This window comes from Mus musculus, chromosome 18 (genome assembly GCF_000001635.26).
Source record: "Mus musculus strain C57BL/6J chromosome 18, GRCm38.p6 C57BL/6J".
NCBI lineage: Eukaryota > Metazoa > Chordata > Mammalia > Rodentia > Muridae > Mus > Mus musculus.
Genome location: NC_000084.6, coordinates 38,232,337 through 38,373,756, shown reverse-complemented (window position 1 = coordinate 38,373,756; position 141,420 = coordinate 38,232,337). Strand labels below are relative to the sequence as shown.

Here is a 141,420-nt window from a genome sequence, read left to right as displayed (position 1 = left end):
TTGACTTAAGAAGGTGGAACCAACTCAGGGAACATAATGAGACCCTGTCTCCAAATAAAATAAAACAGTAAAGTAACATTGACATACCCCTATACTATCACCCAGCATTCTATTCCTAAGTATGTATGTATGTATGTGCATGTATGAAAACATGTTGTCTTAGTTAGGGCTACTATTGGTGTGACAAAACACAACCAAAAGCAACTTGGAGAAGGAAGGGTTTATTTGGCTTATGCTTCCACATCACTGTTCATCATCAAAGGAAATGAGGACAGGAACTCAAACAGGGCAAGAATCAAGAGGCGGGAGCTGATGTAGAAGCCAAGGAGGGGAGCTGGCTTGCTCCTAATGGCTTGCTCAGCCTGCTTTCTTATACACCCAGTACCACTAGTCCTGAGGTGGCCCCACCTACAGTGAACTGGCCCCTCACACATCAATCAGTAATTAAGAAAATGTCTCTACAGGCTTGCCTAGAGTTCGATCTTAGGGAGGCATTTTCTCAGTTGAGGTTCTCTCCTCTCAGATGACTTTACCTTGTGTCAAGTGACATAAATCCAACCAGCACACACGTCTATAGAAGCTTTATTAATAATAACAACAAACAACGACCTTTAACAGCTTGTATAGGTGAACAAATTTAGGAATAGTCATGTGTAGAATACTACTTAGCAATAAGAAGTGATTGTTTGCTGATATGATACATTCAACAATGAAGAGGAATCCCAAGACAGCATAAGAACCAAAAGAAATTGCCAGGCATGGTGGCGCACGCCTTTAATCCCAGCACTCAGGAGGCAGAGGCAGGCAGATTTCTGAGTTCGAGGTCAGCCTGGTCTACAAACCAGGCACACAGGAAGTGCATGCATGCATGTAGACTAAATGACCATGAATAAGCAATACTAGTCTGTGGAACTGGGTTAGTTACTTGTCTCACTGCTACTACAAAATACCTCACAAAAGCAACTTAAGGGAGGAAAAGTTTATCCTGTCCTATAGTTAGAGGGGTTACATTCCATTGTCATGGGGAAAGACTTCATAGTGGGAAACCAGTTGGTTCACAAGCAGCAAGCAGAAAGTGAACAGGAAGTAGGGGTCAGGTTTTAACACCTTAAGCCCGCCCCCCAGTGATCCATTTCCTCTAGTAAGGCTCCACCTCTTAAGGTTCCAAAAGCTGTTCAACCCCCCCCACCCCCCCACCCCACCCACCCCACCCCACCCCACCCCACCCCACCCCCCACCCCCCACCCCCCGCTGCTAGCTGGTGACACGATGAATTCATTACTCTTTGCTGCTGAGATAAAACACCCTAAGCAACGGCATTTTAAGGAAGGGTTTATCTTCCTTTACGGTTCCAGAGGGCTACAAATTCACAGTAGCAGGGAAGGGTATGGCTGTAGGAACCGGAAGCTGACATATCGTCTCTCAACTGCACACAAGAAGCAGATGAAGCAAGAAGGAAATGGAGTGATGCTATAAACCCCTAAAGCCTGCTCCCATTAAGGGACTAACTCCTGCGAGACTGCACCCTTTAAGGATTCCATAACCTCTCGAAACAGTGCCACCAAGTGTTCAATCACATGAGCCTCTGGGGACATTCCACATTCAGACAATGAGAGTAACTGAAATCAGGAAGATGATTCCCCAGGGGTAGTGAGAAGAGGAAATGTTTTAGGAACAGTTACGGAAATCACCTTTCTCTGCCTTGATTTGAGTTGTGAATGTTTGTTTGTTTGTTTTTGTGAACTTGACGAAAGCTAGAGTTATCTGAGAAGAGGAACCGAGAAAATGCCCCCATTAGATTGGCTTGTTGACAAGTCTATGGGGCATTTTTCTTGATTGATGATTGGTGTAGGAGGCCCATTCCACCGTGAGTGGCACCATCCTTGGGCAGGTGGTCCTGAGAGGTACGGGAAAGCAAACTGAGTGAGCGAGGGGAGGGTGCCTGGGGAGGAAGCGTTATTTCCCTGTTGCTGCTGCTTCAGTTCCTGACACCAAGTTCCAAGTTCCTACCCTTGGTTCCCTCCATGATGGAGCGTCAGCTATCAGATGAGATAAATCCTTTCCTCCCAAAGTTGCTTTTGGTCATGGTGTTTATCTCAACAACAGAAAACAATCTAATGTATATGTACACATGAGAAAATTCATCTCACTGTAGGTGAACTTAAAATACTTTTTGAAAAATTATACTGAGTTAGAATCTTTAGAGCTAAAAATATCTTTGTGGTTTTTGTTCTAGGGTAGGGTCTCACTCTTGTAGCTCTGGCTAGCCTGGAACACTCTAGGTAGACCAGTCTGGCCTTGAACTCACAGAGGTCCACTTGCTTCTGCCTCTGGAGTACTGTGTGCCCCCACCATGCTCAACAAATTTGTATTTCAAGATCATCCCAAGAGATTCATCTATGTGCCCCTCTTTGGGGACTTTGGCTCCCAGGCCAGCTTTTGCTGGATCCCTCAGCTAACCCTCCTGAGCAAGCTTTATAGCTGCTACTAGGAAGGACAATCTTAGAGCAGTCATTGCTTCCTGGGCCTTTCCCATGCTCTCACATTCTCTCAACCACCCAGCAACATGACGAAACAGTCTTTGTTTCATAAAGAAACGGAGAGCATGACATTTGGAATCACTCAGTCTCCTAGCAAAGCCAGTTAGTTCAGCCCTCCCTACCACAGATATCTCATCCTGTCTACTATCCATTTGTCCATCTATTAACAAAGTAAGTACTGTGTGAGGTACTGTCTGTTCCCATCCCCCTCCCCAGCAGACAGTAGTGAAAACTGATAAGTTAGTATCTACCTTGGCCTGGCCTTTGGGAAGAATGCAGAGCCAAGGCTCTTTTGATTTTAATTATCCAAGTGGTTAGGAAGACAGGCAGGAGGGTTACGCTTATATAAGCACAGATAAAGGAAACCTCTGCGTTGTTTACTTTGGGAACTTTCCAGAGCTAACATCAATAGCATGCCATGTTAAAAATGGGTTAAAATCATTATCAGATTATGAATAATTCACCAGGCACCCCTGCTACCCATTACATTTTGTTCTGCATAATTGCTTCCTGGAAGTCTATTCCCAGAGCAGAGAATTGGGAGTATCCATGAAATTGAATATTTCTGCCTTTGACAAGTAAATTTAAACAAAATTGTAAATTAGTTTCAGTCTACTGCTGCCTGTCCTCTTTGAGTTGATAAGACTAGTTTTTTAGTAAAATAACACACACTCACACACACCCTTCAAAAGGGAAATTAGTCACCTATAGTCCCAAGGCTTCCAAGAAGACTGGAAGACTCAGGATGTAATGGGGCATAGATGGAACTAAAAACAGTATGCCTAAGGGGGAGTCAGAGTCAAATCACAAAATATTCTCTGCACTACCAGGATAAGATAATTACGCCTTTTGAAAAAAAATTGGTATGTAGTTCACACTCCAGAACTAACTATCTATCTATCTATCTATCTATCTATCTATCTCTCTATCTATCTATTCACAAGATCGGGAGTAGAGGCACATGGTTGTAATTCTAGCTGTTCAGGAGGTTGGGCAATACAATCCATTGAGCCCAGGAGTTCAACACCAGCCTTGGTAATATTGTAAGACATCATTTCTTAAAAAATAAATAAATTTTGATAAGGTGTAGAGATGTAGGCCTGAAGACACCATTTCTTTTTCTAAAAAAAAAAAAATATACTTTTTAAAATGTGTATGAGTGTTTTTCCTGCGTGTGTGCATGTTGTATCAGGTATGTACCTGAAGAGGTCAGAAGACGGGGAACTAGAAGTACAGATGGTTGTGAGCCAGTATGTATGTGCTGGGGATAGAAGCCTAGTTTTCTTTAAGTGCAACAAATGTTCTTATCCACTGAGCCATCTCTCCATTCCCAAAACACCATTTCTCAAAAATAAATTACACGTGGGCGTGGTGATTCACGTCTTTAATTCCACCACTCAGGATCTGTACAAGTTTGAGACTGTCTGATCTATGTAGCAAGTCCCAGGACAGCCAAGGATACATAGTGACACCCTGTCTCCCAAAAATTAATTAATTAAAAAGAAAGAAATCATTGTCTAGGACATTTGCAAATCCATTTCCTCCCTCTGGTAGCCGCTGGCAACCAATAATCTTTCTGTCTGTACATTTTGGGCATTTCACAGAAATGGCATCATCCACCGTGTCCTCTCATCTCACTGTTTAACTAATGTTGATGTGGGCCTGGAGAGAGGGCTCTGTGGTTAAGGGCACTGGCTGTGGCTGTTCTTCCAGAGAAGCTGGGTTTAATTCCCAGCACCCACCTGGTAGCTCACAACTGTCTCTAACTTCAGTTCCAAGGGATCCAATGCCCTCTTCTGACCTTAGGGGGAATTGCATGCATGCGGTACACACATATGCAGGCAAAATACCCATGTACATAAAATAAAAAGGTAACATTGACAAAGCTCATCCACATTACAGTGTAAATCAGTAAATCATTCCTTTGTATTGGTGTTTGATTTTTCCATTATATGGTTATATCATATGTTCATTCATTCATCAGTTGTTGGACAGTTGGGCTATTCCAACTGTTTGGCTATTATGTATTGTATTGCTGTAAACACGGATGCTTGAATCTTTATGTGAACATATGCTTTCTATTTTTCTTGGGTCTGTTCCTAAGATGTGGAGTTGCCAGGTCAGCCAGTACCATCTGTACCATTTTTGAGGTGAATGCTTTTCACAGTGGTTGTTCCATTTACAGTCTCAGCAGCAACATCCAAGCCTTTCTCCAGCAACGTCTTCTTTCTAAGAACGCCCTCACTTTATCAAAGCCTGTCTGTTCTAGGTCCTCTCCACAGCTCCTGTAGGAAACCTAGTCAATGTTATCGGCTCCCTGAGTCATTTCTTCTGGTAACCTATTGAAATTTAAGAGCTATAATAATGCAGTCAAGATGCTCCCAGTTTCAAATGCCTGGAATGAATGCCCTGTCTTGCTTGGCCTCATTCAGTGGTTCCTTAGTTACTTTTTTATTGCTGTGATAAGACACCTTGACCATGGCTACTCTTATAAGGAAAAACATTTAACTGGGGCTGGCTTACAGTTTCAGTGATTTGGTTCATTATCATCATGGCAGGAAGCATGGTGGCATGCAGACATGGTGCTGGAGAGGTAGGTGAGAGGTCTACATCTGGTTCAACAAGCAGCAGGAGGAAAGAGTGACACTGGGCGTGGCTTGAGCTTCTGAAACTTCAAAGCACCACCTCTCTCCCTTTCCCTTGTCTTCCTCCAACAAGGCCACACCCACTCCAACAAGGCCACGCCCATTTCAACCAGGCCATATCTCCAATAATGCCACTCCCTATGAGTCTATGGAAGCCATTTTCATTCAAGCCACCATAGAATCCGTGACCATCTTGGCAGGAGGATGGCAGGTGCTGGAGTAGTAGCTGAGAGCTTATATCTTAATCCACAAGCATGAGGCAGAAAGAGTCAACTTCTCCAATAAATCCACACCTCCTAACAGTTCCACTAACTAGGGATTACGTATTTAACGTATTTAGACATATGAGCTTATGAGGGCTGTGTTCTTTCTTTTTTTTTAAGTTTTTTTAAAGACTTATTTATTCATTTTGTGTATATGACTACACTGCTGCTCTCTTCAGACACACCAGAAGAGGGCATCAGATCCCATTACAGATGGTTGTGAGCCACCACGTGGTTGCTGGGAATTCAACTCAGGATCTCTGGAAGAGCAGTTGGTGCTCTTAACCGCTGAGCCATCTCTCTAGCCCACGAGGGCCATTTTTATTCAAAACCATCACACATAGTCAGTTTCTTCTGTGCATTGAATGACACCTGGCAAAAATTTGCTACCACCCAGTTTAGTTACCTTAAGGACAGGCCCTTTATCTCCCAGCATTACATATACCGTAGCTATGCTTGGACCAAGCAGGTGTCCAGGAAAATGAATCTAGTGCTTGGCCCTCACTGGCCCTAATGCCAGCATCTGCAGTCAGATCAATGGATATGCCAGGCTGTGTGGTGGGAGGCACGTGCTGAGCAGTCAAAAATAATTGCTGCCAAGGCCTTGATCCGGAGGAGACACAGGGCATTAGGAACGTCACAGGCAGATAGGAGGATATTTCAGGCCCAAAGAGAGCTGAAACCAACCCCTCAGGTTTGTGAAGCCTTGCCTGCTCTGACAATCTCAGGTAGGTAGGTGGTAAGGAATGAAGGATGCCGACTTTGTAGTTTGAATTTTCTTGTTCCTCCTTTGCAAGATGTCTGCGCCTAGGGGAGGGATCCTGGTTGAGATCAGCACCGCACTGAGCAGAGCCGGAGCCGCCCCGCCCGCCCCGCCTCCCGTTCCCCGCAGCTCCATGAGTCACAACAGCACAGGAAGTACCTTAATGAGAGTCGCGAGGGCCCGGGGGTGGAGAGGAGGAGGTGTGTGAGCCCGCTGAGAGCCTTGCGTATTTCAGTGGGGTCTAGAGCTAAAATCTACAGCCTCAATCTGAGCACAGACTGCGTGCGGGCTCTTCTATGATCAGCATAGATGCAGCAGACGAAATCCTATCTGCACGTTTACAACCCAGCTACCCAGGACATGTTGGGGAGTCCTTTCCCTGGCCCCCGGCCCCTCCCCACATCCCTCACCCCCCCCCCCAATGAAATTATATATCTCTTTAAGGGTTTAGGATTTAGTTTCCTTCCTTTCTTCTTTTCAGACTCTCCTTGATGGCAGAATATGACCTTGAACTTCTATGCACTGCCACACCCTGTTTATACTGAGAGGATCCAACAACCCAAGGCTTCCTGCACAGAGCACGCCACCCCAGACTCTTACCTAATTTTACAGGTTGCAAACATTTCTCTACAGCTTTTATTTGTCATTTGATTTGCTTTTCTCTTCCAGGGATTCATTCATTGCAGTATTAGAAATTGAACTTGAGTCCCTGGACAGCCTAGGCAAGCAAACCCTGAGCAGCTAGAATTGCTGGTGCAGAATTGGAGTGTCACATATCTGTCAATCTTTTCTTCGGTGTTGCTTAAGCTCTGGAGTCATAATTACACCTGTTAGCGTGTTCCGTCCAAAATGCAATGTCCTTTTCTACTGCAAATTTACTTTCTTTTGTTTTCTGAGACAAGATCTTGCTGTACAAGGAGCAGCTGAAGTTTAGCTCTTTCTGCTTCAGATTTTCAAGTACTGGAATTACGGGCAATTGTAGCTGGAGGAAAAACAGGAAAATACATTTTCACAGGAAGTGGCCAGCTTCTACGTGAGACGGTCTATTACTGAAAGGAAGATAGTGAGGTGGACAGTGGAGAATCGCCTGTAGGGCCTCTTTCCTGTTCCTCCACGGGCCAATGCGTCCTCTCAAACAGCTCCCCCTCCCAGTTTTTTCCTGTGACCTACTTGACTGTGGACTCCATTGCCTATGCTGTGCCGTAATAGAAACTCTCTCCCTCCCTGTGAGAGCAGAGAGGATCTATCTGTCCCTGTGGTCACCAGGCAGTCCCCTGATCTCCAGCCCTTGTCTTCTTGTCAGTACTGCTGAGTCTCTTTGCAAGAGATTGCCTCTGCCTCGGCCCTCATGAGAGGCCAACGACTCTTCTAAGCCTCATGGAGAGATCAGACTCCTCCTTCTGAGCTATGTTGGGTCACCGGGGCCTTTGAACATCTCTATTTTGTCCTGAATCTTGAGAAGCTCGTCCTGACTTATCCCATCAATGTCTTGCTTCTGACCTTGTCTATATCGACAGTGTTCTGTATAATTCAGTGAGTTCAGAGCCATCCTGGTCTACATAGAGAGTTCCAGAATAGCCAGAGCTGTCTTGTCCCCAAATAATAATATTAATAGTAATAAAAAGAAAATAATATATAGGATATAAACAAGGTTTCATTATGTTGCTCTGGTCAGCTCTGAACTCACTATGGAGACTAGGCTGTTCTCAAACTCACAGACATCTGCCTGTTTCTACTTCCTGAATGTTAGGATCAAAGACACGTCCCACCACACCCAGCTTTGATGAAATATTATGTATTTGATAATATGCATCTGTGCTTGATATGTTTTTGTTTGTTTGTTTGTTTGTTTTCTTGAGGCAGAGTCTCTTTGTGTAGCCATGGCTGTCCTGAAACTCCCTCTGTAGACCAGGCTGGCCCCAAACTCACTGAGATCTGCCTGCCTACCTCTGTCTCCTAAGTACTGGGAATAAAGGCATGTGCTACCACCACCTGGCTGTGCTAGATAATTGTATGTCAACTTTTTGGTTTTTTTGTTTTGTTTTGTTTTGTTTTGTTTTGTTTTTGTTTTTTTGAGACAGGGTTTCTCTGTATAGCCCTGGCTATCCTGGACCTCACTTTGTAGACCAGGCTGGCCTCGAACTCAGAAATCCGTCTGTCTCTGCCTCCCGAGTGCTGGGATTAAAGGCTTGTGCCACCATGCCCGGCATTGTATGTCAACTTTATATTACCTAGAGTTATCTAAAAGGAAGGAAACTTAATTGAGAAAATGTCCCATAATGTCCTGCTGTAGGGCATTTTCTTAATTAGCGACTGATAAAGGAGGACTCATTCCGTTGTGGGCGGGGCCCCACCCGGGCTAGTGGTCTGGAGTTCTCTAAGAAAGCAGACTGAGCAAGCCACAGGGTATAAGCTAGTAAAAACCAGAGCTCCTCTATGGCCTCTGCGTCAACTCCGCCTCTAGGTTCCTGCCCTGTTTCAGTTCCTGTCCTGACTTCCTTTGATGATGAAGTGTGACTGAATAAACCCTTTCTTCCCTGCATTGTTCTCATCGTGGCGCTTCATCCCAACAGTAGTAACCCTAAAACATCATCCCTCCCCGACCCCAACCCCTACTACCCTCTCAACCCTCTTATCCCTTCCTGCCCAACTTTGAGATTACTTTTTTTCTTTCCTGTTGAGTCTGTTCTGTGCTGTTCAGCTAACCCTGAGATTGGTGTCTTCTCTGATGTGTAGTCAACCTAACAGGAGCCACACCATTAAAGAAAAGCGACTATTTTTCTCCCAGCCACTGTCATATGCCAATAGCTCCACACGTTGTGGGGTTGCATGTCCGCCCTTCCCAACCGTGTAGCATACTGGGATTTTGTCTGGCTGTGCATGCTGTTACAATCACTGTGAGTTCTTATGTGTGTTTGCCCTGTTTGTGTCCAGAAAACAATTCCCTTGGCGTTATCCATCATCTCAGGCTCTTACAAACTTTCCATCCCCTCTTTTACAAAGATCCCAGAGCCTTGAGGGTATGGTATGAATGTCCGATTGAAGGCTGAGCACTCTGCGTGTTGACCAGTTGTTCGGGAGAGGGGCCATCTGAGTTAATAGGTATCTACCGAAGGAGAAGCTTCTATGCAGAGGGTTGAACAATGCTCTGATATATGGGTATAACAATAAGTCATTTTATTACTATGTCAACTTAGCAGAATAACAGCATTGGGTTTTTTTTTCCTAGTGTCTATGACTTATGTAGCCATAGTTTCTCGGTCCCTTTAGTAGTGTCAAGCACGTGTTCCATCTCATGGAGCAGGTCTTTAATTCAAGGAGAAAGTGGTTGGTTACTGCAGGACCGTGGGTGTGGGGGAAAGAGGGAGTGGGAGAGAACCCGTATCCCGCCAGAGTTCCGGTGCTCTGGGCAGGCGGATGCAGAAGACTGCCGCATGCTTTCCACACAGCCCCAGGTGGGTGTATGGCTGTGTGAAGCCACTGACTCCAGCTCAGCGGGTGGTGGACAAGGTAGTCCTAGGCACCAGGTACCCAGCCTCCAGCATCCCAAGCTGGATACCTCAGAGGAGCTGAGAACAAAATGAGGGCCCCAGGAGCGGCTCATCAGCCCCGGGGCCAAAGGAAGGAGAGGGCAAGGGGAGATAGGGGGGCGCTGGGTGGTTCCCATGCAGGCAAGAGTCCTTGGTCCGGTCTGTGGCTGGAGTGCAGGAAGGTCTTCGGCAGGGAGGTTAGACGCAGCTCATTAGGGGAAAGCCTATCCCATCGTTCAGCACTGTGGGCTTTGGTGAGCAGAGACAGTCTATGGTTTTAGAGCTTTATTATAGAAAGCAGGGAGAAAGAGAGAAGGTAGAAAGAGGGAGAGGGGGTCGGCGGGGGGGGGGGGGGAGAGGAGAGAGAGAGAAAGGTCTAGAGAGTAAGAAAGGTGAAAGCTTAAAGATAGCGAGGAGGGGCCAAGCAGCCCCTCTAATAGTGGGCTGGTCTATCTTGCTGTTGCTAGGTAACTGTGGGGAGGACCTACCTGGCTATAGTCAGGTAACTGTAGGGGTGAAGTCTAGCCAGATGCCAGAAGCTTGGGACCTTGCCTGAGTGACTGGTAGTCCCAGAATTATGGAGTTGGGGGCCCTAGTGTCTATGACTTATGTAGCCATAGTTCCTCGGCCCCTTTAGTAGTGTCAAGCATGTGTTCCATCTCATGGAGCAGGCTCTGTGGTTTCAGGCACCTGATTCTGGGAATGTGGCTCGCTTTTCTGTCCCTTGTAGAGTTCTCTATTGGGTCACCAGAGCAAGCCCCATTCAACCAAAATAGGCTGCCTATCACAGTCTCACAGGTTACCCCATAAAATTCATGCCACGATTGCATGAGTAGGCCTGTATTGTCAGACTAGTTATTGTTGTGGCTTGCAAAGTTCACAGCTAGGTGAGCTTGAGGCATGTCAGCATGAATAGCACCTTCCAGCACCATAATGTTAGCCAGTAGTGATGAGGCTCACAGAGGAGCCTCATCAGGTATGCCATGTCTTCAGCAATAGGGTCTTATCACTAAGCTCTGGAGGGTAGCCAGGGGTACTGACAATAACATGTAATGCTTAGGGGGTCTATGTGTCCCCGTTGGCCAATAACTAAAAAGGAGGTAACCCATTCCTGTCAAATGAGCAACTCTGTTCTCAGAAGTTATTTATTTTGGGGGGCAGGGTCTCACTGTGTAACCCTAGATGGCCTGAAACTCACAGAGATCTGCTTTGCTGTTTCTCAAGCACTGAGATCAAAGGTCAAAGGCTTCAGCACGCCCAGCCCTAGCGTTGGAAAATTCTAAGGACGTGATTAAAGATTCATTTTGTTTATTATAACATTGTAATAGGGAAATTTTGGCTGTTGCTCCACAGCAAGGGAATTGATTCAACTATGACACATCCACCTAATGGAACATTATTTAGCTTTTAAAACTACGATATAATGAATATTCATAGACACAGAAAGATGATTATAAAGATGTTGAAAAAATAAGTGCCCTGTGACACCATTTCTGTCAATATAGACTCAGAGAGATGTAGGGTATGTGTATGTGTATGTGTGTGGTGTGTGTGTGTGGTGTGTGTGGTGTGTGTGTGTGTGTGTGTGTATTACTAGTACCTGATAAAACCTGAAATCACTGGAATTTTAATCTTTCCTTTTGACTATATTTCTGTACTAGTTTCCTTTCTGTTGCTGTGATAAAACACTCTGACCAAAAGCAATTTAGGGGAGGGAAGGATTTCAGTTTATAGGTTATAGTTGTAACTGAGGAAAGATGGGATAGAAACTCAAATGGGAAGTTGAAGCAGAAACCAAGATGAACGCTGCTTGCTGGCCCACTGTCAGGCTTGGACTTCGATACCTTTCATATGTACCTATGAATGGTGCCACCCAAAGTGGACTGTATCAATTAATATCAAGACAACCTCCCACAGATATGTTTAAAGGCTAATCTGGGTAGACCTCCTTCCTAGGTGACTCTAGGCTAGGTCAGGTTGAGAGTTAAAGCTAACTAGGACACTGTCCCTTATAGGTGACTGTCTGTTTCCTTGTAAAGAAAATACTAAGAATTAATTTCAATTCAAAGCTAGTCTATGTGCTAAGAAGACTTGAAAAAAAAAAGTTGGTGAAGATGTGAAAGACCAGGACTCAGGCTTTTTGTTATTGTTTTGTTGTTACAGGGTTTCTCCCTACCTAGCCCTGGCTGTCCTGGAACTCAATATGTAAACCAAGCTGGCCTTGAACTCAGAGATCCACCTGCCTCTGCCTCCCAAGTACTGGGATTAAAGGTGTTCACAACCAAGTCCAGCTAGGACCTGGGATTCTTCCCCTACCCCCCACCAACATAATATTTTTATTAATTATTTGGGAATTTCATACAATGCACCCTGATCACACTCTTCATTTTTCCCCAGGTTCACCCTCCCTCCCACAAAAGAAGAAAAAAAAAAACCAAGTCCAATTTGTGTTGCCCATGTACTCACTGGGACATGGTCAAACTCCCAGTGGCCAGCCCCTTAAAGAACACTGAGCTTCCCCACCGGAAGTCATCAGCCGTGAAGCGTTTTACTCCAGCAACTTTATCACAGATGTTAAGGACTTTCTTCAATATCTTCCTTTCTTTCCTTTCCTTTCCTTTTCTTTTCTCTCCTCTCCTCTCCTCTCCTCTCCTCTCCTCTCCTCTCCTCTCCTCTCCTCTCCTCTCCTCTCCTCTTCTCGAGGTGGGATGAGAGGTTGTCACAAAAGCCTTCGCCTCTCAGTCACAGTTATCAGTCTGCAGTCATCCAAACCACCACAAAAGAAGCTCCTTGCCCCCTAGAAGCCAGTGGCAGCATGGCTCATGGACTTCCTCATGGTTTCCTGTGGCAGGACAGACCAGGGACATCAACACAGCCACTGGCAGGACCAAGGTGGAGAAAAATGCATACTGCAAGGGCATCTCTGGAAAAGGGCTTGTCTGTATTGCTAAAGCAAAATATCTATTTGTTCTATGACCCAGTTGTTTCTTTCCTAAATACCAAGAGTGTAAATGTTTACAGGCAGAAGATTCCTGACTTGTAACAGAGTTACATCCCTAAAAACCCAATGTAAATTGAAAATGTTAACAGGCTGAACCTCATAGCTTAGTAACACAGCTTGATGTTGAGTTGTTTCCTTTCATCATCATGTGTTTGGGAGGAGCAATAACCTGAAGTTGCTGTCCAGCTCTGTGGGAACATTTCAGTGCTTAAAAAAAAAAAAAAAAACAGATCAAATTTCAAAGTACTAGATATATTTGCTTTTGAGACATAGTAACGTGGTGCTCTCTAAGCACCAAAAATACAAACTTGTTATCATAGCTTCATTAATAATAACACCAAACTGCAGAGCCGAGAATGGGAGTAGAGCAGAGTGTCTGAGCAGCACACCCATCTCCTCTCCACTCTTCGCCTCGCTCTCGTAGCCTGTTCATCCATCCATCATCCGGCCAGCCACCGCTCTGAACACCTTCCACCATGGCCACCTCAGCAAGCTCCCACGTGAACAAAGGCATCAAGTAAATGTACATGTCCCTGCCCCAGGGTGAGAAAATCCAAGCCATGTATATCTGGGTTGATGGTACCGGAGAAGGACTGTGCTGCAAAACCTGTACCCTGGACTGTGAGCCCAAGTGTGTGGAAGAGTTACCTGAGTGGAACTTTGATGGCTCTAGTACCTTTCAGTCTGAAGGCTCCAACAGCGACATATATCTCCATCCTGTTGCCATGTTTCAGGACCCCTTCTGCAAAGACCCCAACAAGCTGGTGCTATGTGAAGTTTTCAAGTATAATCGGAAGCCTGCAGAGACCAACTTGAGGCACATCTGTAAACGGATAATGGACATGGTGAGCAACCAGCACCCTTGGTTTGGAATGGAGCAGGAATATACTCTCATGGGAACAGACGGCCACCTGTTTGGTTGGCCTTCCAATGGCTTCCCTGGACCCCAAGGCCCGTATTACTACTCAGACAAGACCTATGGCAGGGACATCGTGGAGGCTCACTACCGGGCCTGCTTGTATGCCGGAGTCAAGATCCCCGGGACAAATGCGGAGGTTATGCCTGCCCAGTGGGAATTCCAGATAGGATCCTGTGTGGGGATCCAAATGGGAGATCATCTTTGGATAGCCCGTTTTATCTTGTATCAGGTCTGCGAAGACTTTGGGGTGATAGCAACCTTTAACCCCAAGCCCATTCCAGGGAACTGCCATACCAACTTCAGCACCAAGGCCATGCAGGAGGAGAACGATCTAAAGTGCATTGAGGAGGCCATTGACAAACTGAGCAAGAGGCACCAGTACCACATCCGTGCCTACGACCCCAAGGGAGGCCTGGACAACGCCCGGCATCTGACTGGATTCCATGAAACCTCCAACATCAACGAGTTTTCTGCTGGTGTTGCCAACCGCAGTGCCAGCATCTGCATTCCCTGGACTGTCGGCCAAGAGAAGAAGGGCTATTTTGAAGACAGTCGGCCTTCTGCCAACTGTGACCCCTATGCGGTGACAGAAGCCATCGTCCGCACGTGTCTCCTCAACGAAACAGGTGATGAACCCTTCCAATACAAGAACTAAGTGGACTAGACTTCCAGTGATCCCTCTCCCAGCTCTTCCCTCTCCCAGTTGTCCCCACTGTAACTCAAAGGACGGAATACCAAGGTCTTAAAAAACAAAAAACAAAAAAACCCAAACTGGAAACAGCACTAATGTTAATTAATCAGTAATGGGACAATTTTTTTAAAAATTGCCTACCCATCTCACAGAATACTACAAAACAAGATGGGTGGGTTTTACAGATTGTTTGGGAGGAGGCTAGTGTGAATGAGTACCTACCATAAAATAAGGTTCCACTTATATGAATGTCACATAGAAGTTGACTGGGTGGAGGGTGACACCAACCAAGGTTTATCTTAAGAGGTGGTGTTGATGAGGAAGGAGCGTTAGTCCAAGGGTACTGTTCTTCGTAATCTGTCTCTAAGAAATACAAGCAGCATATCTTAAAAATATCCACTAGCCATAAAAAAACAACAACCGAGAAACATAAACAAACAAAAACCAGGAGACAGTAAAGACTTCATTTAGTATAATACACACAAAGCTCCTATTTGGATATTAATAAGTAGCAAAAACATCAGTGATCTACATTACTTTTCTGGTACCCAGTTGCCAATGGTGCATCTCAGCTACAACTAAACACGCAGTAGCTTCATGCAGCTGGTGGCTGCTGTGTTAAGCAGTGTGAGACTTCATTTTGAGCTCGTTGTGGCTTAAGTATCAAGGTGTATTTAATTTAAAAAAATAGGGCTGGGAATTTAACCCAGTTAGTAGAATGCTTGCCCTGAGATCAGTCCCCAGTACCATAACCTTGGGTTACAGCCCTGTGACCCAATGCACTTAGTAGTAGAGGTAGACCAGTCAAAGATTTAAGTGAAAGACCAACAAGGTGAGGACTCCCCCAAATCACTCACGAGAAATGGTCTTGATGCAAACTGCAAGAGGACTTTTATTCCAGGCGTGTTCTGGGGCCCACAGTCGTACACCACGCAGGGTTAGAGGACCGTGGGCCCCAAGTAGCTGGGTAAGAGGGTATTTAAAGGAAGAAACCACAACTCAAGGGGGTGGAGAGGGCATTGTTAGAAAATACCAAAAATACCAGCTAAGAGTCATGAGGGAGTGGAAGTCACAAGAGTCACAAGGAATACCTGGTAATTGTGCGGGTTATTTCTCAAGACAGTTTCTATGAGTCTCTAATGATAGCACATGTGCATAGTGGGTTCCAGCAATGGTCAGGGTTACCTTTCTTTTGAACAAACACTCCCTGAACCCAGGAAGCGGGTGAGTGGAAGAATGTTGCTATCTGTTTTATGATTAGCATACCTTGGAGCATTGAGTCACAAAGGTCACATTCTCAAGCCTGGGCCTAAAGGCCTAGGTTTTTTTTTTTGTTTGTTTTTTGTTTGTATTTTTTGTTACATTTTTTCACAAGGTCATCCTGGCTTTTAAAGCAGTTTAGGGAGCTAACCTTGCCCACACTCAAAATACAAGGTAGCAGCAGCAGCAACAACAACAACAACAAAACCCCAAACCAAAAAAAAAAAGCCAAAAACTACTAAATGAAAATTGAGTAGTCCATCTAATTTAATACATAAAAGTTACACTTCAAAAAAATGTAACTATGTAGCTTTAAAAAAAGAGAATTGAGAGCCGGGGGTGGTGGCACATGCCTTTAATCCCAGCACTTGGGAGGCAGAGGCTGAAAGACCCCGGAAGGGAGACCCTCACTCAAGTCTCGGGATAATAGCGGACCCCCAAGAACTCACGAGAGACCAAGCTTGATGCAAACCACACGAGGCTTTATTTGGGGAAAGCCAGAGCTCTGAGAATGACTCATATCCCACGCAGGGGTAGAGGAGTCAACCCCGAGGGGAAAGGGGTCCCAGTTTTTATAGGCCCTCAGGGGGAAAGAAGAAGGAGAGAATAGGGGATTTCCAGATCTAAACAATGTCTATTCTCAAGAAATGGGTATGGGAGGGGTACAAGGAAAGAGTGTGGTGCAGGTGCAGCAACTCCGGATTTGCCCGGGCTGTGGTTGCTGAGGAAATTTTCCGACTCTTCCCCAGCAACCAATATCACAAACACCTGGCAATGGGCTTCATCAGTGGGCACACACATAGGTTGAAGGAATGGTCAGAGTATTGGCAGACACACGGGTTCTAGGAACAGAGCATTGTGCACCTCTATTTTTCCAAATCAGTGAAGCTAGTTCTGCTAACAATGAAATCTATTTTGCCAATTTCAGGGTTTCTGTGATCTTTTACATTCTGTCAGGATCTTTCAAGGCCAGCAGATTTCTGAGTTCGAGGCCAGCCTGGTCTACAGAGTAAGTTCCAGGACAGCCAGGGCTACACAGAGAAACAGTGTCTTAAAAAAAAAAAACCAAAAAAAAAAAAAAAAAGAGAGAGAGAGAGAGAGAGAGAGAGAGAAAGAGAATTGAATTAAAACAATCACAAAAGCTGCCTGTGGCTACTCAGGTCAGCTACCTACTCTGGGACCCAGGACATACACAGTTCAATGGTTTAAAGGCAACCACCCTCCCAGTAGGCTAGACATGTGATCCAGGGTGTGGCAAAGCAGGTTGAAACCAGTGTAACTGAAAAATGCATGATCTGACACTCAGGAGCTCTGTATAATACTTACCTGGCATTCATGAGGCCCTGGTTCAGTCCCCAGTGCTTTATAATTGTGCTTGGGCTTAAGAGAACACTCTGGAAGTCATACAAGCTCCCCATATGCTCGATAAGAAGGATGAGACCTTGTTGGTCCTTGTACCTGAGGAGAACCCACCTACATCCTACATACCTCCTATCCAAGTGCTAACCAGACCTGACCCTGCTTAGCTTCCAAGACCAAGTGCTATCAGGGTGGTTCGACTATAGACTGGAACTACTCTTAGCATTCCTGAGGTAGAGTATATTCCTGAGTTTGATCCCCAATATTCAAAACTAATGTATGATTGTATTTAAATGTGATACATGTCTAAGTGTCAACATAAAAACACAGCCCATGAAGCACAAAAGAAGCCACATGGTTGTACATTGCTATTAAGTCTCCACACCTTACAAGACTCTGTTCTTGTTTCCTAAACCTAACGTATCCTGCAAACCATTTTCACACTATGATGAACCTGCCCACAATGACATATGCCCACCCCTTTGCCTTGCTAAACTCTGGAACACCTGTGATGTCTCCCCATCCATAGGCTGTATTCTCACCCTTATCTATCTAGAGGTGGTCTTGAGCCCTGAGCCCTCCCCTGCCACTCCACTATTCTGTCCAGGTGCTAACATCAAATTATCTCAAAAGCTATCAACCATAACCTTTTCCCATTAAAGGGACCTCAAAAGCCAGTGAGGGGCTGTGTGGGGCAATGGGCTATACGCAGGCAGCCTGGTTTCTAGTCGAGGCTAGATCTTGAACCTCAGGACCGGTAGTGATAATTCATGTCTCCTGGACCCTGGCTCCTGTCGGAGTTACCACCCCCACATCTCCCACAGTAGAGGAGTGGCTATCAGCCACTTAGGAATAGCACCAAGCCTTCCCACATGCAAATACGGTTTCCCCCAAACTCTCAGTCCAAGCCAATGAGAGGTGCCTGCTGTCAAATCCTGAATCACCCCCAGAATTGTATATAAAGCCATGCAGGGGATTAAAGGTATTCGAGAACTATTCCTTTGTCTGAGCCTTTTGTTCCAAGAGCTGTATGTAATACTTGGGAAGAGATCTTCTCTCAGGAAGAGCCACCCGAGATCCCGAGCTCCTGCCACAATCCTCGCAGCCGGCTTTTTGCTTTTCGTTGGCCCAGCCTGACCCGACTAAGTTCAGAAAGGCTCTGAGTTACTGGAACAACCTAGAAGGCATGGCAGAGACTTCATCTCCCTGCCTGCACTCACTTCCCTTCACTAGAATCTTCCCACCCGGCCTGGACAGAGATCTCCGTGCAAAACCTCTGGTACCCAGGCCCACAGGGCTGCTCTCTGAAATCCTGACTTAGGGTGAGGCAGCCATCCAGGCAATCCCTTGTGCACCTCGGAATAAAGCTTGCTTGATCATGGAAATGGTTTTTCCTCCGGTCTGGAACTAAATATGAGTGGCTGTGGTCTGGGAATGCATATTCAAGTTCCTTCAAATACCATGTTCCAATATGGCAACAATTTCACGACATTTTCACAGTGAGAGAAAAAGAGAAAGTTATAGATCAAGGCACTTTCAAATTGGTTGGTGAGACACCGGGTGCTAGCAAAATAGGGTACCTTTCTTGCAGGCTTCAGATGCTATTTGATGACACTCAGTCTCCAGGATGATGGAAGCCAGGGGCTCATTTGTACATTCCAAAAGGATTTACTAATAGGCTCAAGGATGTTGGGTCAAGCTGGGCTGTGGTGGCACACACCTTTAATCCCAGCACTTGGGAGGCAAAGGCAGGTGGATTTCTGAGTTCGAGGCCAGCCTGGTCTACAAAGTGAGTTCCAGGACAGCCAGGGCTACACAGGGAAACCCTGTCTCGAAAAAAAAAAAAAAAAAAAAACAAAGAAAAAAGGAAAAAAAAGGGTGTTGGGTCAAGAAGGTTTGATAGCATTCACTGTCTCTAAGGCAATGCTGCAGGTACAGTGTGAGCACATAAAACCTGGAAACAAACCAAAGGGCCAGCCAGTGACTCTCAAGGTGTCTTTGAGTGACCTTATGTGCCTCTGTGTATACCTTCTTGTGGGTAAAACCAGAGTAGCCATGCCTAGGATTGTTCAAAGTGAAAAAGAATGTGTGTGAAGTGCCCAGAGCCACACCAGGATGCAGTAAGTGCTCAGGGACTCTGAGGAGGATTGCTCTTCTTCTCAGGGACTCTGAGGAGGATGGCTTCACACTTCTTCCCTGCCTTGCTGTCACACAGCTTGTACTGCAGAAACCTGGTTCTCATAGGAAAGGAGTTACTACCCTCAAACAGGCTGACTCCCAAGCACAGTGGTGAAATTCCTAGCGAGCTTTGGAGACTCCCTCGTGATTTTTGCTTCCATCAGCAGAGGAGCATTGCCAGGAAGTGATCACTCCACACAATAATTAAAATGCTTTCTGCTTCTTTGGCTGAGTGTTGATTCAGCACACACTCAGTGAGCTTGACTCTCGGTGCCCTGAGCATAGAGGGCCTTTCTCACCCAGGATCTTTCTTGTGTTCTGTGCTATGGATAAGAGACTCTGCACCCTGAACAATCCTCCCCTCCCTCCCACCACAGGCCTCAACTCTCCATGTCCCCTAACCCCACTCCCACTCCCATCCCCACCCCTACCCCTGCCCTGACAGTATGCTTCCCCTTCATGCCCTGGCCACATGGCCAGGCTCACATGATCAGATCATTGTGTCATAAGGCATCATACCACACCTTCTGCCCTGGCAGCACAATTTATTTTTATTTTATTTATTTGTTTGTTTGTTTGTTTGTTTGTTTGTTTTTTGAGACAGGGTTTCTCTTTATAGCCCTGGCTGTCCTGGAACTCACTTTGTAGACCAGGCTGGCCTCGAACTCAGAAATCCGCCTGCCTTTGCCTCCCGAGTGCTGGGATTAAAGGCATGCGCCACCACACCCGGTTTACAATTTATTTTTAAAATTGTTGTTTCTTAGGCTGAGAATGCAGCTCATTTGGTAGAGTGCTTGCCTCCCACACAGGGGGCCCTGGATTCATTCATTCCCCAGCACTGCATGAACATTTTCAGTACTCGGGAGGTAGAGGAAGAAGGATCCGAAGTTCCAGATTGTCTGTAGATAAACAAGTTTGAGGCTATCAATGTAGAAACCACTGCTCTCACCTCAGAGAGGGTAAGAGTTTATTCTGGAACCAAATACCAATGACTATGGTCTGGAAATAAAGATTTAGGCTACCCCAAATGTATCTCAACATGGCAACAGTTTCATGAAGCTTTTATAGTAAGAAGTAGAAATTAGTAAGTTATAAAGGCCAGGAGTAGTGGCACATAACTTTAATTCCAGCACTTGAAAAGCAGAGGTGAATTTCTGTGTCAGATCTCTGAGTTCAAGGCCAGCTTGTTCTACAGAGTGAGTTTCAGGATACCCAGAACTCCATAATGAGACCCTGTCTCAAGACAACAACAAAAGAAGAGGAGAAAGAGGAGGAAGAAGAGAAAGAGGAGGAGGAAGAGGAGGAGGAAAAGAGAAGAAAAGGAAAAAAAAGTTGTAAGTCAAGACATTTTTCAAATATTAGTAGAAATACCAGGTAGGTGGGTTACCGCAAAGCTGGAAAACTTTTGATCCAGGCCTCAGATGCTGGCTGGTGACACTCTTAGCCTCTGGCTTGGTAGAAGCTAGGGATATATTTGTATATTCCCCAAAAGATTTACACAATGACCACAGAATGTTAGGTTGCACACAGAGGCTAGCAATAAATGTCTATTATGGGTACTGAAAATAGCCAAAGACAATGTGGCTCCCAACCTCTGTGATCCCAGGTCTCCACAATCAGGGAGTTTGAGTTAAGCAGTCAGCCTGTAGAATGTTCCATACATTATGAACTGAAAACTTCAGTTCATAATGCCAAAGTAAGGAACTTAAGGTTCAATCTTAAGCAATATGTAATACATAAATAGATCAAACAACATGAGAAGGATTCAGAGTCCTCTGGTCCCTGCATGTAGTCCTCTCCCCCATGTGTCCAATGTCTGGGTATCGGAATCATCAGGGATTCTTTAACTTCTGACCCTTAAGCATATTTTAACATTCTTTGTTTGTTTGTTTGTTTTGTTTTGTTTTGTTTTTCAAGACAGGGTTTCTCTGTATAGTCCTGGCTGTCCTGGAACTCACTTTGTAGACCAGGCTGACCTTGAACTCAGAAATCCGCCTGCCTCTGCCTCCCGAGTGCTGGGAGTCAAGGCATGTGCCACCATGCTTGGCATATTTTAACATTCTTATGCAGTGAGAATTTTGGTTTCTTTAAAAGTCCAGTTATGTTATGTGAACATGTTTTTAATCCCAGGTGTGCAATAAGAGACTGCCACACAGCAGGTGATTATGATTTGCCTCATGCACTAGCAGGGGTGTGATCTTTGTGGGCTGTAGATAGTTTAATTCTAGGGACTCTGGAGAGGGTATAAAATGGCACATCCCATAGAGGGCCTGTGGAGGCTGCTCCTCCCCCTGCTGCTGCTGTTTCCTGTTTTGGGTTGACAAGTGGTCATGAGCAAAGAGACAAGAAGTTGGAGATTTCCTGATGATGAACATTGGACTAGCCTCAAGAAACAGGAAGTAGTCTAAAGAGATCCACACCCCCTTTCCCCTCTAACCTTCTTTCTGTCCTACCTAGTGTTGGGGGATTGGAAAAAATTAGGATGAATACAGGTTGGAAGGGAGGTAGAGGTATAAGAACCCAATTAAAAAAAAAGGCAAAAAAAATGCCAACATTCTTATGCTGAACATTATCCTCGCAGAGGTTTATAGAACCAGGCCCTTTGATTTTGTTTATTAATTTGCTTATTTTGCAGCTTTGACTGAACCCAGGGCCTCAGGCATGTTAGATAAATGCTGTTGCACTGAGTTACATCTTCAGCCCATTTTGCATGTTTTTTTAAATTTGATTTTGTGTATGAATATTTTGGCTGTATGTATGTATGTATGTATGTATGTATGTCACATGTGTGTCTGGTGCCTGTGGAGGTTAAAGAAGAGGGCAATGGATCTCCTGGAACTGGAGTTACTGGGAATCAAATCCAGGTCCTCTGCAGGAGCAACAACTGCTCTAAACGTTGGAGCCATCTCTCCAGCCCCAAATTTGTATTTTTTTAAAAGATTTATTTATTTATTTTATGTATATGGTACACTGTAGCTGAACAGATGGTTGTGAGCCTTCCTGTGGTTATTGGGAATTGAATTTTTAGGACCTCTGCTCACTCCGATCAATCAATTCCACTCGCTTCGGCCCAAAGATTTATTTATTATATATAAGTACACTGTAGCTCTCGTCAGACACTCCAGAAGAGGGCGTCAGATCTCATTACGGGTGGTTGTGAGCCACCATGTGGTTGCTGGGATTTGAACTCAGGACCTTTGGAAGAGCAGTCAGAGCTCTTACCTGCTGAGCCACCTCGCCAGCCCCCAAATTTGTATTTTTTGTTTGTTTGTTTGTTTGTTTGGGTGGTTGGTTTTTGTTTTTTAAATTTTGAGACAAGGTTACTAAGTTGTTCAAACTGGCCTTGAACATACTCTGTAGCTCAGACAAGCCTTGAATTTACAATTTTCCTGCTTTGGACTCGAAGTAGCTGGGATTATATGCCTGTGCCTCCATACCTATGTGTCCTTCTGTGTGTGTTTTCATGCAGGTGCATATGTGTATGCACATCAAGGCCAGACTGACCTTGGCTGTCAGTCCCTATGTACTATTCATCTTGTTTCCAGGACAAAGTCTTTCATTGACCCAGGCTTGCCAAATAGGCTAACTAGTCCATCTGGTATTAGCCCCATAGGCTAAGGCCCAGGTGTTAGCTCTCTTGACTCCCTACCACTGGATTTACAAGCCTGAGCTATCACACCAGGTCTTTGCGCTTGCAAGGTAACCACTATGGCAACTGAGTTATCATACCACCCATAATTGTGACCTTCCAATGGCTGCATTTTATTCTATATTATAGCTGCACCAAACTGTTCAGGTTTTGATGGACATTTCCCGATCTTGCACTGTGTTCCTTGAACAAGCCTAGTTCTTATAAAAGGAGATAAGAATCCTCTTTTCCGTCTGTTGCCTTGGACCTCTGCTACCTTCCCCGCCCCTTCCTCGAACAGCTACTTGCATATGCTGAGTAGTTCATGTATTTTGTCTTATGACTTGCATTGACTTTATCTACACACACACACACACACACACACACGAAAGCCTGTGTTTTTCGTCTTCCAATGCATTCGAAAAATCTGTCCGTGCTATTTTTCTTCCACAGCAACAGGCATTTAAATCACTTTAGTGGCTGTGCTTTGCTGAAAAGCTTATTATCTCCTCCAATAAAGAACTGAAAAGCTCCTTCTGCTCTGAAGCAGATTGGGCCTGGGAAGAACAGACGGGAAGACCTAGAATTAAATCCATATTCAGGAAGGAAAGCGCTGTTCTCAGCAGAAATCCCAACAGTAGCCACCATTAATTAAAGAAGATAAACAGCGCAGGCGTCCTCATCCTCAGCCAGTCAGAAACCGCCTCACTCCAGTAACTACGCTGCTCCCTAGCAGAGTTAAAAAGACAGCCAATCACAGAAGTCCCTCCAAACATCAGCCAATAACCGAGGACTTCTGATGACGTCAAAGGTAGCCTTGAGCAGATAAGCTAGCGCAGCTGAAAGTCCTGAGATGCCTCAACACTTCCTCTTTTGAAAGTCGGCCAGGCACAGAATGCCAAGTTCCCAAAAGCCTCATAATACCAATTCTAGGCTCTTGAGGAGACTTTGTGAACATGCGCAGATGTCTTTTTCTGGCAAACAGGAAGTTCTTTCTTTTTTCCGCTTTTTCTTTTCTTTTTTCTTTTTTTTTTGCGTTAGATGCCAACTTCAGCTTTGTGAAACTCCTGACAGCTGGAAACCTCCCCACTTCCACCATCCAGTTTACGGTTTACTGCGAGTTTAGACTTGTGAGTGACTGATGAAAGAAAAATACTCTGCACTTTCAAATCTTCATTCTTAATTCAATATCTTCCATTCTTGCAGTGACTTCTATTAACTTTTTTAATTTGTTCACCTAGGAACCTATAAATACCAGGGGGGAACTCGTATATTTTCTTAGTTATGACTATTTATCAAGTGCCGAAAGAACACCATTACACTCCTAGTGCATCATGCAGTTGTTCACTTAATATAAAAACGGTGGAAAAACTAAAATAAACTAGTACATATCCGTACATATCTATCAGCAAGCATAAAGAAAATGAGCCGGGCAGTGGTGTGCAGGCCTTTAACCCTAACACTTGGGATACAGAGGAAAGCAGAACTCTATGTGTTTGAGGCCAGCCTGGTCTATAGAGCAAGTTTTAGGCCATCCTCTGCTACATATTGAATTTATAGCAATAATAAAGAAATGTATAATTTCCTCATTTATACTAAGAGAACTGCAAATTGGATAAAGTTTTGATTAAGAGAAATCCACGTTAAGACAATAGTGAAAGTCAGCATGGCAGTACAAGCCTTTATTCCCAGTTTGCAGGAGTCTGGAGAAAGAAGACTAAGTTTGGAGTTTCCTTGGCTGTCTATTGAGACAATCTTAAAAGAAGGTGGAGGCAGGGGAGGGCATGAGTGGTATGAGAGGGGAAAGAAGAGGAGGGGGGAATGAAAGCAGGGTTGTAAGAACCCCCCCACCTGAACTGCTAGAGGCATTTTCTAGTTTGTGGGGGATGTTTTGGTTTTCTGTGTACAGCTGTTTTGTCTGCATGTGTGTCTGTGTACACGTGTGTGCCTGGTGCCCTGGGACTAGAGTTACAGAGAGTTATGAACTGACATGTATATGGGTATTAGTAAATAACACATAATGTGCTGTTTTGTTATTTCTTATGCTATTAGCTGTCTCTCCGGGGAAAATGTAAAATTACTGTCTGCCTCCAAGCTGAAATGGCACCAACAGCCAAAAAGAGTGACTCGTGCAAGCTTGCCTAGTGAGTAAAATGGGTTTATTAGGGTCGCTTACGTCTCCTGAGCTTCTGTTTTCTATGACTCAGGAGCAAGCCTGGCTTGGATCACTGCCCAGAATTAGAGCAGCGCAGACAGAACCAGACTCCGGCAAAGGTACACGCTCACGTGCACTCTGCCCTTTCTCTTATCGGGGATTCAGCAAAGAGTGCCTGTGGGGAGGATGCCTCTGCTCAAAGCTGGCTGGCAAGCAGATCAGATAAATTCCAGCTTGCAACAAAATGGAGTTACCCTGAGGAGTCAGAAGATAAGTCTCATTCCATTGGCAAGCTTCATATAAGTGTCTACACAGTTCGCTTGTGTTGAAGGGTGGGTCAGAATTTCCTCCTAAGACATTGTATATAACATACTTTTAGCTGTCATCTGCCATCAATTCTAATACACACATGTCACAGTATCAGGATTGCTAACCCCTACAACCCCTGAAAACTGTCGACGTTAAGATTTGCTAGCTGTGTGCTTTAGCTCTGTGTCACTGTAACAAGTGTCTGGGATAATCAAATTCTTCAAAATAAAAAGTCTCTCTCTCTCCCTCTCTCTCTCTCTCTCTCTCTCTCTCTCCCTCTCCCTCTCTCCCTCCCTCTCTCTCTCTCTCTCTCTCTCTCTCTCTCTCTCTCTCTCTCTCTCGTGTGTGCATGCGTGAATTCAGGGACCTTCAGAGTCCAGAAGAGCGCATCCGATCCCCTGGAGCTGAAGTTCCTTGTAGTCGGAAGCTGCCCGACTTAGGTGCCAGGAGCTGAACTTAGCTCTGATAGAAAAGCAGTACAAAGTCTTAACAGCCTTGAACTCACCATGACACTGCTTTCCAGGTGCTAAGATTATAGGCGTGTGAGTTCAAGGCCAGACAACATATAGACAGTGAGTTCTAGGCCAGCTATCAGTATTTGAGTGATACCCCACCTCAAAAACAAACAAAAACAAAACAAAAGAAAGACTGACTTATAATTCTCAAGCTTCTAGGATCCCAATGTTCTCTTCAAGGACATGCTTTCAACTGATGGAAGACTTCTGTGCTGGCTAATTGTATGTCAAACTGACATAGGCTAAAAGGCATCTAATTGAGAAAATACCTCCGTAAGACTGGACTGGAAACAAGTCTGTAGAGCATTTTCTGTTTTGATGGAGGGGACCCTTGGGCTGATGAGTGGGGTGGGGGAGGGGGTGAGGACAAGGACTCTGGCTTGGCTTGGTTTAGCTTAACAGTGATTGTCTGAGAGCTCAGAGAGCGCAGAGGGGCCTTCTGCAGGAGACTTAGTCGGTGCAGCTCTATAGACAAAGGCTTCCCCCATGCTCCCCATGGTGGTTCTTTTTTTTAAAATATTTATTTATTTATTTATTATATGTAAGTACACTGTAGCTGTCTTCAGATACTCCAGAAGAGGGAGTCAGATCTTGTTATGGATGGTTGTGAGCCACCATGTGGTTGCTGGGATTTGAACTCTGGAACTTCGGAAGAGTAGTCCGTACTCTTAACCACTGAGCCATCTCTCCAGCCCCCCCATAGTGGTTCTTAATGAGAGAGGCAGTCCATGCTTGTCCATACCATTTATTGACTGTTCATTATGGGAAATGGGTGCATACCACTTCCTCAGGGTGGACCAGAGATTAAATACCTTTTGCAAGAAGGAATGTCCTGGAAGGGAAGCTCATTGGTTAAATCCCTAGGGCCTATCTAGATACCACATAGGCATGGAGAATGCTGTTCTGTGATATGTGACCATTGGTCACATCCCTATCGGGGAGTGTGGTCATGTGTTCCAGGCCAGGGATCAGGTAGGGAGCAGGGAGATACCTATGGGTCCTCATATGGGTGCCAGGGTCTCTGAACCCACTCAACCTTACTAAGTTTCCTGGCATGGTCCACTGCCCCATACAGGCTGGCCTTGAACTTAAGAGATCCACCTGTAGCTGCCTCCTGAATGCAGAGATGAAAGACATGTGCTACTATGCCCAACTAATTAGGTTTTCTTTTCAGAAGGGAGACAGTTTGAGACAGGGCTTCCCCTGGGCTGGGTCAATAAGAAAGCAGGCTGAGCAAGCCGTGAATACACTACTCCTCTGTGGCCTCTGTCAGCTCCTGCCTTGCTTGAGTTCTTGCCCTGACTTCCAATGATGAATAGTGATGTGGAGGTGTAAGCCAAATAAAACCTTTCTTCCCCACGTTGCTTTTGGTCATGGTGTTTCTTCACAGCAATAGAAATCCCTAAGTAAGACAATTCCCCACTAGGTCTCACCTCATCAATTTTCTACCACCTCCTTCTAGGACCAAGCTTGCAACTGACTTTCTGTTCATGGTCATTTGGGGACATGTGGGGAGCCGCCCTCACATTCGCCGTTACAAGATGGCGCTGACATCCTGTGTTCTAAGTGGTAAACAAATAATCTGCGCATGTGCCAAGGGTAGTTCTCCACCCCATGTGCTCTGCCTTCCCCGTGACGACAACTCAGCCGATGGGCTGCAGCCAATCAGGGAGTGACACGTCCTAGGCGGAGGATAATTTTCCTTAAAAGGGACGGGGTTTCGCCATTCTCTCTCTTGCTCTTGCTCTCTTGCTCTTGCTCTCTGGCTCCTGAAGATGTAAGCAATAAAGCTTTGCCGCAGAAGATTCCGGTTTGTTGCGTTCTTCCTGGTCGGTTGCGAGAACGCGTGTAAGAGGGACAAGTATCTAAACTAACATGGGAACTATAGCTCAGTGTAAGACACTTGGTTGGGATGCACACGGCCCTGGGTTCAATCTCCAGCACGGAAAAGAATCCAAACTGTAAATTATCCTAGTCATCTGTTTGTTCTAACATCTCTAAATGGCTTTTTTAGATTTATTTTTATTCCATGTGTATGTGTTTGCCTGTATGTATGTATGTATGTATGTATGTATATCATATGTGTTCCTGGGTCCTAAGTAGACCAGATGAGGACGCCAGATACCTAGAACTGTAGTTACAGTTGTGAGTTACCATGTGGGTGTTAGGAACTGAACCTGGGTTCTCTGTAAGAGCATCAAGGACTCTCAACTGCTGAGCGACCTCTCTAGCCCCTCCTAAATGATTTTTAAACCTTGGTGTATAGCAAGATTCACTCTTTGTGCTAAAATTCTGCAAGTTTTAGTAAATGCACAGTACCATGGATCTACAGTTTATCATGCAGTGTAGCTTCACTGCAGAAAACCAAACAACAACAGAAAACCTCTGCTTCACCTAGCTGTATTTCGAATGCTTGGAAACTACTCAGCTGTCTTCTGTCAGAGGAGTCTCTGCCTTTCCTCATCCAGTTCTAGGGAGCTCTTCATCTGAAGATGGATGCTTGATGGGCCCTACCCCTTGGCTATGGCAGAATTTCTTTTAAAGGGGAAGAAATGAGAGCCAACAGTTATTGAGGCTCCATCACAAAGGAATGACAATCAAATAAGTTTGATATGGCTCAAGCATGACATGGGAAGGCAGGTCAAAGGCCAGAAGGGGCCATGTGGAGCAGGCTTGAATGAATGATGCTCTTTTGAATAAAGAGCATCAGAGCTACACCTCATAGGTGGTAGGTTTTTCAGATAGGGTCTTACTGTGCAACTTAAAAGGGTCTGAAAGTGAAGCATCCCCTATCTCTGTCTGCCCGATGTTGGAGTTAAGTGCCACCACCTCTGGCAACACTCAGTTTGGTTCTGAGTCTCAGAGCTACTACCACTGGGCATTGTTTAACTTCTGATAAGCTACTTGATTTCTTTGTGCCCTAATGCCTTTGTCTACAAAATAGAAAAAAGCACAGTATGGTATGTACTGCTATTGAGAGTGAGATCTCTAGAGAGAAGTAAATGCTTTAGTGTACTTAAAAACCATAAGAAACTCCTATTGTCATTACTAAGATTTTGACTTGATGTGAAAAATAATTAGGATGATTTTGTAGGAGAGAGGCAACAGCCAGACATGGGCAAAGGCACAGGGGCACATGTGCTCCGGAATCAGGTTCTAGAGTTAATACATAAAAACTTGAGATATTAGGCCGGGCATGGTGGCGCATATCTTTAATCCCAGCACTTTGGAGGCAGAGGCAGACAGATTTCTGAGTTCGAGGCCAGCCTGGTCTACAAAGTGAGCTCCAGGACAGCCAGGGCTATACAGAGAAACCCTGTCTCGAAAAACCAAAAAAAAAAAAAAGTGAGATATTGAACATGCTTGAATTATTTCTGATTTCCATGTATGTGTGCGTTAAAATATATTGCTTTACTCATATTGACTATCTGAAATAAATTATGCCTTAATCACACATGCACATCTATTTCTCTGATGATTTGCTTGGCCTTAATTCTAGATTATTTTGCAGAATTTCCTTGAAAACTTCTCACAGATATAGTCTGTGTTCCGCTAACACTTTACATGGTTTTCTAGTGTCTTATCAGACTTACTGTGTGTGTGTGTGTGTGTGTGTGTGTGTGTGTGTGTGTGTCTTTTTTGGTCTGCAGAATAGGCCAGTCATGAGCTTCCAAGCAGTCTCCTGTCTTTGCCTGTCATCTTCCCACAAGAGCACTGAGATTTCAGATGAATATGAGTGTTGTTTTGTTTTTTTAAGCTTTTTGGGATTTGAACTCAAGTCCTCCTATTTTCACAGCAAGCATCTGTATACACCAAGTTCCCCTCTCAGCATCATCTTAGTTGCTTTGGCCATTACATTCATAATGAGAACCCATGCTCAAGACCAGCTCCTGAGCCAGAGCACTGTCATGCACTAGTTTAGGCCTAACAGTGCCGAGAAACGCGGTCCCGATTTGATTGGCTGACGCACATAACACATTTTGTGGATCATAATTCTCTTTTCCATGTTCCAAGGCTACAGGGACTCTCCTGATCAATGACTTTCTAAAACGTTACCCCTTTGTCAGCATGCCACCTTTAGCCGAGGGTACTCCAGTGACACTCATGGCTCTTCAATGTGCATAATCCTATTGATAAATTGACAGAAAACTCTGAACAAGCAAGTAGGCTTCACTCAATGGATTATTTAAAAGGTCAAGAATTTAGGGGTTCTTTCACTTAGAGTTAACGGTGTTTCAAATGAGTGAAGCAATCTGTCAATAGCGTTTGTTTCAGATTGTCCTGGATCCTTGAATGTGAGGGAAATGAAAAACCCTGAATGCCAATGACATCATTAAAATCTCCAAATTGCTCAGTGAGAAACCAGAAATGCCGACGCAGGCAAAGCTTCACGACAATTCCCACAGCCTTGATACTGGGTGCTGTTTGTGCAGCAGCACACAGAATATGGAGCAACAGCTGACACCTTCTATAAAATCATTCATGCTTTGCCTCAACTCTGTATAACCGCTATGTGTACTTCTGTGCAAACACTCACCAAGAGCTTTCTCTGTATTACCGCTAACAAAAGCAACGTTTTCCTATTAACTGCTAACTCCGTAAAAGACTGTGAAATTTGTTAAGTTTCTCAAGTCTCATCTGGAAAGGGTTCTACTTCCAACAGCCTCCTTATAAGCAAGTGGCCTCTGTGAGAACAATACAGCATAAAGGACAAGCTGTCTCTGCACGCCGATCACCTGTGTTGTGGCTACAGCATGCCCAGGGCACATTCTGTGATAGTGTGACAAGAAAGGGGGTCACTGCTCCTTTTATTTTGGCAACAGATCTTTTTTTTTTTTTTTTTAAAGATTTATTTATTATTATATGTAAGTACACTGTAGCTGTCTTCAGACACACCAGAAGAGGGAGTCAGATCTTGTTACAGATGGTTGTGAGCCACCATGTGGTTGCTGGGATTTGAACTCTGGACCTTCGGAAGAGCAGTCGGGTGCTCTTACCCACTGAGCCATCTCACCAGCCCTTGGCAACAGATCTTATTTCAGCATTTGAAATGTGCTTTCAAGTCTAGAACTGGAACATGCAGGAGGGGCAAGATGGCTCAGTGCTCTCCATGAAGACCCAAGTTTGATTCCTAATACCCATATCCGGTTTATAACTCTCTGTAACTCTAGTCCCAGGGCACCAGGCACACACGTGTACACAGACACACATGCAGACAAAACAGCTGTACACAGAAAACCAAAACATCCCCCACAAACTAGAAAATGCCTCTAGCAGTTCAGGTGGGGGGTTCTTACAACCCCTGCTTCCATTCCCCCCTCCTCTTCTTTCCTCTCTCATACCACGCATGCCCTCCCCTGCCTCCACCTTCTTTTAAGATTGTCTCAATAGACAGCCAAGGAAACTCCAAACTTAGTCTTCTTTCTCCAGACTCCTGCAAACTGGGAATAAAGGCTTGTACTGCCATGCCTGACTTTCACTATTGTCTTAACGTGGATTTCTCTTAATCAAAACTTTATCCAATTTGCAGTTCCCTTAGTACAAATGAGGAAATTATACATTTCTTTATTATTACTATAAATTCAATATGTAGCAGAGGATGGCCTAAAACTTGCTCTATAGACCAGGCTGGCCTCAAACTCATAGAGATCTGCTTTCCTCTGTTTCCCAAGTGTTAGGGTTAAAGGCTTTGCATACCATTGCCCTACTCATGTTTTATTTGTTTGTTTGTTTGTTTGTTTTGGGGGGGTTGAGACAGGATTTCTCTGTGTAGCCCTGGCTGTCCTGGAACTGACTTTGTAGACCAGGCTGGCCTTGAACTCAGAAATCCACCTGCCTCTGCCTCCCGAGTGCTGGGATTAAAGGCGTGCACCACCACTGCCCGGCTTCATGTATTTTCTTTATGCTTGTTGATATGTACTGACATGTACTAGTTTATTTTAGTTTTTCCACCGTTTTTATATTAAATGAACAACTGCATGATGCACTAGGAGTGTAATGGCATTCTTTTGGCACTTGATAAATAGTCATAACTAAGAAAATATACGAGTTTTCCCCTGGTATTTATGGGTTCCTAGGTGAACCACCTGGCTTGAGTTACTGCCTCAAGCAAAGCATGAGACCAGCCAGATCAGTCACAACCCCAGCCAGCCATTTCTGATTAACCACCAGGTTGGCTGGCTCCAGGGCTTCCAGGCTTACCAAAGGCCAGAGAGATAACCCAAGAGAGATGGGGTCAGCTGCATAGAGTTGCCCTCTCCTCTTAGGAGAGGTCTGGATGCTGACGCTGCAGTCCAGGCCTGTTCTACCTTTGGACTTTGAGGTTGGAACTTCCCTGTGGAGCATCTGCAGTCCTCACACTGAGATGTGATTTCTGATTAAGTTCAAAACCAGATTAAAAAAATAATAAATTAACTGTTAGCATTCCTTCTAGGTTCTGCCCCAGTTACCTGGCAACAGCCAGGTATGCCTGCCTCAGTATAAAGGGGCTGTTTGCTCTCTCCTCACTCTTAGCCTCTTACTCTCCACCCCTTCTCTCCCCATTTCCTTCCTCCCCCTCTTCACATGTTCCTTGCTGCCTCTCCTCTCTACCTCTCCTCTCTGTCTCTCTCCCTCCCACCCCCCCCACCGCCTCTACTTCCCCAACCACCCCCCCCATGCCCTAAATAAACTCTATTCCATACTATATTCATCATATGGCTCATACCTCAGGGGGAAGGGATGCCTCAGCATGGGCCTGCCCCCTTCCACCTCACCACACCGTGCCTCTACCATACATATCCTGGTCCATTCTTTCTTTTTTATAGATCACATTAACACCTTTAGTAAGGTCTCAGATTGTAAAGGTCTACTCCATGGACTCCACCATCTCTGGTCTTAGCGGACAGAGCTCCTTGACCAAGATGGTCATGCATACAGCCAGTGGAAGAGACAGATGAGCCCCTAGGTCTGTCCATTAAATGTAGCCACTGTATAAACTAACCACAGGACCACCCCATGGAATGATTAAGGGGAAAGTTTTTATTGTCGATATGAGAGAACAGCCAGAGGCACCTGGAAGATTTTAGAGCAGAGAGAGAAAGAAATGGACTGAACGTGGTATAAAGGCTGTCAGTGACAGAAGGGCAAATGGCAGAGGAGAGAAGATAGGGAAAATGTAGTGAGATGAGAGGGTCTTAAGGAGAATGAGAGACTGGGGGTGGGGTGGGGGAGCCTGTAAGCTGAAGGTGGTTTAGGGGGAGGGGAGGAGGGGAGAAGGGCTAGCATGGACTTTGAAATGTGTCACAGGCACTTATGATACCAACATGAAGTTTGATAGCCAGCCCCACAGGCAGCCACATCTCCCTCTGCCAGAGGTAAGGGAAATAACTCCTTTTGGCAGATGGGACCTGGTTTCACAATGTCCTGAAGGATGCTGGCCTTTATCTAACCATCAGAAGTCTTCCTTTAGTCCAGGTTGAGTTCCTTTCTGGATATTTGGACTGCCTTTTGGAGTTTGGGGAATTGGAGTGTCCTCTGGACCTAACGGCCACCTCATGGTTTGAGAAAGGCAATGTCACCAGGAGCCAGGATAACACTCCTTCAGACTGCTGTCGATGGAGAGCTAAATGGATTGAGGGGATCTCTTCTCTATTATGAAGAGCTTAGCATGGTTTAGAATGGCCCAGACTGGGAGTCTGGCTAGTAAGCAGCACTCCTCTATGGTCTCTTCATCAGCTCCTGCCTCCAGGTTCCTGCCCTGCTTGAGTTCTCATCCTGGCTTCCTCCAATGCTGAACAGTGATATGTGGAAGTATAAGCCAAAAGCCCCTTTCCTCCTCAGGTTGCTTTTGGTTATGTGTTTCATCAGAGCAACAGTAACCCTGACTAAGACACGTGGGTACCAAAGCTCTCGGCAAAGCCCAATATAATAGAAGGGGTGACCACACAAGTCCTTCCTCCTTCCCAAATACCCTCAGAAGTTTGATAGACTACAAGGTAGACAACTGGTCTCAAGCCGGGCGTGGTGGCACACACCTTTAATCCCAGCACTCGGGAGGCAGAGGCAGGTGGATTTCTGAGTTCAAGGCAGCCTGGTTTACAAAGTGAGTTCCAGGACAGCCAGGGCGGGCTACACAGAGAAACCCTGTCTCAGAAAACCAAAAAAAAGTATTTGCTTCTCTTGTGGAGGATCGAGCATCCAAGTCTGAGAACTTTATAACTCCAGCCCCTGAGGATTCAATGCCATTTTCTGGCCTTCTTGGGCACCTGCATCCATGAGACTTACACACAGAGAAACACACACATACATATAAGTCTTTTAAAAAAGACTATATTTTGTTTGGATAAAACAAAGTTCAAACTCAGACAGGAAGTAGGATGAACCTAAGAATGACAAGGGCCCTTCTTACTCTTCTTGTTCTGCCTTCTGCTCTGGCTGACACCCAGGAATTTCGAGGGAAGTAATTTTCGAGGTAAGACCAACCTGACTCTCTGCAAGAGAACATTAGATCCCTCCGAGAGACATCACAAATGAGATCATTTAAGCGGTAGTTGTGCCTTTTGCCCAGCTTCCTTGTGACTTGAGCATACAGAGCCTCTTGACTGACTGCTGTCCTCTCTCTGTTCTGATATACAATCGGGAGTCCTGCACAGCCATACCTTTTAAAAGTCCTTTTCAAGGTCTAAATTCTGTGGATAAGAAAACATAAAACAAAAACAAAATAACCACCTGTTTTCCCTAATAGCCAGATTTAGCTATGGATTTAGCAGTGTCAAAGGCCCCAGCGCAAAAGCCAGTGCTCAAACAGAATGCATCTTCTCCTGAGGCCTACGCCCCGGCATCTTGTTTCAGGGCTACTGCTGTGTCTGTGCACCCCACGCCGGGCTGAGGGGAGCAGCGGCCGCTCAGTCAGCAGTCCACTTTGCACTTAACCTCTAAGGGACACACCCAGGACAGGAGGCCACACCTCGGGGGCCCCAGGCGGAGCCGCCAGGGCGCGTAGGACCGCCCTGAGTCAGCTGGCGGCGCGCGCACCCCGTGACCGGTGGCCACGTGACGCTCGCGGGCCGGGCCGCTAGTGCTGTAGCTGCTGCAGCCGCGGGAAGCCTGCGAGTAAGTGGGAGCGACCCGGCGGGATCCCCCCGACCCTCGATCCTAGGTCATGGCGGGCCTGAGGGGCGACGCGAGCGCAGTCTGGGTGGGGGACGCCGGGCCGGGCTGCGCGGGTGGACGGCGAATCGTTGCCCTCCCTGCTCGGGGCTACCTGTATCCCTCGGTGTTTGGGGGAAACTAAGGACCCTGGAAGCTCTAGCAAGCTGGGAGAGCGGGAAGTACCCCACCTCTCCCCGTGCCTCGCCACCTCCATCTCTAAGTGCCCCGAGGTGACCCTGACGCACCTCTGGTATAGAAGGGAGCGGGAGGCAGAGGACCTGCCGTAGGTGAGGATGAGGATGTGGGCAGGACCAGGCCCAGCTGCTAGGTGACAGTGGCCCGCCGACTTTATGCTATGTAGTTCAACGTGCTGTCGTGAAAACGAGAAGGCAGGTACTGCCGAGGCCAATTTTATGCAGGAAGGAACGGGCCCAGAAAATCCTGGTGCTTTGTAAGGTCCTCCCCAGCCAAGGACTGACCCCACAGTACCCAGTACCGCCTCCTGGTGGTTGGCGGGGACACGCGGCCCAGCCTGTTCTGTGCGCTAGGAGAAGGCTGTTGCTTGGCTAAAAGGACTTTGTCCCAGTCCCCAGCCTTCTCAGCCCCTGCCTTCCCCCTAATTCAATTTGTTATCTCTACACTACAGGTCTAGCGATGAAGCTCATTATCCTGGAACACTATTCCCAGGCCAGTGAGTGGGCGGCCAAGTATATTAGGAACCGTATCATCCAGTTTAACCCAGGGCCTGACAAGTACTTCACCCTGGGGCTCCCCACTGGTATGCTGTGGGAAAGAGAGGGTGGTGGGTAGGGCGGTTCCAATTGGGAGAAAATAAAGGGGGTTTACAGGAGCAGAACATAACAGGTGATCAAAACAAAGTAATCACAATTAAAGAGGGGAGGGGATTGGTTCATAGAACCTTTGGAGACAAAGGGAGGGTTGCAAAATGGTTGTAAATAACTTTTTGAAATAAAGGTACGATTGCCATTCCTGGAACAGGCAGTAAAGAACCAGCCCTAGTTAAAGTTGCAGGTGAGGTATAGCCCAGTCCTTGAAAAACAGAGGTTTAATTATCAACAAGAAGCAGAGGTTAAATCCTAACTCAGGCCTGTTCTCTGCATGTAGAAGGTACTAGCTCAGCCCTGCTCATAGGAGAACTGAGAAGTTAACCATTCAGATACTTTTCTATAAAGCTTAATTGATTATAAAGTCCAATTGTCGTCTGAAAAAAAAAAAAAAAGGTCTGAATGTTAGCCTTTACAGGAAGATATTTTTGCTCAGTGCCTCAAAAAAGTATCCTAAATATTTCTTTCACAAGTGGGGAGATGGATCTTGGTGGTTTTGTCTGCCCATCCACTGTAAAGAGGCCTTCAGACTTTTGCAGTAAATATTTCAGGCTCCACTATTGTAGCTCCTCATTTTGCCATTGTAGGGAGGTGATATATAGCCACAGGTGATAATATATGTGGATGAGTGTGGCTATGTGTCAATAAGACTTTATTTATAGACACTGAAGTTTGAGCGTCCATAATTTTCATGTTATGAAATATTCTTTGGATTAAAAAAATTTTTTTTAACAACTTCAAAACCATTCTGGTGGCTCAGCAGTTAAAAGCACTGCCGGCTGGTCTTGCAGAGGGCTTGAGTTGAGTTCCTGTATCAGTCCCCCAGCTATCTGTAACTCCAGTTCCAGATAGTGTGAAGCCCTCTTCTGGAGTCTGCAGACACCTGCATTCACGTGCATAGTCTCACACATAGTTAAAAAGGACATTTTTTTGTTTTGTTTTGAGACACAGTCTTACTCGGTAACCTTGGCTTGGAGCTGCCTGTGTAGACCAGACTGGGCTCAAACTCAGAAGTGCACCTTCATTGCTCCCCAGTGCTAGGATTAACGGTGTGCACTACCACACCCGGCAAGTGAAGCTTTCTAGCCGCTTAGCCACCTCTCCAGCCCCACTCAGCAGGTACCAGCATAGTGGTACTGTCCCTGCTGTACACCAAACATTAAGGTTCTGGGGATATAGCAACAACATTCAAAAAAAAGCATAAAGACCTACTTTTTAAAAATATTTACTATATTTATATGAGTACACTGTAGCTGTTTTCAGACACACCAGAAGAAGGTATCAAATTCTATTACAGATGATTGTGAGCCACGATGGGGTTGCTGAGATTTGAACTCAGGACCTCTGGAAGAGCAGTCAGTGCTCTTAACTGCTGAGCCATCTCTCCCGCCTAAATGCCTGCTACTTTTTTTTGTTTTGTTTTGTTTTTCAAGACAGGGTTTCTCTGTTTAGCCCTGGCTGTCCTGGAACTCACTTTGTAGACCAGGCTAGCCTTGAACTCAGAAATCCACCTGCTTCTGCCTCCCGAGTGCTGGGATTAAAGGCGTGCGCCACCACCGCCCGGCTAAATGCCTACTTCTTAAAGCTTCAATTATAGTGGGAAAGACAGAGTAAGCAAGTTAGTTAGTGAAATGTGGAGTATGTTAGAAGGCAACAGGAGAAAGGCTGGGAGTGTGGGGGAGCTGGGGCAGATGTAATGGCAGAGAAGGTCTCTGAGAAAAAGGCACTGAGGGAAGACCTAAAGAAGTGACCTGAAGGAAGAGCATGGCCTGCCAAGAGGACAGTGGTGCAGAGGCCTTGAGGTAAAGCCCAGGACAGTTGGAGCAGCCTTTGTGGGATTATATTTATCAGGCAGAAGGAGGACACCATTAGGTTTTGAAAAGAATGATGGTCTCGGCTGGATGAGGGTAAGTTCGAAAGTTTCAGCCATTCAGAACTGACATCCACAGTATAACACCGTTTGTCTAGATTCGCCAGTTAATCTCTTGGTACATTTGCACTTTTCTCTGGCTATTGTTCTCTGTCTAGCCTTGTAGTTTGTTGTTGGAATCCCACGAAGTAGGTTCTGGGCATCCTGACACTTTAAATCCTGCAGCCCTAACCTCTCAATGAGGACATCTGTCCCCCATAACCACTATAGGCCCGAGGACAGGTCTGCCACAGGATGTCTGTCGGCAGTATCATCTCATACGCAGCCTATATTGGGAAGCTTTCCCTTAAGTCTACCTTAATCGTGTTTGGGGTGCTAGTGTTTATTTCCTTCTCCTTGTTTCTACACCTGACTAAGGACTATTCCTGCGTCTTTAAGCCCCCCTTCACCACCACACCCCATCTTGGAAGGTTAGTCTTAAATTAAGCCACTCTCCAGTCTGTGTTCTCTTTTGGGCCCATCACTGAGCTGCACCCACCGGTGGTTCAGCTCTTTAGACTTACTCCCTGTGTCCTTCCTGCCTTTTGTCTGCTTACCTGCTCCCGAGGCTCCACTCTGCTGTTGCTCTGATAAGACTTCCCTGAACTTGGAAGCACAAGGTGTGACCCTGCCACCGCTTACATCTTCGCTGTGTCCCCATGTCTATAGAGTCTCTTCTAGGCTGGTTGTCTCTGTCTTCCCATCTACAGACAGCCCTGTGCCTTGGGCCTAGTCAAAGGCTTCTAGAATATCACATCGGTAATCAAGTCTGGCACTCAGGCAGATGCTAACCCGTGACTTCTGTCAGCTGTGTGGCTGGCCCCGGGAGACCCTCAGAGTCCTGTCCCCTAGAGCAGAAGAGTCTAGTGGGCATTAGACACCAAGCACGGAGTAGGTAGGTGGTGGGTGGGGCTGGAGCTTAGGTGAGACTTCTTGGTGTCTGGAAGCTGAAGGATGTTTGTGGTTGTGGTGACGTCGTTCCTATTGCGTCTCACAGGGAGCACCCCGCTTGGCTGCTACCAGAAGCTGATCGAGTACTATAAGAATGGGGACCTGTCCTTTCAATATGTGAAAACCTTCAACATGGACGAGTATGTGGGTGAGTGCCTTTCATGTTCCTCCTCTCAGGGGCTCAGCCTTGGAGAGGAATGGCTTATTGGTGCTTGCCCAGCTATAAACTGGTGCTTATGTTACAGTAGTGCTAAAGGATGATTGAGACAGACCCTTCTTGTGCTTTGCACACATTTTAGAGAACACTTGCTAAATACGAAGGTGCTCTTCCCCCTCTGCTTGGTCCCCAGCTCCACGCCATTCCTCTCTGCAAATTCGATCCTGGGATCCAGGTTCTACGTCTGGACTGTGTCGTCGCTCTGCCAGGCACCCTTGGTGGAAGCTGGGACTTGTGCCCTTGGTTATCTCCTCTGTCACCCAATCATTTTGTGACGGTTTCATTTTAATTATTAAAAAAAAAAAATAGAAACCTGGTAAAATACATAAACATTTACCATCTTCAAAACTGGGTATTTTGAAATAGCCAAACCACTGGGGTCCGGGGAAAAGGTTGATAAGGCAGGGGAGATTCTGTTAGTCCAAGGAATGGGGGGCACCTGGGAAACACAGGCATTTTTGTCTAAAAAGCTTAAAAATCAAGGCTGGAGAGATGGTCCAGTGGTGAGGAACACACACTGGCTTTAAGTCCAGCACTACAAAGACAGAAGTTGGAAGGTGTTTTCAAGGTCTCAGTGACACCAAGCCAGCCTGTAGCAAGTTCCGGGATAGCCAGGACTCCATAGAGACCCTGTCTCAACCCCATTCCCTCCCAGAAAAAGAACACACACTGTTCTTGCATAGAACACAACCTCACTTCCCAGCACCCACCTCAGGCGGCCACCTCTTAACTCTCGCTCCAGAGATCCAGCACCCTCTTGTGACCTCCAAGGGCACTCCACTCCCAGCCCAACTACAACAGACATCTTTTTCTTGAGCACTTTTTATCGAACAGTTCAAGTGTCTTCACGGCACCCTGAGACTCCTGTCCAGAACTATCAACCACCCTCAGCCTGCCAGGCTGTGGCTTCCTGTCAGACAGCTCCCTGGTTCCCCCTCTTTCAAAGTGCTGGAAACCACTGTTTGACCCTGGTCCCCAGAATCTCACCTTTCCAGGGTCTTCATACGAGTCAGGTCATTAATGTGTTCGTTTGGCTCTTTGTTACTTGTAATTGGATGTTGGGTAGCATGTTGTCAGGGCTCATCCCTGTGTGGCATGCAGCAGAATGCTTTTCTTTCTCTTTCTGGTTTTCTGAGGTGGGCGCTTTCTGTGTAGCTGAGGTTGGGCTGGAACTTGTGACCCTCCCACTTCACCTCTCAGGTCCTGCCTGGGATTGCAAGTGTGTACTTCTGTACACAGCAGTTTCTTTCAGTTTAAAGACTAATGTATTTTAAAAAGTAAATTGTGTGTGTGTGTGTGTGTGTGTGTGTGTGTGTGTGTGTGTGTATACCAGAGGATTGCTTGCTGGAGTCTGTCCTACCATATAGATCGTAGAGATCAGGCCATCAGGCTGGTGGTAAGTGCCTTTAACCACTGAGCCATCTTGCCATACCTGCTTTTAAATATGTTTTGAGACAAATTTTCCTTTCCTTTGAGCATAGCTAAAGATTGACCTACATGTCAGGGCAGTCTCCCAAGTGACCCTAAAGCCAGTTTGATCTCCTGGCATTCTCCTTGGGAGGAGGGCTCTGAATCAGTCTCAGCTGAGTGAGTGTCTCCTGACCCCACAGGTCTTCCTCGAGACCACCCAGAGAGTTACCACTCCTTCATGTGGAATAATTTCTTCAAGCACATTGACATCCACCCTGAAAACACCCACATTTTGGATGGAAATGCGGCTGACCTGCAGGCCGAGTGTGACGCCTTTGAGGAGAAGATCCAGGCTGCCGGAGGGATCGAACTCTTTGTCGGAGGTAAGCATGGCACGTTCCACGGTGTGTATCCGGGCCCATGCCTGGAGTGACTGCAGTACGTGGGCAGGAGAACATGCCACGCCTTCTTCACTTGGTCCCTTAGTGCTAACACAGCAGAGTCATCCATCACTATGCGGGACAGGAAAGGCATAGAGTGGGAGCCCTGGATCCTGCCTCAGCCCTTCTGCTCTGGAGCTGTGTGACCAAGATAGCTTCTTCATGCACTCAGTGCCTTGCAGAGGTTTGGATTTGGATCCTGATGTCCTCAAGACTACCTGACCAGACATCCATGTAACTCAGCTAAACATTTAAAGTCCTAGACTCCAGTTTCAAAACACAACGTGCAGTCCTTGTGTGCGGTTTATCAGTTGAACCCCAGGGAAGCATGGAGAGAAGGTGGGAACCTGGGTGTCTGCTTCTTGGGTGCTGACAGTGTCGATGTGCTGTCATGTTGGGAGTCACCTTGGGTTTAAACCTGGATGGTATCTTACTCCTTAACCTAACCCTCATAAGAGAAGAAGGAGGGCTGGACATTGTGGCAACATCTTTAATCCCAGCACTTGGAAGGTGGAGGCAGGTGGATCTCTGAGCTCCAGCACTGCCAGGGCTATATAATAGACTCTGCCCTTATTTAAAAGAAGGAAATAAAGAAAATAGTAAGGAGGAGTGAGGAGCTTGCAGGTCCTGAGGCTGAGGTTTGTTTGCTGGGTTCCACCTCTGGGGAGGAGGGGAGAAGGTGTACTGCCCCACAGTGTGGGGTGAGAGGGACGCGACCTTTCACAGTTCTGCGCTGTCTGAGGGTGCAAGCAAGTCACCAGAGCCTTGTGTGTGGCTCAAGTCTCAGAGATGGGGAGGGAGGTCACGTGCTTGAGGAAGATCTGACCTAGTGTCCAATGAGAAGAAATGCGGTTTTCAAGGACCCTTTTCCAAGCAGAGGACACGATCTGTTGTTGAAGGTTTTGGTCCCTGTAACTCACAGAGCTACTCTGCCGTCTGCGCAGGCATTGGCCCCGATGGACACATTGCCTTCAATGAGCCAGGCTCCAGCCTGGTGTCCAGGACCCGTGTGAAGACTCTGGCTATGGACACCATCCTGGCCAACGCTAGGTTCTTTGATGGTGATCTTGCCAAGGTGCCCACCATGGCCCTGACAGTGGGGGTCGGCACTGTCATGGATGCTAAAGAGGTAAACGTCCAAGGATACATTCTTACTAAAGCTGAACTCTTGATAAATAAAGCCAAACTCCTAGCTAGTCTTGGCCCCGCTCCTCCTCCGCTTTTGGAGGTGAGGTCATTCCTGGGGTGAGGGCAAGTCTGTGAGCATCCGTCTGTGCCTTAGGGCCAGGGCCTAGGCTGTCTGTCTCTGCTTGTGTACCCTTTTCATACAGCCTGTGGGATGGAGGAATAAGACTTTGTACCTGCCTCTGTTCTGAGCAGACACGTTGGTCCCTGCGGTCGGTTTGAAAGTATGCATCCTGAAACCCAAGGATGCCGTGTCAGCAGCCCTGTGCTTGAGGGCAGTGAGTGCAGTAAATTGTCACTAAATGTTTTGGACTGGGTTTAGTGAGGTTTTTCCCTAAAAAGTCAGATATGATTTTATTTTATTTTTTTGTGGTTCCAGTTTCCTTACTGTCTGAATTTTACTTTTATTTTTCAAAATCATATTTCTCATGCACATCTGCATGTGTGTGTGTATATATGTGTATGAAAATGCATGTCACAGCACTCTCAGGGAGCTCATAGGGAACTTGTGAGTCATTTTCTCCTCCATGGAGATCGTCAGGCTTGGCTGCAAGCACCTTTCCTTGCTGAGCCATTCACTGGCCTATGTGTTTGAATTTTGAAGCATTTTTTTGTTTTTCTGGGGTATTGCACTCAGGGGGAAATGGCTGTAGATGTTTACTTTCCAATTTCTTTGCTCAAGTTCATAAGTAAGCATATAAATCAGTGGAGAGGTAAACTTCAGTGAATTAATGGTACCTGGATTTCCACCGGGTGGCTGAATCCATCCCTCAGGGTCTGCTTGTATCTTGAAAGCATGAGAGTTTGCAGGCCCGCCGTAACAGGGAGGGCATCTGATCTGGAAATGGAACAAAGGCCAGAAGTAGTTAGAGCTTTAGTCACCTCCCTGTGCCTCTGTGTTCAGTCCGTTGAGACAAGAGCAGTAATGCCTTCCTTTCATCCCAGCACTCAGGAGACAGAGGCAGGCAGATCTCGAGTTCTAGGCCAGCCAGACCCCATCTCAGATTGCCCACTCCATGGGTGGGGAGTGGGGGACTCAGATGAGAGGACAGTCTGTAGAGTGAGTTCTTAGGGTCACCTCAGCACCTCTGCTCCTGGTGTCCTAGCTCCAGTGGGGCCATGCCTTTGCTTTCTATAAATAGAGAACACTGCATGGAGCCACAGTAGTACTTGCAATGCTGTGATCCTGAAGGAGAGCTGACAAGGGCAGCTTTTCTGAGCCTGCATCCCTGCCTGTTGTCTGATCCCCAGGTGATGATCCTCATCACAGGCGCTCACAAGGCCTTTGCTCTGTACAAAGCCATCGAGGAGGGCGTGAACCACATGTGGACGGTGTCCGCCTTTCAGCAGCACCCCCGCACTGTGTTTGTGTGTGACGAGGACGCCACCTTGGAACTAAAAGTGAAGACAGTCAAATATTTCAAAGGTGAGGCTCAGGCCTTGGTGGGAGGGAGGCATGGATCTGGCTTTCTAGGTTTTATTTCATTTTTATATAATTGAGTCAAGGTCTCACTGTGTATCTCTGGCTGACCTGGAACTAGCTTTGAAGATTCACAGAAAATCACCTGCCTCTGCCTACTGAGTGCTGGGATTAATGTGTACAACACTGCACTCAGCACCTGTTTTATTTTTTATTTTTATAGCCTCCACCATGCCCAGCTATTCTGGACATTTTAATCCACACCTATCGTGTGTGTGTGTGTGTGTGTGTGTGTGTGTGTGTGTACTCGCGCTATGGTATATATGTGAAGGTCAGAGGGCAAGTTTGGAGTTGGTTCTTTCCACCAACTTTGTATGGGTTCTGGGGCTCAAACTTGGGTAGCCAGGATTGTACAGCAAGCGCCTTTACCCATTGGGCCAGCATCCTACCCACCACCTGTGACTTCCCCCTACTGCTCCATGATACGGCCATTCCCTTTTCTGCCACGACTGGAAGGGTCTGTTTCTGGAGATCTGAGGAGACAAGGAAATGCAGTTACAGGTCACTAACTGTAGGGCTGTGGTGACCTTGCAAGACATGGAGCCTTGAGTTTCCTGTCAGACATCACGCAGGCATCTCTCCCACAGCTGGGGCACTAAGCCAGCCCTGTGGGGCATCTTTAGTTCCTTTACAAGGTGCCTGCTAGGAGAGTTGAGGATACATTTTCTAGAATGCCTGCCCAGTAATTGTAAAACCCTAGTTTTAAGCCAACTTACATTGCAGTCTTCATTGGCTAAGCAGTTAAATTAGTTTGCCCTTTGCTAAAAAGATGAATATTTCCTGTTTTTTTTAAAAAAGATTTATTTATTTTATGTATGTGAGAGTACACTGTAGCTGTACAGATGGTTGTGAGCCTTCATGTGGTTGTTGGGAATTGAATTTTTAAGACCTCTGTCCTGCTCACTCTGGTCAATTCTGCTTGTTCCAGCCCAAAGATTTATATATTATTATATGTAAGTACACTGTAGCTGGCTTCAGACACACCAGAAGAGGGCGTCAGATCTCATTATGGGTGGTTGTGAGCCACCATGTGGTTGCTGGGATTTGAACTTAGGACCTTTGGAAGGGCAGTCAGTGCTCTTACCCGCTGAGGCATCTCGCCAGCCCATATTTCCTGTTTTTTAAGACAGGGTTTCTCTGTGTAGCCCTGGCTGTCCTGGAACTCACTCTGTAGACCAGCTGGTCTTGAACTCGGGGATCTGCCCAACTCTGCCTCCCAAATGGTGGGATTAAAGGCGTGCACCACCACACTTAGCTCAAAAAGATTAATCTTTACTCCATTCCCATAGTGGCAGGGTTGACAGAGGGGGAACTCTGTCACTCCCCAGAAACTAACAGTGTTTAGTGTTTAGAGATCACAGAGATCGAGGGCTGCTCTGAGCCACTGTGTTCCTCTTGATAACTGTGCAGTTTTGCCTCTGCCTACTTTGACCACTGCTTGCTTTACATTTGTTGCAGGTTTAATGCTTGTTCATAACAAGCTGGTGGACCCCCTGTACAGTATCAAGGAGAAGGAAATTCAGAAAAGCCAATCTGCGAAGAAGCCATACAGTGACTAGCCTGTGCCAGGACGTGGTATTCAGTACCTCAGAGGGATAGGCAGGTCTTTCCAGAAAGTCTCTGTAGGAGAGAGAGTAGAATTACTTTTCAGTCCACTCTGGCTGCTGCAGATCTGTGGCTTGGTAGATACATGTTAAGGAGTTTGGCTATGGAGAACATTGTTGATTATAATTTTCCCCTTTTTTTTTCAGTACTGGGGGCTGAACCTGGGGCCTTGTACATGCCAAGGAGGTGCCTTGCTAACTGAGCTATGTCCCCAACTTTCTGCCCCTTTTCATAATGGTTTTGTAACCATCCGAAGTCTCCATCACTGACTGTAATTATATTCTTCTGCCCCTGTGCACATGGGCAGCACACGCCTGTCGAGAACTCCTGTCTGTATGTGTGCTTTTTCTAGAGTTGGCAGGGATTAGGGCTTGTGCACTTTGGACATAACCTTTCTGGAGACTTGAGAGCCCCTCTTCTGCCAGCCTTCCCACTGAGAATTTTCATTTTAAAGAATACACTTCCAGAACTTGAATTATGCACAAGGAAGCAGCCCTTCCTGCCAGAACCAAGAACCTGGGGGAGAAGCCTGTCCCTTGTTCCCATTGTGTGGATTGTCTTTCCTGTTGTCAGTAGCTAGCCTTTCTGTAAACAGGCCTTCTGGGCATGTGGGGCTAAGATGGCTTTCACAGGTAAACTCAAAGCTTCCAAAGGCCAGCCTTGTCTTGTTCTCTCTCAAGATTCCAACAAGAGAAAAGTGGAAAGGCCTCCTGTCTGAGCTCTGTTTTCCTCAACAGATTCTTACACACTCCCTAGTAAGGAGATCCGCGTGGGTCACAGACACGCTATGATTTCAGTGTTTTTACCCAAGGTGGGGAGCTGACATCTGCACATGCGCTGTGCTCTGTGGCCTCCTCAGAGCTGAGTGCCAAGATTATACATGCTACTGCTCTCTCCTCGCTTAACTCACCCCAGCACTCCCACCTTCGGGTTTATATCCTCTGTCCTCAGCATCAGAACTAAACCCTTCACCCCCCTGTCCTTCAGGCTCCCTTCCCAGGCTCCTCTGCTTGGCCTTGCTTTATCTTCTCTGCCTCTGTGGAGTAGTCAGCTGCCTCCTTCTCCGTCCTTGTGCCTGTCTGAAGCTAGAGCTGCCTATTTCCAGGAGAGGTCTTTCAGAACATTGCCCAGGCCCCTCCAGAAGTACTGTGTTTGGTACCAGCATTTGTTTGTAGTTTTTATATGTGATTGTGCTATTGTTCTGTGTTAAGCTAATGGATCAATGGACTTGTTTACAATGTGATATTTTCTATTAAATTTAATATTTTCAAATAAAATGTGTCTTTTGTGAATTTTGGCATTCTCCTGAGTTTACTGCACCGTTGTTGTGAAGGCACACCTTGGCCAAGGCAACTTTTACAACAAGAAAGAGCATTTAATTGGGGACTTGCTCTCAGATTCAGAGGACTAGGTGATTAACATCATGACGGAATATAGCAGCGAGCGGGAATGATGCTGGAATAGTATCTGCAAGACAGAGGCAGAAGGGGAGAGACTAGGCTTCTGAAACCTCACAGCCCATCCTCAGTGACACACCTCCAACAGAGCAACACCTCCCAGTCCACCTAAACAGTCCACTAACTGGGAACCACGACATTCAAATATATGAGCCTACTGTGGGGGGGGGGGGCGGGGGAGGCAGGCACTCCTCCCCAGTGTGCAGAAGATTATCTAATGGAAATGTATTTGGGAACCTCTGTAAACACGGTGTTGGACGGGAAGAGGAGAGTGTGGGCCACAGCCTGTGTCTGCAGCCTGACTTGTATTCTTGGCCCTGAGGGGGATGGATGGGTGGTTTCTGGATGCCACACACTGGACCCAGTCTGCTCTCCGTTCCTTCATTCAGAGAAACCTGGGTGAATAACAACAGCACTAGGACAGTGGGAAGCTGTAAGCTGTCCAGGGTACTTTGGCGGTGTTTCCTGAAATCTGAGGTTGGACACAACTGAAAAAGCAAAGTGAGTTAGTGCTTCAGGAAGTGGGAAAGCTGCCACTTCACCACCAGGAGAGTAACTGAAAGCCTGGTCATCAACAAATGGAGTAAAGATGTTTGATCAGGTTGCCACTGAGCCACCATTCAGAACTGGTAAACTAATGAGCAGGAAAATCATCCAAGAAGGAGTGAACATGGCACCCTGTGGTCCCATTGATTAAGAATGGCCCCATATGTTGGGGTACACTGTGAAGTTGTATCTCTGTCCTTTCTCACCTACCTTGGACATTCTCTGATTGGCTTTAATAAAAATCTAGTAGCCAATTATCTGGGCAGGAAGTGGATGGTGAAACTTCCTGGGAGGGAGAAAGGAACTCTGGGAAGAAGGGGAAGGCTTTTTCTCCAGGAGACATGAGAGAGGGTAGACATGACTACAGGCCTGGAAGGTATGGCTGGCCACATAGCTGGATGAGGCTGGGTGGTCAGGTTAACTTAGATGAGCTAGTTGAGAGTCTGCCCAACAAGGCCTAAGCTTTGAAATAGTAAAAGGTCTCTATATTATTTGGGGAACTAGCTGGTTAAGGAACAACTACCTCTATATTAATTTCCAGCGTTAATATATACAGGATATTAGTTCCTTTTACACTCATAGGCTCATATATTTGAATGCTTAGTTACTAGGGAGTGGCACTATTTGAAAGGATTAGAAGGATTAGGAGGTGTGACCTTGTTGAAGGACTTATGTCACTGGAGGTAGGCTTTGAGGTTTCAAAAACCCATGCCATGCCCAGAATCTGTCTGCATTCCTCTCTCCCTCTCCCTTACTTCTCCCTCTCCCCCTCCCTCTCCCTCTCCCCTTCTCCCCTTCTCCCCCCTCCTCCTCTCCCTCTGCAGGTCAGGCTGTAGCTCTCAACTACTGCCCAGTGCCAGGCTGCATGTCACCATAGTGCCCATCATGATGATAATGGACTAACCCTCTAAAAATAAGCCAACAATTAAATGCTTTCTTTAATAAAAGTTGCCCTGGTTGTTGTATCTTTTCACAGCAACAGAACAGTGACTAAGACACACCTCTAAATAAACTAGTAAAGAATAAACAAAACATACAGCATAACTTCATACTCTGTTCTCACAAAGACAGCAGTTATCTGCTGATCTCCTCAATCTTTTTTTTTTTTTTTCGAGACAGGGTTTTTCTGTGTAGACCAGGCTGTCCTTGAACTCAGAAATCTGCCTGCCTCTGCCTCCCGAGTGCTGGGATTAAAGGTGTGTGCCACCCTTTAATGCCCAGTTGATCTTCTCAATCTTCAAGGTGAAGAAAGACTAAGAATTAAGCACATGGGTGAGAAGCACAGTTGAAATAAACAGATGGACAGTGCACTGTAATGTTCTGACAGAATTTACACAGGCAATCAGCTGGTAAAAATAGGCAGAGGTTGGAGATGCTGCTCAGTGGATGCTTACTGTCTTAGGGTTTCCACTGCTGAGAAGAGACATCATGACCAAGGCAACTCTTATAAAAGACAATGTTTAATTGGGGCTGGCTTAGAGGTTCAGTCCATTATCATCATGGCAGGAAACATGGCCATGTCCAGACAGACATGGTGCTGGAGATTGAGCTGAGGGTTCTACATCTTGATCTGAAGGCACTCAGGAGAAGACTGACATCCCCAGGCAACTAGAAGGAAGCTCACCTCACAGTGATACACTTCTTCCAATAAAGCCACACCTACTCCAACAAGGCCACACCTCCTAATAGTGCCACTCCCTGGACCAAGCATATTCAAATCATTGCACTTGCCTAGTACCATCAATATATATATGATGGTTTGTATATCCTTGGACCAGGGAGTGGCACCATCTGAAGGTGTGGCCTTGTTGGAATAGGTGTGATCTGGTTGGAATGGGTGTGTCACTGTGGGTGTATAAGATCCTCACCCTAGTTGCCTGGAAGTCAGTCTTCCACTAGCAGCCTTTGGATGAAGACATAGAACTCTCAGCTCCTCCTGTGCCATGCCTGCCTGGATACTGCCATGCCCCCACCTTGATGATAATTGACTGAACCTCTGAACCTGTAAGCCAGCCCCAATTAATTAATGTTGTTTTTTATAAGACTTGCCTTGGTCATGGTGTCTGTTCATAGCAGTAAAACCCTAAGACTATCTATCTATCTATCTATCTATCTATCTATCTATCTATCTATCTATCTATCTATCTATCTATCTATCTATCTATCTCTATGTGCATGTATGTATATATATATATATATATATATATATATATATATATATATATATGGTTAAAATAGACATTGTATGAAACAAAGTATGAATTAGGGAAAAGGCTTAATGATTACAAGTTGGATACATCAGATAGAATAATGTGGGACCTTGCGAAGATTTGGCTCTGGGGTCTATTTCCCTGGTACTCCCACAGTAGTCATCCTGTACCAGTCAGTGTCAAGTGGGACATGCACCCCTCTGCCAATCTGTGCTCTTTGGAGAAAAGCACTTCATACATTTGGGGCAGAGATCATGGTGGGCCTGAAATAATCTTAAAAAAAAAAAAAAAGACACTTTCAAGATGTGTGTAGCAGTGTTGAGAGGGTATAAGATGCAAGCCTTACTAAGTCAGGTTCACGAGTTCAAGGCTAGCCTGGGTCACACAGCAAAAGCCCACCTCAACAACACAGTTGGTAGAGACAAGCTGAATCTATACAATAACAAGCCTAATATTCAGAGAGGGGGGTGGGTGGGTAAAATACAGATATTTCAGCAGGAATGGAGAGAATATTTTAGTTTTTTCTTTGTTTAGTAAAAAAATGACAGTGTGGGCATGTGTATGCTGTCATGTACTGGGTCCCTCTGCTCAATAGAGACAGAAACAAGCCAGCCCACAGGTCCCCCGACCTAAATGTCAATCACTAGAGCCATCTTCCCCATCTGTTGCATATAAACTAGACTATTCCCCAGCCTCTATGGCCAAGTCTCGTCTCAGAGCTGCTTGCAGGCTGGCAGGTGGTTTATTTCCTCCTAAGTGGAGGCCTCATAGGGCACACTGTTTGTATTGACACGCCTGCAAGCTCACGCATTTTCCCCTGGCTATGTCTAGTCTACTGATGAGCTCACTAAAGAATGTCTGTGGCCATTACAATGCTTAACTTTTAACTTTCTCTTGGGTTCTAGCTCTTATCTTGCTGACTTTTCTGTCCCCTCATGTCTTTTGTTGTGGAAGACATTAGTATGTCAATTAGTTACTTCCCAGTCAACTCCAAAGACTATGTGGCATCTAAGTCTGGGTCTGCATTGTGTCTACTTGTCCTCTGGCTTGGCTTTACATTGGAGACTGGACCTGCTGTATAGGGAATAGGAGGTCTTTCATGTACTCATGTTATTTGTTAGCCTGTGTCTGAAGATCGCTGTAGCTGTGCTGGAGCTTTCCTGTTTTATTTTCTCACCTTGTCTTCAGGTCTCCTTTAAAGCTCCTTATTGTGCCTGGGTCTTACTGCTCTCTCGGTGGCCACCCAGGTTCTCAGGAGTCGTGTGGATGGCCCCTACTCGAGGGGTAATGTTCTAGAATTTTTATTGAACGTCTTTTGGGACTGCCCCATCCATTCCCAGTAGGTGAAAGCCCCTGGACTGGGAATTTCCTATCTTTGTTCCCCAACCCCTACCCCATCCTTCAGGCAGGAGGCCAGAGGGGCCTGGACATATCCAGTTGACCTTGTAGTAGCAGACCAAACAAGGGTCTAGCAAAACAATAGTCCCTGAGGTCAGGCTTCTAAGAACAAGTCTGGTGCTATGTTATGTTTCAATGGTTTCCTTCTCTTCTTCTGCCTAAAGCACAAGAAGGTGTGTGTGTGTGTGTGTGTGTGTGTGTGTGTGTGTGTGTAGTGTCATGGTCCCCATGGTGGTGGTATCCCCAAAGCTTACCCCTGCACATGCACTGTTTCAGAGAGAGCTGTGATACCTGGATATAGAAGTCGTCGAGGTATCAAGAGCCACTTGAGGGAGGATATGGAGTTTTGCTGCCTTTTTATGGTAGAGCTAATCTGTGATCTCAGCCCTCGGAGTGACCTAAGACTTGTTGCTTTTCATCCTAAACTTATTTTCCTGTTATGACACCCAATTCTTTTCCAAACATACTCCAGATTTTCACACACACACACACACCCCACTCAAACATCAGTCTCCGGTGCTCTAAACGTCATCACTTGGGATCAGTCATTAGAGTTCATGTTACTGACCTATGTGCAGTACGCTATGAGATTGATCGTGTCTCCCTTTACATGATGTGACTTCTGTATCACACACTGCTGGCGTGGAGCTGACTGGCCTCTCTCCCTGTCTCCTTTGCTGGCTTGGACTTTTTTTTTTTTTTTTTTTTTTGGCTTCTTAGCATTTAGAATGCCCCAACAGTCCACAGTAGGACTATTATTTATATACATAATGAGACCATGCCTCAAAACAAAACAAAATACATTTCCCCAAGAAAGTATGTGGGGTAGTGGGCTGCGCACAGGCAGCCTGGTCTCCAGTCGAGGGAAGGTCTGGAACTCCAGGGACCCGATGGGTGGTGATTTCTACCTACATGGGACGAAAGGTTTTCAATCATGTCTTCTGGGCCCCTGGCTCCTGTCGAAGTTACAGTCCCCACAAGACCCCGTAGAAGAGGTGTGTGGCTATCAGTTGCATAGGAGCAGCACCAAGCCTTCCCACATGCAAATAAGGTTCCCCCCAAGCTCTCAGACCAAGCCAATGAGAGGTACCTGCTGTCGAACCCTGAATCACCCCCAAAACTGTATATAAATCCTATCCAGGGAATTAAAGGTGTGCGAGAACTACTCCGTCGTCTTGAGTCTTTTGTTCCAAGAGCTGTAACACTTGGGAAAAGATCTGCTCTCCCAAAGTGCCACCTGAGGTTCTGCCACACTCCTCACTGGATAGCTTCTTGTTGGCCCAGCCCAACCCGACTGAGCGACCTGGAAGGCACTTCCAGGCAGAGACTTTGCTTTCCTGCCCGCACTCACTTGCCTTGGAAGAAACCCTCACACCAGGCCTGGCCAGATGGATCTCCGTGGAAAACCTCTGGTATCCAGGCCCACAAAAGTTCACCCGTTTTCTTACTATAAATCCTCAGTAGGCTGAATTTAGGCAACAGTATCAGTGGACGCCACAGTGTTTCTTCAACCTACCTGGAGCTTTACATATAACTTAATTGCTTATGTCAATGTCTAAGGCTAACTAAGTAAGACAGTCAGGTGTGGCACTTTGTTACACAGAAATTGTGTAAGATACCAAGATTGTATCTCTGAGTGCCTTTAAAAGTTTTCAGCAATACTGTCCTTCCTGTCTTGCTGTTATTTATCATGTTGAATCTACCAAAGAAAATCAAAATCCTAGAAATTAAAACTGCTTTTGCTGTCAGGTGGTTATGGTTCACACCATTAATCCCAGCATTTGGGAGGCAGAGGCTGGTGGACCTCTTGAGTTTGAGGCCAGCCACTTTTACAGAGTGGCGGAGACAGACAAGGCTGCACAGAGAAACCCTGTCTTAAAAAAACAAAATAACAACAAAACTGCTTTTGCCACAGAATGCTGACAAGTTTCTGTTTTGTTATCTGAGTCAGTTCTTGGTATGTCACCCAGACTCCACTGGAATTTCCTGGGTTCTAGCTCAGCCCATTGAGGTCTGATTAGGGCCAGCAGCAATATTTTTAACAACATAGCAACTGCTGACACCTGCTGGCAGTGTTAGTAACAGTACTTGGAAAATGCAATTTCTGGTCAATTTTTTGACATTCACTTTTAAAGCAATGAGGATATGAATACATTAAGGTTCTTCTCTAGTCCTTCCCTCTTGGCAGAAACATACATTAAAGAGACTTAAAATGTTAACTAGAACCTTCTACAACTACAAATGACCTTAATTAACCCTGGTGTGGTGGTCCACGCCTTTAATCCCAGCACTCGGGAGGCAGAGGCAGGCAGATCTCTTGAGTTCGAGGCCAGCCTGGTCCACAGAGTGAGTTCCAGGACAGCCAGGGCTACACATGGAGACCCTGCCTCAAAAGAGAATTAGAAAAAAGAAGGGAGGAGGAGAGCAACCCTCCTGGCCATGCTACAGATCTAGCTAGCCAGGTGGAGGTTTTTCTGTTGCTGTAGTTGATTAATCTGCTCTCATCACACCACCCCCCGTGGTGGTGGGGTGGGGGTGTTCCTCATTACCTGCCTCAAGGCCTTAATCATTAATCAACTCAATGACTGAGCCACTCCTGAATTTTCGCATTGTTAACACCTCCCTTCCAATACTCTTGAGTTATTAAGATCTTTATTCCATCTTTGCTACCCTAGACCCAATTTTGGGGTGGGCTGGGGCTAGTCTTCCCTGGCTCTTATGTGATTGGTTTGCTGTTTCTTCTGCCGCTCTCAAGTCTAGATCGTATCCCATTCCTGACATGGCGAACCTTTCTCTCATGCATTTCTTGCCTGGTGATCCTAAAAGTTCCGCCTCTGTCTCCCTGCCCAGCCATTGGCCACTGAAAACTTTACCAATCAAAGCCAACAAGGGGCGGGGACCTTCAGCATGTGTCTTACATGCTGATGTGTGAATTCCTCTGTAATTTTGGGAATCCAATAAACATAATACAAACAACAAACCAAATTCAGAATACTTTTTGTGCCACGCACATCCTGGTCCAGTCGAGACGACAGGCTTGTGTTTTCACACCAACTGGGACTGGAATAGGCTGATCGCGTGTATTCTGACTTACTTGTTCAGTGTTTAAATGCTTTTTCTTCCTTCAGGTAACTGAGCAGGGAAATGGCCGTAACAGGTAAACAACCTAGAACTGGAAACAAAACCAGTGAAGTGTCCTGAATGGTAACTAATTTATCAAAGCTACTAATAAAATATAATTTCATTGGCTTGCTGAGCTTAGAGCTTTCAGCCCCTGGTCAATCCAGATGCATCAATATATAATGGATATTTATCTATACAATAAATATGGATGGGACAACTATGACAGCCAAGGGGTATCTAAGGAGATAAGGGACTAAGTGTAATGTGATATGCAGAGATATGAGATCCTGGAACAGAGAACATAAACAAGGAAAGAACTAAGAAAATGGTGCAAGATGTGGCCTACAATCGTGTCTGCCATTGACGGTGCCACATTACTAACACACGGTATCAACAACAGGGAAACAGGAGATCTAAAAAGACTTGAGTAGCATCTTTGCAGTAGCGGCGACTTCCAGTAGACTTTGCAGTAGCCGCGACTTCCCGCCCTGTTTTTGAGACAGGCTCTCAAGTAGCCCAGACTGGCCTGGAACTCCCTCACTCTGTAGCTACTGCTGGCCTTGAACTCTTGCTCTCCCAATCTCGCCTCCCCAGCACTGAGATTATAAGCGTACACCATCATCTCTGCAGCTTTTCCGTGAATCTAAAATGAAGTTTCTTTTTATAAATAGATTAAACAATATGCATCTCAGTTGACAGAGGCAGGCCAAAGTCACAAAAAGTGATGGCCCACATTTCAAGAAAAAAGTTATTTGGAAAGTTATCTTCTTTAATCAGCCCTAGACCCACAAGCATTATACAGTTAAAAAAAAAAAAAAATCAGGAGTCAGAGCCTCTCCAAACTCAAAAGGTCTCCCAAAACTCATGTCAATTTATGGCAAGTTTCAGACCTTATGTCAAACAGGCCTTGATCCTGAGGTAGGGATAAACCTCTTTTTTCTTTTTCTTTTTAAATTTATTTCATGTATGTGAGTACACTGTAGCTGTCTTCAGACATACCAGAAGAAGGCATCAAATCCCCATTACAGATGGTTGTGAGCCACCATGTGGTTGCTGAGAATTGAACTCAGGACCTCTGGAAGAGCAGCCTCTTACCCGCTGAGCCACCTCTGCAGCCTGAGATAAACCTCTTCATTCCATCAGGCATTTCCACGACACAGCAGTCTTCCAGGAATCATTTATGTCACAGGGCAAAGAAATTTACTGAGGCTGGAGAGATGGCTCTGCAGACAAGAACACTTGTGCTTCAATCCCTAGCACCAACATGGGAGCTCACAATAAATCTCTAACTGCACTTCTAGGGGGTCTGCCAGCATCTTCTGTCCTCCATAGGTATCAGGCACACAGACGTACATGCAGGCAAAACAGTCATACACACACAGCAATACAACCCCCCCCCCCGAATTCTACTAAACTTATACCATCTCAAAATTAGCTGCCTCAAAAATAATAATCTAAAAAACCCAATGGTCTATGTTAAAATTGAGGGTGAGGATTTTGTACCAAAAGAGGAAACAAAGATCATCAGGTGAATAACTAAGCCTCAGGCTCACCACTGTGGGCTTGCTAACAGCCACGCACGACCAAGCTGTTTCCTTCATGACAGTAAAGGCTTTGTCTCACTTTCAAGATTTCACCAACAAACTGCACAATAGCTACAATGATCGCTATCATTTATCAAAAAGTGTGTTAGTGGCGCCAATGAACGCCAAACCGAATTCCTGTTAAATCTCTCGAGGATACTCAATAGTTATTTGATTTCCTTTTCTTACCTTCCACTTTTTGTGTTTGTTTGTTTTGTTTTTTCCAGACAGGGTTTCTCTGTGTAGCCCTGGCTGTCCTGGAACTCACTCTGTAGACCAGGCTGGCCTTGAACTCAGAAATCTGCCTGCCTCTGCCTCCCGAGTGCTGGGATTACAGGGGTGTGTCACCACCGCCCGGCCCACTTATCTTTTTTTTAACTACAGTGATGATATAAAATGTGTGGATGAAAGCCCGTGAAATGAGCATGTTCAAAATATGTGCCCTGTGTAAGAAAGGAGGACTCTCTCTTTTCTCTTTAAATGTCTGCGTGTGTGTCACTTAGTGGCAGACTCAGACTCAGCACACCTGAGGTCTTGGGTCGATCTCTAGAAGGAAACCCAACAACAAAACAGCCCAACCAGCAGAACAGACAGAAACACAAGTCAGTTCTAATTTCAGTCAGTGCTCTGGTGACAGGATCAACAGGACACCGTGTCTACTTCAATTACAGGATGATCTTAAATTACTTTATTGTTCAGATTAAGCATCCTCATTGACAATCCAGAAGCAGTCTGAGCTGACAGTTAAGCAATTCCTTAATTTTCAGTGTCAAAGTAGAAAACACATGTTCACAAGCTACAGGTGAATTACTGTCCCTTCAAAACATCCACCAAGTAACTACCAAGCCACTTACCGAATCATGAAGAAGACAGTTTTTCAAAAAGCCAATAAAACTCAGAATTAGGAATCCAGCTATCAAGCTACTATTATCACTCGAGACACTGCTGTTTACGAGGGGAGGGGAAGGGAGGGAAGGAAGCCCAGTTGCTGTAGGTGACTAGAGAGGACCCGAGGGTTCGGAAGGTCAGGGTAGAGCCATGATGCTCTTCACAGGTTTAGAGAGCATTCATGAGGAATACACTGGGCTTTTTCCTACTCTAGTGAGGAAATAAAGACACACACTGCTGGGATCAACATTAAAACTGTCCTTGCCCACAAGAGGTGGGAGGCAAAGGGAGAAAGTTGAGAACACAATGGGGCAGACACAGCTCTGACTCTGTATCTGGAGGAATTCTGAGCCAGAATCCTAAATTCTACATTTGGCTCTAAAACAGTGGATTCAATACACTATTCATAAATATCAAGTGACCCACAAGGATTGTGGCACTAAAAATACTTTTAATGTACTATAGACTTCTATTCTGGCAAGCACTAGAACAGAACGACACTGGGACAACTGGTCAGTTACAGAGCACAGGCTCCTCCACAGCACGGATGGGAGTGAGCAGTGTACAGAGAATGGATCAGGCTCCCAGGACAGTGTGGCTGGGGCTGTGACTGTCCCCAGCTGAGGGATGGAACTGAGAGTGCTCCAACAACGTGAGGCTGCTTGGACATGGTCTAAAAGCTAAACTCTTGACCCTCTCCCTAACCTAAAGCTTGGGGGAGAAAATAAATATTTACTTTTTAACTATTCACAGTTTGGGCATATTATAATATTTAATCTCCTATAGTTTTCATTTCTGATCCTTTGGCATATAATTTTATCAGATTATGTTACATGGAAAATGTATGTGCCTTAATCAGTAGAACCAAAGGAAAATATAACCCTGTTCTTCCTTCTACACTGGAAGAGTGAATAGACGGCCCCTAAATATCCTGCAAGATCTCTTTGTGTACTTGACAGAAGATCAGGGCAAACCATTCCACTTCTATATTGTGAGCAGAAGGAATGAACTAGTCGTCGTCGTCGTCTTCATCATCGTCGTCCTCCTCAATTTCATCTTCCCACATATCACCATTAATATCCACGGCATGGAACAACCTGAAAACATAACATAAGGCATACATACACTTAGGCAGTTGAACAAAACAGCAGAATCTGTCTTTCTTTCTCTCAAAAGCAATCTATTCTTCTGGTAACATCTCTGCATAAATTTTCTTCTTTAACCATTTCATTAAGGAGGGCTAAAATCTAGGTCCTTCTAAGATGCTGAGAGCTGCTTGTGTAAGGAGACAGACTGTATCAGCTCAGGATCCCAAACCAAGTTCTCAACCAAATTACCTGCCCCAGAGAGACAAAGGGGAAGAAATAAGAGGCAAAGATGGGAGATAGAGGATATGGGAGAAGGGGAAAGGAACGAAGGAGAGAGCAAAGGGGTATCTGTCTCAGAGGGACAAAGGCCTGCCTCTAGATAGAGGAGACAGACGTGGCCCATAGGCAAATGGGAGTTTATAAAGGTAAAGGGGAACACCCCCACACACACCCCGTCCTGTGTTAGGATGACGTATTTAATTTTAATTGGAAATGTTAATTAGATGAGACAAAGGGGGCTTTTATAGAAATAAAATATAGAACTTCAATAATTTGATAGCTGGACCTTGGTAGTCAGTCTCAGGAGGAGGAAGTAGTCAAATAAGGGAATAGACCATAATATACCATAATAATAAGGGAATAATAAGGGAATGGCCAGCTTTAGAAATGTAATCTAATGGTTTTTTAATCAAGGCTGGGGGAATGGGGAGAAAGGCAAGGCCCTTCTCAAAAAATCAGAAACAAAGCTGGTGGTGACAGCCTTTAATCCCAGAACTTGGGAGCCAGAGGCATGCAGATCCCAAGTCCAGCCTGGTCTACAGAGGGAGTTCCAGAACAGCCAACACTACCCAGAGAAACCTGACTTCACATGTGCACCATGACACAAGCACACCAACATCACCCTCTCACACACAAATAATTTAAAACATTTTTAAAATCCAAGACCAGCCTATATCACATATGCTCTGTCTTTTAAAATGTGGGGTGGGGGTACGGGTGAAGAAATGGTTGCAGCTGTTAAGAGCATAGCTGCTCTTCCAGAGGTCCTAGGTTCAATTCCTAGCACAACTATCTATAACTTCAGTCCCAAGGGATACAACATGCTTTTCAGACTCTGCAAGCACCAGGCATACATGTAGTGTACAGACAAACATGCAAGCTAAACACCCATAAATGTATTTTTTCCCCAAGACATGGCTCCTCTGTGTAGCCTGGCTGTCTTGGAACTCACTCTATAAACTAGGTTAGCCTTGAACTCAGAAATCTGCCTGCCTTGGCCTTTCTAAGTGCTGGGATTAAAGGAGTGTGCCACTACTGCCTGGCTAAGCATAAATTTTTTAAAGGTGAGGATAAAAAAAAATTGTTTTCAAGAGGTGTATAAACCCATTTTCAAGACGACTTAAAAATCACATGTAGGAAAAGAGTTCTCAAAAACTGGTATTCAGGAGATAAACTAGCCTGCACACTGGTATCAAAACATTCCAGATGCTAGGAAGATGGTTCAGTGGTTAGGAGTGCTGTACAATCATGAGGACAGGAGTTTGGATCCCAGTACTCATTTAACAAACCAGGCATCCTGCAAACAATCTGTACTTCCAGCTCCAACTCTGAAAGACAACGCCCTCTTGAGTCTCTGCCCATCCAGGGTACACCTGTGCACACACACATCCTCTTGCAGGCATACTCGAGTTTTTTACCTGCTAACTCGAAGGAACCCTGTGTGTACAAACCTGTTAAAGCATGGAGACTCAGAATCAGTGAAATGTCTGTAAGGATTTGCTCGAGAGAGAGAACCCATGCAAATCCAGCAGAAATACTGCATACAGCCAGTGCAAGTCATCTTGTTGCAGCCGTCTAATTTCTAGTGGGAAAGAGAGACAAGAACATCATGATGGTAAAAGCAGTCCGGTCTTTTGTCCACCACCGCCAGTCTACTTTTTATTTTTAAGACAGGGTTTAAGTTGTTCACTGGCAGTCCTCTTGCTTCAGCTTCCCAAATGGCTGGGACTACAGAATATGCCAACCAGGCTAGGACTGAGTTTTAAATTTCTATACCAATCAAAACTACTAAGTGGAGTCACAGGGCTCAAGCATGTCAGAAGTGGTCAAATAGGATACTGCCTTCCTTAATGATACAACTAAGGAATTACCATCAGTTTCAGTTACAATGTACAAGATTAGAAAAATAAAATCAAATGGAAGGCCATGTTTTGATTTTAAAATCCATTAAACTTTTGGTAAGAAGAAAAAACTGTCTATTTGGCTCAGAGTAATACAGAAAACGCTTCTACTTCCTGACTACATATTTGTTAAATGCATTTGGTATTCTGAAGGATAAATAATTCTGAAAAGTCAGAACTATTTTTTTGAGACTGAGATTCATGAATCTATGTTGGCCTTGAACTTGCTACACAGCTACGGGTGACTTTGAACTTCTGGTTTTCCTGCCTCCACCTCCCAATGCAAGGACTCCTGCTGTCCATTCCACAAAGAGTGAAGTGGAGCCGGGTGGTGGTGGCGCACGCCTGTAATCCCAGCACTCGGGAGGCAGAGGCAGGCAGATCTCTGAGTTCGAGGCCAGCCTGGTCTACAAAGTGAGTTCCAGGACAGCCAGAGCTACACAGAGAAACCCTGTCTTGAAAAACCAAAAAAACAAAACAAAACCCCATGGAACTTGACCTGAAAGTTGCATCTAGAAGCAAGGCCCTTGGAGAAGATGAGGGTGAGATAAGGCAGTCATTGGAGGTGGTGACTTTACACAGGAGAGAACTACCAGTGGAGAGAGAGAGAGAACTACACTTCCCACCACTCAATGCTCTGCATAGTCTCAGGACAGAACCAGATGGATCCAAAATAAACTTTGTAACTAACCTAGCCTGTGATCTTATTAACAAAAGAGAGCAACATGAAGCATCATTTATTCAATTCTGAGGTGGGCACAATGTGCAATAAATTGTCTTTGTATAAAAGCAGTTTGAAAAGAGAAGTCTATACACACTTAAGGTTAGTTACAGTTATTTACTACTGAAATTCAATTTTCAGTCAGAAGGTCGAGTAGGTACCCAAATGCCTTTTCAAAACCTAACTATTACAACTGACCAGTGGGCTTCTGAGGGCACCTGTGCCCTCGAGTCTGCTCTAAAGGTTACCTGTATGGGTGTGCCACAGCAGGGGCAGCTCTTGGAGTTCTTCTCCAGCCAGTCTTTACTTTCCATCTCCTCCAGGGCCTTCTGAATCACCCTCTTGCCATACCTCTGTTCCAAGAACCTCTTAGTAGCTTCATCTGCTTGTAGGTATTCATTTCGTAAGTCTATTAATTTCTCTAGAAAAACATTAAAAATAGCCATAATGGACATGATGGTGTATAGCTTTAGCCCCAGCACTTAGGAAGCACAGGCAGGCAGTTCTCATTGAGCAAACATTAAAGGCTAGCCTGGTCTGCATAGAGTTCCAGGTCAGCCAGAACTATGTGGTAATACCCTGTCTTGAAAACAAAACAAAAATTACACACACACACACACACACACACACACACACACACACATAAAACCAAAATACCCATAATATTTAAATATAAAAAATTTAGAACAGTGGAGGAGGGGGGAGACAAAAAGGGGCAATGGAATGATTATGATAAAAATAAATACATGTATACAAACTTCATAATGAAGTCAGGGAGTGGTGGTGAGTGGAGGCAGAGGCAGGTGGATCTTTTGAGTTTGAGGCCAGCCTGGTCTACAGAGGGAATTTCACAATTGCCAGAGCTACACAGAGAAACTCTGTCTTGGAAAACAATAACGAAAAACAACAAAAATTCATAATAAAACCCATTATTGTACATAATTAATATGCCAGTAAGAACCATAAATATAGCGTATGTGAAAATGTGAACAACCTTCTGTAGTTTAAATCTGTCTATTAGATAAAGTTTTCAACATGCTGAAAAAAAATCAAGACACACACAAAAAGACTTATGATTGGAGTAGCTACCATCCAATCCAAATCATAAGATCCAAAAAAAAAATTACTTAGACCAGGTAAAAGTCCCTTATGCAGCCCGACAGAGGAGGGAGGGAAGCCACCCACTACAAGAGTCGTATTTGCTCAAGTGGCAAGTTTTCCTCTGACTTTGATTTCCCAATGTCACTATGTTTATATAACTAGCAATATGGGTTTATCAAAACAAAACACAAAAACCCCCCATGGAGCCAAGTGGCAGAGTGGTTGCCAAGACCTTGACTTCTATCCCCAATGCCACACCAAACTCTCTAGGTCGTCGTCACAGATTCCACAATATATAAACATCAGTCGTCATAAAACTCCAATAGATTCCACAATATATAAACATCAGTCGTCATAAAACTCCAATAGATTCCACAATATATAAACATCAGTCGTCATAAAACTCCAATAGATTCCACAATATATAAACATCAGTCGTCATAAAACTCCAATTAAAAAAACTTTTTGTTGTTTTTCAAGACCGGGTTGCTTTGTGTGGCCCTGGCTGTCCTGGAACTCACTCTGTAGACCAGGCTGGCCTTAACTCAGACATCTGCCTGCCTCTGCCTCCCAAGTGCTGAGATTAAAGGTGTGTGCCACCACTGCCCAGCATAAAACTCCAAATTCTGACATACTAAAATTAGAGATTAAATCTTGCTTTGCCGAAGGTGCTCTTCCTAGGGCGGGTAAGATGGCTCAGTGGATGAAGAATTGGCTGCCATGTCTGATGACCTGACTTTAATATTCAGGTCCACACGGTGGAAGATCAACTCCCTCAAGGAGTCTTCAGACTTCCACATTCTCACCAAGACATGAGTGTGCTTCCCACCACGAGAATAGACAGACAGACAGACAGAAAGGCAGACTGATGAACAGACAAATGCAAATTTTAAGCAGTTCTTCCTTGAGGCTGGAGAGAAGGCTCGGCTGTTAAGAATACTTGCTGCCCTCCAGAGGACCTGGGTTTTCAGTACAAATGTCATTATGAGGCTCACAACAGCCTGTAACTCCAGCTCCAGGGGAATGTAGTGCCCTCTTCTGGCCTCCACAGGCACTGCTCTCACATGTATACACCCATATTTTTTTTTAAAGATTTATTTATTTATTATATGTAAGTAAGTACACTGTAGCTGTCTTCAGACACTCCAGAAGAGGGCGCCAGATCTCATTACGGATGGTTGTGAGCCATCATGTGGTTGCCGGGAATTGAACTCAGGACCTTCGGGAGAACAGTCAGTGCTCTTAACCGCTGAGCCATCTCTCCAGCCCCTACACCCATATTTTTAAAAAGTTCTTTTCACCTTTACTCCTCAACTGGCTTATACTGCTTCTCTACTACTTAAATGGATTAGGCAACCATTTGCAAAAGTTGCAGCTGTAGATAAAAGCCTTTTTTTTCACAATTGCATTCCATCAGTTTCTCAATACAATTGAAGACCTCTCATTAAAGTCCCAGTTACTTAATTCTTATTTGGGGGGATGTGTGTAGTGTATGTAAGAGTACAGACATGTGTACCTGTGCACACAAATGTGGAGGCCAAAGGAGGACATGTCCTATCTTCCTCTATCATTCTCTGCCTTGTTCTCCTAAGACACTAAACCAGAAGCTTGCCCTCTAGGGTACGCTGGCTGGTGAGTGAGCTCCCAGGATCCACCGGTCCTTGTCATACAAAACTGGGGTTTCAGGTATATGTGGTCATACCCAGAGTTTTACATGAATGCTAGGATTCAAATTCAGGACCTCATGTTTACACTGCAAGCTCTCTTACCCACTGCACCATCTCCCTGGCCCTGCTCTTGATAGGTTATTAGTCTACTTTCCTCATTAGAGCTCTGCTCCTCTCAAACAATTAGTTCACTGTTTCTTACTCGGCCAAGGATGAAAGATCAGTCCTCCTGTCATAAATCAATACTTTTGTAAATTCAATAGAAGGAATTACTAGAAAGATTAATAACAACTACAAATTTGTATTAGATTTGAGTTATTCTGAAATTGCTCTAACTGTTTAACCCTGACTTTCAATTTCTCTACCTGCCTGTCACAGACACTTTCACTAGTTCTTTTCCATTTGACTACTGTCCTCTTCACTAACTGAGAAAAGGTAGGGCACCAAGGACCAGTCACACTGACAGAAAGGCCCCGATTCCCTAGAGCATCTGCACCCAAACTGGCAGGCACGTGTCTGCCACTCCTGTGCCCACTCCAAACTAGGGGCTCAGGGAGAAGGCATCTGGGGGCTGATGAGACAGAAACACATGCCGAAGCAGCAAGAGTGGGAGTGTGGATGCCTGCAGCTGCTATCAGGACCCACCTACTCTGGTCACTGGCAGAGTCTACATGCTAGTCTTTCTCCTAGAAAGGATTCCCATCTAGCCTGCTTCCAGCTAATTAAGCCCCCTCCCCTCAGAGCCATTCCTAACCAGCTCTAGTGTTCTTTCTCCTCCTCAGCACTTACCACTACTTACTGTGTTGTCTGTCAGCCCCACTAGTCTGGCAGTTCCACGAAAGGATTTGGTCTCTTCTGTCCATCCCTTTCCCCTAGAGCCAAGACAGTAACTGACAAAGCAACCCTGAATGAGAGCCAACCAGCTCTCAGCAGGATGTGTCAACACACCACATCTGCCATCAGACCCACGGTACACTGGAGCAAAAGTTGGTCATAAGCGGCATGCACCTCTGCTTCTAGTAGCTTTCTGCCTTTGAGAGGAATGCAAACTCTACAGGTGTGAGAGCTCTAAATGTATGGACGGAAGTTACGGGCCTTCACAAGGGAAAACAAAGGCTACTGGATGAGAGTTGGGTTCAGTTACAACATACCTGCAGTTACCTTACATGGAGAAAGCCCGTGATAGGTCAGTCTGCATAAGGTACAGAAGGCAAAATTGCAGCTGGAGCAGATAGCCATGGTACCACCAGGCTCTTGCATCACAGGGAGCTGGCAGCATGGACGGGGACAATACACCACATCTGCCATTAGATCCAAGGTAGACTGCAGGAGGAGACGGTCATAGCGAGCAAACAAGTCTGCTTCTACCAGCTCTTTGACCTGAGAGGGAATATAAAACACCATAGATCTGAAGATTTCCCAACTGGCTCTGATCCTATGAAGACTCTGAGGCTGCTGATATAAAATAGATAGGTACAAAAGTCACACCCTATTCTCATTCCAGAAGCAAAGCGGGTTTTGCAATAGTTTATACCCTTTTTTTTGGGTGGGGGGCAGAGGGAGGCATGGTTGAGATGGGTTTTCCTATGTAGTCAGACTAGCTTTGAATTTTCTGAAATCCACCTGACTCAGTCTCCTATGCCTTTCTCTGACTGAGGTTGTGATTATATGGATCTACATATTGGTTAAAACTAAGGCTGGGCATAGCACACTTTTAGTTCCAGCACTCAGTAGGTGGATCTGAGTTCGAGGCCAGCCTGATCCACAGAGCTAGTTCTAGGACAGCCAGGGAGGACTACACAGAGAAACCCTGTCGAGAGAGGAGAGAGAAAACAGAAATCTTATTTATTTATTTATTTATTTATTTATGTGGGGGTGTGGGTTAAAAGATGACCTGAGAGAGTTGGTTCTCTCCTAGGTTGAACTCAGGTCATCAGGTTTGGTGGCAAGTGCCTTTACCTGCTGAGCCATCTTAATTTTTTGAGATGAATCTCATGAAGCCCAAATTAGCCTTGAGCTTACTAAGCAGTCAAGGATGATATTGACTCTGGCCTCTACCTCTGGAGTACTGGGATTATAGGTGGTTGGGTGTCCACACCCATCTTATAGCACTCTTAATAGACACAATGAAACACCCGTGGACTGCATCTAAGGACTCGGTCCATCCCATGAGTACCATCACGAAAGTTTGTGACGGTTGGGGTGTGACTTAGTGGAAAAGGGCTTGTCTAGCATATATGAGGCCTAGGGTTGATCCTCAACACTGCTAAATAATATATTAAGTAAAATTCCCGTGGAAAGTGTGGTGGCAACCACCTTTAATGTCAGCATTTGGGAAGTGGAGGCAGGAGGATCATGAGTTTAGTCCAGTCTGGGATATACAGAAAGGAAACAAAAGAAACATTTCTGAGATGATTCCCTTTGTGAAAAGAACCTGGAGGGCACATGACATGGACAAGAGGACAGTACCTGACCAGGAGTCGCCACTGAAGGGCACTGTGGCTCTGGACAGTTGAGGCATTTAACTTGACCATCTTTGATCTGGATTTCAAAGTAATCCTTCAGACAGGCTTTGCAGTATACATGCTTGCACTCCAAGAAGTACATGCAATCACTACCCAGCTTCTCACAGAAACAGATGCTGCACAAGAACAGTTTACTATTGAAGCACTTCGTCTGCCGAGCTTGATTGAAGTCCAAGATCTCCTGGATCAGACTTGACAATGACTCTACATCCTGTACAGCTCTCTCATCCACAGTTTCTTCTTGGTCTACATCCGCCGCAGCAGCTCCTCCCACACCAAGCTCTGTGCTGGAAGAGGCCTGGGCTGTTGCCCTTCTCTGAACTTTTTTCTGAGACCCCATCTTGAGCTCAAAAGGAGAGACAATATTCAGGTAGGTGAGGGTCTCCTCCTTAAGAAACTGCATCCAGGCAAACAGCACCACTCTGCCTCGGTGTTCTTCCCACAGGTTGTCTAGGTGCTTGCAGAGAGCAGAGAGCTGGGAGAGAGCACATGAGGATGCTGAATTTGAAAAGATGATGATAGACCAGCTCCTGACCTGCTGAAGCTTATTTTAGCATAACTTCCTGAAATTTCTTTCTTACTTACAAAACAGTACCAACATTCTCACCAAATTGTTCAACTATCCAGGAACAGGAGCCAGAGTAAATCAAAATCAGAATCTAGAAGTAGCATGAAGACAAGAGGCTGCCACAGGACACAGAGCCAGGTTGCTGTTTAAGCTTTTAGAATCACTCTGCAGCTCATATGTCAGAAGGAACCTGGTTCTAAGGGGACTGTTTCTCTTAAGGAGCCTACCCTTCCTTGGAGGTGGTCTGGAGTGTGATTAGAAAGGGAACACGGCACAGAAGCATCCTAGCCTGCAAGCTCTCACTGCACTTGTATCTGGGTAGGAACATGTGGCAGTTACCTGTGTTCTCTTCCCCCACACCCTCCTGTTCCTCTTTTGGATTAACTGTACTTCCTATAATAAATCTATCTAACAGAAATGTGTGAGGCACATATGAACAGTAAATGGGCTGAAACCAAAAAAAAGTAAATAAATAAACAACAACAAAAGAATCATTCAAAACTGGGAACACAGCTCAACCGTAGAGTGCTTGTTTATCTAGTCCACAAGAAACAACAAAGCAAAAACATCCAAGAAAGGATAATGTCTTCAACACATGGCGCTGGAAAAACTGGATATTCACACTCAAAACAGCCAAACTAAAAGCATACCCCCAACACATACACCAGTTACAAAAATCAACTCAACACAGAGGAAAGCTTTTGTCAAAGTTCACAGCTTCTGCGGAGCACAGGGAACAATGGAGCGCGGGGGTGACCTACCAGGTGGGAGAAAACAGTCACGCTTCGTACAACACCCGACAAGGTAACACCCAGCATAGATGACAAATTTCAAAAGCACAAGTCTCCAAAATGCTCTGCTTTTTTTCCTTTCTGGTAACAGTGGGAATGGAATCCCGGGCAGATGCACTACCACGAGCCAGAGTTCTGAGTCTTCTCCTAACTTGGTACGCCCTTGCTAAGCCTGCCCAGGTTTGCCTTTTAAAACATCCTTGTTTGTATGTAGTTCTGTGTGGGTACAAACACGCACGTGCATGGCCTGATGTGAGGGTCAGAGGACAGCTGGCAGGAGTAAGTTCTCTCCTTCAACCCGTGGGTTTTAGGGACCAACCTCAGGTCATCAGGCTTCAGTGCCCTGCCTGCAGCCATTTTATAGGGCCAACCCTTCAACTTTTGATGTTTCTGCCTCACACAGCCTCCTGAAGAAGATCAAAGGCTACTGCTACCAGACCTGGTTTAAGCAATGATATTTAAGTAAGCATTAAGCAATATTAAGTAACATCTGGGGTATTACTCAATGACAGAAAGCATACATAGCATGCACAGGCCCTAAGTTTAATTCCCAGCCGCTTTTAATACACACAGGGTAATACCTGACAATTCTTAAATGAAGACATGAACTTGCCAGGCAAAGCTCAGTTACACTAACTTCGGTGATGTAAAAACCAGAGACAGTGAGGCAGTGACACAAATAGCTAGCATCAAAAACTGAGTGCTGGCAAGGATGTCGAAAAGGGAACGTTGGGCATTCTCTCAGTAAGAACGTGGATTAGTGTAGCTCTGTGAGAAACAGTGAAAAGGTTTCTCAAAGACTCAAAACCAGAACTACAATATAATCCAGCAATCCTACTACCAGGTATAAACTCAGGAAATGAGATTGTGTGTATCGTATACACTCCTATGTAGCAGAGCTGTTCATTATTGCTAAGGAAGGAAATAACGTAAACATCCATCACTAGCTGGATATATAACAATGGAATACTGCCCATCTACAAAAAAGAAAGCCTCGTATTTGCAACATGGATGAAACTGGGAATCACCAGGCTCAGAAACACAAGTTCTGAGTGGTTTTGTTCATATGTAAAATATAAGAGTTAACCTCATATAGGCATGGCAGGGTATAATACCTTTAAGCATACCGGCTTAAGCGAGGCAGAAGAATCAGGAGTCTGAGGTCATCTTCCTTTTTTATTTTTTATTTGTTTTTGAGACAAGGTTTCTCTGTGTATCTTTAGCTGTCCTGGAACTCGCTCTGTAGTCTAGGCTGGCCTCAAACTCAGAGATCTGCCTGACTCTACCTCCTGAATGCTGGGATTAAAGACATGTACCACCACCACCTGGCTTTTTTTTTTTTTTTTAAGGTGAGGGGGATGGAGAGATGGCTCAGCAGTTAAAAGCATTGGCTACTCTTCCAGAAGACCCAAGTTCAGTTCCCAGAACCCACAGAGTGGCTCACAACCACCTGTAACTCCAGTCCCAGGAGACCTCATACCCTTTTCTAGCCTCTGTGGGCACTGCATTCATGTGATGCACAGACATACATGCAGGCAAGGACAGGGAAGTGAGGGATGGAGGAAAACTGCCTAGTGCTCACTATGTCAAGGTACAAGAACATGAGGTCCCATGTGCACACAGTAAGGAGATGTTGATAATAATGTGATAGCACAGGCCTGACATCCTAACACTTGAGAGATGGAAGCAAAGTAATTGTGAGTTTAAGGCCGGTCTCAGCTACAGAGAGAAAATCTGGAACAAGAACCCCTGACTGAAAACAACAAAAGTCACTCTATATTTCAAAAAAAACTAGGAGGGGATAAAACCTGAAGAAAGGGTTTTGAGTGTTTTCACTATAAAGCAAATATTACATATTCCTATATGCCAAAATATTTAACCCCATAAGGATACACAACTTATATTATCTATTAAGTTGAAATAAATTTAAGTAAACTAATATCCCAGTGCACACCTCCAGGCCCAGCACTTGGGAGGCGAAGTGAGGAGGATCAGGAGGTCAAGGGCATCCGCGAGTACACAGTGGGCTGAAGACCAGCCAGAACCACCTGAGACTTCCTCTCAAAAGTTCTTTTAAAATTGTTAAATTGAAAATACTGTTCAAAGTTTCAAAGCTGATTTTAGCCAAGTCAGCTGGAATAACTTTTTTTTTCATTTATAATAAACGTTTCTTTCAGTCAGGGAACTGGACTCAGGGACCCTGCTTGGCAAGAAGCAGTCTAGCACTCAGCAAGACCCCCAGCTGATAGCTTGACAATCCTCTTCTTACGCAGTGGTCTGGAGCAGAGGGAAGCAGAGTGCCACTGGCCCTGAGCAGTAATCCCAGGCCCTCCACGTGTTCTGCTGCCAAAAACCAAGCGCTCACTTCCATCAAAGTTAAACTGTTTTAACTTTTCCATCTAAAACTGGTCCTTCTCATTAGGAAGTCAGGCATAAGAGGATTTCCCAATAGAAATGCAAAATATTTGTAGCTGGAGCTCAGAAATTATAAGCAGCTTTTCTTTTTTTCAGGTAAACACCTACAAACAAGCCCTTCCAGATGGCAAGCAAATTTTGTAAATTAAATCCCAATGAAAAAATACCATTTTCTGTTCCTTGCTCTGTATGGTGCTTCTGATAATTCTGCATGCGCACTTACTTAATATTTACTGACATCTAAAGCTTTTTCGTATTTGCTTCAAGCTTTTAATATGAATCATGCTTTTTGAGAAACCTGCTAAAATACATAAAATGTAAGACATATTTATTTTAGGAGTTTTATTTTATTTGTTTTACACGTACGAGTGCTTTGCCTGCATATATACAGAAGCGAGCACTGGAGTCCCTGAAGTTGGAGTTATAGATGGTTGTGAACTGGCAATGTGGTGCTGGGAGTTAAACCAGGGTCCCCTGCAAAAACAACAAATGTTCTTGACCACTGAGCCATCACCTCTTTAGCCCCAAAGTGTAATAACTATTTTTAAGATTTATTTATTTATGTATATGAGTATACTGTAGCTGTCTTCAGACACACCAGAAGAGGACATCAGACTCCATTACAGACAGCTGTGAGCCACCATGTGGTTGCTGGGAATTGAACTCAGGACCTCTGGAAGAGCAGTCAGTGCTCTTAACCACGGAGTCATCTCTTTAGCAGGTGTAATAACTATTTAAAGAGGAAGCTCTGCATGCCATGTAACTGAAGTTTGATAAAGAGGCCATTCTTTTTCCTCCAGTTCCACTTCAGAAGAGACATGCATATAAATGTGAAGTAGGGAATAGAGAGGAGAGAGAGGTGTATACGGTGGAGTAGGGAAAAAAACTAGATAACTCGACGCACTCCTGATTCTATCTATCCATCCATCAGAGAATGACAGGAACATGTGTCCATTTTACAGGTAAAATCCACAATGCTATGGAGTCAAGGTATAGCAACAAAGACTGAACTAAGAAACACAACTATAAAGGCACACGCCTTTAATCATAGCACTCGGAAGGCAGAGGCAGGCAGATATCTGTGAGTTTGAAGCCAGCCTGGTTTACAAAGTGAATTTCAGGACAGTCAGGACTGTTACACAGAGAAACCTTGTCAGTCTTGAATATCAAAATCAAAATCAAAAAGAAAAACAAAAGAAAAAGAAAAAGAAAAAAAGAAACACAACCAATTAAAACATGGAAAGTAATGAACCCTTCCCTATGTCCTAGTACCCCAAAGCTAGCAGTAAGTAGATACACTAAGATCTGAAAGTCATATATCCAATTAACCTATCCTTTTTATGTGCATGTGTTTAAAGCACGTGAAAGTATGCAGAGTATTAGTAACTCTATGGATCTCTAAACATCTGAAGAACTTGCTTAATGTCAGTGGTCACAAATGGTAGCCTCAACAGATAATGAGCTACTTTCTACCTACTGCTTCTGGCTAGTTATTACAGTATCCTTTTCTAGTCTACAGGCATTATCCCCTTTAAAGTTTAACTTCCTTTTAAAACTGTAATCTTAATTCTTGCAAAGGTACCTTTATAGAAAAGCTTAGGTGGGAGAACAAAAACTGTAATATAAAATCAAGTGGGTTGTTGTACACATATAATCCCAGCTCTCAGAGAGCGGAGGGAGGAGGATTCATGAGATTTAGCCCAGCCTGGGCTTTGTAGCAAAACTCTATCTTCAGAAATAAACAAACATATCAAAACTGTATGACTAAAGGGAAAAACTAATGATCTGCTTCCTTGAGGTCAACAATAGACAGCTTTTGTCTTAATATCAGCTTATCGATCTTCATAACTTCAAGAAAAGTAGCTATTGATCTATCTCATCTCAGAACACTGTACTAGCTTCAAGTCATATTTACATCTTAATCAAACCCTGAGGTTGAAGAGAGGCACTTGAAGGCTCCAGACATAAAAGACAGAGTCAGAAATGCTAATTACCCTAGTTTGATCAATACATGCTCTACACAACTGAAATATCACACTTGGCCCCATAAATATGTACAATTATTACCTACTAATAGACAAGTTGATATTATTAGGAAAGGATAAACAGCACAGAGAGAAAGAAGGCTTTCAATGTAAGGTATCAAGTCTCAGAAAGTATGCACAAGAACTGCACACATTTCCATTAGTGTGCACCTACAACTAAGTGACAATTATCCATTACTAATATACAGATTTTATGGAGAAGCATCTATTACATTTATGCAGGAATTTGCTTATTATAGAAATTTAGCTCAATTTTCTGTTGTAATTACAATTAAATCTTTGATTTAAGGAATGAATAAGTAAGAAAAATAATATCATTATCTAAGGAAAATAAGGAGGACTTTGTCTCAAGAAAAAGAAACAATACACTTGATTAAAAACCATTGCTGTTGCAATGCATAAGGATTAATTAAGTTTTGTTTACTGCCATTCTTTCTTTCTCCAGTACTGAGGCTAAAACCCAGGACCTTGCACATGTGAGGTAAGAATTCTTTCTACCTCTGAGCCACATCCCCAGCCCTGCCATTCTTCTAAAATCATCAAGCATTTTCAATTCATTAGCATTAGGATTCATGAACACTAGGGGGAAATTTACAAAATCAAATCCATTTGTTCTTTATGCACTGAATTAAAGATCACCAAGGTAGTCTTCAATTAAAGACGATGTTAAAAGTTTCTAAAAACGGATAGGAGAAATTAAGTTTTGGGTCTACCTGAGTTGGTGACAGCCATTTGCCACTAAGTGTGAATGAAGGTGGGGAGGAGGATGGATAATCTGGTGGCAGTTCAAAGTTCAGCACAAGTGGTGGCAGAAAGCAAATGGTGTATTCAAAGCCACTATTCTGGAGAGACTCATTTGAATTGCCTGAACCAAAAACAAAAATCAGAAAGGATCAGTTCATCAACACTGGAGTGTCCCAAACTACCGAGCAGGGCTCAGCCCTGAGGCTGTAGTCAAGGGGACAAAACCCTCCCGAAGCACCGTCCATCCCTTACGTTAAGTTCCTAGTCTCTGCCTTCAAAAACAAAACAAAACAAAACAACACCTTTTAAGCCCTTGAAAATCTACTTAGGTGCTGTGTGATGTATAAAGCCACACAACTCATTCTTGTAAACACTTCCTGGTACAATTCCTAACACTAAGGACCAAGTCATGAACAATGTTTGTTTAACTGTTGATTTATAGTAGACAAAGACACAATCTAGAGAAAAAGACATTTATTTCTATGAGACAACTACGACTTACTAAGACCAGCACATGCCAACTAGTCATGAATCAGTTTGTGCCAACAAAATATTATCAGGCTTGAGGACATAACACGGCACACAACACAGCCACAGGCTCATCTAAGTGATCTCAGCTTCTAGAGAAACGTTGTGAGAAAATGTGCATCAAGAGCTCTGCAAAGGAACCACAGTTTTGATTTTCTCCAATAAAAGGTGGCAGAGGAAGAGCATGCCCCACACCTGCCCCACACCTGCCCCACACCTGTCCCATTCCTGTAGCCCTGATTCTAGAAATCAAGCAGAAATCAACCATGTGGCCCTCCAGGGAGTGTCAAGAACCCTTCGCAGCAACACATTACTGTCTGCTTCCTTTTATTACCTCCGATAATCAACAGCTGTACTGATCAACTACTAATTAGAAGACTAGCTGCATAAAATATGCAGGATATATCTCAACTCAATGGCCAAAAAAGCAGGATCAAATGGAAAATTTTTTCACCCCTCCCCTAGTTTTCTTTTAAAACAGAAAATACACTAAATCTGTGTCACTAATACTTATCAATAATCCCTTAGGACTGTAGACACAAACGACAAATAAAGTTTAAGAAATTGAGAATAATTTCTATTTAGAAAAAGCTATGTTAAGATATTAACTAAATAGATAAAATATCTAATTAAAAATAAAAAGGTATTATTAACTAACCGCTCACGAATATCTTAAAATTCTGTGGCAGATCCAAATAGATCCTGGTTTCTCCTCCTTGGACAGACTCAGCTTTTCTAAATTCATCCGCATCATAAATACTCGCCAGGGCCAGTAGTTCATCCTCCTGGGCTTCCAGGTCTTCTGCCGACATTGAACTTGCTGGATCGAAGACAATCATTCAAAGCAGTTAACAAAAGAATGCACACAATGGGAGAGGTTTCATGGTATATAAAACTTCCTCACAAACAACTGCAAAGGACTTCGCCATCCTCTTTCCTGCTGACTCCTCAGGCATCCCAGAGCTAACAGCTGGTCACTGTGTACTTAATGACTAATCCAGGAAGACAACTTTGCCTTGCTTCCTACAACTACTTTCTGAAACTGAAATGGGGTCTGAAACAAAAGTGAGAGCACAGTTTGCATCCTAAAAGATGAAGATGCTGCTACAAAATATGAAAAGCATTTTAAGGACTCCATTTTCTTTCTTCTCAATTTTTTTCTAAACCTCCCATATCTGAAACAATTCTGTTTAATATATATATATAGATATATAGATATAGATATAGATATAGATATAGCTTTCCCTCAGCAGTTGTTAAGGTCCGCTTAAGCTTAGCCCTGTCTAAAGCACAGACATGTTCCATTTGAGGTCACATAGTACCTGTTAGTAACAACCAGGAGAAAAGGATATTAATGCTGCTGCAATCTGTATTTCACTTTGGCTTGGAATTTGTGCAAATCCCATTTATTTTCTAGCCAGTGAAGTTAGACTGAAGTTGGATAAGAAACCAAGATGTGAGATTTGCGTCCGATATACTACAGAAAGTCTGCCATCTGCAAGACAGAAACAGGGAAGATGTGTGAGGATCCTCTTCAGGTCCTATCTGTACTATCATGACTTCAGCCAACTCTCCATCTACCACACCAACTCTGATCCACAGGTAGTATTACTCTCCCAGGACAGATTGGGTCACATGGTTACAGGGCAAGCACATGTTCCCCAGTAATAACACCTTATCAGCGGCCCTCAGCCTGCAACTGAGGTGGTTATAAGAGGTGACACCATGCCCAACAAGTATCTTAAATTTGGTTTGTTTTTTTTTTTTTTTTTTTTTTGCTTTCTCCCTCTTTCTTCTACTTTCTTCTACTTCTGTTCCTTTGTTCCCTATCCCCTCTGGCTTTTATTCTCACCTGCTAATAAATTAGCCTGGAAAGTGACATAGTTAACTCTCAAGGTAGGATAACATTTTAAAACAGAACCAGGGCATACATATGTGGAATGGAAGATTTACTCAATGTTTACAGCCAGGCCTCCATGACTGAGGCTCTAGCTCCATGGGAGAATAACCTCTAAATTGGAGTTTAGTTTTAGAGAAGTGTGGTCCACAGGTGGGCTATGGGATGTGAGAAACATCTTGAAATCATGTGTAAACATGTTACATAAAACTTTAATTTTTAAACCATGTTTTCAGAAATGATTCCCAAATAAGTCATACCATAATTAGTATCATAATTAGTTTATCTTATAAAACACCAAAGTGTATGGTACTAAGTCCAATCACATTACCTTAACTGAATCTTTAACAATCTGACCAGAAACTAGCACAAGCTAAGGCCAGGATTAAGCCTTTTGTTTCATTGTAAACAGATAGGAGAGATGTATTTATTGACTTCATGGTTTTAGGTTAGCATTCTCCATCTTGTCTGCAAATCAGAATCTCCCGAGGAAACTGCTTTTTGAAATTCCAGTACCCAGGTGGGGCGGTGGCACTCGCCTTTAATCCCAGCACTTGGGAGGCAGAGGCAGGCAGATTTCTGAGTTTGAGGCCAGCCTGGTCTACAGAACAAGTTCCAGGACAGCCAGGGCTACACAGAGAAACCCTGTCTTGAAAAAACAAACAAATAACAATAACAAAACTCTAATACCCAGGCCATATTAAAGATCAATTAAGTCAGGCCTCTATTTCCCACCCGCTTTGGCTTTTAGTCTCATCTGCTCATAAATTAACCTTGCAGGTGGCATAACTCTAAAGGCAGGAAAACATCTTAAAACAATCATGGGTTCAGCTTCGCAGTCTGTAGACATCAGCTACAAGAAGGCTTCACTGCATCATTTTCATACGTAATTTGCTTCTGTTCAAATCCCTCCCCATTTAGCCTTGAACTCCTAGGCTGGCAGTGGTGGCATATACCTTTAATCCCAGTACCCAGGCGCACAGGTTGGCAGATCTCTGTGAGTTCCAGCCTGGTCTACAGAGCGAGTTCTAGGACAGCCAGGGCTACAAAAAGAAACCCTGTCTTGAAAAATCGAAACCAAAACCAAACCAAAACAAACAAACACTCAAAAAGAAAAAAATTCCTCCCCCTTTCTCTCCATCCTGCTTTGTACCCATCCCCCTTTAGCACCTCCTCCCCTTTCAGCATTCACGTCACATGTGTTCTATTATCCCCCTCCCTTCCTGAAAAATCTCTATTTCCCCTCTCAGTCTTCTTTCTAATTGCATAACCTATCCCCACAATCACTCTCACATACACACACACACAAACAAAATACAGAACACTTCATAAGTTTGCATGTCATTCTGGCACCAGGCCTTGCTAATCTCTGTATCATTTCAATTTCAGTATAAGTGCGTCCAGAGAAAGCATACTTCTAGATTTCCAAGAAGTACAGATCCAGACCGATAATCCTTACTCCAAAATACACCTCTTTGTGACAGTCCCCTCATTCTACCTGGCCGCAACTCAACTAAAAGGCTGGGTCCAGGTGGCCCTTAATTCAGTTTGCTAGCTTTCACTTCCTCTGAATCCATCCACTTAACCTTTGGGGGCAACTTCTAAAGTCCCACCTCCACATAATAGTTTCCCAACAGACACCGTCTTCTTTAAAAAAACGAACCTTGCATTTCCTTTCCTACTAGCCTGCATTAGTCCTTTACGTAACAAGCCCAAGTCTCTTCCATCTATCTATTATCTTAGCATCAAGCCATGCCCTGGACACTGAGAAAATACCTGGAGTAAAATGCAATGCGCAGGACTGAAGGACCAGGGGCACAGCAGTCAGTAACCACTTCGTCACATTCCACTCCTAGAAGGAAGTTGGGACGGTTGTCACAGTAACACTGGTAAGAACAGTAACAATTAGTAAGTTCTTACCGGTGTCAGGCACTGGACTAAGCCCTTTCGGTGCACTAACTGACGCTAGACTCCACAACCACCTGAAGCAAGTCTTATTACTACTTCATTAATCAAAAATAGACAGATGACAGCCTGGGCTCTTTTCTGGACATAAAATGCGTATTTCTTCATCTGTAAGCTGGGAACAAGAATAAACCCTGGCAGCATCAAACAGACAAAATTTAATTAAGCTACTGTTGCAAACCGGAAGCCACTCCAGCAGAACGTGACGCCCCTCCTCCGCCGGGTTTTCCTAGCTTGGGAAAATCCGATTCATCTTCCCGGCCACTCCCTGCAGGCTCAGGCGCTGGCGCTGGGGTCAGCCGGGGTGTCGCCCCGCCGTCTGCCAATCGCCATGCAGACGTGTTTGTACGCCGCCCCAGCAACAGCGGACAGGATCGGGCAGGGCTACAGGCCCGGGGCTAGCAACGGCGTGGAGGAACGGTCCCCGGGGCGTGCCAGAGGCGCAAGGCCCATCCGCCCCGCCCTGTCCCCTAGGCGCCCACGGAGCGGGCCGCCTCGCTCCTCCCCGGGCCGGAGAGCCCGGTGTCCACAGGGCAAGCCCGGTCACTCGGCTCTGCCTCGCGCGCTCACAGCGCCTCCCCGTCGTACCTTCCGGCCGCTCAGCCGAGCCGGGCCCTAAAGTTCCGCAGGATGCCCTTGACTGGGCCTCGGCAGACGCTTGCCGGCCAGGCCTGCAGACCAGCCGCAGCACCTGAGCACCGCCTCTTCCGTCTCCAGAGCTGTCAGCTGAGAGGGGCGGATGCCAGCGGAGGGTGGGCTCTGCGCAGCCGCCCTCAGCGCGGCTGGCTCCTGCGCGCCCTCTACAGGCCGTGGCCCCTCGCTGCAGGAGCCTCCACCTACAGAATGTGCAAGCTTCAAACCCTCAAATTTGTACAAACGTAGGTTCTGAAGAGCGAGAGTTTTTAACCAATCGCTAAACGTGAACCTGAAGTAACGGTCCACCTAGGGGCAAAGACCCCCTTCATAGTCAATCCCAGACCTGGGATTCACACCTTGAGGTGAATGCTGCATCCAGCGTTCCATGTTTCCCTTAATAACGCATTAACTCACTGCATTTTTTAACTGCTGCATTTATCGAGGCTTCAAGCACTGTGCTTAGAGCTATATGTACATTTTTCTGCTCTTTACCAAAGTCTTATTATTCGGGTTCTGTTTGCTAGTCTCTTTTACATAGGAAATTGAGACTCAGCTTCAACACATTACTAAAAGCCACAATGATTATTGACATAATTAGCTGGATTTAAAATTACATCTCGCCAGACAGTGGTGGCACATGTCTCTAATTCCCTCTAGTTCCAGCACTTGGGAGGCAGAGGCAGGAGAATTTCTGAGTTCGAGGCCAGCCTGGTCTACAGAGTGAGTTCCAGGACAGCCAGGGCTACACAGAGAAACCCTGTCTCGAAAAACTAACTAACTAACTAACTAACTAACTAACTAACTAGCATCTCCTCTTACTTCACAGCATAGTACAAACATTAGCTAAAATGGACCAGATATTTAAATGTGAGAGGCATAGCTATACAACTCTAGGAAGTAACTATGGGAGCAGGATCTTCAAGAACTCAAAGAAGACATAGTTTTAAGAAACATAAATTGGATTTATAAAAATTAGAAATATTGAGAGGGGGATAGAATAGGGAATTTCCAAAGGGGAGACCTGGAAAGGGAATAACATTTGAAATGCAAGTAAAGAAAATATCCAATAAAAGAAAAAATGCAATGCTGTTAGGACAGATATGGCTGGGAGAAGAAACACAGACTGCTGCATACTAAAAGAGAAAGAAAAATGCCTGCTTCAACAATTTTTCTAAGACATCATGTATTTACCCACTCTTAGTTAAGCAAGGAATGGTTTCAATCGAAAATATCCTCCCTGTTAACAGGTTAAAACATGATCAACAGTTAAATAAACTATCATGAGCCTGTGGGGGGAAAAATTAGAAATATTTGTGTTTCAATGGACCCTACTAAGGAAGTAAAAAGACAACCCAAACTATAGAAAGTTTGGCTGGTTCTCAGAAAAGTTAAATAATATGCAATAATTCTACTCTTAGGTATAATACTCAGGAGAACTAAAAAACTATATTCGCATAAATAGTTGATTATAAACATACACAGCAGCAGTGCGTACGAGAACTAAAAAATGGAAATCCAAAACTCCATCAATGAATGAATAGAATGTGATATATCCAAAAATAGAATATTACTCAGCAATTAAAAACAATATACAAATACATGCTCCAACACGAATGAACCTGGAAAACATTATGCCAAGTGGAAGAAGTCAGATATAAAAGGCCACATTTTATATTTTCCCACTTCTATGAAATGTCTGTAGTAAGCAAAGTGGCAGCAAGTAGGTCAGTGGCTATCAGGAAGGTTATGGGATGTAACCATTAATATTTTTGAGGAATAGAACAATGTAGAATTAGCAGTAACCATTGTACAATTTGGTGGATGTATTAGACACCACTGATTGTATATTTTTTTAAACAGTTAACTTTTTAGTACAGGTGAATTGTATCTTGATTACACAAGAGGGGACTTATATAGCGTTAATATGTGACATTTAAGCAGAATACAGAAATGTCCTGCTTCTGGAAACCATCAAGCTAGTGTGCTTCAAATGCTCTAATAAGCTCCCATTCTCATTCTGTATCCTTCCCCAACCCCTAGAAAAGTAGATTGCAGATCTGGGACTCTCGACCAAGCATATAAGAATCTTCAGGTCTTAGCCAAGTGAGAGACCCTGGAACAGATAACAAATGAAATACATACCCTTTAAAGATGCAAAGGGAGAAAAGAGACCCTCCTATGAAACCAAATACCTCAAGATCTCTCAGATGTAAAGAGCAAAGGGGTTCAAGAATCACCTCACGAGAGTCTCAAGGTTGGAGCTGGGGGTAGATTGTGACATCATGCCATGACCTCACACCAGAGGTCACAGCACAGCACTGAGAGGAAGGGAATGTTTCAAAGTAGAGTTAAGAATTTGATGGCAGGGCTGGTGAGATGGCTCAGTGGGTAAGAGCACCTGACTGCTCTTCTGAAGGTCCAGAGTTCAAATCCCAGCAACCACATGGTGGCTCACAACCATCCGTAACGAGATCTGACTCCCTCTTCTGGAGTGTCTGAGGACAGCTACAATGTACTTCCATATAATAAATAAATAAATAAATAAATAAATCTTTAAAAAAAAAGAAAAAAAGAATTTGATGGTAATTAAAAGCAAATTAAAGATTTGGACTATAGCTTTGAGAAAAAGATTGGCTAGAATCTTTTAATAAACTTGTCATTAGACTCCATGAAAACAGCAGGTTTTTCTCTCTTTGGTTTCACACGCCTGGTTAAAGTTTTCTGACTGGTCTTTCCCCTTGTGTCTAACTCTCTATTAAGTATTTATATACATTATCTCATTTAAAAGCCCAGGACCCAATGACTTAGGTAATTTTGTCTTCCTGTTTTGTAAAGGAAGACATGGTGTCACTAGGAAGAAATGATCTTTCCAATACTGCTACAGTGATGCAGACAAGGTTCCTCATGGTCTGACTCTTCTGTAGCCTGTGAGAGGATTAGAATTTGCGGCAATAAATAATGCAGAGGAAGACATAGTTCTGTCCCAAAGCTGTAAAATCGAAGGCCTTATGGACGTTAGCTTCAAAGTTTATGACATAATGAAGCCAGGCTTGGTGGCACATGCCTAAATCCCAGCATTTAGGAGGCTCAGGCAAGAGTCTGAGGCTAGCCTGTGCTACATAGTGAAATGAATCCCAGATTGTATGGCCTACAGATTAAACCCTACCTCGGGGCGGGGGGGGGGGGGGTTGCTATCAAGATGTAAAGTGAATAAATAAATAAAAACAAAACAAAAGCCGGGCGTAGTGGCATACTCCTTTTAATCCCAGCACTTGGGAGGCAGAGGCAGGTGAATTTCTGAGTCTGGTCTACAGAGTGAGTTCCAGGACAGCCAAGGCTACACAGAGAAACCCTGTCTTGGGGGGGGGGGGAACCCTATCTCCAAAATAAATAAATAAATAAACAAACAAACAAATAAATAGGTTTATTGGATAATGATAGATAAGAGTAAGAACTCAGAGAGTGGAAAAGATCTAACTCCGTCCTCTGTCCACAGGTGAGAGGCCCAGGTGTAGAAGAATGGAGTAGCTAAGCAGATGTGTAGACCCAGATCATGAGTAGAGTGGACATGAGTCATTCCGTGGGATGGTTAGTGCAGAAGTCAACAGACTTTCCACACTCATTGCCCTCCACTGGGCCTCAGGAACTCACTTCCCAGGCACACGGCCTCCTTTTCAGAGACCACCATCGACAAGCACCCCTGAACCAGGCCCTTTATGCTTAGAGACAACAGCAGTGTGGAAAAATGAGTTCTGCCCAGTCCCAGAAGGATACTGGAGCTGGTGAGCCCTGCCTAGCACAGAAATACCATCAACCTTTGAATTTTTAATTTTTTTTCAGATCTGGGGATTGAACCCAAGGACTTACTTATATTAGGGCAGCATTCTATCACTATGCTATCCCACTGTAGTTGTTTAAGTATCCCTCTTAGTATAGTTTAAGGCATTTGAACAGTTGGTCCCTCGCTGTTGGCACTGTTAGGGGGAAGTTTAGGCTGTGTGGCCTGGCTGAAGGAAGTGTGTCACTGGGGGGTGGGCTTTAAAACTGAAGAGCCTTACCTGTTTCCAGTTTGTTCGCTCCACTCAGACTTGCAGCTCAAGATGCACATGCTCCCAGCTTCCTGTTTCTGCCACCTTGCCTGCCTCTTGCTCCCATGCTCTCAGATGTGATATACTCTTGGTCCTCTGAAATCATAAATTATAAGCCCAAATGAACTTTCTTCTAGACATTGCCTTGGTTGTAGTGTTTCATCACAGCAACAGAAAGTAACTGAGATAGATATTGGTACCAGATAGTGGGCTGTAACTGTGAAGAACCTGGCCTTTTTTTTTTTTTTTTTTTATGTAAATACACTGTAGCTGTCTTCAGATACCCCAGAAGAGGGCATCAGATTTCATTACGGGTGGTTGTGAGCCACCATGTGGTTGCTGGGATTTGAACTCATGACCTTCAGAAGAGCAGTCGGCACTCTTAACTGCTGAGCCATCTCTCCAGCCCCCCCCCCCCCTTTTTTTGGACGAATTTGGAAGACTAGAAAAGTGGTTGCATGCTGTAAGCAGAGTGTAACGAGCTGCCTTGGGATCTTGTAAGAGAGTGCTGAAAATAATGAGTTCTGTGGAGACGCGGTTCAAGAGATTTTTAGAAGGGAATAATATGAGCAGTTGTGCTAGGGGCCGGGCCATTCCTGTGATATTTTAACAAAGAATGTGGCTGCCTTCTGCCATTGTCCTAAGAACTTGCCTGAGGCTAAATAAGCAGCTACAGGCTCATTTCTTTGGTGGAGGCAAATTCAAGACGGTACACTATTTAATCTGTGGTGTGGCTATTCTTAATGACTTCTATACAGGTCTACCAAAAAAAAAAAAAAAAAAAAAAAGCCAATGAGGCAGAGAGAAATACGAAGTGCATCATTTGAAGAGAACTCCAGGAGACTCAGCTATGTCTGAGGCTTGTGCTGAAAGAGGCAACGGAATTAAGAGAGGCCTCAGGGTCTGCAGTGGACTGTGAAGGGATGGGCACCCTCAGGGAAAAGCCACACCCAGCTAAGCTTCTAACTTGCACAAGAGCCTGAGTCCTTCTTCTGCTCCTAAAGAACAGCTGAACATAAAAAGCTCTGCCCATGTGATTGAAGGGGGCAAGGTCCATCCACGCTAGCAGCTGACCTTAGCAATGTCTGTTTGGGTCTGCCTTTAGAGGCACAAAGGATGCCATAGTGGAGGGATTGTGTTTTCCCATTCATTAGAAAGTCAACTAAGACACCCAGTGGCTCTCACCATTGAGCTTGTCACTGTGTATTTGTTCCCCATGAGGATATTAAGGGAATCTGAAAACTTGACTATTATTTTTTCATGGAGGTTTCATCCTAAAGACAAAATGAAACAAACCAATGATAAATTAATAGGCAGAAGCATGCAAATAACCCTGTTATGAATAGTTAACAGAATCCTAAGCATGCACGAGGTCCTGCTGGAAGAAGCTGTTTACTGACTGAGCTAAATGTACGGCAGCTCAACACACAGCCATCGCCATGATCAGCATCATCAACCTAGCTGTCACCATCCCTATCTTATTAGTTTTTTTAAGTTTCTGATTATGCGAGTGTGTGTGTGAAAGTATGTGCACATAAGTACATAAGGATGAGACCAGAGGCATCAGGTCCCCTTAGAACTGAAGCTACAGGTGAATGTAGGACAGCTAACATGGATGCAGCCAGCCAAACTCAGGTCCGCTACGAGAGCAGAATATATGTGCTCCTAATTGCTAAGAGATGTCTTCAGCCCCTTCACCCTGTTTTAAAGCTGAGAATTGTTGTTGTTGAGTCTAGGACTGAACCCAGAGCCTTGTGCTTGCTGGCACGCACTCTACCACTGAACTAAACTCCAAGTCCCAAAGCTGAAAAATTGACTACAGAGAGGTCATTAGTTTACCATTGTCTCTGACAGGGTAAATAACAGAGCAAAGCCATGACCCTGGACAGCTAAGAGTCCTGAGCCTGCATCATCATCTCTAGTGCCATGCTTGGACCAACTCAACACTTTTCACAAATAAAGTGCTCAGTTGGGCCCGTAGGGAAAAATAGTCAGATCACTGGTGTAACTGGGGAAAAATAGTCAGATCACTGGTGTAACTGGGGAAAAATAGTCAGATCACTGGTGTAACTGGGGAAAAATAGTCAGATCACTGGTGTAACTGGGGAAAAATAGTCAGATCACTGGTGTAACTGGGGAAAAATAGTCAGATCACTGGTGTAACTGGGGAAAAATAGTCAGATCACTGGTGTAACTGGGGAAAAATAGTCAGATCACTGGTGTAACTGGCTTCCTGAATCAGTGCAGTCCAAGCAATTCCATGGGTCATCCCAGGATGACCTAAAGACAGATCTCTACAGAGGCTTCAGGTGGCTGACAGCATGGCGTATTTCCTGTACCTTTGATACAAGATAAAATCTGATTACAATAATAGGCACAGAATGGTCCTGTTTATACTTGCAACCTGGCAATTTATTATTATTCCCTTGAATCAGAGTGAAAAGAGTTTTGTAACCTCAAGGTAGCATGGTTCTGTGAAGAGGAAGGAGGGTGAGGTTTAGCAGCAGCTGCCATCATAAATCAGTGTGTGGCAGTTTCTCTCAGAGCTCCAGGCTCAACTCCTAGCTGTCAAAAACTTGTAAAGGGAAGCCCCATGAGAATTTATGTAACGATGGGAAGGCTCATTTTCCTTCCTGCAAGAGCCTTTCTGGAGCAAGGAGAGGATTAAGCTGACTAGATTCTATACGAAGAAGAAGAAGAAACAAAAAACCCTGGGTTCAGACAAAGGGAAAATGTGGGTCAACTTGAGCTATTTCCCTTGCCCCCTAAAAATTGACCTTATAAACAGAGAGGAACATGCTGAATTCCACCAAATAAATGAATGATTGGGTGACTGAATGATTTAATGACTGAGTGGGATCCAGGCTTCCTCTGGGCTGGTTCTTTCAGTGTGAGAACAGTTCGATCCCAGACTGACCCAGAAATGCCGAGTGTATAACAGGGCCAACCAACAGAGTCAGCTTATGAATATTCATGCGCAGATGATGCTCCCCATCAACGTATTTGATTTTTGTGTTTACTGATACATTTTCAAATTCACTGTGTAGACCAGAATTTGGGGGCTGGGGGGTGGGAGTCACTGGGGCAGGGACAGGAAGAAAGATGTGCTAAAAGCCAACATTATTTTTGAGCAGATCTGTTGAGTAAAAATACTTAGAGCAAAAAAATATATATTTGCTATTTATCTACGATTCAGATCTAACTGGGCAACCTGTATTTTTCCTATGTCAAATCCGGCCATCTGTATCTGAGCCAATAGTGCTCAGAGGGCTGAGGACATGCTACACCTGGGAGCCATAAGGAAGTAGAACCAAAAGTGGAGTCTAAGAAGCAGAGAATTATGCAGAATGTGGAGATAGAGCCAGGTGGCCACAGAGGTCAGGGAAGCAGAGAGACACAGGTATTGGGAGTAAGGTGACCTGGAGGAAGCCGAGTAGGGAAACATCATCACTTCCTGGTGATGCTATGGAGCTGGTTGTAAAATTTGGCTCTATAAGGCTGCTGGTACTTCTGAGAGACCAACCAGAGTTCCCAGTATGGCTTGGGTGGAGATTGGGTACATGTAGAATCACCTGTAGACTATCATTATTGAAGTCTATAAACCAGGTGCAGAGACACATATATCCTCGGGACCTGAGAGATGAAGCAGGAAGACCAAGAGATCCAGACCAGCTTGATTGAGCTACTGAGAGCCTGCCTCAAACAGTAACACCAACAATGACAACACAAACAAAGGAATACAGGCAGTGATGGCCCATGCCTCTTGTCCTAGCACTTGGGAGGTGGAGGCAGGCACAGTTAGTCAGGTCAGTCTGGTCTACAGAGTGAGTTCCAGAGCAGGAAGGAAGGAAGGAAGGGAGGGAGGGAGGGAGAGGGAGAGAGAGAGAGAGAGAGAGAGAGAGAGAGAGAGAGAGAGAGGAGTAAATTAGTGCCTTCCCTCTCTGAAAACTGGGATGAGAGAGAGAGCTTCTAGAAAGAGTGATAATTGAGCTAGAAATTAGACACTCACCCTTGGCAGACTAGGAAAAGAGAAATATGAATTTTCTTATCCTGCCTCTGGCATTTCACAAAGCTTTCCAATTCACTCCTCGGGTAGGAACCCTTTGAGGACCATCGCTCTTTTCTACGACAGAATACCTTTTTGTTTCGTGAAAAGTCCTATATCTTGGCAAATTTCTCCTTGAAAAGTCCATTTTTCTTCCTGTACTTGTCTAGAAAGAGCAGCCATGATGTGAGAGTTGACATTTGTCACCTGTCCTAGGAAAGTCCCCAAGTGCCACGCCAGGAGTAAGTGATCCAGAATATCAAAGATGAGTCTCCTAACCAAGACTCCTGGCTCTCACTTCAGCAAGGTCTGCCCAGCCACAGGTGTGAGTGGAATGATCCTGAAGGCAGTGCTTCCAGACCTCTTTGGAGTTGGCTTGGAGAGCAATCTCAGGAAGAGGGCCAGACCGGAATGTCTATACTGAGTAGGTGGGCATAGCCTTTCTCTAGCTGCCCTGTTAGTCAAGGTTGTATCTTACCAGTGTGAACTCTGGGGGTTCCAAGTGCTCTGAAAAGATCCTCTGGTTCTCACCCTCCTCGTTTTGCCTCTTGGCTCCTCGCTGTAGACAGGGGTTCACCTCGAGGCTCGGGTTTAGAAAAGATATCAAGCCCCAGCCTTAACTGACCCTCATCTTAAAATCTGTAGGGCCCAAAGGAGGCTGTGCTCAGCTGTTTTAAAGCTATTTCAACTACTACCTCTGCTCCTTCTAAACTTTTTCCCAAATTCAAGGAAATGAAGTCTTTCTGGACAAACCCCAGTGACAGCTCATCCTCTGACAGCGCTGCTAAAGGTCAGCTTCGCCCAGCAGAAGGAAGGGGAGAAAAGGACAAAATGGAGGCCGTGTTCCCAGAGACAATCACTGGGAACAGTCTGACGTCTTGTTTCATAAACCTTTGGGACTTTCAAGGGGTGGCTTCGCTTCATGTCATCAATGCCAATAAAACAAACACATAACAACAGTTAAAAAAAAAAACTACACATGCAACATGTCTTTAAGCCCAGCACTTGGGAAGCAGAGGCAGGCAGGTCTCTGAGTCTGAGGCCAGTTTGGTCTACAGAGTGTGTTTCAGGATAGTCAGGTCTATACAGAGAAACCTTGTCTAGAAAAACAAACAATGCCTATAAGACGCTGTGAAGGGTAGCATACATCTGTAACCTCAATGCCCAGGAGGTGGAGGTAGGAGTGGGAATTTAAGGTCATCCCTTGCTTTATGGAGAGTTCAAGGCCAACCTAAGCTTTATGAAACCCTGTCTTAAAAAAGGACCCCCAATCCAAAACAAAGCATTAACAGCAAAACACATATGCAATACACATTCAAAGTCTCATGACGTGAGTCCATTTTTTTTTTTTGTAGTCGGGGTCATAACACACATATGCATGCATGAGCACACACATTTATTATATATAAATTTATATAGCATTACTATATATTCACAGCAATCTCTTTTCAAGAATATAAATAACACATAAAGTCATGAACTCCATCCCTCTGGACACTAGTTATCTTTTGCCGTTGTTGCTATGTTGAGACAGGGTCACATGTAGCCCAGGCTGGCCTCCAACTTGCTATGTAGCCAAGAATAACATCGAACCCCTCCCTGATCATTTTGCCTCTGCCTCCCAACTGCTGGCATAACACGCATGTATCACCACACCCAGACTGGGTCATCTATTAGGAGATGTGTTATTGTTTGTGCTATCTTTTCTGGTTATGTTCTTCTGTTCAGCATAGCTCTCCGAACCCACCTTCCGGTGTTGGTGACTGTCCCCTCTGTGCCTCTGCTTTGTTCTCTGCCTTTGGCCACCAGATGGCATTCTGGAAACACTGCCAGTTTAGAGACATTTTCTGCATCCAAGTTCTCCCTCCTGCAGACTCTCACTGGCTTCCCCTCTCTCCACTACCTTCCTGGGTACAGCTGAAGAGGCTTTCTGGAAGGTAAATCTGTAGGACCTTGGACAAATTTCCTGTGTTCATCTTTTTTATTAGCTTGATGACTTGACTGTGGGTCGAAATGAGAGGACATAAGAAAACCACTCAGGACATAGGATGGCAAGTCATGGCTGATTTAACCATTCTTCCCAAAGCTCTTCTCCACAACAAGTTGTAGGTCCTTTCTGTGGGAACCCAGGCCTTTCACCACTCAGTGTCTTGAGTCCCATTTTCACACAGCCTCCAGATGCAGTGCCAGGAAACAGCTTGTCCACTTGGGGGTCTCTGCCCAGTCTGCCTCCCTGGTCTGCTTTGCCTTTCTTTTTGTTCTTTCCCTTGCCTTACTGAACTAACTACTCCCATCCACCAGGGAGCACCTGCCCCGCCCGAGGCGTGACTTCTGACTCTCCAGCCACAGTCCACAGCCACCACATTGAGCTCACATTTTCATTTCCCCTACTTCCGCATTGACTGGAAACCCTTTGGGGGGTCACAGTCTCTTCTCTGCCAGGTGCAGTAGTAGGATGAATAAGGGTCAGACAGTGACGTCATCATATATGCTGTCATCAGAGGCCAATGAGCACCCACTGTGCTCCTGTGCTCTGAGGGAACCACATGGCTCTCTCCTTGTAGGACAGCCTGCCTCTTGCTCATCCAGAACTAAGATAGACCAGACCAGGGAGAAAAAAAAAAAAAAACCCAGAAAGGTAAAGGCATAAATGACTTCACATTTGTGTTTAAACCATTAAACCTGCAAGATGAGAGGGAGAAAATAGTGGTCCCGCCTGCTGAGTGCTTTCTGCCAGGCCTTCATGTGAATCGCTTTTTTTTCATCCCCACTATAATCTTATAGATGACAACACACTGTCAGAAAAGGAAACTGAGGCTCAGAGACTCAAGTAACTTGCACTCTAAGTCTGTGAGGGTTCCAAGGTCCCCAAAGCTGAGTCATAGGAAATGGTCTATGGACTCAGGACCCTCGCCTTGGCTTAGTGCACTCTGTGAGACCACTCAGCAAACTGCAGGAGGGAAATGCAGGATAGAAGGAAAGAAAGGGCAAAGGGAGGGGGAGGGAGCACACATGGTTAAATCTCAGCCACCTCATCCTGACTGCCGTGGGTCTCCATGCCAACAAACCCTGAGTGGTGTCACTGTGTCCAAATGGGGCATCACTGGCCCCAAGGACTCAGCAACAGACACCCATCTTTAGGAAGTTGACCTTAATTTCCACACTTTGAAATGCTTTACAGATCTCCAGAATAAAAACCCTATGTAGGGCTGGGTCATAAGGATGGATGAATACTGGAGGCAGCATCCTGAGGGAAAAGCAGAAGTCAAGAGGCCATGCAAGCCACCTAACCCTCCTCTGCCTGAGAGAGAAGGTCAACGGGAGGGAGAGGTCACCCTATGTCTTGGGGTGGGAGTAGACTAGATGTTAGGACTCTCATAAACAAAAGTGTGGTGAGAAGAATTGCAGGAAAGACAGATGAAAGGGAGAGGAAGGTGTGGGAGAAGGAACCGTGAAAAGGTTGAGACAGGGGAAGAAAGGCTCGGGGTTCCCCAGACAGGGAGTCAAGTTGGACCAGATGCAGAGAACAATGGATCTCAGGAAGGGAGGGGGAGGGAGCCTTGCAGTCAGATCAGACAGGTCCTTACAGCTTCTAGCAGTGCCACTGACACCCTAGGTGTCTGTGTGAGTAAAAACTACCCCATGGCTAATGTAAGCTCCAGCCACAGGTGGGATGGGCTGTGGGGACTACAGTAACTTTACTCTTGGGACCAGTTCGGAGAGGTTAAGTCATTTGTCCCGGCAGACCCAGATGTCGCATTGCAGAGTCAGCATTTGAGCCCATTTTTTTCCTGTGGCCATCGTACTCTCAGCACAGCTGCTTTCCATAGAGACAAGCACGGGGGCAAAGTTGAGGCTGAGAGTCCAGCAAGTGTAGGAAAGGGGCAGGGGCAGAAGGCAGAAGAATGGGAGAAGAAGGCAAGCAAAAAAGATGAAGTAGAGAGATGGGGAGCCCTAGAGGGACATCAGCATAGGTCAAGTTCCTTGCTCACTTGGCTACGCAGTGACTCCTTGTCCCTCATTGGCTGCCTTGCCGCATGGACAGCACCTTCTCATCCAGCCTGTCCCAGGAGCCCTGGCCTCATCCTCTTCAGCAACAGGCTTCTCGGCTTCACAGGAAATGCTCTTTCTCTAATTGCCATTGAAACTCGCAGCCCTCCCTTTTCCTGTAGGTGGGGTTTCCATAGGAAAAAGCTGCTTCTCTGCTTCCCCAGTCTACTAACTGTTTGGAAGTCAAATCCCTACATCCTGCTTTACTAGGTCAAGTCTCTCTTAGACCGGTACTTGCCCATCACTGCTAAGTGGACCAGCTGGTGCTGTGGCGGAGCAGGAATCTCTTCCAGCAATTTATCTGTTCTGGGACCTCTCACTTGTCACGGAGATGGCCTTGCTTGGGAATCCTGCTCCTTACAGCATCTTCTAATTATGGGACAGAGTTGTAACAGCAGGTCTGAAGTGGGAGATCCAGGCTGACCAAGCCATTCAGGAACTACTGGGGACAAGCTCTGCCTTTGAAAAACTCCAGTCCAGCCTACCTGCCGGTAAGCATGATGCTACTTCTGCCATTCCTGCTAGGGCTCTTAGGGCCAGGAAGCTACTTGTTCATTTCAGGGGATTGTCAGGAGGTGGCCACTGTCATGGTGAAATTCCAAGTGACAGAGGAAGTGCCGTCTGGCACGGTGATAGGGAAACTGTCCCAAGAACTAAGAGTGGAGGAGAGGCGTGGGAAGGCAGGAGATGCCTTCCAGATTCTGCAGCTGCCTCAGGCACTGCCGGTTCAGATGAACTCTGAGGACGGCCTGCTCAGCACTTCCAGCCGGCTGGATCGGGAGAAGCTATGTCGGCAGGAAGATCCCTGTCTGGTGTCATTTGACGTGCTTGCCACAGGGGCGTCTGCTCTAATTCATGTGGAGATTCAGGTGCTAGACATCAATGACCACCAGCCACAGTTTCCCAAAGACGAGCAGGAACTGGAAATCTCAGAGAGTGCCTCTCTGCACACACGAATCCCCTTGGACAGAGCTCTTGACCAAGACACGGGTCCTAACAGCTTATATTCCTACTCCCTGTCTCCCAGTGAACACTTTGCCCTGGATGTTATTGTGGGCCCTGATGAGACCAAACATGCAGAGCTTGTGGTGGTGAAGGAGTTGGACAGGGAACTCCACTCATATTTTGATCTGGTGCTGACCGCCTATGACAATGGGAATCCCCCTAAGTCAGGAATCAGCGTGGTCAAGGTCAATGTCCTGGACTCCAATGACAATAGTCCAGTGTTTGCTGAGAGTTCACTAGCACTAGAAATCCCAGAAGACACTGTTCCTGGTACTCTTCTCATAAACCTGACTGCTACAGATCCCGACCAAGGACCCAATGGGGAGGTAGAGTTCTTCTTTGGCAAGCATGTGTCCCCAGAGGTGATGAACACCTTTGGCATAGATGCCAAGACAGGCCAGATCATTCTGCGCCAAGCCCTAGATTACGAGAAGAACCCTGCCTATGAGGTGGATGTCCAGGCAAGGGATTTGGGTCCCAATTCCATCCCAGGCCATTGCAAAGTTCTTATCAAAGTTCTGGATGTCAATGACAATGCCCCAAGCATCCTCATCACGTGGGCCTCCCAGACGTCGCTGGTGTCAGAAGATCTTCCCAGGGATAGCTTCATTGCCCTTGTCAGTGCGAATGACTTGGACTCAGGAAACAACGGTCTCGTCCACTGTTGGCTGAATCAAGAGCTGGGCCACTTCAGACTGAAAAGGACTAACGGCAACACGTACATGCTGCTCACCAATGCCACACTGGACAGAGAGCAGTGGCCCATATATACTCTCACTGTGTTTGCCCAAGACCAAGGACCCCAGCCCTTATCAGCTGAGAAGGAGCTCCAAATTCAGGTTAGTGATGTCAATGACAATGCCCCTGTGTTTGAGAAGAGCCGGTACGAGGTCTCCACTTGGGAAAATAACCCACCCTCTCTTCACCTCATCACGCTCAAAGCGCATGATGCTGACTTGGGCAGTAATGGAAAAGTGTCATACCGTATCAAGGACTCCCCCGTTTCTCACTTAGTCATTATTGACTTTGAAACAGGAGAAGTCACTGCTCAGAGGTCACTGGACTATGAACAGATGGCAGGCTTTGAGTTCCAGGTGATAGCAGAGGACAGAGGGCAACCCCAGCTCGCATCCAGCATCTCGGTGTGGGTTAGCCTCTTGGATGCCAATGATAATGCCCCAGAAGTGATTCAGCCTGTGCTCAGTGAAGGCAAAGCCACCCTTTCGGTGCTTGTAAATGCCTCCACGGGCCACCTTCTGTTGCCCATTGAGAATCCCAGTGGCATGGATCCAGCAGGTACTGGTATACCACCAAAGGCTACCCACAGCCCCTGGTCTTTCCTTTTGTTAACAATCGTGGCTAGGGATGCAGACTCGGGGGCCAATGGGGAACTCTTCTACAGCATTCAAAGTGGGAATGATGCTCATCTCTTTTTCCTCAGCCCTTCCTTGGGGCAGCTATTCATTAATGTCACCAATGCCAGCAGCCTCATCGGGAGTCAGTGGGACCTGGGGATAGTGGTAGAGGACCAGGGCAGCCCCTCCTTGCAGACCCAAGTTTCATTGAAGGTCGTGTTTGTCACCAGTGTGGACCACCTAAGGGATTCTGCTCATGAGCCCGGAGTTCTGAGCACACCAGCACTGGCTTTGATCTGCCTGGCTGTACTGCTGGCCATCTTTGGATTGCTCTTAGCCCTGTTCGTGTCCATCTGCAGGACAGAGAGAAAGGATAATAGGGCCTACAACTGTCGAGAAGCTGAGTCGTCATACCGCCACCAGCCCAAGAGGCCCCAGAAACACATTCAGAAGGCAGATATCCACCTGGTGCCTGTGCTTAGGGCCCACGAGAATGAGACTGATGAAGTCAGGCCATCTCACAAGGATACCAGCAAGGAGACACTGATGGAGGCAGGCTGGGACTCTTGCCTGCAGGCCCCCTTCCACCTCACACCAACCCTATACAGGACCCTGCGTAACCAAGGCAACCAGGGAGAACTGGCAGAGAGCCAGGAGGTACTGCAGGACACCTTCAACTTTCTCTTTAACCATCCCAGGCAGAGGAATGCCTCCCGGGAGAACCTAAACCTTCCTGAGTCCCCACCTGCTGTACGCCAACCACTCTTAAGGCCTCTGAAGGTGCCTGGTAGCCCCATAGCGAGGGCGACTGGAGACCAAGACAAGGAGGAGGCCCCACAGAGCCCACCAGCGTCCTCTGCAACCCTAAGACGACAGCGGAATTTCAATGGCAAAGTGTCTCCTAGAGGAGAGTCCGGTCCTCATCAGATTCTGAGGAGCCTGGTTAGGCTCTCTGTGGCTGCTTTTGCGGAACGGAACCCGGTGGAGGAGCCTGCTGGGGACTCTCCTCCTGTCCAGGTACCTCTGGCATGGGCAGCACTTTTTCTGGTCAGCCCCAAAAGAATTACATCACTAAAAGCATTAGATGTCCTCGTTTCCCATATTCATCCTTAGACTCACTCAGTACTGGGTGATGCAGAGGTTAAGGGCACAGTGGCCAGGATCACTGTGTGATCCAAGACTAATTAGTTGTCTGTGGGCCTCAGTTTCCTTAGTGGTGAGATGGGTATGACAGTGAGAAGTATGTGCCCTGTAGAGTTGTCCTGACGGTCAGGCCAGTTAATTCCTGTAATGTGCTAATGCATGCTTGGCAAAGGTAGTGATTAGGAATAAAAACCTTAGAGTAAGGTTTGCCTAGGTTCAAATCCTGCCTCCACCTCTTCCCACCAGTGGCTCAGCTTATCTATTGAAGGTATCTACTTTAGTAGCATGCTTCTCCCACATCTGCATTAGGAAAAAAAAAACAAAACAAAATGAATCAATCAATGGCAGCAATGCCTGGACAGCTGTGTCTGTCTGTCCTGTAGTACGTGCTCAGCAAATGAGTACTATCGCCTCACACAAAACACCTGTCCATCCTGCTGTAAACCTGCTCGGTCTTAGCTAGGTAATGTCCCTGTGAAGGAGTCAGGTCTGCTTGACCACTGCCGCAGGCTCCAGGGGAAGCGCTTGACTTGCCTGAGACTCCAAAGTTCTGTGTGCTGGACTCACAGAACAACCCAGTGGAAACAACCCTTCTAGCTAGGCAGATCCAAGTTCAAACACAGCAGCTTAGAACTGCAGGACAGAGGCAATGACCTTGAACAGTGGAGCCTCACTGTCTTCACCTACAAAATGGGATTACAAAGCCAAGCTTACTTGGTCGCTACTGCCCTGGAGGGGAGGATTAATGGGATGATGAGTAACTATCCGTTTCCTGCTTTGGGATTTTTATAAGCACAAATGGGAGGTTTGCTCAGAGATAGTGCTTAACACACCCCTAACTGCTTCTCTGACTCCAAGAGAGCTTACTCTGTGCTAGTCTGTGCTGTGGCAGAGAAACACTTTTGTGGACCAGACAATCGGCTCAGGTTTCTCAAGGAGCAAGCACACAGCTTCCTTCCCAGCCCCCTGCCCAGGAAACCACCTGGTGGCTTAGCTAGTCTCCTAGGAATCTTACCCTAGGGGCTCTCAGCAAACCCAGAGGCAGCTACAGCCAATGACTTTATTCATTCCCTCCCATTCATCCACCAGTTGCTTTTCGAATACACTCTTATGCCATGACACTACATGTCACTGGCCATGAGACCAGTGAGACCAGTAGAGAGCGGACACTCTGCACGACACACTAAAGTGATGGATAGAAAGGTACCCACGTGGAGTCAATTGGAGGGCGAGAGAAAGATACCCAATGCCCAGGTCTTTATGACAGTTCAGCTCCTCAATAAAGTCAGATCTAAGTTCAAGTTCCAGGCCTTGGTGCTGTGAGAACTGTGAACCTCAGCTTCCATCTCTTTAAGTGTTTGGGATGGTGTCTCTTTCCTGCAGCTATTGTGTGGCACAAATGAGATTAGTTGTCACCGAGTAATTACTAAGTGCTACCACAGGCTCTATCAACAAGTGAGTCAGGTGCCTCAGCTCACTGAAACATAAGCACCATGTGACCTCAGTCTCATTCCTGCACTGCTGAGGACACTGGTTTAGAAGCCAGGAGTTTCTAGGGCCATGGAGATGGGAGGGGAGGCAGGAACAGATTTAGAATGTGAACCCAAGTCTAACCCCAGAATTTGGGTTCCAACTGTGAAGTGACTCTGAATGCCTGGATGCAGCACTGGGCGTGGCTCTTCAGTTTGGATTTACCTGGGTAAAAGGTAGCAGGTGGCTTCCTTTTAAGGGCTTCTGGGCCTGGTGGGGAGGCAGGATCTACCTGAGGCAGGCTAGGGGACCCTGACTCTCCCAAGTCTCAGTGAAACCCCAGTCCTGGCCACAGAGAAGCAGCAGTTTTAGGGGTTATACCCCTGAGTCTGTGGAAGAATTTTAGTATCAAGATAGCTAAGTAACACTGACAATGCTGTGGAGATGCAAACCCACTTCAGAGATGAGAGATAACTAAGCTGGGGTCTCAATAGACCTCAAAATCTGCCTGAAAGTTCCCAAGCTAGTGACCACAAGGAGAACGCAGTCTGCCAAGACAAGGTCTGCTTCTGGCTCTCTCCTGGACCTCAGGGTATAGGGCTGACAACTAGACAATCCCCACTCCTTTCACCTTCTGAAACGTCCTTTTTTTTCCTGGACCTTAACAGAAGCAGTCTTCTGTTTCTGTCTAGACCCCCTAGTCTCTGGCTGACTTCCTGCGGAGCCTTAAATCTCAGCAGGAGTTCCTGGCATGCAGCCAGAATTAAAAAAAAAAATGTCGAATTGCCTGAAAGCCAAATTTGGTGGCACATGCCTATAGTTACAGCCTTTCAGGAAGCTAAAGAGAGAGTTCAAGGCTAGCCTGCACAGCATAGTAAGATCCCGTCTCCATGGGCAGAAAGCAAGTGGATAGTTTTCTTCAGCAGCGCCTCCCGACTTGCTGCTTGCTTCAAAATAGGTTTGAGACCTCTGCTCCTACAGACCTCGCCCCTTCCCAATAACTCAAATACAGTCTCTGTCACACACACACACACACACACACACACACACACACACACCGCCCCTGCCCCCTGTCTTCCTTGTAAACCATGAACTTCCAGAGACAAAAAGGGGAGGGTGTCCCTTTCTTGTTCTTACAAGTCCCACAGAGACACTATACCTGGCACAGATGCATTTAAATGCATGGCCATTGATTGGCAGGGTGAATAAGTGAATTGATGAAATGACATAATTTTTTTCTCTATACAATGCAGTCGTCCATACTGCCCACACAAACTGGCCAGAATGCTTGAATACAGTTCAAAGGTAATCCTTATCAAAGTAACAACCGTAAGATCGGGAAATACCCTTTTCACTCTGACCCTCAAAGTCCACCAGCCACTCCACGGAAGGGGTTTGTGGGCATGGTTTCAAGGGTCTCCATGCTATCTCCTTCAGCTGCCCAGGGCTTGCAGTGACAGACAAAGCCAGGAAACACCCTCCCCCCAAGTCCCTTACTCAGTCCTCCAGGTCCATCCCCCCCCCCAGCCCCCTATCTGATCACAGAAGCATCTGAAGCCAGAGGAAAAACTATAAAAAGAAAGCACCAGCATCGAGGGAAACATCCGGCGAGGAAGCGTGCAGGGTCGGAATTGTGTGGAGTCAACAGATTTTTCCTGTCTTGTAGCAAATCTCCCAGCTGCTGTCCTTGCTGCACCAGGGCCAATTCCAGCCCAAACCAAACCACCGAGGAAATAAATACTTGGCCAAGCCCGGCGGCAGCAGCAGGTAAGCAGCACGTAGCACCCACAACACAGTCCCCTCTGGGCCCCTAAGTCACTACAGTCTTGGGGATGTGTGGAAGGAAGAGCACACCCTAGGAACTCAGCCCTGGGGGTACACAGCACACAGCACCCATCCCCCACTCCGGAAGCTCCGCCCTGGGACCACTGCATTTATGATATTTACAGGTCCCAATGTCACCAAGGACATTACTTCATCTCTTACCTTTGACTATCTGTCCCCTGATTACTTGGTTGGTTTGAAATCTGTACCTTTCTTCTTTCTTTCTCTTGGCCGACTACATCAGGATGTAGATGTGAGGGCGTGGTCCTCAGGACAGGTCCTGGAACTGAAGAGACCTCAAGAAGGATATCAAATCCTACTCCTCACTATACAAGGGAGAAATAGATTTTCTTTCTGCAGGCTCGACTTTTGGGCCTGTGGAAATAAACTGGTAATAGAGCAGCGAACAAGAGAAAAGCCATAAAAATGTTTTAAAATTATTTTACATGTATTTTGCCTATGAGTGGGTAGAAGAGTATATGTGGAGGATGGAGGACCACATGTAGATGTTTGCTTTCTCTTTCCATCACAAAGGTATTAAGGATTGAACCCAGGTCATTGGGTTTGGTGACAAGCACCCTTAGCCACTAAGGCATCTATCTACCTCACTGGCCCCGTTACAATTTTTTCAAATCATAATTTTATGTGATAGAGAAACTTTTAGATTGAAGATCCAAAGACCCATTTTTAAGATTGGGTTCAATGTTGCAGGAATACCTATGAGAATATAATTGGATAAGAGGGGAATGAGGAAATGAAAATTTAGACCAAGTGGGGAGCCCAAGCAAAGCCTATCTGTATAGCTTCTTGACTGTTCCACCACACGTTTCTTGCTTCCAGGTGTGGGACAGGAGCTTTTTCTGGAACAAGGGACTTATAACCTGCAAGCAAGCTAGGCAGCTCAGAGAATTTCTTTATTGCCAACTCTTACCCAGAAAGTAAGGGGGAAATTCAAGTTCTGTTTTTAGGTTTTAGGGTTGGCTTTGGATAGAGTTCTAGTTTCTATGACCTACTTTGGGAAAGGAATTCTAGATTGCTATCTACTTGCCTGGGGGAGTGGGAACTCTGGGACAGGAGGTCAGAGGAGCAGCTCTAAAGGCCTTTGCTTTAGTACATACATTCCAGAGTCATGAGTCTAGATTCGAATTCTTGCTTAATTCCTTAGTCAACAAGTTGGGGGTGGGGTGGGGGGGATAGACAAGTGGCAAAAATCTTCTCTCTGGTAAAATGGGAATGCCTCTTCTGTATAGGCTTGAAAAGGTCCAGCGAGCGAGTGTCTGCACTTTGGGGAGAGCCTACACCTGGGTTAGGGTAGTCCACACTGTTACACCCAGCTTGCTGCCTCCTAGCTGATTGCTTAACAGCAGCAGTAAGGGTCACAGTGGGAAATGAGGACAACAAACAGCAGATGGGACTCATGGGCCTTAGGGGCTCTGGGGAGGATTTTCACCTGTAGAAATGAGCTTCCTCCTGAATGACAGTCAGAGGCTCCATGTTAAGCCAGGAAACTGGGGTACAGATGCAGATATGATGCACCCCCTCCCTCCTCACAGACATAGACACACACACACACCTCTGCTCCTTTGCTCTGAGATGTGGCTTTGGTAGGAAGGAAGTTGCTCACTTATTCCATAGGTTCGTCAAGCACCCTGTGTTCTGAGTACTTGACAAGAGAATGGAGAGATGTCTCAGCAGTTAAGAGCACCGACTGCTCTTCCAGAGGTCCTGAGTTCGAATCTCAGCAACTACATGGTGGCTCATAACCATCTGTAATGGGATCTGATGCCCTCTTGTGGTGTGTCTGAATAGAGCAATGGTTTACTCATATACATAAAATAAATAAATATGTCTTAAAAAAAAAAAAGAAAGAAAAAGAAAGGCAAAAAGAGCCTTGCCTGGCTGGTGCAGGGTAGATGATCAAGTTGACTGAAGAAGTTTATTAAATGCTGCCCTGTGCTCCAATAAACCTTCATTGGAGGTGGGAGGGGGCAGTAGTCAGCAACACTACCAACGGCTTCCTTTCTCTTCTGTGTGCCTACCCGTTACACTGTTGCAGGGCACCCCACTAAAGGCTTTACCCCTATGAAGTCTCATTTTACATCCCCCCTCCCCCCGGAAAGATACTAGGTATCTCTCCCATTTGGTTCTAGAGGAAACAATCTTCAGGAGTTCCGGACTCAGTTCACCCTGACTCTGTAAGCCAGGCTATATACCAGTTCCTTGTGTAGATGACAAAGGCTGCCTGAACAGACAGTTCTTTGGGAATTCCTCCCGTGAAACCCCATCGGCTTTCTTCACAGGGGTACCATCCCAGACACAGAGGGCCTTGTAGGCCTCAAGCCTAGTGGTCAAGCAGAACCTGACCTGGAAGAAGGGCCCCCGAGCCCGGAGGAGGACCTTTCTGTAAAGCGACTTCTAGAAGAAGAGCTGTCGAGCCTGTTGGACCCTAATACAGGTAGGGATGCCCCGGGGTCACCTTGGTGCTGTCTCTGTGTGCCCATCATCCTCCCATGCACCCCGACTGCAGAGTTCTGCTCCAGTCCGCTGTAGAGAGGGGCGTGGCCAGCATTTTACTTGCCCTGCAGTCTCAGAAAGTGGTTATTTATCTGTTTGCTCCTTTAGTTATACGGAGGTAGGCATAGTTATTTAAGACAGGGTTTCACTCTGTCAATACGTAGCCCAGGATGACCTTGAATTCTTCTTTGAAATCCTCCTGCCTCAGTTTCCCAGTGTGAAGTACAGGGATCACAGGCATGAGCCACATTACCCAGCCTTCCTTTGTTTAATAACCGCGGTTTTCACCATTTTTTATGTATTTTTTTTAATTTTATGTAAATTGGTGTTTAGGCCTGCACATTTGTGTGTGTGAGGGTATCGAATCCCCTGGAACTGGAGTTACAGAAAGTTGTGAACAGCCTTGTAGGTGCTAGGAATTGAACCCAGGTCCTCTGGAAATACAGCCAGTACTTTAACCACTAAGTCATTTCTCCAGCCCCTAGGGTCTTTTTTTTTTTTTTTTTAGTCATTGTTAAGAATAATGAACAGACTGGAGAGATGACTCAGTGGTTAAGAGTGCTGGCTGCTTTTCCAGAGGACCTGGGTTCAATGGCTAGCACCCACATGGCAGCTCACAGCCATTTATGACTCTAATTCCAGGGAACCCCAACATCCTCCTCTGAACGTCACAGGCAATAGGTACACATTTGAAGCCCAGACAGACATCAGGTAGAACACTCATAGACATAAAACAGAATAAAAACATTTCTTGAAAAATTAAAAAAAAAAGAAAAAGAATAACATAGCACAAGGCTTGACTTCGGGGTCATTTCTGAGTGAGCAATCACTTCATTCTTGATCTGTGTGCCCGGCACCAGGAAAGCCTACAGGCAGTCCTCGGGGGGGTACATAATACAGGTGAACACAGGCTTAGGAGCTAAGCTGGCCTGCCCAAAGTCTCCTTGCTCATGGCAGGGGCGCTCAAGTCTGGGCAGTAGCAACTCAACTGCACTGTTACGGTTGGCATGTTTAAATAACCTTTCCCTCCAGAAAGGAGGCAACTCCTTAATGTGCTCATTGAAACTAAAGAAAAAAAATTTTTTTTTGGTAGAAGACAATTAGCTTTGGTTTGGCAGAATGTTTCTAGGTTCATTCACACACAAGCACTGTATTAAATGGGCCTGTTGATACACGCCTATAATACCAGAATTTAGGAGTGGAAAGTCAGAAGTTTAAGGTCCTCCTCGGTTATATGATGAATTATGGCCTACTCTGGGCTATATAAGACCCTGTTTTTACTTTTATTTAATTTTTAAAATGATTTTTAAAAGATTTATTTAATTTTTTGTTGTTGTTGGTTTTTTTGTTTTTCGAGACAGGGTTTCTCTGTAAAGCCCTGACTGTTCTGGAACTCACTCTGTAGACCAGGCTGGCCTTGAACTCAAAAATCCGCCTGTCTCTGCCTCTCAAGTGCGGGGATTAAAGGCATGCGCCACCACCACCTGGCTTATTTAATTTTTTTATGCAGATGAATACACTGTTGCTGTCTTCAGACACTCCAGAAGAGGGCATCAGATCCCATTACAGATGGTTGTGAGCGACCATGTGGATGCTGGGAGTTGAACTCAGGACATCTGGAAGAGTAGTCAGTGCTCTTAAGCTCTGAACCATCTCTCCAGCCCAACCCTGTTTAAAAAAAAGAGAGAGAGAGAGAGAGAGAGAGAGAGAAGGAAGAGGAGGAGAGCAAAGCAATTAATTTTAACATTAAACATAATATGGACCAGGCTGTGATGCCACATACCTTAATCCCAGTACACGGAAGACAGAGAGCTGGTGGATGTCCACAAGTTCGAGGCCAGCCTGATCTACAGAGTGAGTTCTAGGACAGCCAGGACTACACAGAGGAACTATGTCTCAAAAGAAACAAAACAAAAGATAAACAAAAACCATAATATGGATTTTAATGCAGGACGCCTGCCAAGCATCTTCAGTGAAATCTCCCTCCTTTGGGTGGCACGCGCTACCCTGACCACCCATCCTGTTAGTGGATTTACCTTCCATGGCTTCCATCTGGCTGCAAGGCATGGCAGGTTTTGCCCTTTCTGAGGCTAAAAACCATAACTAGCATTGACAGAGTGCTTTCTAAGTGCAAGTCACCTATTGTAAGTTTCTCTGGAGAAAATATGAAGAGAAAGGGGCTATTCATTATCCTCATTTCATAAAGGGGAAAAAAACTGAGGGTCAAGAGTGTTTAATAATTTGCCCAGGGTCATGCAGCTAATGGCTATTAACATAGACGATATGGCTCTAAATTTTAGAGCTGTGCTGCTCAATATGATAGCCACTGGCCACATATGGCTCTTTAAGTTTAAATGAACTGAAATTAAATAAAATGAAATATTGAGCCTTTAGTCGTACACTTCAAGGGCTCAGTACCCACATACGGTTGGTGACTACAGTTCTGAATTCTATCATTGACCAGCTGTGGCTAGAACTTTCGGGCTCAATGTTTGCCTTGCCCTGCCTCCCCATAGCCCAGAAGGCATTGGGCAAAGTGGGTTTGGAAGAAGAAAAAAGGGGTGGGAAAGACTTTGCTTGGATGCCCCAGGGCTACTGAGGGACGTGCTTAGGACTGGGGACTTGGTGACCTGATAAAGAACCTGAGGGTGTGATGACAACGGGGCTTCGATGACCCAGGGTGGGGCTTGCTTGCCACACAAGTTTGAGGACCTAAGTCTGGATTCCTTAAAAGCCATGTAAGAGCCAGGCATGGGGGTGCATCTGTAATCTCAGAGCTGGGAAGGCAGAGCCTGGATGCTCCCTGAGGCTTCTGAACTCGCCATCGTAGCTGAATGGTGAGCTTCAGGGTTAGTGAGAGCGTCCGTCAGCACTCAGAAGGTGGAGACAGGTGGAGGTCTGCAAGTCTAACACTAGCTTGGTCTACTTAAGGAGCTCCAGGCCAAGCAGGGCTACAAAGTGAGACCTCATCTCAAAAATAAATAAATAAATAAATACATAAATAAATAAATGGAAGGGTGTGGAAAGAGACATCTGATGTTGACTTCTGGAAGCCTACCACACACACACATTCATACACACACACATACACATACACACACACACATACACATATGCACACATACATACACATGCACACATACACACACATGCATACATACACACACACACATTCATACACACACACACATCCACCCACACATACACACATACACACATACACATATGCACACATACATACACACACACATTCATACACACACACATACATACACATACACACACACGCATATCCACCCACACATACACACACACACATACACACACACACACACACACACACACACACACACACGCACGCACGCACGCACGCACGCACGCACGCATGCATGCACGGGTGCGCGAGCACAGTGGCTGGGGGAGGTAATGATGACTATTTTACTGGCTGCCATAAACTTACTGAAGCCATAATGAAGACTCATACCATTTTCCAGCTGTTCTCATACAACAGACACTCGCTAAGTCCCAGGCCGGGGAAGGGAGGGGGATTCTGCCATCCAGTACAGTCCAAAACTGAAGACAAGAACCAGGGGATCATTCACTAATGCAAACAAATGATTAGCTGCAACCTGGATAACCTTCTCACCGTGCAAAGGTAGCAATCTAGTAATGCAGGAAATACAGGCAAATAAACAAACAAACAAGAAAGACAGATCATTTGTGCCCAGAGAATTTCAGTTAACATTTTGCCCTATTTCCTTCCAGAATCTTCTTCTTGCACAGATTTGAAACCACTAGCCTGAAACTAACATAAAATACCAGTCACCATAAACATTTATCGCAACCCCCCCCCCCTTTGCTTCCGGGGCTGCAATTCATGTTTGTTTGTTGTTATTTGAGAAAGAATCTTATGTAGTCCTAACTGACCTATTCTATCCTGGGACTCCCAGTAATCCTCTTGTCTCAGCCTCCTGAGGGCTGGGATTACAGGCATGTGCCAACACATCTAGATTCTAGAATTATTTTTTCGAGACAGGATTTTCTTTTTCTTTTTCTCTGATAACACTTAGAAAATAATTATTGACCATTTGTATTTTCTTCTTCTTTTAGGGAATATTTTCCTTATTTACATTTCAAATGTTATCCCCCTTCCTGCCCCCCCATCCACTATTCTATCCCCCTCCCCCTGCTTCTTTGAGGATGTTCCCACACCCACCTACACACTCCTGCCTCCCTGCCCTGGTATTCCCCTACACTGGGACATCAAGCCTTCACAGGACCAAGGGCCTCTCCTCCCATTGATGCCTGACAAGGCCATCCTCTGCTACATATGCGGCTGGAGCTATGGGTCCCTTCACATGTACTCTTTGGTTGGTGGTTTAGTCCCTGGGAGCTCTGGGGGTTCTGGTTGGTTGATAGTGTTGTTCTTCCTATGGGGTTGCAAACCCCTTCAGCTTCTTCAGTCCTTTCTCTAAATCCTCCATTGGGGACCTTGTGCTCAGTCCAATGGTTGGCTGCGAGCATCTGCCTCTGTATTTGTCAGGCTCTGGTAGAGCCTCTCAGGAGACAGGCTCCTATTAGCAAGCACTTCTTGGCATCCACAATAGTGTCTGGGTTTGGTGATTGTATATGGGATGGATCCACAGGTGGGGCAGTCTCTGGGTTGCCTTTCCTTCAGTCTCTGCTCCATACTTTATCTCCATATTTCTTCCTTTGAGTATTTTGTTCCCCTTTCTAAGAAGGACTGAAGCACCCACACTTTAGTCTTCTCTCTCCCTTGAGCGTCATGTGGTCTGTAAATTGTATCTTGGGTATTCTGAGCTTCTGGGCTAATATCCACTTATCAGTGAGTGCATACCATGTGTGTTCTTTTGTGATTGGGTTATCTCACTTAGAATGATATTTTCTAGTTCCATCCATTTGCCTAAGAATTTCATTAATTTATTGTTTTTAATAGCTGAGTAGTACTCCATTGTGTAAATGTACCACATTTTCTGTATCCATTCCTCTGTTGAAGGACATCTGGGTTCTTTCCAGCTTCTGACTACTATAAATGAGGCTGCTATGAACAGAGTGGAGCACGTGTCCTTGTTATACATTGGAGCATCTTTTGGGTATATATGTCCAGGAGACAGGATTTTCTGTTGGGGAAATGAGAAAAGAACTGTGGTGTGGCATGAGAATTTAGGGGACAGTTTTTCTTTCTTAAGCATCAAACACCAGGCAGTCGCCGTTGCTGTCACTGCCCCGTCCCTTTCTCAGGACCATTCTCAGGCGGGCAGCCCCTTTTCAGCTGTACACTAGACCAGGATTTCCTGCCTTTGGAAAAGTAACAGTGTGAGGGGGAAGTGCTCAGGGACAGGTGGTGACAAAACAGGTCCTGGCGGCCTTGGGAATTCCAGAGGTGGACCCCAGGAGCACCCAAGAAGGGCATGCTTTCCAGAGAGTGGGTAGGGTTGGGGACTACCAGGGGCTTCAAAGTCACCAGACCTAAGTCCAACCCAGTTTTGGTTACCTATTAGACAGGACTTCTTTGAGAGTCCCTTAAAATGTAGAGAAAACTCTTGACATCAAGGATCTGAGTAGGTAAAATGAGATAATTATGCAATTTCATAGGTGGTCATTATTATTTATTTCTAGTTTGTTTGTTTGTTTGTTTTTGAGGTAGGGACTCATTATGCAGCCTTGGCTGGCCTGGAACTTGAAGCACAGATGAACCTGGCCTCAAATTTAATGTAACCCTCTCACCTCAGTCTCCCTGGTGCTGGTGTTCCTCCGTGCCAGGCTGAAACAGGCTAATTCTACCAGTCCTCATGCCTCCTTCCCACTAAGTTCTTCCGGCTGCTTTGGTCAGCAGCTTTCCTGCCCAGGGAGCTTGCCTGTCAGGGCCTCTTCCTTCCCGTCCCTCTCTCACCGTAGTGTGTCCCCCACCATTTCCCTTTCCTTCTTTGTCCACCTCTCTTGTTCTGCTTCCAGCCCCACCCTGCCTGGCTTCCCTGCCCTTCTGTGCATCTGGCCCTCACCATGTCCCTCCTTCCTCTGCAGGTCTAGCCCTGGACAAGCTGAGTCCGCCTGACCCAGCCTGGATGGCGAGATTGTCATTGCCCCTCACCACCAATTACCGAGACAACTTGTCTTCCCCCGATGCTACAACGTCAGAGGAACCGAGAACCTTCCAGACATTCGGCAAGACAGTTGGACCGGGACCCGAGCTGAGCCCAACAGGCACGCGCCTGGCCAGCACTTTCGTCTCGGAGATGAGCTCTCTGCTGGAAATGTTGTTGGGGCAGCACACGGTACCAGTGGAAGCTGCGTCCGCGGCTTTGCGGAGGCTCTCGGTGTGCGGGAGGACCCTCAGTCTAGACCTAGCCACCAGTGGGGCCTCAGCTTCAGAAGCACAGGGTAGAAAGAAGGCAGCTGAGAGCAGACTTGGCTGTGGCAGGAATCTATGAACATGTTTGGTTGGGATGTGTTTGGATCCAGGACCTGGGTCCCCTGGGAAATGTTAGGGCACTCGGGTCTTGAGGATCTCAGGGAATAAGCTGGTTTTTAAAATTTGTGGAATTCATTGGACAGAGATATCCCTAACTTTAGGGCAACTTATGCTATGCTGTTCCTCACAGAGGAAGCAGGAGTCCAGGACTACCAAGCAACTGACTAGGGCAGACCTTGTAATGGTCTGCGTGGCTGAGCTTTACGGACAACAGGGACAGCTTGTTTCACTCCTAGGAGTTTGCAGTAAAACACATAAAGAGGTGGCCCTCAGGAGGAACAGATACCACAAAGTGTAGTATCCTAAGCAGAGGGATGGCCTCACTGGACACTGAAGGCCGAGGGTGGGCTCTTGGAAGAGCCAGGCAATGCCTTCTGACCTACTAATAAAGGGAAAACTGCAGCTCACTCTGTTTGGAGTGAGAGCTGTTTGTCATCAAATTCCTGGCATGAAACTCTTGTTGGGTCATGACAGGCATGGGTCACACTGGTTTGAAGTGACAGGTACGCAGACGATGGACATGTGTGTCCTTGACCCCACTCCACTATGCTATCCAACAATATGCATCTCAGCTAGAAAAATCAGGACGTTAGGAAAGCAAGACTGTAAATAGAGTATTTATATGAGCCAGGCACTAGGCTTTAATTTGATTCCCCACCCCCACCCCAGCCCTGCCCAGTGCTAGGTCGGTAGTATTTTCATACCCATTTTACAGGAATGAAGCTTGGGAACATTGAGGGTTCTTCCCCAAGATTGAGCAAGGAGTAGAGGCAGACTCAGGATTTGTGCTCAGGCTGGCCCAAAGCCAAAGCCCATGTCATCAACCATGGCACTGGATTGCAAACAAAGGAACGGAAGAGGAAAAGTCCCTGAGATGAAGACTTGCAGACAGAAGACACTCAGTTCCGAATTAGTCCGCTCTTACAAGCACAGGGTAAAAGGAGCTCGCATCTGCCCAGTCCCAGTCCCTTCCTTTTCCAGGGAGCAGCCCTTCTTGTGCATACAGTAGTCTTACCTGACACCCCATCTGGGGAAGTCTTGCTCTATCGGCAGGCTTGGGTCTGTGAATTGAGGCCCCAGAGGATGGTGTGTGAACTAGAACTAGAAAATCCATACTGACAGCAGCCAGCTTTTCAGGGGTGGGGAGAGTGAAGAAAGAGCTAATATTTTCCCAAGACTTTTTTTTATCCTTAAAATTTCCAAGCAGCCACAGCTAGCTTAGGATAGTAGGAGATGGGGTGGGGTGGGGCTCTCCTGGACACCAGAGGCAGAAGATATTGTCTGCTTCATTTGTCATCTCCGGGAGATCAGGGCTCTTGACTCTCATCTGTAGACAGGCCAGCCGGGCTGGTGCCACCTCGGGCTGGTGACAGTCACACACTTTGGAATGCAGTGATGTTATTCCATCTTACAGATGAGGAGTATGAGACCTGGAGAAGTTAAGCATTTTCAGAGGCAAGGTCTGAGTCTCTGATCACCTCACTCCGGTCAGGGTGATCTTGTAAGACCTGCGATTGTCAAGCTGGTTCACAGAGCTGTTGGGTTCCAGGCCACTGAGAGAGGTCATGAGAACCAAGCAAGCAGGAGCTCCATCTTACGTAGCCAGGTGCCTGGCACAGGTGACACTTGAAACACTTGTTGAGTTGATACATGGTTGAATAAATGGGTAAACAGATGTTTCAGAGTTTCCTTTTATTTTATTTTTTAAGAGATTATTTACCTTATGTACATGAGTACACTGTCACACTCTTCAGACACACCAGAAAAGAGCATCGGATACCATTACAGATGGCTGTGAGCCACCATGTGGTTGCTGGGAGTTGAACTCAGGACCTCTGGAAGAGCAGTCAGTGCTCTTAACCGCTGAGCCATCTCTCCCGCCCAAGAGTTTCCTTTTATTTATGCTGGTGTTCCAGTAGGACTTCATTGGGGTGGGGGAATAGTTCTACTGTCTAAAAGCAGAGTCTGAAGACTACAATACAAAAATAGAGCATGCTGACCCCACAGGTAATTAGTGCTTTTGCAGTCGGAGGAGAGATGGAGTAGGGAGATGACCTAGGAATGCTGGAACCATAGCTGAGACTTGATCTACAGAAACATTAAACAAACCAGGCAGTGATGACACATGTCTTTGATCCCAGCTCTTAGGAGGCAGAGGTGGGCAGATCTCTGAGTTTGGGGCCAACCTAGTCTACAGCGAGTTCCAGGACAGCCAGGGCTACAGGGAGAAACTGTCTCAAACAAACAAAAACAAAACAGAAGAAGCAAACACTAAACCATTTCATCCATCTAGTCCTAAAACTCCAGTCCGTGGACCCCTGAACTTGGTGTATAAGCATTTTCATCTGAGCAGAAGATACAAAGTTCTCATCAGATGCCCAAGGAAACATGGGACTGTAAAGGTTTATGCAGCACGGCTCCAAGACACTAAACCATTGTACATATGCAGTTTGAACATTGCATGTTTCAAGTCTTCATTTAGAGTGGAGAATGACCTTGAACTCTTGATCCTGCTGACTCTACCTCCCAAGTACTGGGATTACCAGTGTATGACTGTCACAGACAGGTCTCAACTCTTCATTTTATAGCCAAGGCTACGGAACGATGAAACAACAGGTGACTTGCACAGGGCCACATAGCAAGTTTGCAGCAAAGCTAGGGTCTGGGGTCAGGGATTTGGGATTTAATATTCTGCATCACAGTGGGGTATTTTTTGTTTTGTTTTTTAATTATTAAGGATTTATTTTTATTTTATATATGTGAGTAAACTGTACTTGTCTTCAGACACACCAGAAGAGGGCATCAGATCCCATTACAGATGGTTGTAAACCACCATGTGGTTGCTGGGAATTGAACTCAGGACCTTTGGAAGAGCAGTCAGTGCTCTTAACTGCCTAGCCATCCCTCCCAGCTCTGTTTTGTTTTTTAAAAACAGGGTCTTACCAGGCAGTGGTGGTGATTTCCTTTAACACAGAAACACAGACACAGACACACACAGATACACACACACAAACACACAAGGCAGAGGCAGGTGGACCTCTGTGAGTTGGAGCCACCTAGTCTACAGACAGCCACTACTACACAGAGAAACCCTGTTTCCAAAAACTACCCACAAACCAAAAAAAAAAAAAAAAAAAAAAAAAAAAAAAAAAACCGATAGAAAACAACAACAACAACAAAAAACCAGGGTCTCACTGTGTAGCCCAGGTTGGCCTGGTAGAACAACCTGGGCTTAATCTCACCAAGGTCTGCTTGCCTCTGCCTGCTGAATGCAAGGATTAAGGGCATGTACCATCACGTCTGGCTACTTAACATTTTTTTATTATTTTTAGCAGGGTGGGGATGGGTAGGTGTAATCTAGGCTAACTTGGACCGTAACAGTATAGCCATAGACTTGAACACTTGGTAATCCTCCCTCAGCATCCAGAGTGATGTTATCGGATGTGTGAGCTTCCTGGCTTCCACCACAGGTTCTTAACCGAGGATGTTTGGGCTTCGGAATCTACGAACAGCTAAACTGCATGCCGAGCGGGGATGGGATGCAGTTTCCGTTGGGCTGGAATAGTGCATAGTGCTGTCATCAGATTTTCAATATGGACTCTGACTTCTCTGAGATTAAGGACCACTGCACCCTCAGCCTTCCCTGCAGAACCCAGAGAAGTCCTGGGCAATGCTGTTTTGTCAGAGTAGGGGTGTGAGGTGAGGGCTGGTGCTGTACCCTGCATCTCGCATCCCTTCCCAGCACGCTGACACCAGCACTTTCCCCCGTGATAGGCTCCGAGTGAGGCGGTACAGATGGTGACAGAACTGGGTGTGCTGAACAGGAAGGTTACAGAAATTTCTTGACATCAGCCAAGATGTCAAAGCTGAGGCTTTGGACATTCTTAAACAAGTTTCCACCAAGATGGGCTCTGTCTCTGGGAGACAGACAGAGCGGGCGAGCCAGCAAGCACTCAGCTAAATGTCGTCTTAATTTGGAAAGCACAGAGGGACATTTTTTTTTTTAATCAATAGTCAGCCGTTCTCCGGCACCAAGAGTGCGATGCGGTGTTCACTCAGCCTGGGGGCAGCTCAAATTGACAGGCAGACTTCCCGTCTGTCACCCAACTTCAGCTTGGCAGCTCACTGACCCTACCTCTCCTCCGGCTGGAACAAGAATGAGATGGCAATGCTACCCTTGGGACTCTGGAGGGAACCGAATTCCCAAAAAAGACAGGATGGGGGAGGAGGGAGACAGCACAGGACCAACTTTGCACACCATATTTACCTGCCAAGTAGGTCAGTGTTTTCTGGCTCCTCCCAAGAACGCTGTATATTATGTGGGCAGGTATAAACATCACTGAATAAACTCGTTTGAGTCAGTTTTTCACTGTAGGCCTTGAACTCAAGACAATTCTCCTGCCTCAGCCTCTTGCGTGCTAAGATTACAGACATAAGACACTACACTTAGCTATATTTTGTAATTTTTGGAAATTTCTAATCATAGAGAGGAGAAAGGCATAACCCTCCCTCCCTCCCTCCCTCCCTCCCTCCCTCCCTCCCTCCCTCCCTCCCTCCCTCCACAGAACAATTATTTAAAGCACTTACTATGTGTGGGCTTGTTTTTGGGCACAGAGTAGATGGGGTGCATAAAATCACCATTTGTTGACTAAGCATTTGCTGAGCACCTACTAAGTGCCCTGAACTATATTAGCAATAATGGTCTGATGGTCGCGTTCCCTCCACAGCATCATGGCTTTCTGGACAGAGCATCAGAAGAGCTTTGCTCAGAGATCTCATGGCAAATGGACTGTTTCCACGGCTAGGCCTTGAACCTTGCATAACCCTGCACCCAAGCCAAGCTGGCCCTGCTGTGGGGCCACCTCCCTGTCATCCTCTCACAATTTTCTCTCGGGGCACTGATGAGTCAGTAATAGAATTTCAGTGGCGGAAGCGCAGCAGTTTTGGGTCTGTCCATGAAGCCTGTCCCCTGGGGCTGTATTGAGACTACAGGGACCTTATAGTCATGGGTTTGTGCCCCCATATCATCTCTTAGGATGTCTACACTGCCCTACCCTCAGGTAGAGGCTTGAGAGGTGAGCACTACCCCACCCCGACTTGGGTACCCCCATTGTGTTTAGTCCAGCAGGGACTGCGGGGAGGGAGAGCCTTATTGCCCCATCACTATAGATACCCTGATCCACTGTCTGACAAGCACAGTTGGGGAAGCAAGCAGAGCCCAACGGACCCAAATGACCTCAGTTGGCTTAGTGAGACTCCTGGGAATGCTGGTGTTGACAGTTCTCAGGGCTCCCAGGAAGCCTCTGCTGCCTCAATGAAGAACCTCCATCTTGATGCAGGGCTTCTTGGCACAGCCTCTGCTGCTGTGTACTTTGAGTCTATAAAAAGAGGATGGCGAGGGCAATGCTTCCCAAACTCATCTGACCACAAAAACCTTTCTACTTATTATTCATTTTTGCCATGGAGGTTAGTGTACTACAGGGCTTCAAACTCTGAACAGGGAGCCCTCACCTTACACGGGACGCTGCTCTGAGTGTTGGGATGTGACCAGGTGCCCATGTCTAAGGAGCATGGTTTGAGGAAGGCAGCATGTAAGGTGACCAATGGGGTTGAGGACAGTGTGTACAGCAACTGAGAAGGAAGCAGGGAGCAGGGGAGGCACTGGGGCCTTAGGGAAAGAAGGAGCTGGAACACGGTAGTTAAGACCTCACACAAGTGGGGAGAGGTAGGGGGTAGGCAGCAAAAGAAAATCCTTTCCCTCCTAAAGCCATCTTTGAACTGACCACACTGGCCAGGCAAGAAGACAGCTGCTGGGAGAGGTAGGGGTGGGGCAGCTGCTGGGAGAGGTAGGGGTGGGCTGGCCCTTGGTTCCTCCCACCCACTACCCACAACCACATTTCAGCTATTGAACTTGGGCTAATTTCCAGAAGCCGGGGAGCAGCTATTCACAAATTCAGTAATTGGAGTCATTAGTGTTGACTCTGAAGTCATTTTTGTCTAAGTCTCTCTCTTGGAGAGCTTTTAAGACCCTTTAAATTGGTTAATGGAGAGTTTAGAGATGAGGATGGAGCCTCAGCCCAGCTTCCCCCTGCCCATCTCCCTGGCTCTCTCCAACACACTCAAGGGCAAGACCGAGAGATAATCCACCATCTGTTTTATTAAACACTTGTATATCCCTACCTGACCTTTCCCAAAAAGAACTCATGGTCTCCACTCTCTGGCTCCAAGACTCCAGGTGCCTAATCTCCACTGATCTGTAGGGTGATGATAATGTTTTCAGATAACAATGCAGTGTGAACTGGTAGACTGAAGTCTTGGCTGGAGTCATAATGTCAGCTTTGATCCTCATCTTGACCTAGTGACTCTTCTTCTTCTTTTTTGGGGGGTGGTGGGGGTGGTGGTGGTGATTTGAGACAGGGTTTCTCTGTATAACAAGCCTTGGCTGTCCTGGAACTCACCTGGTAGACCAGGCTGGCCTCAAACTCATAGATATCTGCCTGCCTCTCTGCATCCTGAATGCTGGGATTGGGTGTGTCTCACCATGCCCAGCAGCCTGGTGGTTCTTAAGGCCATGGAACTGTGGGCACCAGTCTGTCTTCAGGAACCTAAGCAAGGAGTAAGGTTCTTTCTATGGTGAAATGGCTGCATCTCAATCCTTTAAGGCAGGAGTCCTCAGTCGACAACTGAGGAGATGTGGTTGACATCCAGTCACTGCTTCCAGGCGGCGCAGCCAAAGCCCGGGTCTTTACACACGTTCCTCTTCCTTATGGTGCCGGGGAGGTACTGATGGTTCCTGGGAAGGTAAGTAACTAACTGGCCTCTTCTTTGGGACTCAAATTGTGGTATCTCTGAGAACTCTCAGGCTCCATCTTTAAGGAGGAGGTCTGAAAAAAAGTCAAGCAGACACAAGCAAGCATCAGGCAACCCCTCTCTTCCACGTCAAAGATGAAAATGGCTGTGAGCCCATTGGGGAAGAACAAGGCGAGAAGACTGGCACTACCAGGACTTCCCAAGCTTCGGCCACTCATGGAAACATCTCCATACCTTTGCCATTATATAGTAAACATGTTACTAAAGCAACGCATCTTGATTACATGTTGTCATGTAAGCTATCAGGGGCATGCACACACCCAGGGTTGTCTGCAAACTATGGTGTGGTCTAAGATGAGGAACCGGAGGCACAAGAACAGAAGTTAGCTATTTGCTCAAAAACAAAGGTGAAGGTGACAGAATGGGGGTCCTGGAGTTACTGAATGAATATTTTGACTGTATTTGAGGCTTATGTGGAAAGAGGCCCAAGGCTCAGGTGGAGAAAAAGACAAAGTCACCGATTAGCCATGCACTGGAAATAGGTGGGCGCCTTAGCACCAGTTGGAATTGCTACCCTAGGCTGTACTAACAGCCGATCTCTGCCACCCAACTTCCAGTCATCCTCTTCCTCGCCCCCCAGGCACAACCAGGGCTGCATTCAGTCTCACCTTAGCCGAAACCTAGTCTTACGAGGCTCCTTTCCAAGGATGGTATAGTCCTGCTGGGGGCACCATGGCTGGCTCCGAGATGGCCACTTCTGCAGAGGAGGCCGAGGTTCCCAGTGCTTGAGGCATGAGGGAGGCCTGAGGCACCAGCCAACAGGGTGTTCAGGCTGCAGAGGGAGGGGCTGGAGAAAGACTTCAGTCCTGTCGTGGCCAGGTGGCTGGGCCCTGAGGCAACAAAGAGAGGTGACAGCAATGCTCAATCATCAGCCCTCAGATGGGGGTCAGGTGGGTGGGTGGAGTGGGCTTTGTCGGTTTGTTTGATTGTAGCAGGGTCTCTACATATATTGCCTGTCCTGGAACTCACTGTGTAGACTATACTGGCCTCAAACTCAGAGATGCACCTGACTCTGTCCCTAGTCCTGGGATTAAAGATGTAACCCACCTTGCCTGTAGGGCAGGGTCTTCTTAAAGGAACTGGCTCCCCTGGAATTTCTTTTCTTTTTTCTAAGACTTATCTTGTATACAGCGTTCTGCCTGCATGTATGCCTGCAGGACAGAAGAGGGCACCAGATCACATTATAGATGGTTACAAGCCACCATGTTGTTGCTGGGAATTGAACTCAGGATTTCTGGAAGAGGAGTCAGTGCTCTTAACCTCTGAGCCATCTCTCTAGCCCCCTTCCCTGGAATTTCTAATGGGGCCCAGCCCCAGTAACTCAGAAGTGAGTGGAGCTTTCACTGCCCTAGAGAGGTAGTGTGGCCAGCCTCAAGACATTGGCTCTCCTAAAAAGTTATGACAACAACCATCATTTACTGGTTTATTGAACACTTACTGTGTGCTATACTCTGCTGTGATTGTTTTCCTAAGGCAGTTTCTTGCTGCTACCCAAGCTGACTGGGAATGCATGCCTCAGCATGCCCAATGTGACTCCTGGCATGTACCACAACAATGGGTGTGCCGAGCCCTTTATTTTCCTTGAAATTTAGTGCTTGTAACAAGCCAAGGAGTTAAGTTCTACTGTTCCTCTGATTGTTAGAGAAGAAACTAAGGCTCAAAGGCACGGAGTTCCTAGTTCAGTATCAGCAGAGGTGAAAACACCCATTTATGTCACTCTGAAAGCTGGCCTTCTAACTCCTGCTAGGGCCAGGACCGACAAGGAGACCTGGGGCTTCTGCCCTCTTTTGTCGCAGGACACTAAGCTCAGGAGGAAGCAGGCCTCGGTTTGTATTACCTGCTGCTTCCACGTTAAAGAGGGTCCGAAGCCTCTCCCGGGCGGGTTCATTCCCCATAGCTGCTGCCTGCTGGTAGCACTTCACGGCCTCTCCTAGATTCCTCTGTGCACCAAGGCCCTTCTCATAGCAAATTCCCAAGTGGAATCTGCTCTGAGAATCCTAAAGGAGAAGACAGACAAACTGAAGAAGTGGAATGCTCAACCAGGAGCGAGGTGGAGTCAGGCAGGCCATCATCCACAAAGCCTGCCACATTCCAAGCTCCTTGATCATGAAACGCTAGAGGCCCGGTGCTTGCCGAAGGAGTTTAGTTTCCTCTGCCCAGGGAGACTCTACCCCGGCAGCGTGAGGGCTCTTGTGGGGACTGGATGAGAAAGACTGCATAAGGGTTCAGCTCTATATGAAAAGTGACCAGTAGGCCAGCCTGCAGGGAGGTTTCCCAAAGCCAGGGCTGACTCCCTGATTTAGCCTGAGAAGACTGTAAAACAGAAACCACAACACAAGCATGTCATTGAGGCTCTGCCCCTGACCTGTGGCTCTGGCGCTCTCTCTCTCTCTCTCTCTCTCTCTCTCTCTCTCTCTCTCTCTCTCTCTCCTCACTGATATGACACTTATCTTTGAGACAGAACAAGTAGGCATTAGGAGCCTGGCTAGCGTTCCGGGCTTCCGACCTAGGTCCCTAAGTTTATTCACCTATGAACCGAGGTAACAGAAGCACTGCCTGCTTAGGTTGTCATTGCATGAAAAGCGCTTAGGTTAGTGCCACGAGCATCAGATTCCCTTCTGGCTATGCACAACACCGAGCTCTCAGCCCTTAATAGAGAGCTCTTACCATATTTAACAAAGTGAAACAGTGGTGCCCTATGCAGAGAAATGACACTGCGCACGCTGCCTGATTCAATCCACGACTCCTGAGCCTTCTATACCAGGAACACGCATCCTGATCTGATACACTGCAGGAATGCAACGAACCACAGATCACCTTGGCATTTCCCAGGGGTGAAAAAGCTCTGAGATTGTCTACACCAAAACAACTGTTAGTGCTCCTGAAATCCGAGTGATCATTCCCCTGGCATTCTTCATCAACATCTCACAGATCTAGCCTCATGGAACAAACTGGGTAATGCCACTTGAATGTCAACACCCAGGTTAGACAACTAGGTAGCCCTCTCTCTCTTTGTCTCTGACTTCCCTACCATGATGGCTGGTCACAGACACAGCTTCCAGGCAGCTCTCTCATGCCTGTCACCTTGGTCTGATACTCCCACCAGCTCCGCGAAGTGGCAGACAGCGGACAGTTAAGGTGGGCATTTTATGCTTGTTTTAAAGGTGATGAAGCAGGTTTGAATCAAGAAGTGATGGATGCCCGGATGTGTGGTGCGTGTGCAGCACCAGGCCCGGTGGCTGGTAGAGAGGAGCCCTGCTGGGCCACACTCCGAGGAGAGCAAGTATTCCCACCTCAGCTGAACAGTCTCTCCACCTTTAACCTCAGCACCCCAGTGGCCCTGTCCGAGGCTGCACAGTGGAGCAGTGGAAGCCATGGCATTATTGATCAGCATTACTGATAGGATTATTGACTCAGCCCAAAGGCTCCTAGAAAACATATCATAAGCTCAGAGCTCAGAACCAGTTTCCAAATCCCTTTTCTTATCAGACTTGATCCCCAGAATGCATGGACCAGAGACCTCACACGTACCCCATTGCTGGCCGCCAGCCAGAGGTATTTTACTGCTCTCTGTTCATCCAGGTGTGGTTCCTTAGTAAAGAGCACCCCAAGGAAAGCTTGGGCCTGTTGGGGAGGAATGACAAGGCACCTCGGTCACTTTCAGGCTCTGACACTGCACTAAGATAGATCCCACCAGAGGCACTCACCTCTGTCAAGCCAGAGTCTGCAGCCTGCTTCAGCAGAGAGACTGCCCTCTCTCGCTCAGGGTCTGACAAAGAGCCTGGACTTTGCAACAGACACCTGGCATAGCGGTACTGAGCCAGGCTGTGGCCCTGGACGGCAGCCAGATGGTAAAAGAGGATAGCCTGGGGCAATGGGAGAGATAACCAGATTGATTGCAGGTAACTTGCCTCTTTGAAATTTTAAAAATCATTCAAATAAATGCATAATCATTATGTCAGGTAAATGCTGGTAAGTCAAAATTTAAAAACAAAGATCCAAAAGACGAAAGTAAAACCCCAGTATATCCTACCTTCTAAAGAACACTAGGACTTTTGCGGGCTTTTCTGATCTGTTGTCTTTTTGAGGTGAGGTCTTGATACAGAGCTCTATATCAAGAGTTCTTTATCAGCAGATCTGTTACTATCTGTAGAGCTCCGATTGGCCTCAAATGTGTGGAGATCCTCCTGCCTCAGCCTCCAGAGTGATGGAATTATAGGTATGTGTTACCATGGTCAATTATGACACCCTTGAATACCTATCTTTCTGTCTTAAAATTAATTTCTTAATCGGGGCACAAATCTAGGCTCTGGGAAGGCAAACTGTCTGCACCCCCTGAGTTCTGAGTATGTTTCTGTAAGTTAGGAAGATATTACTTTGGTCTAACAGCTGGGCTCCAACAGACCCAGAGCCAGGCAGAGAAGTGGAACTATGATCCCCTTCAGCTTACTGCTCAGTTTTTGAGCTCACTGGGTCTGGGGATGAAACGGTACCTTGCTGAGGTCCCTGGGGGTGCCTCTGCCATGCTCGAGACACAAGCCCACATTGTACTGTGCTTTGCTGTAGCCACGGTCTGCGGCTTTCTGGAAGTAGGAAAAGGCTGCCGTGTAGTCCCCCGTCTTTATGTTCTCTGTCCCTGTAGGAAAGCATGGAGCACAAACACAGTTCCCACCAAGACCTTCTATATCCCCAACCATGCCCTCGTGGCTGTTCATCTCCTCCCAGAATCCATCTTTTCTTCAAGTTTGCAACTTACTTTTCCAGTTGGTTCACTGGGGGGTAGTGGTCAGGGACTTGGTGCCAGAGATTGGTGGCTCTGCTCACTTACCTGGCCATTCTGGCGCCTTTTGGGAATAACCCCTCCCTCCTCCCCAGGGCTGTCCATCAATCATTGTGCTGGTCCCCACCAATGAGACTTTGTCAGGGGTGTGAATCTTAATCAGGGTGACAAGATTCTCACCGAGAGAAAAGAACCCCTAAGTAATTCTGACAGCAGCGACCTTGAAACACTATCAGTGCTGGCCCCTGGGTCTCAGGAGCATCCCTGGCTCCTGTCCCCCTGAGGCTCAGTAGGTCACGAGGTCCCAGAGACTCTTGAGCTTATGTTAGCCAGGGAAGGGTTTCACGGTGCACTGGAACCCCACGGGTGATCCTGCTCGGCTAGTCTTATGGGGTAATGAGGGGCCTTAGCAGAAGATGGCCCAATGCCTGACTGACATGCAACCCCCAAAGCCAGGACCCTTTGCTTTGCCCAGGCATTAAAGAAAAAGCCAAGACTCAACTTTAGCAGTTTTTATCTTTGCTCAAACTGAGTACTGCCTGAACCCCTGTGTTCTGAGTCTGTTGCCAGGCCTCCCATCGTTTCTGTTCTAGAACCTTCAGACCACACTCGGGGTTTAAACTCTTTTTAGCACTTTCCCAATATACCGAACCTTTGTCTGCGGATGCAGCTGTTACAAAAGAATGAGCCCTGTCTCCTCAGTTATACTGTAAAATCCTCGAGGCAGGCAGAACAAGACCGGAGAAGTAATTTCGCATGGGATGAAAATTCTACATAAATGCAAAATATGATTATAGCTTGTGCTGCCTTTGTGCTCTGCCACAGGGCTCAGCACTTGCTGAATAAATGAATAAGTGAATGGAGGAACGGCATGAGGGTTCTGAGGAGAGCCTGCCCCTCCAAATCACAAAAAGCCGCATTCCTTCAGCAAGCCGAGTTACAGTCACTTCCCTGGCCAGAGTTCACGGATTCCACGTCCTTGGGAAGGAAACATGAGGGGCAGAAGAGACCCCTGTTCACCAGTAACCAGACTCTCCTACTCCTCTGGTCTCTGCTTCCTCTGGCCATGGCTAAGCCCTCATCTTGCTCAGTGCTCAGCACATCTTCCTGCCTGGTCTCCCATTTCCCTTCTGGCCGGAGTCAATCCATGCTGCTCTGTAAACAGCCACACGGATCACATGACCCTCCATCCTTCTTCATGCTTCAGTGGCTTCCTGGCTCACTTACAATCCCTACTCTCTTCCTGGGCTCAGAAAACCTTACGTGATCTGGCTCCTGCCTGCTTCTCTGACGTCGTCATCTGTCTATCCTTTCTGTGTTCCTAAGTTCCAGCCACACCCACCTCCCTTTTACCCCTTAACAAGTAAAACTCAAGGCTGCCTCAGGGCCTTCGCTCTCATTTTTCCCTCTGCTGAAAAGCTTTGTCCAGATGGGAACAAACGTAGCTTGCCTTTGTTAGCCAGGCTGCAGCTCAGGATCTCCCTGCTGGCATACTTCTACATGAAAAGTAGTTCCTTGCCCAAGTTACTAAAACATCCCCTTATTCAATATCTTCAAAACATTCATCATCTGAGATTCTTTTTATTTGCCATATCACTGCTTTTCTTTTTTGACCCAGGGCCTCACTCTGTAGCCCTGTCTGTCCTGGAACATACTAAATAGGCCAGGCTAGCCTGAAATTCAAAAGATCTGCTTGTCTCTGCCTCCAGTGCGTTGGGATTGAAGTTGCACACCACTATACCTGTCCAGTTTACTACTTATTATCCTTCAGTTCACATGCAAATACCATGAGAGTAAAGAACCACTATATCTCTAGGACCTAGCTCTAGCAAATGGTGTACATACAGCAAATAGTCTCTAAATGAGCCCTGCCCTCTCCCCCATCAACTACTAGACCCCATCAGGTCCTGCTGGGAATTCGGGGCTTCACCTTAGATGGCTAGAGACAGGAGCCAAGTTACCAGAGGACCCGGACAAACTGCTGAGTCATGTGCAGTTCCTAGATTTAATAAAGATTTTTTCCCATGATGCACTTGGGGCCTGCTGTGAACTGCAGGAGCCTACTCTTCTCTAAGCACGGCAGAGAAAGCTGGGTGCCCTCTAAAATTATTTTCTACAGCCTACACAGGACAGAATTTTCAAGGAAGCACACGGCCATCCGACTGAAGACATTTCTCAGCCTCCTCTATAACAGATAGCCGATGATAAGTCGACCTTGTGGCTTATAAACCCCCATAAAGGGCAACTTCAAGGTCACGCCCTTAAAGGAAAGGAGTGGTCCTCTAGCTTACTGTGTCCTCCCTCCCAGCTCCCAGGAGAGCAGATGCTAGAGTGACTAAGACAGAACTCAAGACAGAGCCTAGTTTTAGATTTGCTGAACCTTTATGAGCAAGGATGGGTCCCTGACCCCACTGAACCACCATGCCACATCTGGTCTACCTACCCAAGAGAAGAGAAATCTCTCGTTTAAACCACTCTCTACTCTGACTGCATCCCATCCACCCTTTTCAATCCTCATCCCCCTTCCTCGAGGCAGGAAACAGGTACCCAGGAAGTTGAAAGTGATGGCTACACTGAGCTGAAAGAGTTGCTGAATGGAAGTCACAGCCTCCTCCAGAGGAAGAGCCTTGGCCTTGTCTTGTTCCTGGAGGAGAAAGAGAAAGCGGCATCAGGGTAGGGTTCCCTTGGATCTCCACCTGCCCCGAGGGTGGAGTGGGCATCCAGGGTACCAAACCCAGACCATACATTTTTTCCTCCAGGGGGGTGGGCCTCGGCTGCCTTTGCCTGGGATGCGAAGTCTCGGCTAGCATGCAGGAAGTCAAAGTCACTGGGCTCTGCAAGGGAAAAGCCAACACCCAGGTCAGAGAGAAGGGTGTGACATCTCCCATCTCTCTCCCAGTCTGCCCTGTCTATGTCCAGTAACTCTTAGCCACCCCATTAAGCAAGAGGACTCAAAGGCATGACAACTGGTTACCTGGACATAGAGAGCAACAGAGGTCCATCTACCAGCCCCTGCCCCCTGAAGATAATAGGTAAGGTTGTACCTTCTTCAGGCAGATTCAGAAGTCCAGATCTCAGGGAGCTATCTGAGGGAAGGCACTGGGATGGAGCTGAGGGATGGTCTTCCTGGCCCTGCCTTGGTTCCCTGAGGCCAGTGTTCCTGGGAGCTGGGCAGTCAGACCTGGGAAGAACATGCCTCCGAAGTGCTGGAGAGAGTCAGCAAGAAGTCACCTGAGAAAGGGATCGTTCTGAGGGAGCAGGGGGCACTTTCCAGTCAGTCCCTCTGAGATCTGGGAGGCCAGAAGAAGAATTGTGAAACTCCTAAGACACTTTCCTTCCTCTTGTCCTTTTCCACTTTGGCTGGCCTTCCTCGACAGGGAGCTGTATTTATGCTGTCGTCCTGTCCTGAGCATAAATCATTTGAATTCTTACAGTGGTATGGAGTACCTATCTCATTCACCATCATAGCCTATCATCCAACTCTCTGCTTAACGCTAACACTGACAGTCTGCTATACAGGACAAGAATTTATACTCCAAACAACAATAACCAAGGGTATGTAAACAATGTGCTAGGCACAGTGCTAAGTCCTTGACATATAGTAACTCATCTGGTCTTGCTAAAGAATCCCTAGAGTATCACTTATTATTATTCCGTTTTACAGATGAAGAAACTGAGGTACAGAGAGATTAAAACTGATTTCTTCAGGAACACAAAAGTAGTTAGTAAATATCAGTTGCAGGATTTGAACTCTTACAATCCAACTCCAGCACCTCAATCATGGGCTATAGTCTTTCTGAACCTAACCAAGATACATACTCAGTAGATGCAGTTTCTGAGGAGAGCGGCCTTAGGACTGAACCTAACTAGTTGAGGATTGGGCAGGAAGCCACTCCCAGGGTCTAAAGCAGCCTAGGTCTTGGGGCTTCCTCTCTGGGAGGTGACAGAAGGACACTGAGGGACACTTAGGGGCGGCAGGGCCCACACCCAGTGTGGACAACACTTCCCCACTTCTCTTCCTCTGACTTTAGATAGGAAACGCAAGCAGCCACTGATGGCTTTCTTCCTGAGGTGTAGCCAGAGATACTTCCTGGCCCAGAGAAAACTCCCAGCCTGCCCCAGTTGCCCCTTGAGGACTGAGAACTCACAGGAGTGTGGGTGCCACCAGGAAGAGGAGAGGAAGCGGTACAGGGGACTGTGCCAAGAGCGTTCAGCTGGCTGAGGTCCTGCTACCAGAGGGGCGTGGAAGTGGATCTGCCTCGCCAGGTGCAAGGCCAGCACCGCCAGAGTGCCCTGGAAAGAAAGCAGTCCATCAGGAACACGGCCCCCACTGGCTATTCATCATCTGCCCTGTAGCTTTTCCTGACTAACAGGGGCAGCGCCGCACCATGTTCTTTCATAGCACTTGAGCCTGGCCTTTGGTGTTCCGAAGTCCTTCTCAATTACTCACTTAGGGTCTGTCACTCCTGTTTAGTCTGTAAGCAAGACAGAGGCAGGGCCCGTGGACCATGCACATTCTGGTATCCCTGGAGCCCAGGGCAGTGTTACGTGAAAGTAGGCGCCTGAAAGAAATGCATGCTGAATGCATGTGCCAGCAAGTGACAGAACAAAAGGGTCTAGGCAGGCACAGAGAGGCTGTGGTAAGCAGGAGCTTAGCCTAAAATCCAGAGACAAGTCAGAGCACCCGACCAAGCCACAAGAGCATACGTGTACAAGTGCAAGTTTAAAAAGGTGACACAGAAGAGCTGAGCTAGCTCCTATCCCAAGGGCTGCTTGCTTGCCCCTATCTTTCTGTGCTGGGCTGGAGATACCCCAATACTTCTTCGTTGCTACAAGAACTCTGCACTCTAGCAAATGAGACAGAAGCTCTTGGGTTTGGGGATTTAGCTCAGTGGCAGAGCGCTTGCCTAGCAAGCACAAGGCCTTGGGTTTGTCCTCAGCTCTGTGAATGCCCTAGTGAGACCTAATGTTTGTTTGTTTGGTTTTTTTTTTTCATTTCGTTTTTCGATACAGGGGTTCTCTGTGTAATTCTGGCTGTCTTGGCACCTACTCTGTAAACCAGACTGGCTTCAAACTCAGAGATCCATCTGTCTCTGCCTCCTGAGTTCTAGGATTAAAGCCATTCACCACTACCACTCAGCACGACACTTAATGCTTGTGATACATTTGCGACCTTAAAGATCAAGTTCAACAAATATTTATTGAGCAGCTATTATGCCTTAGACTCTGAATCAGGTGATTCTACAAGATATACTCGCTGACTACGTGGTACAGCTTGAACGTGTCTGGTTCTACCACTTAAGAGCCATGTGGCCTCAGGTATATTGCTAACATTCCAAAGCCTGAGTGTCCTTGTGTCTGGAATGAAGGTTAAATCTCCCTTGCAAGACTTCTGTCAATATTAAACAAGATAATGTATGCATAACAGTTAAGGTTGATAAGTCATGCTATCTAGCAGATATTTATTATCATTTGTGCTAACCTCCATGAAGGTAAGAATTATTATTTTCCTTGTTCTCTACTCAGAAGTGTTAAATAAATGTCTGTCAAATGGAGAAGAATAAACACATGGCAGAGGCTAGAGGGGCAGCAATGTCTCCATGAACGTGCTGGGGGCCACAGGCCTCACCATATGAATATATGTTAGCCTTGTTTCTAGACTAGGATGCTCACCCATGCAAGCTCACTCTGTTCAGGCCTGGGGAAGCCTTACCCATGAGATGGCGTCCCGCAGTGTGTTTGGGGAGACATGAGCAGACATCCAGTGAAAGGCATCTTTCCATCCACAGCACTTTGGGTCCCTGCTCCTCTTTGAACCGTGGGAACCTGATCTAGATGGTGCAATTAGAGACTATTAAGTTCTGTACACGTTGGGAACAGGAGGCCACATGTGACAGAATGTCAGTCTCTTACCTGTCAAAGCTGAGCCTAGTGAGCGGCAGGGTAGGGGAGGTTGTCTGAGACCCATCTGAACTGGTGGGTTTGGGCGTTATCCCACGGAAGCCAGGTCCCAGCAGGCGGGGAAGAGCTGTGGGGACAAGGGACAGTCACACCATCAGGGAGGGATCGAAGAGGGCATCCACAATCTTCCCTCCAGTGTTTGAGGAAATCTTATCCTGAGAGCCCCCGAAATCACGGACATTGTCTGTGCAGTTATTTGCTGGAGGTGGAACCCAAGACTTTCACCATTCTAGACAAGCCCTCTACCACTGAGCCTGCCCCTCTAACCCTTGAAGTAGTTCTTAAACAAGGGTATAGACAGAAATCTTTAGGGTAATGGGGGATTCCAGGGTAACAACACCCCAGAAAGATTAAACAAGATAAATAAAGCAAGACCCTTAAAGATGTAGCATGTTTATTTTGACAATTTTCTCCTGGAGTAGCTACTTATGTCCTAGAACCATATACAGTCTCACTCTAGTGAGCACTTGTCTCTAAATGCCTCCTCTTTCCATTGGCTTTCTTTCATTGACTCCTCCCTTTTAGGGCTCCACCCATCCCCTTGGACCTAAGCTCTACTTTCTTCCCACTTTGTCCTACCACGTTTCAAATCCCAACGGCTCCGGACGCCTGAATGGAGCCTCGCTCCCTCTGTCCCGCCCTTCCCAGATCTAAGCCCACCCACTGGCGCTATGGCGGCCTTCCCGCGGATCGCGGCGCACTGCAGGTATGAGTCCATCGCCTGCGGGACTTCGCCTTGCAGACGGCCCCTACCTCGCCCCAGGATCCCTGTCAGGCGCCACATGTCGTGGCCAGCACCATAGAGCCTGCAGCCGAGGGATCGAGGCCCAAAGGACGGGACAGGGACCAGAGTGGCCGCTGCGCTGTCCCCAGCGGCCGAGTCCCCAGCCAGCCAATCAGCAAGGAGCCCTGCCGGAAGGATGACGCTCTAGGAAGGAAGTGGCCATCGGATAGGGCGGGCTTGGCGCTGGCGAGGTGAGAGCTCCAAACTTGAAGCGGCGCCACGGCCAAGGTGTCCTCTGTCGCCATTGCAGGAGCTGCGAGGGTGCGCGAATCCGAATGGTGGCTGATTGGTGAACCTAGAGCACCCTTTGCCCCAGGTTCTAGCTCTGGCCCGGTTTTTTCTCTTTACATTTAAGCTGTAGGCAGAGGAAATCCTCGTTAGAGGCCTTCTCCCCACCCCGCTTCTCAGCCACAAACTGTTGTTTCATTAGGAATCTCACCAGAAACCCGTTTTCAGGTGAAGGCCGAGTACTCAGCCCCTTGTGGTGCCTGGTTTTACTTGATCACATTGTAATTCCATCCTAGGAACCACTCTATAAGTTCACTTAACAGAGAGAAGTGGAGTGGTTCTTAGCAACCTTTTGCGATGTAACTTAACCACCAAAGAGATATCTGGCTAATATGGCAGCTCTCGAGAAGTCCGTATTTACACGTTGGTATGTATTGCTTTTGTTTCCTGTGCATCTTCTACACCTCCTGTGTATGCCTATGTTTAAGTTATCTTCATTAAAACCTCCAGCTCTTCTTCACAGTGGCTAGTCCTGAAATTCTTTTTAATCCTCTAAACCAGGAATCCTGGTTTGGCCTGAGTCAAAGTCCCTAAAATTCGAACTCTGGCTGTTGATAGTAACAGAGTAGCAGGTTACAGCTTAACGCTATTTCCCTGGTCCTTACAGCTGACTCTGTTGCCTGGGTCTCTGTGCAAGGATAGGGTCAGCTGGAGTACTCTTGACTCTTGTTCCTAACCCCACGGGCTGAAGCCTTTGAGAGGCTGCTCCTCTCAAAATACCTTTCAAGGATTCACAGGCCCTGGTCAGTCTGAGCTGCGAGTTCAGTTTCAGTCAATGGTGGTTTTTGTAAACTGGTCCCACTTTCAGCACTCTGGAGTCCTATGGAAAAACAAAACAAAACAAAACCGTAAGGTGTTCAGACTTCCTCTCTCCTTCCCCCGGAGTATGTGACTTTTAGGTGGGTGGAAGTGTTGGGTAAAGGAGTACTGGATGTACCTAGTCTGAGACCCAGGCATGTGGTGTGAAAGTTGTGTTTATCTGTAAAACGCTCTCAAGCCATATGTCAGCCACCGTTCTAGGCTAAGAGAAGACAGATTGATAAAGAGCATTTGTGGTCTTTGAAAATGGCTCCGTTACGTTAAGATTAGACTAAAGTAGGGTGTGGTGACATACGGCTTTAGATGTGGAGGCAGGAGCATTAGTTCAAGGTTGTCCTCAGCTATATAGACCTAGGCCAGCCTGGGCTACATGAGATCCTGTCTCAAGGAGTGGAATCTTATAATTCCAGTTCCAAGAGTGGGGAGGCTGAGATAGGAGGAGCTCAGATTCAAGGCATAACGAGACCAGGCAATTCTGAGATTCTGTCTCAGAAAACAAAGAACTGTGTTGTAGGGCTGAAGTTATAGCTCAGTGTCAGAGGCCAGGCCAGTCCTTCACAGGGCCAAGGTCAGTCTGTAGCACTGAAGAAAAGCAAAAGGGCTCTAGTCCCACAAATACCAGCTTTCTGATTTCCTAGCTTTGTTACTGTTGCAGGGTTCTTAAGGACACACACTAAGCCCGTTATCTGAAATGTAGGGAAAAACAATACCTTCTGCAGCCTCCAGAGTGAAAACAACATAAATGTCTACATAAGTCCTGGGACATAGAAAGTGCTCAAGAAATATAAATTAGTATTAATTATAGAAGTGGAAGGTGTGGGCAGGGAACTGTAAATAGTATTTCAGTAGAAGCCTGAAAGGTGGAGGTGGGGAGAATGTATCGTGGAAGGATTCAGACGTGTGGTTTGCCTTTGAGTTGGGCCTTTAAACACAAATTTATTGGGAGACGGGGAAAGGCATTTTGAGCAGAGGAAACCCAATGAAGTCCAGGAACGTGATGTGGGGAACTATTCGTAAATGTTCTTTCTTGGGGAATTGGGACACCTTTCGTAGGCCATGTGCTGCCTGAAATAAACCCACAAGTGTGCTGGCTTGGCTCTGTTCTCCTGGGGCTTCTGTGTTCTTCTTCCTCTCAGCTTGTCTCTAGCTGGCTTCCTTCCGCAAGGCTCAGCCAGATCTCAGGTCTGCAACGAAGACTCCCCAACTGCTGGAGCCTCACTTCTCCGCTTTTCCCAATCCCTGTAGCACTTAATTTTTACTACACAGTTTAGCAGTAATTATATGTTGTCCTGTTAGTTAATTATCTCATCTGTGTAAGTGTAGTCTCCCCACTTCTCTCCCTCAGGGCAGGGGTGGCATCTTCCCACACGGGACTTATGTCCCACACGTCAGCCCACAAAATGTTTACACAGCGTCTCTTAGCCACACAGAGCCAGAAGGACCAGACCCTAATTGTGGAATTACTGATTTGAGCAAAAAACGTGTTCATTCTACATACTTGCATTTAGGTTCCAGCCTGTATGCAGTTAGTTGAAGGGATCTGAGAGGGAGAATAATGTATCCGCCCCCATTTACAAAATGGCATCATGTTCAGGGGTGGGGGCACAGCACCCTCAGTAATCCTAATACTTGGTCAACTGAAGAGAGTTCAAGGCCAGACAGATAATTACTAAAACACTGTCTAGTAGGCTTCAGGACATGACATGGCTTCAGGACAGCGACATGGCTATCACATCCATGAGCTCAGCAGCTGTGGTTACCTGCCCAAGAGCAAGCCAGCTAAAATTCTGAAATAGCTCAAAGAGGCACTCTCCAGACCCCACCGCTTATTTGAGGAACTGTCTGCGGATGATATCTGCTGGGAGAGGGGAAACTTGTGTTTTCGAGGGTGTGGTTACTGATGGGTTTCCCATGGGGGGCGGGGGGGGGGGGAGGAAGGAAGGAACATTTTCCTCCCAGAATCTTCGGGATATCAAGAGACTCGGAGGTCTCGGGAATCCTCACATGCATTCGCTTGCTCAGGGCCACTCACAGTAACACTGTGGGAGCAACTCTGACTTTAACCTCAGCCACTTTCTTCTGCTGTCCTCACTCTGTTTTTGGACCATGGCCCAAAATCAAGTTGATTCAGTCCTTCAAAGACCAGCTGTTGTCATTAAGAACCTATTGTCTAGATACCAAGTAAATCACTTCTCCTGATGTGTATCTGAGCCATTCTGTTCCCACAACAGGGACTACTGTAGACATTTGTTGTTGCCTTTATTTTTTGTAGACAATTTTAATTTGTACTAATCAAGTTTATGAGAGTTTATTCAGTGCTAAAGAATGCCCAGAGTATTTAACAACCTGGAAAAAAAAATGTGTGTGGCCTGCTATGGTGGCACCTGCCTATGACCCAGCGCTCTGGAGGCTGGGAGGCTGAGGTAGGAGGATTGTCATGAGTTTGAGGGCAACCGAGTTTACATGATGAATTATAGGCAGCCTAGGAGACCCAGTCCCAACAGCAAAGCAGATCAAAGCAGCTTGCTTGTATAGTGGGCAGCAGTCAATGAAGAGGTGTATACCTGGTCAAAGTGCTGAGAAGCGACTGAGGGCTCAGCCCTTAAACGATCGCCTTCCAACCCCTAAGGCCTAATTAGAGAAGGTGTCAGAAGAGGAGGCAGGAAGAATGTAAGAAAGAGCCAGAGGATTCGAGGGATGCGGTGAGATGCTGTCTTCAGGACACCACATGGCTATCCCATTCATGAACTTGGAGTGACTGTGGTTACCTGCACAAGAGCAAGCCAGTTAAAATTCTGATAGAGTTGAGTGGGGCCCTTTCCAGGCCCCACCCCTTATTTGAGTAACTATTGGCAGCCGAAGCTGCTGGGAGAGGGGAATTGTTCTTTTGAGGATGTGGTCGCCTGTGGGCCATCCCATGCATGGGCAGTGTTAATTTAACTCCGCTATCAAAGGAAAAAGATTTGAAATTGAAAAGGAGATGTGCTGAGAAGATACAGGGGAAGCTGGAGAGAGAAGTGGGCAGTGTGTACAAGTGAACATGATCTCATTGCATTATATATATGTGTGAAATTCTCAAGAGCAGAGATAATTTATAAAAAGAGAAGGATATGGCCCCTACCCTCACTGAGGAAACAGCGTAGCAGTGCAAGCAAAGCCAACAAGCAATTAAAATACAGAATGGCATTTTAGTTATTTATTACAGCACAACAAATACTCCAGATTTTTTATGGCTAAAAACAGTCGTTATTTTCCTCTAGTTCTGTAAATTGATGGGGCTTGGCTGGGTGATACTGCTGGTCTTACTTGGAATCCCTCATGAGGCTGGAGTTAGAGGCCATCTGGAACCAGAGTCATATGAAGACCACTGGGGCTACAGAAAGGCTGGGCATCTTCTGCTTGTGGTCTCAGGGCCTCTTGATTCCACATGGCCTCTCCATCTAGGCCACTGAACTTCTTACATCGTGGCTCAGAGGGTACACAAGGAGAACTGCCGGGTGTCTCAAAAACTGGGCCTGGAGCCTGCACTGTTTTCTCTATCACAGGTTGTTGGGCAAAGTGAGTTAGAGGGCCAGCCCCAAAATAGCATAGAAGGGTGGCCACCAGGCTATGAATGTGGGAAAGTGTCCTTTGGAGACCAGCAGATTCTACAGTAGAGGCTGTGCAGGAGCCCCATATAGAATGACAGTGACAAGTCCTCCTCCTCCTACTCTTCTCTTTCTCCTCCATTTTCTATGTGTATGCATGTGAGTGTGTGTGCACATGCACACACCTAGGCACATGCATCCAGAGGCCACAGAAGGACATTGTCTTCCTTTATCTCTTTCTATCTTAATTCCTTTTTTTTTTAACTTTATTTGCATTTATTTTATGCTGAATTTATTCCCGGGCCATGAGCTTTTGTTTCTTCAGTTTCTTCTGGGATATCTTTTTCTTCTGTGCAACCTCCTCTTCTGGCTTTGGAACGATCTGTTCCTTCTCAGTGAGGATCATCTCAATGTGGCAGGGGGAGCTCATGTATGGGTTAATCCGGCCATGAGCTCTGTAGGTTCCTCGGCGCATCTTAGGTGCCTTGTTCACCTGGATGTGTTCAATGACTAGAGAATCTACGTCTAAACCCTTAAGCTCAGCGTTACTCTCGGCATTTTTAAGCATGTGCAGCAAAAATTCAGCACTCTTTTTTGGCCACCGACCCTGTGTCCAGCCCCACTGTTTGGCCTGGGCGCACCTACCGACTCCACCATTATACCGCCGGAATGGCACACATTGCTTCTTTAAAGTGACATCCTTCAGATACTTGGTGGCTTTACGGATATGCATTCCCTTGATGGCCTGGGCAGTTTCCCGGGTGTTCTTAAAGTGAACATGAAGGTTTGACCCTCTTGATTTGCATGATTTTGTGGGGTTTTCTGGGTCAAGAGAGTAGCGAACCATCTTGGCAGGTGACTTCTGGCCGCTTACAGGAAGAGCCTTAATTCCTTTAAGACAGGGTCTTTTACTAAACTTGAAGCTTCCCATTTGGGTAGGCTCTCTGACTAGCAAGTTCCTAGGACCTGCTTGCCTCTGCCTCCACCCCCATGTTGGAATTGTTACTTGAATGCACAGCCATGCACAGCTTTTTGCTGTTGTTGTTGTTTCAGGATAGGGTTTCTTTGAGCAGCTTTTGCTGACCAGGAATTTGCTCTATATACCAGGTTGCCTTCGAACTTAGATCTGCCTGCCTCTGCCTTCTGAGAGTGCTGGGATTAAAGGCGTATGGCACTACCACTCAGCCATGCACAGTTTATTACATGGGTGCTGGGGATTTGAACTCGCGTCTTCATGTTCGCATGGCAACTTTTACCTACTAAACCATCTCTTCAGTCTCCATGGGTTGACTTCTTTCAAAACTAGAGATAGAGCTGAGGCTAAGGGAATGTAGCTCAGTTGAAGAGTGCTGGCCTAGAATGCAAGCACTTGTGCTCGGTTACTCCACAAACAAGGTGTGGTGGCACATGCCTGTAATCCCAGCATTAGGGAAGTGAAGTCAGGAGAATCAGAAACGCAAAGTCAGCCTCAGATACAGAACAAATTGGAGGTCAACCTAGGATGCATGAGACCCTATCTCAAAAAAAAAAAAAGACTAGGGAGTGTGTGTGTGTGTGTGTGTGTGTATAGTGTCGTGTCTGTGTGGTATAGAGGGCTAGATTGGATCTAGGAAAGAGATTAAGTCCTCATTGTCACCCTGTCCCTTCTCAGCCAGCAACCTCACATTTGTCACTGAAGGCTAAGTCATTACCTCAACATTGATATCAATTCCTTTTGCTTTTTACTCTCAGGTTTTCTTTTTTTTTTTTTTTTTAACGCAAACTCCTTCTTACAAATGTTTTGCTTTGTTTAATTTTAAAAGAACATTTTGCAGGAACCCTGCTGTCCGGTAGGAATGTGGACACGGGTTGGTCAGGTGACCAGACAATTTATATTGGGGTGTGAAGCGTGCTGAGGGAGAGCCTGCTGGCAAGGAGCAGGGAGCTTGCCACTGACCTCAGATAAAAAGATAGATGACATTGAAATTATCTTCTCATTACCACTGAGAAGGCAATGTGGAAGAGGCCAAAGAAGGTCGTTAAGAGAGTTTCTACTCTAGTGAAAAAGTCAAATAGTACTAAAGGGTTATATCAAAAGCAGCGGACCTCTGCTTCATGCTCCCTACCCTCCGGTCTGGCTCCCTGGAGGTGGCCATTTTCAACTCTTTGAAGTGTGCACAAGAAGGAAGTTGTGCACAAGAGCAGTGGTTGCATGCTATCCAACAGCACTCCCACTGACCGCCTTGTTATCTCAATAGGTTAATTCTTATCTTTTCCTTCACTTCTCTTATTTGTCGTATATCATGGGACTAATATAGATAGTAACTATCTCACAAGGAAACACACTGAATGATACTCGATGATGGTGATGATGGTGATGGTGATGATGATGATGATGGAGGAAACTTGAGAGCTACTGTGAACATACTTGGACTTAGTCACACACCATACAAATAAATATAGGGCATGGCTGTGACTTAGTAGGAATGACAAGAGCCCAGGCTCAGTTTGAGAAGTTCGAGCTTTTTTGTTCTAAGACAAACTGTTCTCAGTCCCCTTCCTTTCCTGTCTCTTCTACAACTTTGTCACTATAATTATCCTGATCTTCATAGCAAAGCATGCATCTCTTCACTACATATTTGCTTTCTTCCTATGAAATATACACAGGCCTTCCCTATCTTGGCCAAGACTTTTAATTGATCCTTCTGCTTCTTCAATTATCAGTCTGTTTCTTTGTCTCCATTGCCAAATCTCTCAACCCAAATGCTGCCTCTTGTTTCTGTATGAATCCCAGCTTTTAACCACGTCATCCCCTTCCATCTCTGTCTCTCTACTGCCCTGGACAGCAGTGGGGTGATCAGAGCCCACCTTACCAGCCGCTAGGGCACATTAGTTGACCCCATTACTCCTTCAATCTTACCTCCAAAGACTCTCCATCCCACTTTCTTATTTCTGTCTGCATTTCTCCAAGTGATCCAGGAAAGCAGCAACCTTGAACTCTGGGTTGACTCAGCACCTTTCTCTTCCATGCTAGTTTGCATTGTCATTGTCAATACTGGGACTCGCTGAAACTAGCATCTGTAAAAACCATATCAGTATCTGGGGTGGAGGGCAGGGGAGCCTTAACAAATCCTAAGAGCAGAATAGAGTTGGACCCAAGAAAGACCAGAAACGTGGGTTCAGGATCTAACAGATTGAGTTGCTTCCCTAGCCTGCCATGTGGATTTCTTGTGATCTGTGCAGACACCCAAAGGTGCCAGACACTCCCACACTCAGCTGATCACCAGGTCCTGCAAAAATCACCCTCATCCTTTCACATTAGGCACTTAAACATGTCTCTTGTGTCACTTTCCCTGAGACGCCGGACATCTGAGGTCACAGCTGTTCTACTAGAGAGAAGGCTTAAGAGCACTCTTTGTTCCTGCAGAGGACCCAGGTTCAATCCCCAGCAGCCACATAGTGCCTCACAACCATCTAGAATAGGATCTGATGCCCTCTTTTGGTGCGCATGAAGACAGCATAGTCATATACAAAAAATATACATAAAATAAATCTTAAAAAAAAAAACGCTGTGGTGCATAGAGGCAAAATAACTCATACATAAAATAAAATCAATCTAAAAAACCATTTCTTTTTTTTTTTTTTTTTTTTTTTGATTTTTCGAGACAGGGTTTCTCTGTGTAGCCCTGGCTGTCCTGGAACTCACTTTGTAGATCAGGCTGGCCTACAAACTCAGAAATCCGCCTGCCTCTGCCTCCCAAGTGCTGGGATTAAAGGCGTGCGCCACCACACCCGGCTTAAAAAACCATTTCTTTTAAGTAAGAAAGAAAGGCTGGTGAGATGGCTCAGCACATAAAAGTGCTAGCCACCAAACCTGACAACCAGAGTTCTATACCGGAGACCCATATATGGGTGATAGAAAGCCAGACGAAGGCTGTTCTCGACGCATATGGCATGCACACATATGCACACATACGCACACACTCAAAAAATGTAATAAAAAAAAGGCATCTCAGATGTTAGGGAGGATGCAGGTTTCTGGTGCTGGGGGAGGGGAAAATTGAAAAGAACAGGTGGTCTCAGAAGCTCCTTGAAGAGAGCCCTGTCTGGCTTCAGCCAGGCCTCAGCTCAGAAGAGCCTGAGGCAGGCTTGCCCTCCCAGCTCCCAAAGCCTGCGCTACAGTTTCTGAGGGATCTAGGTGTGGCTGCCATTGACAGCAGTGCAGAGCACAGGAATCCTGCCTTTAAAGACGTCGGGGGTGATGAAGAGACATAGTGAGATCGGCAGCACTTGCAGGAGGTGAGGAGTGCTGCACCTGACATTGTGCCAGGCTCAGACCAAAGCCTTCCTCAAGTGCTGGCAGCCAGAAACCAGAGGTGCTCCCGAGCCTGCTGCGCTCCGGCAGGTCTCCTCTGCACCCTCGAGAGCATTTCTCACGAGGCTCTATGTGTGGAGGAGGGTGCTCGGCTGCCTCGGGTCCAACAGCCTGGCTCTCTCTCTCTCCCTGCCTGCTCCTGGGTGGTGGCACTCCTGCGTCTGGAACTGCACTTCCCACTCTCACCAGCACAGAGGTGGGGGTGGGGCAGGGAGCGCAGCCTCACAGCTGTTTGCTCCCTGGCAGCCTGGCTAAGTAGTTCACGGCTCTGGCTCTGAGTCAGAACCCGCCCATTTCAACCCCCCTGCTGCCAATACTGTCTTTGTGGCCCTGGGCGACTTAACTTTCTTCTGCTTCATCTGTACAGCGGGGATAACGATAGGCCTTCATGCTGGTCCTGAGCTTTTACCGTGATGCTTCCCCCGTTGCCCTCTGTTTGGATGTCCATTCCCACCTTTGGCCTGGGTTCCACTAAGTTAAAGGTAAAATTGTATGAGTCTGTGTTCTTGGTGCCCAGCACAGGGCCTGGCATATTTGATAATCAGAATTTGAATTTACTGTTGGAAGGAATTCGTGAGACAGTATAGAAGATCCAGGATACAGGGGCTGGAGAAAAGGCTCGGCAATGAAGAAGAGCATTGGCTACTTTTGCAGAGGACCTAGGTTTGATTCCAAACTCCCATGTAGTGATTCACAACTCCAGGGTATCTGACACACTTTTCTGTTCAGCATGGGCATTAGGCGCCCACAGAATACACATACATGCAGGCAAAGTATTTGTATACATAAAACAATAAAAGAAGAAAAGCCCAGCTGTGGTGGTGTGTACCTTTTAATCCCAGCCCTTTGGAGGCAGAGGCAGGCAGATCTCTATAAACTCAAGGCCAGCCTGGTTTACACAGTGAGACCCTGTCTCAAGAAGGGAAAGTGGACAGGGGGTAGGAGAGGCAGAGGTGATGGAGGAGTCAAGGGGTGGGGGGAGTTGTCCTCAAAATTTCATCTGGCTTTAGTGGTTCTCCCTCCATTCTGGTTATTCACTGCACTTGAAGAAGCTACTGCCACTGGCTTGGCCTGGGGGCCAAGAAAACCCACAAGGACCACAGTAGATTATACTACGGACCTTCTGGAGCAAACTGTCAGATTGATGGACATTAAGCACATAACCAATCTGAGGGTAGATTTCATCCAGGAGCCTTGCAAGGAAAAAGAAGCCCCAGCTCCAATAGAGAAAGCACATTTTGGGGAGGGAGGAAGCACTAAGAGTCTCCTGAATGATGCGAAGGCTGTGTGGAAACAGAAGACGAAAGGCCTCCACAGAAAGCCTCTGGCAGAAGGGAACAGGGCTGTTGGGCAAAAGACAAGGTTGCTGCAATTGGAGCCCAGTGACAGGGTAAATGAAGGCTTCCTTCTACAAGGCTGCAGAGCTGGGAGAACGAATCCTGCAGAGCCACTGAGAGACATGAGCCTCTGTCCTAAGGATAATAGCTCACATTTATTCAATTTTGTATATATGTACACTGTGCTAAGCACCTTGTGTGCTTTTGTCATTTACCACCCACAATCCTCTAGGAGCCCGGTACTCTTATTCCCACGCTGCCTCCGGAAGGTAAATCTGCTCAAAGGCGATCTGCGTGCTGTAGCAGCTAAGATTTGAATCCAGACGTCAGGACTCAGTACCTTCCCTACAAAAATCCCTTTGTGGTCCAGCCAAAGAACTAAATGCAAGCGGGCGACCATCTCGACCGCAGGTCAGGGATAAGCTCCCCGGCGGTGGGGTTGATCGCCTGGAGAAGCTGTCACAGAATCACTGGCCTGGGCTTCCACCCGCGTGGGATGCGACCGCAGTGCGGAGGGCGTTAGTGCGCGTGCACGCGCGCGGTCGCGGTCGCCGCAGCCGTGCGGGCTGCAGCCGCGAGCTGCCCTGGTCCGGTGGCAGGGGCGCCCCAAGGCGTCCGGCAGGGGGCTCTCGGTCCCAAGCTCCCACAGCTCCCCCGACTGCATCACATCCCCTCTGGCCTTGGGGCGGGGGGCGGGGAAGCGGGCTTTCGTTTCTGATTTAAAACGACTATTTTAAAATGGCTTTCATTCTCTCTTTTTTTTTTCTTCCTCTCCCCCCTGCCTTCTCTCACAGCCAGAAAGAGGGGGAAAGCGACACCAAGAATCCATTCCAAACGAAAAACCAAGAGGAGACGCGGCAGCTCCTAGATGTTGATGTTTTGTTTTTTTGACATAAATCTTCGCACTCATATGGGAGTTTTCATTGATTCGTGTTCCCATCTGCTGAATTTCCTTTTATTTATTTAATATTGCTTTTTGGGGAAATCTTGCTTCGAAGCTCTGGAGAAGCATAAACCGTGGCAACCACTGCAGCCCTCCTCCCTCTTGCAAGCCTTGGCTGCTGGGGGCAGGGAGATGCGGTGGCGTCCTGCGGAGTGGGTGCTGGGCATCCTCCAGGAGGGGCTGGCGCTGCAGGCCTGCGCTAATGTGGCAATTCTGTCTTCCGAGCCTTCCAGAGGCAGGGGGAGAGGTAGAGTGAGGAAGGGAGGAAGAGAGGGGCAGACTGGCTGACTGTTCTTCGTGCTTCCTGCTCATCCCCAACACTTCATACGTCCCTTTCGCACTAATGTACACTTTGCTTTTGACACCATGGATAGTAGGAAACGTCTAACAGTGGGCATCTATATTAATAAGATTGTACATCTCACCGTCCAATCAGTACCCTTCCACCTCAATAGTGATCCATCAGTAATTACAGACTCCAACTCTGGAATCAGACTGAATCTTGACGACTTTCCAGAGGGAATTCTTGAATAAATTTACTTTTTAAGAGCTTGGGGGGGGGGGAACTTTTGGGATAGCATTGGAAATGTAATTGAAGAAAATACGTAATAAAAAAAAAAGAGCTTTGGGTTTCCTACATATAAGATAGGAACGATTACTACATTCTTCTCGATGTCAGTATGTTTTACAGAAAAGGAAACCGATGCAGAAACAAATTAGGGCTTTGTTCAGCTCATCCCCATCCAAACCCACATCTCTACCAGCAAGGTCCCCATTCCAGCTTCTCCATCAGGATTCCACATTAAACTATTTGCCTGGCAAAGATTAGAGCCTCCCCACCCCCCATGAGGCAGAAAAGAAGACCAGGAGTTAGTGGTTCAAAATGATGGATAGCTGAGAAGAGTATCCATTGAATTTCGAAAATAGGTTCAAACTTGAGAGAAATGGAGACATCATCCTTACCTAATCCATCCATACTGGCCTCCCTGACAGGCAGGGACACTTCACCTGCACAGGTGTCTATTCTATTGGAAGACACTTTGAGACTTTAAGAACCTTATAAGGGCTGGAGAGGTGGCTCAGTGGTTGAGAGCACTGACTGCTCTTCCAAAGATTCTGAGTTCAAATCCCAGAAACCACATGGTGGCTCACAACCATCTGTAATGGGCATCTGATGCTTTCTTCTGGTGTGTCTGAAGACAGCGACTGTGTACCCACATACATGAAACAAATCTTAAAAAAAAAAAAAAGAATCTTATAAGGCCAGGTGTAGTGTCACATGCCTTTAATCCCAGCACTTAAGAGGCAGAAGCAGGGGCTGGTGAGATGGCTCAGTGGGTTAGAGCACCCGACTGCTCTTCCGAAGGTCCAGAGTTCAAATCCCAGCAACCACATGGTGGCTCACAACCATCCGTAACAAGATCTGACCCCCTCTTCTGAGTGTCTGAAGACAGCTACAATGTACTTACATATAATAAATAAATCTTTAAAAAAAAAAAAAAAAAAAAAAAGAGGCAGAAGCAGGCAGATCTCTGAGTTTGAAGCCAGCCTAGTCTACATAGAGAGTTACAGGACAACCAAGACTACATAATATAACCCTGTCTTAACCACCCCTCAAAGAGCCCTGCAGATTATGGGACAGGAGAATCTGAATGTTGAGAATCACAGTTTTCCTGGAAAACACCCCTGAAGACCTATCACTGTCCTGATCTGATCTATAGCTGTTAAGGTCAGCCCTAAGCAGGATGCAGTTTCCTATGTTGTGTGGGCCCTTTTCTGAGAAGAATGAACAAATGTTTATTCATCTCAGATAGGAAACAAACCATAGACTGAAGAAACAATTTTAGCCAAGTCTAATGAACCAATGAGATCAGTTGGGATCACAAGTGATGGTTTATCTATAGGAACACTATCAAATTATAGGCAGCTACACTTCTAAAGAAAAGTCTCTCTCTCTCTCTCCCCAAAACCAGTCTGTGTATTTATTATCCGTGGGGAAGGACAGAGCCTTGTGAAGCCCTCCTCCCTCTGTTATTGATGTTAATGGGCCCAATCTAGTGTGGCCCTCATGTTCTCATAGCTTCTGAGAGTACAATTGGACAACAGCCATGTCATGGCCTGAAAGACAGCATTCTACAACACCCAAGGTATTGCACTAGATTATAGCACCCTCCTCTGGGGCCAACATTCCTTCCCTGTGTATACCTTACCCAGCCCAACCTTCTCTACATGTTCTGGGGGAAACTTCTGGCCAGACACATGCAGCTGGATCGCTGAAAAGAATTTGATTCTAGGCTCAGCTTTGAGGTTTTGCACATATCCATAATCTTTACGCATGCATGCTGTTTTCTGGAGCCCCTTTGAATGGTAAAGCACACAGTACTTCCACAGGTAAAGCACACAGTACTTCCACAGGTAAAGCACACAGTACTTCCACAGGTAAAGCACACAGTACTTCCACAGGTAAAGCACACAGTACTTCCACAGGTAAAGCACACAGTACTTCCACAGGTAAAGCACACAGTACTTCCACAGGTAAAACACACAGTACTTACACAGGTAAAGCACACAGTACTTCCACAGGTAAAGCACACAGTACTTACACAGGTAAAGCACATAGTACTTACACAGGTAAAGCACACAGTACTTACACAGGTAAAGCACACAGTACTTACACAGGTAAAGCACACAGTACTTACACAGGTAAAGCACACAGTACTTACACAGGTAAAACACACAGTACTTTGACATATGTTTACAGCTTCCACAGGAAGTGGGCACTCAAGAGGTGTACGGTGCAAAAATGAGATCCTGTAGGAAAGCATTCCTCTTCACTTGGCCCCAGAGCTACCTAAGCTGAAATCATGACTTCATTGGGAAACTAAAGCCTACTCATCCAATCCATAAGATGTCCTTGAGATTGTTGAAATAGAGCATACACATCACATACAAACCCAAAAATAGAAAAACAAGGGATACTGGATCTATAGCTCCATGGTAGAGTGCTTACCAAGCATGAGTAGGACCCTGGTTTGATCACACACACACACACACACACACACACACACACACACACAATGACCACAACAGACTTGTATAATAGATAACCACAGGGTAAAATGGGGGATAACTGCTCATCTGCACATTTTTGGCACCTTCTGGATTTGCTACCCTTCACAATAAAGTTGTTTAGACACATAACTTACCTGGTAAGTTGAGTGTTCACTGAGGACGATAATGTAGTTTAAGCTCTAACCAACCCTGCCTAATGTGTAGTAGGCACACAATGGAAGTGACTTTTCATGTTGAGGGAATGATTTAAAGCCACATAATTAGTCACTGACAAAAAATTAAGAAAAGGTCCTTTGAAGCACTGGCTGCCTATTTGTGTGTGTGTGTGTGTGTGTGTGTGTGTGTGTGTGTGTGTGTGTGTGTATGGGGGTATGTATATATGGAGGTGTTTACTGATTTAGAGAAACTGACAGCTACAATTCGGTGCAGAGTTGGAAAACGTTACTCTGAACTCCCCCACACCCAGAGAAGACACGAAGGAAAGAACAGGAAAATCGGTTGACTCCAGAGGATCTAATGAGAGAGATAAGAGCAGAAAGGAGAAAATTCCATTTCCCTCGTAGGAGGGGACCAGGTCTGAGGTTCCAGTAGACTGTGGATGTTCATCTGAACCCACTTGGCTGTGTCATGCTTCCTGCAATATGGATGTGACTACAGAAGCTAGCCCAGGCGACAGTCCGTTGGCCCAGACCCAGCTCATTGATGGTGAGGGAAGCCATTCTGCTGACTTTGTGCTATAAAGGTACTGTGGAAATGGCCAAGAGTAAGAATGCTCACCCGCCAAAAGGCACTGGGATCAGCCAGGGAGGCCAGGAATGTCTTGCCAGAGTCCTCTAGCCAGGAGATGCCAGCAGAACTGTGCACCTCTGGATAGAAGCCTTTTTGGGGGGTCTCAGAGCCAAGACTGCTCTGGTCATAGCCTGAGGCTTGCCATAGCTCCAAGTACGCCTCCCCAGATAGAACCTCGTATGAGATACTGGGAAAGGCTCCTTTCCCCAAGCATCCCTGTCTGCTTTGTGCTGTTATAACACGATGCTACAGAGTGGACCACAAACAACAGAAGTGTGTTCTGCTCTTGGTATTGGAGGCCAGAGAATTCAAGACCAAACCTACATCTGGCCAGGGCCTTTCTGATGCACTGTAATGTGGCAGAACGGTATAGTAAGCACACCGACAAAAAAACAGGACCAAAAAGATGGAAAGGGATAAACTCGCCATCAGAGCTCTCATGACTTAATCAATTCTTGAAGGCCTTCCACTTAAGATCCCTACAATGATAAATTTCAAATTGACTTTTGAGACCAACATTGAAACTATAGCACCACCCGTCTCCACACTGTACGATGACACACACCCTGGTGAGTGAAAGTGCCAGAGACAAGATGAAAGCTTCACCCTACCACCACCAGCACCGTGGATGCCTGGACTCTTGACCACTTAGGATCAATTTCGCTTTACTCTGAGTCATTCTTGTTCATTTAGTTCAGTCATTCTGTAGTAGGCTCCCAGATCTTATCACAACTGACACCATAATGGAAGTACCATTCAGGCATAAAACTCAGCACATAAGCCGGGCGTGGTGGCGCATGCCTTTAATCCCAGCACTCGGGAGGCAGAGGCAGGCGGATTTCTGAGTTCAGTTCGAGGCCAGCCTCGTCTACACAGTGAGTTCCAGGACAGCCAGGGTTACACAGAGAAACCCTGTTTCAAAAAAGAACAACAACAACAACAACAACAAAAAAGAGTGCTGCTTACGGGCTGGAGAGGTGGCTCAGCGGTTAAGAGCACTGACTGCTCTCCCAAAGGTCCTGAGTTCAATTCCTAGCAACCACATGGTGGCTCACAACCATCTGTAATGAGATCTCACACCCACTTCTGGAGTGTCTGAAGATAGCTACAATGTACTCATATAAATAAAATAAATAAATCTTTTTTTTTAAAGTGCTGCTTACTGGCTTGCTCAGCCTGCTTTCTTTTTTATTTTATTTTTATTTTTATTTATTTTTGTTTTGTCTTATTCACTTTTGGTTTTTGTATTTTATTTAAACAGGCTCTCCCTATGTATATCAAACTGTCCTGGAACTCACTATGTAGATCAGACTGACCTCAAACTCAAAAGAGATTGCCTTCCTCTGCTCCCAAATGCTGGGATTAAAGGCATCCTCCACTATGCCTGGCTTCAGCCTGCTTTCTTACACTACTCAGGACCATGGCACTTCCCATAATGGGCTGGACCCTCCTACCCCAATCACTAGTGAAGACTATGCTCCCATAGTCTTGCCTACATGTCCATCTGATGAGGGCATTTTCTCACTGAAGGGTCTTTCTTCTCATGACTGTCGAGATAACATAAAACTAGCTGCTACCGGGGAAAGACTGGCAGGACATTTTTGACTCATGTTAGCAAAAGAGAAGTGCAAGTATGTATTAACCGGGGGTAGGAAGTTGGCTATTGGTTTGTTTGCTTGTGACAAGGTTTTGTTATGTAGCCCAGACTAGGCTCAGTCTTGTGGTTCTCCCTTCTGAATGCTGGGGTTACAGTGGGTGCCCTCATGACCAGAAGATATAGGATGCTTAATGTAAATTAATGATGCTTCTCCCCAGATCACCTATCAAAAGTATTTGAGCTCTTCGTTAAAAAAATTCTGATCCTGAACCTCATGTCACGTGTGTCAAGTGAAAATCGGTGTCTCTGAAACTAGAGCAAAACCAGAGAGATGGCTGAGCAGGTAAGAGAGCTTCCTGAGCAAGGCTGGCAACCTGAAGCGGACCCTGAAACCCAGGGAGGAAGGCAGACATCCATCCACAGTGCTGGGACATGCAGGCACCTGCCCTCTCTTGCACACAAAATTAATGACTAACATAAAATAAAATAAAACTGGAAGTGGAACCCAAGCAGTCTGCTTTTCAAAAACAGATAAAGTGTAGCTAAGGGGGAAAAACAAAACAAACCAGTGTGCACACACTCCAGCGCCCTTTAGTGCTTTTCCAGTGGTGTGCAATCACACCTCTGTCTAGTTCTAAAACACTTTACCAGCCATCAGAGATGTTCTACCCCAGGAGCCAGGCACTCTCCCCTGGCAGTCAGTAACCTGTTGTCTCTTTCTATAGATTTTCAGATCCTAGACATTTCATGCAACACTATGTGACCTTTTGTGCTGGCTTTCTTCACTTTGTGTGTTCTTTAGGCATATCTGTATGGTTAGCCGATATTTCATTACTTTTGATTATTGAATTCTTTTAGCCATTCCTCCACTGATGAACTTTTGGGTGGATTCTACCCTTTGGCTATAGAGAACACATCACTGCTCTAAACATTCTTACCTGTGAGTCTCCTTGGATAGATGATTTGCACCTAACTTCTATAACATAAATTGTTGCATTAGATATTTTCAATTCTCTTGGGTCCACATCCAGTAATGTAATTGCTGGGTAATGTGGTAATTCTCTATTTAACTATTGGGACTTTTTGTTTGTTTGTAGACAGAGTCTCCTGTAACCCAGGCTGACCTTCTGAACTTCTGTCCTGCCTCCACTTCCCAAAAGTCAGGATTACCACAGCCAGCTCTAGATCAACTTTTTGAAGAACCACCAAACCACAGAGGCAGTTCCACTTTGGTTTCCAAAGGAAC

The 141,420-nt window shown here is 46.1% G+C and overlaps 4 protein-coding genes, 4 long non-coding RNA genes, 1 other non-coding gene and 2 pseudogenes across 32 annotated transcripts; 6 read left to right on the top strand and 5 right to left on the bottom strand.

Annotated features, from left to right (window-relative positions):
* The first annotated feature begins 5,986 nt into the window (after window positions 1-5,986).
* Gm41703 lies at window positions 5,987-12,969 on the top strand. Its single transcript, XR_877331.2, has 3 exons — window positions 5,987-6,176; window positions 6,693-6,823; window positions 12,139-12,969. It is a non-coding gene; the product is annotated as a predicted gene, 41703 (long non-coding RNA).
* On the top strand, window positions 13,219-14,313 carry Gm4949 (predicted gene 4949; annotated as a pseudogene).
* Window positions 23,629-27,561, top strand: Gm52329 (predicted gene, 52329). The gene is made up of 3 exons (NR_166729.1): window positions 23,629-23,907; window positions 24,985-25,051; window positions 25,605-27,561. It is a non-coding gene; the product is annotated as a predicted gene, 52329 (long non-coding RNA).
* Window positions 27,562-34,046: 6,485 nt separating this feature from the next.
* Gm41702 lies at window positions 34,047-54,636 on the bottom strand. 2 transcript variants are annotated; one of them, XR_003952560.1, is made up of 3 exons: window positions 53,636-54,636; window positions 42,584-42,683; window positions 34,047-34,425 (listed from the first exon to the last, which is right to left on the bottom strand). It is a non-coding gene; the product is annotated as a predicted gene, 41702 (long non-coding RNA). The 2 variants fall into 2 exon arrangements; XR_877330.2 differs by lacking the exons at window positions 42,584-42,683; window positions 53,636-54,636 and adding an exon at window positions 35,134-35,541.
* Gnpda1 (glucosamine-6-phosphate deaminase 1) lies at window positions 34,764-46,220 on the top strand. Its single transcript, NM_011937.2, has 7 exons — window positions 34,764-34,849; window positions 35,535-35,666; window positions 38,640-38,741; window positions 40,421-40,603; window positions 41,605-41,789; window positions 43,097-43,271; window positions 44,784-46,220. The coding sequence occupies exons 2-7, from the start codon at window positions 35,543-35,545 to the stop codon at window positions 44,882-44,884; spliced, it is 870 nt and encodes a 289-aa protein (NP_036067.2). The 5' UTR covers window positions 34,764-34,849; window positions 35,535-35,542; the 3' UTR covers window positions 44,885-46,220.
* A 1,268-nt stretch (window positions 54,637-55,904) lies between the features above and the next one.
* On the bottom strand, window positions 55,905-96,297 carry Rnf14 (ring finger protein 14). Of its 21 annotated transcripts, none has more exons than XM_030250548.1 (11): window positions 76,552-76,963; window positions 76,182-76,257; window positions 75,362-75,448; window positions 73,831-74,003; window positions 73,167-73,328; window positions 71,950-72,101; window positions 65,362-65,892; window positions 64,044-64,272; window positions 60,373-60,545; window positions 58,954-59,084; window positions 55,905-57,232 (listed from the first exon to the last, which is right to left on the bottom strand). In XM_030250548.1, the coding sequence occupies exons 5-11, from the start codon at window positions 73,318-73,320 to the stop codon at window positions 57,145-57,147; spliced, it is 1,458 nt and encodes a 485-aa protein (XP_030106408.1). In that variant the 5' UTR covers window positions 73,321-73,328; window positions 73,831-74,003; window positions 75,362-75,448; window positions 76,182-76,257; window positions 76,552-76,963; the 3' UTR covers window positions 55,905-57,144. The 21 variants fall into 21 exon arrangements, with proteins under 21 accessions (XP_030106408.1, XP_017173446.1, XP_006526189.1 ...); NM_001361269.1 differs by having other exon boundaries at window positions 55,908-57,232; window positions 76,182-76,291; window positions 76,959-77,122; NM_001361265.1 differs by having other exon boundaries at window positions 55,908-57,232; window positions 76,959-77,122.
* Window positions 75,716-75,820, bottom strand: Gm23205. Its single transcript, XR_003952715.1, has one exon. It is a non-coding gene; the product is annotated as a U6 spliceosomal RNA (small nuclear RNA).
* Window positions 89,356-106,665, top strand: Pcdh12 (protocadherin 12). Its single transcript, NM_017378.2, has 4 exons — window positions 89,356-92,566; window positions 95,829-95,929; window positions 98,287-98,441; window positions 104,546-106,665. Exons 1-4 carry the CDS (start codon window positions 89,687-89,689, stop codon window positions 104,950-104,952), a joined length of 3,543 nt encoding a protein of 1,180 aa, NP_059074.2. The 5' UTR covers window positions 89,356-89,686; the 3' UTR covers window positions 104,953-106,665.
* Window positions 106,666-111,127: 4,462 nt separating this feature from the next.
* On the bottom strand, window positions 111,128-123,508 carry Dele1 (DAP3 binding cell death enhancer 1). The gene is made up of 13 exons (NM_024179.5): window positions 123,358-123,508; window positions 122,557-122,671; window positions 122,357-122,474; window positions 120,792-120,936; window positions 119,688-119,849; window positions 119,389-119,477; window positions 119,191-119,287; window positions 116,357-116,499; window positions 115,571-115,729; window positions 115,395-115,487; window positions 113,701-113,860; window positions 112,472-112,693; window positions 111,128-111,877 (listed from the first exon to the last, which is right to left on the bottom strand). The coding sequence occupies exons 1-12, from the start codon at window positions 123,386-123,388 to the stop codon at window positions 112,473-112,475; spliced, it is 1,533 nt and encodes a 510-aa protein (NP_077141.2). The 5' UTR covers window positions 123,389-123,508; the 3' UTR covers window positions 111,128-111,877; window position 112,472.
* On the top strand, window positions 123,192-135,352 carry 1700086O06Rik (RIKEN cDNA 1700086O06 gene). 3 transcript variants are annotated; one of them, NR_015475.1, is made up of 4 exons: window positions 123,559-124,043; window positions 132,804-132,918; window positions 134,006-134,184; window positions 134,568-135,352. It is a non-coding gene; the product is annotated as an RIKEN cDNA 1700086O06 gene (long non-coding RNA). The 3 variants fall into 3 exon arrangements; NR_027904.1 differs by lacking the exons at window positions 132,804-132,918; window positions 134,006-134,184 and having other exon boundaries at window positions 123,192-123,579; NR_027903.1 differs by lacking the exons at window positions 132,804-132,918; window positions 134,006-134,184.
* Gm10268 lies at window positions 127,705-131,657 on the bottom strand (annotated as a pseudogene).
* Window positions 135,353-141,420: the final 6,068 nt, after the last annotated feature.

What these genes read in the sequence shown, in the direction of transcription:
- Gnpda1 (NM_011937.2), top strand. Translation starts at nt 35,543, where the DNA reads ATGAAGCTCATTATCCTGGAACACTATTCCCAGGCCAGTGAGTGGGCG. An exon ending in CAACATGGACGAGTATGTGG is followed by an intron (nt 38,742 to 40,420) that starts GTGAGTGCCTTT and finishes CTGACCCCACAG; the next exon opens with GTCTTCCTCGAGACCACCCA. An exon ending in CTGTCATGGATGCTAAAGAG is followed by an intron (nt 41,790 to 43,096) that starts GTAAACGTCCAA and finishes TCTGATCCCCAG; the next exon opens with GTGATGATCCTCATCACAGG.
- Rnf14 (XM_017317957.1), bottom strand. Translation starts at nt 73,320, where the DNA reads ATGTCGGCAGAAGACCTGGAAGCCCAGGAGGATGAACTACTGGCCCTG. An exon ending in TTTTAAGATATTCGTGAGCG is followed by an intron (nt 72,102 to 73,166) that starts GTTAGTTAATAA and finishes TTTTTGGTTCAG; the next exon opens with GCAATTCAAATGAGTCTCTC. An exon ending in AATGGCTGTCACCAACTCAG is followed by an intron (nt 65,893 to 71,949) that starts GTAGACCCAAAA and finishes GCTCTCTCCCAG; the next exon opens with CTCTCTGCTCTCTGCAAGCA.
- Pcdh12 (NM_017378.2), top strand. Translation starts at nt 89,687, where the DNA reads ATGATGCTACTTCTGCCATTCCTGCTAGGGCTCTTAGGGCCAGGAAGC. An exon ending in GGGACTCTCCTCCTGTCCAG is followed by an intron (nt 92,567 to 95,828) that starts GTACCTCTGGCA and finishes CCTGTCTTGTAG; the next exon opens with CAAATCTCCCAGCTGCTGTC. An exon ending in CCTGTTGGACCCTAATACAG is followed by an intron (nt 98,442 to 104,545) that starts GTAGGGATGCCC and finishes CTTCCTCTGCAG; the next exon opens with GTCTAGCCCTGGACAAGCTG.
- Dele1 (NM_024179.5), bottom strand. Translation starts at nt 123,388, where the DNA reads ATGTGGCGCCTGACAGGGATCCTGGGGCGAG. An exon ending in CTGGTGGCACCCACACTCCT is followed by an intron (nt 119,850 to 120,791) that starts GTGAGTTCTCAG and finishes GACTCTCTCCAG; the next exon opens with CACTTCGGAGGCATGTTCTT. An exon ending in CAGACTCTGGCTTGACAGAG is followed by an intron (nt 115,488 to 115,570) that starts GTGAGTGCCTCT and finishes CCTCCCCAACAG; the next exon opens with GCCCAAGCTTTCCTTGGGGT.